At 41.4% G+C, this 102514-nt stretch overlaps 4 protein-coding genes and 1 long non-coding RNA gene across 7 annotated transcripts; 3 read left to right on the plus strand and 2 right to left on the minus strand.

Moving 5' to 3' along the window:
• Nucleotides 1-346: 346 nt before the first annotated feature.
• On the minus strand, nt 347-7954 carry LOC141801796 (cleavage and polyadenylation specificity factor subunit 3-like). Its single transcript, XM_074685062.1, has 18 exons — nt 7768-7954; nt 6922-6985; nt 6725-6822; nt 6247-6375; nt 5954-6131; nt 5776-5865; nt 5539-5689; nt 5251-5426; nt 4998-5156; nt 3425-3571; nt 3020-3172; nt 2797-2905; nt 2003-2101; nt 1390-1484; nt 1098-1185; nt 948-1014; nt 761-857; nt 347-664 (listed from the first exon to the last, which is right to left on the minus strand). The coding sequence occupies exons 1-18, from the start codon at nt 7836-7838 to the stop codon at nt 527-529; spliced, it is 2109 nt and encodes a 702-aa protein (XP_074541163.1). The 5' UTR covers nt 7839-7954; the 3' UTR covers nt 347-526.
• A 1058-nt stretch (nt 7955-9012) lies between these two features.
• On the minus strand, nt 9013-33761 carry asap2b (ArfGAP with SH3 domain, ankyrin repeat and PH domain 2b). 3 transcript variants are annotated; one of them, XM_074685471.1, is made up of 30 exons: nt 33577-33761; nt 31251-31769; nt 23677-23749; nt 21903-22045; nt 21698-21772; nt 20766-20815; nt 20563-20692; nt 20385-20470; nt 20165-20240; nt 19995-20081; nt 19766-19869; nt 18690-18759; nt 18388-18492; nt 18089-18176; nt 17960-18008; nt 17709-17875; nt 15997-16130; nt 15780-15874; nt 15485-15674; nt 15156-15241; nt 14622-14737; nt 12632-12699; nt 12420-12527; nt 12105-12339; nt 11855-11959; nt 11505-11751; nt 10577-10635; nt 10416-10480; nt 10183-10302; nt 9013-10087 (listed from the first exon to the last, which is right to left on the minus strand). In XM_074685471.1, exons 2-30 carry the CDS (start codon nt 31374-31376, stop codon nt 10013-10015), a joined length of 3132 nt encoding a protein of 1043 aa, XP_074541572.1. In that variant the 5' UTR covers nt 31377-31769; nt 33577-33761; the 3' UTR covers nt 9013-10012. The 3 variants fall into 3 exon arrangements, with proteins under 3 accessions (XP_074541572.1, XP_074541571.1, XP_074541573.1); XM_074685470.1 differs by having other exon boundaries at nt 33537-33761; XM_074685472.1 differs by lacking the exon at nt 18388-18492 and having other exon boundaries at nt 33537-33761.
• Nucleotides 33762-36348: 2587 nt separating this feature from the next.
• LOC141802341 (NLR family CARD domain-containing protein 3-like) lies at nt 36349-45988 on the plus strand. The gene is made up of 9 exons (XM_074685882.1): nt 36349-36660; nt 38260-38362; nt 38936-39064; nt 39771-39899; nt 41248-41376; nt 42083-42211; nt 43052-43112; nt 43750-43951; nt 44178-45988. Exons 2-9 carry the CDS (start codon nt 38274-38276, stop codon nt 45986-45988), a joined length of 2679 nt encoding a protein of 892 aa, XP_074541983.1. The 5' UTR covers nt 36349-36660; nt 38260-38273.
• A 485-nt stretch (nt 45989-46473) lies between these two features.
• On the plus strand, nt 46474-47421 carry LOC141802403 (uncharacterized). Its single transcript, XR_012599478.1, has 3 exons — nt 46474-46610; nt 46806-46852; nt 46956-47421. It is a non-coding gene; the product is annotated as an uncharacterized LOC141802403 (long non-coding RNA).
• A 26140-nt stretch (nt 47422-73561) lies between these two features.
• LOC141801959 (kinesin-like protein KIF26A) lies at nt 73562-102230 on the plus strand. The gene is made up of 13 exons (XM_074685313.1): nt 73562-75715; nt 76327-76519; nt 77811-78038; nt 79753-79846; nt 79925-80193; nt 80772-80955; nt 83401-83557; nt 84526-84688; nt 85076-88121; nt 90115-90305; nt 93185-93205; nt 94856-95006; nt 98286-102230. Exons 1-13 carry the CDS (start codon nt 75699-75701, stop codon nt 98471-98473), a joined length of 4902 nt encoding a protein of 1633 aa, XP_074541414.1. The 5' UTR covers nt 73562-75698; the 3' UTR covers nt 98474-102230.
• Nucleotides 102231-102514: the final 284 nt, after the last annotated feature.

Below are 102514 nucleotides of genomic sequence, written 5' to 3' on the forward strand. Positions count from 1 at the left end.
TTTTGTTGTAGTCATCAGGTATAAATCTGTACGATAGACTATTATCCATCTAGTAAAGTTTTATCCCATCTACTAATATTTGACCACATTTTTTCATGTGATTTATTCTAAAGTCCAGAGCTGCTTGGTGATCACATATTTACCATAAGAACACTCCAGTGTGAGTACAAAAACAGTTTGGACTCAAAAACTTTTTACTCTCAAAAGTCATCAGTGTTTTCAGTACCAGCCAGTGGGTTTCCATACAGAATAACAAAATAATGAAGCATCAATTTTTTTCATTTTATAAATTTGTCTTTTAGAGCAGAGTGGAGTAATCAAAACAAACTCAAAACATTCCATCTGAACAAGGGTTTATTTTCAGCTTTACAGACGAGTTACATAAAAAACAAAGAGCTGGTAGGTTGTTCTTTTGGAGGATTCCTTTGGAATCAGTTTAAACAAAGAGTTTGTCTTTGTTACAGAATGAAAACAGAAAAATATCAAACTTAGACATCAGTTCATCATCATCACACTGATGAAATCACTAACAGGTTTCACTGACAGGCAGTGATGGTCTCCCCCTGGTGGGGACATCACATGCAGGGCTGAGAGCGTCAAAGAGCCTGTGGATTGCAACTTCAATCATTTCCCTGAGAGACTCGTCCTCTGGGCATGACACCGCCTACAGGGGGGAGACAGAGGACAGAAGAGCATGTTTATCTTTTGGTTTAAACCTTTTGATGAGATTGTTGTTTGAAAAAAATCCAGATGTACTCACTCTGGTTTCTGAATCAATGTGAGCGGTGACTCCGTCCACTGTCACGCTCAAGTTTTTACTATCTTTGAAGTTCACACAGTCATCTCCAAACATGTCGCTGAAACAGAAATCGTCAACCTCAGGCACACTAAAAAAAACCCTATTCATGTTAAAATTCTAAACGTTTGACTTTGTATCTTATACTTACTGCAGCATGAGCCCCAGCCTCTCCACAAACACGTCCATGTCAAACGTTTCTCTTTTTCCTTCAAGAACTGAAACAAATGGAGTTAAAGTCAGAATGTGTTCCTGACAATCTGAATTTTAAAAAACAGCATGTGTTGGAGTTATCACTGACATTTCTGGGCGTTGGGGTTGGATTGGACCTCCAGGACGACTGTAGTGACAACGTCAGCGTACATGTCGTTGAGAGGGTTGGCGATCCACTGAGGAAAGAAAAAGCATCACAGATTTTTATGCTGAACACAGTTTGGATTGTTTCCATGGCTAGAGCTGAAAAATCTCAACCGCTGATTGATATTGATCAATTCAAGTCAGACATCTTCCTCTCTAAACGTTATTACTACTCCTGTTACAGGCATCTAAGAAACGAACATATTGGACACAGTGTGTGTTTGTGTGTGTCTGACCTCAAGAAGCACCATGCCCGCCTCATGAATCAGAGTGATGCTTTTAAAAATCCTGATGGTGATTTTGTCGGCCCCCTCCACCTGCTCCACATCTCCTAAACACAAACAAAACAACAATATGGTAGAAATATAAAACTATGATGCACCGCAGAAAGTTTCTCTTAAACATTAATGATCACTGATTTAGACATTCTGACATCTACCTGTGGAGTACCACAAGGATTGTTTTTAGGACCATTACTTTTTAACTTTAACATGTTACCCCATTTTTCCCAATCACTGTAAACACTCTAAGCTGCATTTAACTTATATGAAAGGTACTTTGTAACAAACATTGAATGATGGATTAAATGTAATAGACAAAAGTACACCAAGAGAAATTCAGGTCTATCATTGCTGAGTAAAAATAAACCTGCCTAACTGAGCTGCAGATGCAGAAAAATAAGTATTTGTGCAAACATAAATCAATAAGTAAAACTCTAAATAAGTCTCAAACTAGTTTTAAAGTGTCCTCAAATAGTCAAATCTCTCAGACTTAATGATAAATAAACATCAATAAGTTGATTTAAATGAAATACTGACAATAAGACTTGTAATGATAATAAAGACCCACCTGTGAGGCTGCGCAGCTGGCTGACCAGCAGGGAGATGGGTCCGGTGTAGGGGATGGCCTGACTCTGAGTCACTACGCCCATGGACAGATCTGTGTAGTCTGGACAAAGAGAGGGACAGCACAGTTAATAAAATCTGTGAAGAAATGACCCAAACCAGCGAAAAAAGGCAGAGTAACAAAAAAAATTGATGTAGCTAAATATTACCTAACATAAAAAAAAAAAACCTAACACCAAAGTTTTCCCAGACACGTTGGGTTAGGAGCTTAAAATTCCACTGTAGTTTTTATTTATGGTTTTGTTCAAATATTATATAAAATTCCATAAGTGATGGAGAAAAAACATGTATTTACCATTGATTTTTAATAATTTCATCAATTTTTAAAACTGGCACAAGCAGGAGTTTTTCCTCATTCCTCCTGTAGCTGTAAATTTTCCTAAATTTCATACCAATCAGCTTGAAGAGATTTTAATTTGTTTCCTGGATTCACTTGCTGATATTACACTCCGGCTGACTGCAATTGGCCCCCTCCTCTTGTTAGGACACAGTCATCTTTTTATCTTTTAAATCTTTTCTGTTTTTGATTTGCAGATTTGAAGCCTTGAATCCAAAGCTGGACCATGTGCTCATGCACTTGAAGCATAAAAATCAATCTGAATCTTAAATCCACCAAATCAATGAGATTCAACCAAAATGTCCTCATAAAATAGAGACGTCCTCAGTGAGACTACTTAAAAACTAGGTCCTCATGAAGATACACAGACAAAACACACACACGCAGATGGGGATACTGACTGGAGAGGTCGGAGGGCGTCACAATGTGATAGTTGAAGTTCCTCTTGATGAGGATCCCAGACACCCTCTGACCCTGAACACACTTCCTGTCCGTCAGAGAGCCCATCACCTGCAGCAAAGCATGTTGGGAGTTAAGAGGGCAGTGTACTACATCCAAAGCTTGGACACCTTGTTGAATCATAAACCTTGTGTGGGATGTTTGTTTCAAAGGTCTTGAACCAACCTTTGCCAGTTTCTCTCCTCTGAAGTTGAGCGTAACTGCTTCAGTGTTTCGTGGGTTGTGGACTTCGATGTCGACCTCGTCATTGTCCTCATACTCACGGATCAAAGCCGCTTTCAGACGGGCCATCTCGTTCTGCTCACCGTGAACCAGAATCTGAACACAACAAGAAACAAAACTCATTCACTGTGGTAGCTCCTAAAATGTCATGTGTAGAATTTTTACTTTTTCAAACATCTGTAAGAGAGTGACGAGAACCAAATCCACAGTCTGAACTCAGAGCTGAGACAGTTTCTTTAACAGATAAAACATGGAAGAGGATCAGCACAGATACTGGACACCTCACACACATTAGCTGTTTTTTGATATATTGTATTTCGGGTCATGTGATCTGGACAGTTTGATTACCACGTGCGGAGGTTTAAGCGCTCTGATGAACTCGCTGGTCTGCTGGTAGTCTGTATGAGCAGAGAAGGAGATGTAGTCCACGGACATCTTCAGAGGAAGTTTCTGACCCGACATGGTGGCGATTTCATCCGGCTCTGTCATGATGTGCTGTGATGACAACGAGAGAGTATTATTTTTTACGCACAAAGGGAAGCATGGGTTATGGGTCTTGCTCAAAGATGGGGGTGTAGACAGCAGGACCAGATCAAACCTGTGATCTTTTGTCTAAATGCTCCTCAGAGGAGAGAACTACACTTTAAATGCTTTTGTCTTCATATTTAAAGTGCACTACTTTCTTTACACCAGTACGACAAAACAACAGACAGATGGTTTTTATTGTGTTGGTATTTCACTAGGGGAATGGAGTAGCTGCTTTTCTGCGCAGACATTTAGCATCTTTTCTCACTCATCCTGTGTGGGGTTTGCATCCTTATGTATGGGTTCCCTCTTCCTATCACAGTCAAAAAGTATGTTCATCGGTAAGATAGGTTGCGCTAAACTGCCAGTAGATGCGCATGAATTTTACGTTAGTCTTGCGATCAATGAGCAACCTGTCCAGGATGTAATCGCACCGCTCACCAAGTGAGAGCTGGGACACATCTTTTACACCATAATTCTGAGATGACAGGACTGTTGAAGGAGCAGGAAACAGGGAGAAAGTGATGAAAAGAGATACAAGAACAGAGCCACAGGGCGCCCACTATATGGACGCACAACTTTGTCAGTAAGCCATGCTCATGTCTGCAGGATGACACCATGAAGACAAATCAATCTACAGTAAGGCCTTCTCTCTACATGGATTTAATTCCCTTAAATCCAATTAACTTCTTAAGACCCAACTTTTGTCTGGTGCGCACCTTGTTATTTGGTATAGGTAGGACCTAATAAGCATAACTAAACTTGGTCATTGTACAGGAAGTTTGATTATTTGTGTTATGAGTTCTCTATTAGTTTTTGTTAGAAGTATTATTTTACTTAAATTTGTTGTTTTGTTCACTAATGTTGTTATTTCACCAAAAGATGATGTGGGCAGTGTCTCCAAATGTGGCTAATAGGTCAAAATAAAAAACATGAAGCATCATGGATCTGAGAGGCAGAAATGTATGTCCACATATGTGTCTTAAGAGGTTGGAGAGAAAGCCTCTGCAGAGAAATCCGATTCCAAAACAAGATTTTTAAAACTCCCCATTGCTGTAAGCACACTGGACTTAAATTCTTGTAAGACTCTTCTTTTTAGTTCCTATATTTTTTTCTGTTGCATAATCTACTTCCTATTTATGGGCCTGATTTCCCTGAAATATTTGGAGAAAGTGTGTTGGGGTGTGTTCGTAAAGTGATGCAACAGCTGGTTAAAAAAAAAAAAAAATCATCTTCCTCTTTTACTAAAAACTCTCTCCGTAAGGTTTTCAAAGTCTTAGAGGGACAATCTGAGCCTGTCAGAGACAAAATAAGATGTTATAGAAGACACACTTTGATCCTTAGAGGATTGAAACAGACAGAGAAACCTGTTTGGTTGCCTCAGCTGCAGACCCACCTTAGCGAGCGTCCCCTCCACACAGTATCCAGCGATGATGACGCCGTTTCTCTTATCGGTGCACCAACTTTCAAACAGCTCTCTGGACAGGCCGCTTTGCATCATACCTGGGGATGCCATCACCACGCTAGGCCCGATGTCATCAAAGTGATCCATGCTCTGAAATGTAAAGATAACCATTTATTTAAAAAATCCTGGGATTGTAAACATGACACAGCAGAGACAGGACTGTCCACTGAGCATGCTCCCTGACCTTGAGGTTGCTGATGTGCTTGAAGACAAAGGGATTGTTGATGTTGATGGCTTTACGGATCTTGTCGTTCATGGCGTTGATGTAGGTCTGGTAGACGGCCATACACTTCCTGGCCAGAGACGAGGCGTAGTAGATCGGGATGTCGTGGAGCTCCGGATGGTTCTGCCAGTACTCGTCTGATGTAAACACACACGGATAAACAAATCACTGACTAGACTGTGATGAATAAATGCCCACTTATAAAAAAACAGAAGCATCATGAAACATAAAATTTCCGGGTTGTCTCACCAAGGATGAGCAGCAGCTCCTGAGCTCGCCCTAGAGCAAAGACTGGGATTAAACAGCGACCTTCTCTGTTCACGATATCGTGCACCGTGTTACAGAAACGAGCCTCCCTCTCCTCCCGCTTCTCGTGGATGTGAGTCCCGTATGTAGACTCCTGAGAGATGGACAAAAAGAAGAGGACGGGTTGAGTTTATATAAACTCTTCAACAAGGTTTGGATTTTAGAGGGAGCTGAACTCACGGTGATGAGAATGTCCGGTTTGACACTGGGGATCTCTGCTGCCATCAGATGTCTGTCCTCCTGACGAGAGAAGTCTCCTGTGTACAACAACTACACACACAAACACACAGTTTGAGCTCTGAATTATTTAATTAACGGCATTAAAAAACAACAGTCAAACTTGCTGATTCTCACGCACCTTGACTCCAGCAATCTCAATCATGAACATTGCCGCTCCAAGAACGTGACCGGCGTGATAACACCAGAACTTGATGCCGGCTACCTCCTTCACCTCGTGGAAGTTGATGGTCTCAATCTTCTCCATGCTCTCCTCCAGGTCGGTCTCAGTGTAGAGCATGTCATCTGCTGAGATGTTACTACAACACAAAACAAGGAACTCAACTCTCACCTTGGAAAGAAATCACCCTCTCATCACACCCAGAGTCCTATAGGTGACTGAAACTTCCCATCTCAACTCTGAATCCGTCCTACCTGACTTTGACGTAGTCAGACAGCAGCCAGCGGTAGATGGCTTTGGTGGCGTGAGTCATGAAGGTGCGTCCTTTGAAGCTGGTCTTCTGCAGGAACCAGGGCAGAGCTCCACAGTGATCCAAATGGAAGCTGAGGGAAAGAAAGTGGGTCAGTGAGGAAGAAAACACCTTATATTTTCACCATTAATCTTCTGACAAGTGTCAGCTGCCTGCAATTTAACCAGGAGGGTTGTTTTTCTGTTTTTATTTACATTTGAGCACTGGGTCTGTCTGTTTCAGGATTAAGTTTAAAAGTTTGAGACTTATTCAGTTAAGATCACTCGATGGAATTGCAGAATTTTTTTAAGTTTTGAAAATTGTTGCAAGGCTTAAAAGTTACTGCTCCATTCATGTTTTGAATCCTTGACACAACTCTGGAACTAGACTTTCAACAGGAAAGAAAGAAATGAATGGTGAATAAATGATTCTTTTGAACTCACTGGCTGATGAGCAGCAGGTCGATCTCAGCCGGATCGATCAGATCGATGTACGGCAGAGCGTCCATGCCCTCCAGACCTGGATGGATCCCACAGTCCAGCTAAACCACATGCATGCAAACACAGTCCTATATTATTACACCAAGGCGACTGCAGACTGGTGAAGTACAAGTTTTTGAAGCCGACATAAAAAAACAAACCATGATCTTTCGTCCTTTGAACTCCAGGATGATGCAGGATCGTCCCACCTCCTGACCTGCTCCTCTGTAAACAAACACGCAGAGAAATCAACACTTAAGCAAAGTTAAGTGTAGTTTCAGTCTTTTTTTCCTTTTAATTAAAATGATTTTGCCAGCCAATATTCAAACAAAAAGTCCTTTGCACATATCCTAAAATCATTACTTTGTTCAAGATTGTACAAAGTTTGAATTCCAAACTTTTTATTTTTATCACTCCTTTTTATTTTATTACTCCGTTTTGCACTTTTGTTGTTTTTCCTGCTGCTCTTGTAACAGCACAATTCCCCCCATTAGGGATTAAAATATTTTCTTTTCTTTTACATTCAACTGTGTTTTGTTGACAGTCAATGACACCAGGCCTTTCTTATTTGTAGTACATCCTGAAATGACACCTCCTAAATAACCAATAAGTTAACTCAGGAAAAATTCAAGACCTTATTATTCAACTATTCATGATAAATGACGATCGAGGAGCTACTTTAAAAGATTGTGTTAAAACCCTTAAAGTGCAGCAAGCACTCTAATTCTATACAGTTATCTGTATTTAAACGGTAAGCTTTAATCATCAAACGCATGAAACTGCCAAATTATTTTAGTAAACTGAGATTCCTGAATGAAAAATTATAAATGAGCTCTTCTGATGTATACCGACTTACAAAACTGAATCAAAACAATCTTAGAAGTTAGAAAATATCAGCCTTTATAATGATACATTATTTTAAAAGAGAAAATAAAATAAATTGGACTTTATGTAAATGGAGTTTGGTATAACGCTGAAACAATGGATCAAAGTTGATTTAAACTCACAGCGGACGGATCAGGAGCTGATCACTTTCCTCCGCAGGAACCGTGGTGTCCGATTTACGTTTCGCTGCCATAATAACTTTATTCAAGCTAATAAATTTGTAGAAAATCTGTTCAAAGTATCATTTTTGGACCCAACGCGCCGACACAAAAGTTTAACCGCTACTTCACTTCCGGCGCTTGCAGAAATCTCCCCGGCTTGTACAAAAGCGTGAACCTTAGTTCCGCCTTCCGGACCTTTAATTCCCCAAACTAAATCCTACTTCAGTAGTGATTATTTGGATACAAAATATAATATATAAAAATAAAAAAAAACATTTTACTCCCTTTTTCCATTTCATGAAATTCAACTAAAAGACTGTAAAGAATAATAACCATCAGTTCTTTGAATCAACAAGGTGAAGATGGGAATCAGCATCTAGCATGTAGAGGGCCACACGCCGATATATTAACTTGGATCTCCATATTGCAGAATCACCATTGTATCAAACAGATATGCTTGTATGGTTCACTAATAACAATCAAAGCTTTTTTTATTTCAGGCCTTTCAGAAACCAGTGTGTATGACACAAGTTTCATCCATACCTTTATGTTGATTTGCTCAAATATCTGTTACATTTTCTCACAAATTTGCAATTTCTGTCAAAATTGTGTAAATGTTTATTTGTGAATCAGTTAGAGTTTCTTATGGTTATTTTTTTTTCAAAGTTTGGTTAATGCACATATATAAAATGCAAACAAACATAATTGCGCTAAAAATGCACAACTCCCTGTTGCAAAGTGACTAAAAAATAGAATAAAAATAAAATAACAGTGACCAGTCATCTTTAGGAAAAACCTGTGGCAAATCTAGAAGTTGAAATATGACTGTTTCTTATGTATAAGGTTTAATTAATGAGAGGTTTGCAATTACCTTCCTGATTTACTGATTCATTTCATGAGTGCCCTTTACTTCTCATCATACTCTAGTTGCAGCATCTCCAGTTTTAAACTTTAAGTTTTGTTTTGTTTTATTTTTTTTTCCCCAGTCCAGTTGATAGAACATTTCTGGGTTTTTAGATACTGCTTAGGAAAAGCATGAACCTGGATTATTGTTCCAGGATAATCAAGGTGATCATTTGTCACATGCAGAAATCCCAGGACGAAACTAGTAGGATTAGAACAGTGGTTAAAAAAAGGTACAGCACACATTTTTCTTAGGAAAGAAGCATTTTTCAAAGGGTTTTAATGACACCAGTGTGTTGGTAAGATAATACAAATACACTAAAATCCAAGTGTACATTTACATCAACCCTCCACTTATAAACAGAAATTCCCTTCAGCCAACATGTAATTAAAAAAAAGTTCTGTAGGTTTTCATAAAAACATTAAAAACAGATCAGATCTGAGGTGTTTCCAGGAGCTGTAACGTCACAGGTTTGATTCCAGCAGCAGACAATTTAACTATACAAAAATAAGGCAGATGGTGTGCAGATGTGTAACAGCATAAAGTTACTGAAGCTTCCTCTGGATGATGAACCTGCTGCAGAGATTTCACACACTTGAGCATCAGTGAGGTCCAGCACTGATTGTGGTGACCATGTCTGGATTCTGAAAGTCCAAATCAGTCCAGATCTTCCTCCTATATCTGTAATATGACTGTGACAAAGAAAACCTCTGACAGTCTTAGAGAGAAAACACATCAAACAATACTCCTGAAGCTTGTCATCATGTGAAATCATAAGATTTTAGACTATTTCTCTGTCTGCAGAACATTTTACACATGAACCTGTCAAAAATACACATTTGGGCCTTTGAGAACTGAAATCAGTGCGAGTTTCATGAGTTTGAACATGACATGGAAAAATAAAAAGACTGAGCTAAAGGAGGATCCCACAGAGCCCTTAAAGTCCAATGAAGAACAATTTGCTTTATGAGAAGTGTCTCGAATGCGTCTCACTGGGGTGGTGATTGACGAGACGACGAGACGAGATGTTCTCCATGTTGGGTTGATATGAAAACTTTCAAATAAGTCAGGGATTCTTGGTTTTAAAGGCCCCCACACAGATGAAATAGTCCCTTTATAAAGCTTCAGAGGCAGTGTTAGATCCTGAGAGTCCAGCTTCATCGTTTTTATTTCAAAATATCTCAAAAGAAACGATATGCTGCTTCGGTGTTTGTTACAGCTGGTTTTGTGTTTCAGTTTGTGGTTCAGGTCACCAGAGGATCCCTTGAGTCTTTGAGTGAAAATGAAGTGTTTTTGAAGGCGTCACTCAGTGATGAAGTGAACAAATGTCACAGGAAACACTCCTCTCCTGGTCGGGTCTCCTTCAACGTAACCAAACTGAAACAGAACACACACAGATGACAGATCAGGGCACACTGGATGTAACCTGTGTGTTTATCCTCAGGGAGAAGTGAGGCAGCACCGTCACTCACCCACCACTCGTGGTCCTCCTCGCCCTCCACCACGATCACCTCTCCCTCGCTGAACGTCAGCTCGTCTGGATTGTCGGCTGAGCAGTTGTAGATGGCTTTCACCCTCTGAGGCTTCTGCTTCTGCTCACAAACATCAAACACTTCACTATAAAACGTTTCTGAGTAGATGTGTAGAGATCCCATAATCAAGAATTTCAAAATAAAAGAGGAAAACTTGAGTTATGAGGACTTACAGAAAAAGTGCTTCTGGGTTTGGGTGTTGGAGGATTTGGACTCTGGGGGGATTTGGACAGTGACCCTGCAGAGAGAGGAACAAAGAGTCAGGATGTCGCTCCTTGATTGCTTGTCTGGGACAGAACCTCCCCTAGCCCAGGTCAGGTGTGTGTTGTGTTACCTCGTTTGTCCACAGATGGCGTCCTAACAGGAGGCCTCTGAGGGGGACTCTTTGTTGATCTGAAAAAGAAACAGTACAATAGCGTTTAATGTGGATCCAGCTACAGAGACTAGCAGAAACCATCACAACTGGCCAGATCAGACCTCCTTGTCCAAACCAAAGGTCGGTACTTTCCAGCTTTCATGAATACTGACAGAAACCAGAAACCACTGAAGTTAAGATGTTTGGTCTTTTACAGTCCTGTATTGCTCCACAAAGTCCATCCCTCACAACATTAGTCCACTACAGCTTGGTATGGTCCAATATTGTCAGTACAGTCCACTACAGCCTAAAATCAGTGTTTACTCCCGGGTTCAGCCCATAGTCCTCAGTTCAGTTCTGTGAGATCTAGTACAACCCTCTACAGTCCAGAACTGCTCTCTAGTGCCAAAGACAGCTTAGTAAAACACACTGAGATTCAATCTGGTCCAACGTGGTCCAGAAAACTGCCTACAAGAGCCCAGAACAGTCTAGTAACAGCTCCCTTAGACTGATAAGGTTCAATGTAGCCCACCAAAGCCCAGCACAGTCTACAATGGTCTGGTATTGTCTGTAATAACCAATCACTGGCCATTAGGTCCTGGTTTGGAAAAAAAAGCAGCTCTATCTGGCCAAGCTCAGCCTAGCACCATCCAGTACAACCTACATTAGTTTGCCTAGGGTTCAATTAGGCCAACTTTGGCCTGATAGAGCCCAGGACATATGGTCCAAGTTTTGTTCAATTTGGCGCAGTCAGGGTTCATTTAAATAGTACAGCCCACCCATGCCTCTATAGCCAATTTGGCGTCAAAAAGTCCATTACGATCCACAATAGCCCAGTGAAATCCCCCAAAAGTGAAGTATAATCAAACAAAGCCCAAATTGAAGTCCATTTCAGTCCAGTACCTACCCAGTTGGTGATTTGGGGGATTTGGGTCCAGACGGTCTGCCGGACTGGTGACTTGGGACTGGTGGGGGAAGTGGTGGAGCTTTAAAGTGGGGTGGAGGAGGTATGATGGGTGCTGGGGGTGACGGGGGAAGACCTGATGTTGGTGGGGGAGGCAGAGGAGGCAGGGGGGTGTTCTTGGCTGACAGGGTCTTGGTGTCAAACATGCTGGACCTCTTGCTGACTGGAGGAGGGGGAGCTGCTGGGAGGACTGGGAGGAGAGAAGATCAGATCCTGAATTAGTTTCTATTTGAATCAGAAACAATCTAAGTAAGTAACAATCTAATGGACGTAAGGGTGGGCGTGATACCCACCGTACACAGAGGAGTTCCTCTCAGGGGTTTGAGGGTTTGGCGGGTCTGAGGATGACCGCTGTCTTCCAACAGTTTCTATGGGGGCATTTTTACTGTGCCCTGAACCTGCAGGGGGAAACAGGAAGCTTATATCGTTATCGAGTGAATGAAAGACTAGAATCTTGGTAAAACAAACTGAGCATAGCGTAAGCTCCCCTTCTGTTCTGGTCTTTTGCTATTGCTCTTCCTGCCTTGGCTAACCCAATCTAACCTCTGTTGGGCACTCTAGGAGGCAGCGGTGGCGTTGGTCCAAGCGGTGGCAGGTTGAGGTCTATCATGGTGCCGTACGTCTCATTGTTGATCATCATGCTGGGGACCTGAGGCCTCTGTTTGTCCCGTGCCAGGGAGGCAGCATCCCGAGCCAGTGCCGCCATGTTAGGCTGCATGGGGCCACTGCTGGACACAAAGCAGCTGACAGGACGCTCTTCTCTCCGGTTCGGGATCGGCTGCAGGAATCGGGAGTCTGTTACACCCCAGAAACTTATATCTGATATCTTTGTTTGAAGAGTTCTAAAAAGCAGCTCACCTTGTCCTCCATCTCGTCCTCGCTCTCATCTAAGTCCTCATTCTTGAGACGCCACTCGTACTCCACGTGGACATGGACATTGAACTTTCCAGTTTGAGCCTGAGTTAACTGAATGGCACAAATACAGGCACAACATAGCATTATATAAAAGAACCATAAATCCATCATGGGAATGAGAAGCTTTGGAAGATTCTCCAAACAGGAAGTCTCACCAGCTCTTCACACTTAGTGTGTCGGAGACGTTTGGCGATGTCAAGCGGTGTCTCTCCGGCTTCGTTTGCTGTTGAGACAAATTTATGGTCCAATAAAGCTCTTCATCAAAACTTGTTTTACCTCTTTAAAGTATCTACCATAGTAGGTTACCAGTGGTGTGGATCCAAAATGCACGCTAAAGTGCCCTTTTAGGATCCCAAAACATGTCGACATGCCCTCTTGGATTGGCAAAACACACTTAAATGCTCTCTTGACTGGTTAAAACCATAGACTGTATAAAACTCGCCGACGTCACCCATCTGTTTCTGAAACGGAAAATGAAGCACATCGGCTAAAGCAGCCATATTGGTAGTGGTAGGAGCTTCGCCTACAGCCATAGGGCGCCGGCCATCACGTGACCCTCCGCTGTGCCTCTTATTGGGGGTGCTCGCGATCTTAATATCATCTGAACGGCCACGTTAGAAAAAAATTCACCCCCCGTACAGTGGGAGCTGGTAGTAAAATTAACGACTTAGACAGGAGATATTTTTTGCACCAGGCAGTAAATACGGTAATTTCTGCTTTAAAAACAGCTTTTTTTTGGCTTGGTGTGTATGTGACTTCCGCTACTTCCGGAGCCAGGCTCAAGCGAACACTTGAGAAACAGCAGATTTTAGCACTTCCGCATTGTCTCATATTCTAAGACCGGAGGTTGCTGCTTGATTAAAACATGACGAACACTTGGGCCCATATTCACAAAGCTTCTCAAGGAATCTTAGCTTAAGAGTGTTTGGTCAGTGTTCCATGGGCCTTGGAACTTATGCCGCGTTTCCACCAAGCAGTCCGGGTCGGTTCGTCTCGGTACGGTGCGCTTTTAGCGGCGTTTCCACAGACTCATCCTGGGACGGATCCCTAAAAACCGAGACGAGCCGTCCCACTTTTTTGGGACCCTTTCATATGGGTGCCAGACTGAACCGATCCGCTCTCGGGAGGTGGAGCAACACACTGCAGACGGTTGATTGGTGTAAAAGAATCGTCACTCACCCCGACAGCGGCTGCATTTCTCCTGGCGGCACACAGACTTCTCTGAAACGAAGCTTGATTGCACTTTGTAACAGAGAGTTACATGAAAATCACAGAGAGGACGAAATGCTGCATGTCCTCCATCCGTGTTCTTTGTTTACTGTGTCGCGTTTTCTTCTTTGTTGGATTTAATCGCGGGGTAAGCTGCTACGGCGTCGCGCTATTGTTTACCAGTTGTGGCTTCCGACATCAGGCTTACACGCCGCCCACCACGAGAGGGCACAGTTTGCGGTGGAAACGCAAACGGGATCAGACTTAACTGTCCCAAACCATCCCAAACAGTACTGAACCGACCCGTACTGCTTGGTGGAAACGCAGCATTAGTGTCCTCTTCAGTGGCAAGAACACACTTTATGTACCTTTTTTTCCTTTCTGCCCCTGCCTTTCAGAATGTCTGTGAATGCCAGTGTTGGTTACCGTATTGGACTGCCATGAGGGTTTTTTTTATACATCCAGGAAAAAATGGAATGCTAGAAGCTTTAAGATGGGAACATAAAGATGCTTAAAGTTTACTATTCAACTATTTTGCAGGAAACTTCAAACGGCTCCTGAAAGAAGAAAAGAAGAGCTTTGGTGATATCTGGGGGTATGACAGTACTACTTAAGAATCTGTGTAGAACAACGTTTCAATCACAAACAATAGTTGATGCAAGCTGTTCTCATCCCTGTAACTCTTCAACTATTTGGGCAAGCAAAAAATACAAACAGTTCCTAAAAAAAAAGAAAAGATGAGCTTGCTGGGCATGATGTCTGGCTCTTCTAAGAACAAAATAACAAAAAAGAATACTTGTTCTGTACGATATCTGGGTGACAAAGGGTTAAAAGCTAAAGAAAACAGAAAAAAAATGTTGCTCTTAGAGCTGTGCACCAAAAACGTAGCTTAACAAGTACAATTTCACACTCATGTTGGTGTATTTGTGTTCTTACTGATGGACACTGAAGCTTTTCCTCTCAGCAGTAGTTTGAGACACTCGCTGTTGTCCGTCAAACAGCAGTAATGCAGTGCCGTACTTCCTCTGGCCGTCTGCTTGTCCAGGTTACCGCTGAAACCAAACACACACACAAATTGTTCTTTAAAGATAAATGTGGAGGCCTTTACTTATAACAGCCCTCATATGGTGCCACAGCTGTCCAGGTCTGATTTTAGCTGCTTTAGGGCCAGATGTGCGAAGCTAAGACCAAACTCAAAAGTAGCATCAATCTGCTTCAAATGACAACAGGTGAGAGCAGTCGTGATGAAGCTTTAATTAACATCTTGCCAAAGTCATAAAGAATTAGGCAACTGAATACAAACACAGTTACATCTTAAATAACGTTTAAAAAATACAGAGGCTACAGAAACAATCAGCATGTAAAGCTAAGTCATGCACACTCAAGTACAGATTGTAATACAAGCCTGCATTGGTCTCTGAAATAGTTCAAGCACAGAAAGTTGTGAGCACTTTGGCCTATAGTGGTCACCTGTTCTGAGCGAGGAAGTCAACAATGTGAAGGGAGTTTCTGTCACCCATTCGGACTGCCAGGTGGAGCACTGTCTCTCCAGGTTCCTGATCAAAACAAACATTTACACCAACAACAAATTGTCTTATTAGACTGAGTATGAGCCACATTCACCGGAAAACTCCAGGAAATTGTATTATTTTAAGACATTTAAAGACAAAAAAATCTGCCATTGGAGTAAGAAAAATGTCAAGTTTTTTTAAAATAATTTCTTTACACAAGAAACTGAACAAACCCTTTTTCTTACCCCAATGGCCACAAAGTGGAACTGGAAATAAACGCAGACATACGTGTTCATGGGGTTGTGAGCTAGCTTCCATCAGGTCCACCCCCTCAGCATAGACCTGGATCAGACTCATGATATCTCTGTTCCTGACAGACTCGTACAGAGTCTGAACCCTGGACACAGCGTCGGGACACAATCGCTGAGCAAAACGCTTCTCTGTGTACTTGGCTAAGATGTAGTCCTTCCTTATCTGCCTGTAGACGACCAGAGATCAGACTCAATTACCTCTCTAACACACAGAGACAGACAGGGAACTTTAGATTCTTGGTTGAAATTCATGTTTAGGATATTCAACTCACATGTCGCTGGTTGGATTGGGTTTGGTTATGTCCTGCGCCGTCAGGTCGGCCTCCATGATTTCATTGAACATGGCGTTTCCAACGTTCTTTGCCAACTAAAACACAACATGATGTGCCAGATGAATTTAGCACATGACTTACTTCACATGTTTCACTAAAGAAATGAAGAGAATCCTAATTTTCACAGATTAATTGATGAACCCTCAAGTGGACTCACCAGCAGCTCTGAGTTCCCCAAGACATCCAAGTCCAGACTCTGGATCCTGGAGTAGTGGACCCCCATTTCCCTGTGGATCCCTGAGCACTCAATGCAGATGAGAACACCGAGGTTTGTTGACAGCCAAGTGGGAGCTGGCAAGAGAAAGAGGAGTTTTTGTGTAACTTAAGCCACGCTGATAAATTCAGTTTTCCTGCAACAAAACCTTCAAAACAGAGATCAACATTTCAATGAGTTAAGATTTTGGGTTTTAGACTAATGACATCATCAATTGCCCCAGTACCAAGTTTTTTTCAGTATGCCTACACTTTGAGATAAGCCAAGTGTAGTGGCATTGTAGAAACTTATCCCGACACAAGCATGCTGCTCATTTTTTGGTGTCATATCGTCCAATTTAATGCTCTTGCTTAAATTATGATCCTTCACCAGAGTCTCTATAAACACTTGTTTCAGTTACTGTCTCTTTAAGGCCTCTCCAGCACTCCCGAACCCAGGATTCCAGAATCCAGCATTTTGGAACCAAGCACTGTGGAACCCAACTGTATAAAACCTGCATTTTGGACCCCAACATTCCAGAACTTCGCATTCAGGAACCGGGGATATATGAACCTAAATTTTGGAACCCAGAATACCAGAATCTAGCATTTAGTAACCCTGCATTCAGAAACCAAGCATACCAGAACCCCAAAATCTAGAACCCAGGACTCCTGAACTCTGCACCCTGGAGCCCCAGGCACTGTGGAACCCTACACCCCAGAACTCAGCATTCAGGAACCCAATACTCCTGGGATGCAGGATTCCAGAACCCAAATTCTGGAACCAAGCATTGTGGAACCCAACATACTAGAACCTTGGATTACAGAGCTTTGTTTTTATGAACCCAGTATTTCTGGACCCCAACATTTTTGGGACCAAGGATCCCAGAACCCAACATTCTAAAACCTAGCATTCTGGGACCCCAAATTTTTGGAACTCAGCATTTGGTACCAAACATTCTGAAACCCTTATCCTCTGATCCCATGTGACAAAGTTCTCTTCCTCTTTTAAAAATGATACATATTTCCTGAGTCACGATGTCACAATTTCAGCCAATTCTGCATGGATCTCACTGAAATCCCCTTTGGCTTTTAGAACAGGCTGTGCATAACAGCCTAACTTCCCACACTTGTTTACCTGGTAATATTAACTTTGCCCATGTTAAGCAAAGTTCATATTCCATTATCAAAAGATCCAGTTTTTGTTCCTACTTTGATTTGGAACAACAAGTCATGGACTGGTCTTTTCTGATGTGCTAACTGTTCAAGCAAAGCTAGCTTAGCTGGTGAACTCAGTAAACATCATTCCTGCTGTTAGAATTAACCTTTTAAGAGCATTATCTAAAGTGGGGCCATGCCTGAGAAGGCTTGAGTTATTGTAAAAACTTAGTACGTCTGGTTCAGTCTGATTTAGTCTCTTTCAGTCTGCATGTTCCTGCTTTTATTCAGGCTCAGGTCCAGACACAAGACAGACTCATTCAGTAACAAAAACAGAACAAAGCTGATGGACAGCTTGGCAGAAACTCAGGATGCAGCTGCCACATTTCATTCCTGCAGAAACTCGTCTGACCGGCACAACTGAAGGCTGAGGAATGCAGTTAATACAGCTCCAAGGTCACAGCTGACACAGTGCAGGTATTAACACTACTTCTGGATGTAGTATAAGTTAGTCCTGACCTTGAGCTCCACAGTCACAGCAGCCGTCGTTGCCGCTCATCCTCTTCACCTCGCCTACGATAGCTTTGGTCAGCTCCTGCACGATGTTGTTCTCCCCCTCGTTCTGGTCGCCTTTAAATGCTTTGTTCAGCGCCTCCTCTTTACTGTTTTGCAGCACCGATATCCAGCTGAGACATGAAAACATGACACATCAGATAAGGGGTTCAAACACAGGTTAAAAGTCAGGAGACAGTGGACTTTAGAGTTCTCACATCTGACACTCTGCTTCATCCTCAGTCTGGAAGTGGTATGTTCTGTCATCTGAGGGAAGAAATTAGATTTATCATTTGTCACAACAGAAAGAATGTGAGTTTGTTTTTGATATCAAGCTCGAGTCTCACGTGAAAACAAGTCGAAGCTCTTCTTCTCGTCTGGGTTCCTCTTCACCTGGCAGGTGAGCAGGTTGAGTTTGGCTGGAGGTCTGTTAGCCTGAGAGACAAGAAGCAGGGTAAAGGATGAGACGTGAGAAAGAGAGAGGATGTCTGACAGATAAGGAGATATTTAGAGCTTTGTTTGGTCATGAGAGCTGAAGCAGAAATGAAAGGTTGAAAAAATAAAGAAATAAAGTTGCATAAATCCCTCTCCCTCCCTCCCTTCCTCCAAACATCTCAGATTTGATGCAGACTTGCCCTGCTCCCACCCTTCTCTCTGTCATCCTTTTCCTTATGCTCTTTCTTCTCCTCCTCTTTCTCTTCCTCTGATGCTTGCTCTGTCCTGATTGGCCGTTTGACTCTTCATGTAAAAACTTCAAAATAAAAGAAAGAAGGAAAAAAAAGAAAGGAAAAATAAAATGAAAAGAAATAGCAGTGTTTCTTTTTTCCCTCCCAATTTAATGAGAAAAAAAATGGAAGGAGCCTTTTTATTGGCTGATAGCATGCAAGCAAAAAGGGTGGAGCTTTGCATGCAAGAGGACCAATGGGAGAAGAGGATATGGTGTCTTACCGTGCCATGACTGATCAATAGGAAACCATTCTTCACTGAACATTTCCTCTTCTGCCAAACTTTCCTCAGTCTGTGGAAAGACATGTTTCATTAAAAGAACATTTTACTCAAACAAAAGCCTGGATAGAAAGACAGGCTGATGTCAAGTCTTCTTGGCTCGCCATCCTCGCCTCCTTTTCCTCAGCTTATGGGGAACATCTCGCCTACCGTGGTTAGCATCGACATGCTATAGGCTGCTAATAGCTGATCTTGTGTGTGAACAATGGGGCTGTGGTTACACATAGAAGGGTCCTCTATTAATGAAAAATTTGTCATTTGAATGTCCTGTGGACATGGATCCCAAGGGACCTTTAGGGATTTGCAAAATCATGCACAGGTGGTCGTATTTTCTACTGATCTGTTAAATTAAATATCTTGTCTTTCTGTTTTTGGATAAGCCTAATTTAGTATTCCCACAGCGGGGGGTTTCCAGTCTTTGGCTTTGCTACTTTGGAGGTTGTGGTCTAAAAAGTTTGGGAACCTCTGTGTGTGTGTGTGTGTGTGTGTGTGTGTGTGTGTGTGGTTTCCGCAACTTCCAAAGCCAGCCTCTAGTGGACACACACGGAATTGCAGTTTTCAGCACTTCAACTTAATTTTATCACGACCAGAGGTTGTGAACACTAGCAGTAGACATCTCCTTTAAACTCAAAGAAGACTCAAAGTGCAGGCAGCGGCCCTCTGATGGGCTTTGTAGGTACTGCAGGCTCATCTTAAGTGGTCATGAATAAATACATGGAGTAGCTTTGGTTGTGGTCAACTTCAACGAAAGAATCTCTCATATATTTTGGAAAAAAAACAAAAAACAATAGGAAATTCTTTTCCAAAGCCTTTTCGTTTTGGAGTATTGTTTTTGGCGACAGATAGCAACCGCTGGAACCCTAACCACTAAGCATGAACCATAGCTGAAATAGTAAATTACAGCAGAAACAAGAAAGTGTATAGAGCAGTACAGTACAATATGAATAGTATATGATGCCAAAATGTGTATGCAATGTCTGTTTTTTCCTCATGAACTCTGGGACATGGAGTTCACTCACCCCTCACTCTTCTTAAAGAGAAAGCCGGAGCGTTCGGTGCCGTGAGCTTTGTTCCCCTGCAGCTGGTGGAGGCTGTAACCTGAGCTCTGTTTGGCCTGAGTGTCCTGAGGAGGACAGAGGGGACATTAGGCACATTGAAGAGCCATAACTGTAATCAGTAATACCATGAGCCTCCACTAGAGGCCGCTTGATTTCCTTGAATAGTTTCAGAACATCAGTAGAAACTCACGTCTTTCTGCTCCGTCTGCAGCGAGGTCTTAAGGACGTCTCGAAGCTGAATCAGCTGCTTCCTCTCTCCATCCTGAGTCTGTTTAATCTGAGGAAACACACATTTAGAGAGCATGAGTTATCAGACTCAGGTTCCAGGTTCTCTCTTTCTGGTCATATTGTTATCCTCACCGCTGTAAGGTCTGTGGTCAGTTTCTCTATAGCAGGTTTCAAACCCTCCACGGCCTTCAGACCATCCTGGAAGAAACTGAAAACACAAGACAAAAAAAATCAGATACAGGGTGGGAAGGGTTCAAACCAAAACTTACTGCGCGCAAGTAAGTATAAAAATGAAAGAATGAATGGTTAGTTGATCTTGTCATGCAAATAACAAAGGCGTTTCTCTGCGTACTTGCACTGAGCGTGGTAATACTTCATGAGGTTCTGGAGGAAGTCAGCGCCTTTCTTCACTTTGATCTCATTCACTTTCAGCAGATACTGCACAAAGAACCACAGAGGAGGACAAAAATAATCAGAACAGAGTGATGTAACAATCTGACGCTGAATCTCCTCCTTGTTTGTGGCCTCACCTCACACATCTGCAGCTGAAAGAGCCGCCTCTCTTTTTCCATCTCCTCCGCAATCTCTCCCCCACTGAATTCTGAGCGGATCATCCCATGCTGCTTGGCGTGCTCCCGTTTCTCTTTCTCGATTTTTGTTCTGAAGAGGTGAAAGGTCAAATTAAGACACAAAAACATTTCATATCTGATGAGATTTATTCTTTTATTCTTACAGCTTGGTCTCGTAATCCTTCCAGGACTTGTCGAACGACTTCTTCAGATCCTGGAGCAGGAAGAGAGACAGCAGGGTATTAAAGAGAACACTGACCAATCACAACACAGCGTTCATTTGTAGTGGTAAAAACAGTCAAGAGTGAACTTTGACTTGTGAGTCATTCAGAAAAAATGACACAGGTTATCTCTGAGTTATTATAGATAAAAACTCCGAGGAGGTTTAACACCAACCACACAAACACATCCTTCGATCATCGTCTCTGAGTTCAATTTATTCATTTATTTCTCAGATCAGTCATGGTCAGAGAAAAGAGAATATAAGGTCATTTTTTCATGCAAGAGGAGAGAAGGATCAGACACATGTCTCCTTGTGTCTCTTCCTTGCATCTCATTTTCCATTCCTTGATGGGACGAGTTTAGATGCAAGTGGAGATCCCTAAGATATGGTGGCTGGTAGGTGTCAGACACTTTTCAAAAATAAAAAGAAAAATTTTTGCAAAGGAAGAAAAAACAGAGCAACACCAACACTGTTTCTTCTTTTCACTTCAGTTATGATAAATGAAGCTCTGTAGGGTCTAACCTTGAGCCCTCTTTCGTAGAACTTAGATTTCTATAATATTTACTGATAATGTGTCATTTTGTATTGAGCTCTAAGAATCAAAACAAAAGCGCCAGCAGCTCCAACGTAATGTAAAGAATCAATAAGGAAATGGTTAAGCATAAAGGCCAATGATGTCGACAGATCAAAACATTTATCAATTCTTCCCAGAAACTGGCTTTTGACACGCATCCCTACTTACCCTCTCAATTCTAAGATAATCCAGAAACCAAAGGATTGGGAGGACATAACAACATTACAGGTAGGAGGGGGAAAAAGGGGAATAAGAATCAATGGTTATGGTTGTTAGAAGTTTTGAGTGTGCGCACTAACCCCTTTGACTCCCTTCAGATCTCCTTTCAGCAGACTGTCCAGAGGAAATGTGATGATGTTGTTCATGTTCTGCAGCTGTAAACGAGAAGTGGTGTTAAACCTCAATCCTCAAAGCTCCAGTATCGTCTTTTAAAAAAATCTTCAAAAAAGGTCAGTTTCACATTAAAGCGTGAGTTTGGCCTCATTGTGGCATGAACTTCCTCACCAGGTTTTTAAAGAGCCCGGTGAGCTCTTTGGTGAAAAGAGCAAACGTCCGGAAAGCCGAGCCAACCTCTGCATTCTCTCTGCTGGAACAGTCTCCGAACTTCTCCATGGACTGAATGTACTGCTCCTCATTTTCTACATGAGCTGAAACATAAGAAGAGATACACACATAACTACTCAATGCTAACTCTTTATTATCCTTTAAATACCAACCCTCCTGGGGTGGATGTGGAAGGGATGTTAGGTGTGTTAGAAAATCATAGAAACAAACATCCCAGAGCAACTTAATGCTCCATAAAATCAAAACTAAATGACAGTAGTTAGTGTTCCTGCTCAAACCAAACCACAACAAAGAACGGGAAAGCTAAAGTTTCAGCCATTCTGCAGAAGAAAGGTCAGACGTTCCTCTTTTGACTCATCATGTTTTGATGGCTTCACTACGCTACCCCTTGTGGCATCAAATGTGAAAAGGAGAAGAAAAGCAGTCTCATTTTGTCTGATAGATGGTTGCTTTCATAACTTGTTTATGATAAAAGAAAAACTCATGGATAAATTTAAACTAAGAAGATTTTGGAGATATGAACCATTCAAGTGTGTTCAGTCTGGCTACCGACAGCTGGGGTCCCAGACCAAGGATTTCCTTGGACACACTCCTAATGATGATCCTCTCCTGGTCCATGTTGGCTGTAAAACCTCAAACCTGTTGACCCCTGGTTTGGCTCCACTCATTATGCCTATTTGTTGTTGAGGTCAAGTTATTTACCATCTGGTTTGGACACGCTTTGTTTGCTTCTGCAAGCAAACTCCATATAGTAGCCAGAGAGTCAGGAAAAAGTCTGCCTTTTCTTAAAGCAGTCCTAGAGCTGTCTCTGTAAAGATGGCATCACTCTTTGGAGCATTAGTATGTATTTATGCAACTGCAATGCCTTGAATGTAGTGAGGCTAGCACACAGTTATAGCCATGAACGCTTTGTTACTAACAGCGGGCACAATAATTTCTTCCAGCGTTTCGTTTTTTTGTTTCAGCTAAGAATATTCATTTTGGTGCATCCCTAATAGATACAGCAGCTTTGTCACGCCTTTTCTTTAGATGCACTTCTATAAGAGCTGAGAGTGCAGCAGGAGAAAGAAAACAAGAGGTCACACAGGTAAAAAACTGAAACTCATAATGGAGCCATAGAACTGCAGAAAGAGCTACAAAATCTTTCATTTTATACTCCATTATTACAAAACAAACCTTAATAAACAGACTTTAGTTGATCTCTCTGCATGGTGAGAGTTTTTGGTATTATTCAGTCTTCCTCTACCTCTCTCAGTACAGACAGCTAAGATGATGAGGCGGGAGTTTCTCCCTCAGCATGCTGGGACAGGAGGGCAGTATGACAGGAATGTTGGGAGGTGAGACTCCACCTGCCTGAACACAAACCCACCACATCGTCCCTGCAGAGGACCTGAGAGCACCAGCAGCTCAGTTTTCACTGTAACGTGTTAAGGTCTCAATGATCTGTGTCAAAGTTTGAACGAAAAGGAGTGTTTAGGAGAGTGTGTAGAAAAGAGGCCAATAGATGCTGGACGAGAATCAGCCAAGTACTGAGAACGAAATTCGAATGCAGAGAATGAATGACGTCTAAAATGAAGAATAAATTAAGGAGGCTGTCAGGAGTTGTACTTTGGTCTTTGAGCAGACAGGAAGTAACAGGCAGAGTGAGACTTTGTGGTAAGAAGTGTTGCTATCTTTTTTTTTTACAGTCTATGGGTGAGACGGTGTTACTTACTCAGACCAGATGAGTGGATGGCCTTCACCGACTTCTTGATCTTGTATAAAACGGATCGGTCCACATCCAGAGCCTGAGGAGGATAAACAGAGTCAGGATGGAGGGAACTTTAAGTTTTGGGAGCAACAAACTTTTATCAGCAAACCACATTCTGCAAGGATTACAGCAGAATGGCTGTAATTTTACACTATACAGACAAACAAAAGGATAAATAAACAGTTCAGTAAAGGCACATTTAGAATCAGAGGCCCTTCTAAAAATCATTCAGAAGTTTGTGAAGACTGAAGTGTAACTGTCCTTTTTGTTTTTGATATTATATCGAGGTCACATCATAAAGCAGCATTCAAATGAGTTTTCTGGGTGTTAGCAGCTGTGACATCTCTGACAGAGAGATAACATGCAAACTAACTTCACAGACCTTCAGTTGATCATCTCAGACAGATGATGCTTTCTGTTTAGTAAGCTGCTAATTATGCAACTCTTTCAGGTTCTATCTGTCTATCTGTCTGCAAAAACCTCAGAAATTCCAGAAAAAAAACTTAATATCAGAGGAAAAAGGGGGATATTAAGAGGGAGTGATCTGCTTTATCATACATTATCTTTCCTCAAAAAACAGCACGAGATTGTTGACACATTGAAGGGGCAGGACTTCAAACACTCTGTTCATAGCTCTGCTCCCTGACAGGCCTCCAATCTGACCAATCAGAGGAAGGGGTTTGTGGAGTAGGGGGTATTAAAGAGACAACAGCTTAAAACAAATAAGAAATAGCTTAACAACTATTGATCATTAATTAATTTGACAAACAGTGTTGGGTGTATTGAGTTACAAGGTAACGTGTTACAGTAACGTAACTACTTTTTGGGGTAAAAAGTAGTGTAACGTGGTACTACTGAAAATATGGTAACCTAATGTAGTTCCTTTTTCATTTGGGCATAACATTACATTTCCCAGGGACCTATTTGACAGCAACACTGCCTCAGCTGCATGCATGTCCCGGGTTCTCATTTCACACTGAGGCTGGTACTTGCAATAGCATGCAGAGGGCAGTCAGTCATTATGGCATTATTGTTTTTCTTGTCAAGTGCTCTGTGGCATTTTTAAAAATAGAGAGCACAAAAGAATTACCTGTTATGTGCTCCATAGAACTTTATGAAGGCCTATACACATTTAGGAAATGAGATGGGGTTCTGCCTTAAGTCGAGCACCAAAAAAGTAACGTACATGTAACAAGTGACGTAAAAAGTTTCTTTCCATAGAGGGTAACTAAGTAAAGTAAGGGAGTACTTTTTCAAGAAGTAACCTGTAACAAGCAAACACTACTTTTTACAAATAACTTCCCCAACACTGCTGACGAATATCTGACACATTGTTCGTGATGATCACCATAGTCTAATGTCTGCAAGTTACACAACATCTTCACATCCGCTCACAAGATATGAAGATAAACTAAGGTTCAACTAAACAATGCAAACGTCTGGGTGGGCCTCAAATATCAAGGTCTGCCCAAAACTTTGCCCCTGACAGACCTTCAGTGGGCTGGCCAATCAGAGAGAAGGGGGAGCCTTACAGATGCTGTGAGGGGGATCTGTTTTAAATGGACTGCAGCTCTACCTTTTGGGCCCTGAGCAGTCCAATAGCAGGCTGATATAAGAGTTTTATAAAACACCAGTGAGAGTAAATAAGGCATTTTTAAGCTTTAAATCATTTTAAGATACTACAGGGCAGCAGAGGGACAGAATGAAGACAAAATAAAGACAAAAAACAGCACTATACCCCCCTCTTTAAGGTCCACAGAAACAGAAAGTGTTTCCTAGATTTTCTTGTTCAGTTTGAAAAATTCAGGCTTTAGTGAATTCTATTTGAGGTAAAGAATTTTAGATTGGCCAGAATGTTGCATGTAATATGTAAACAAAAGCTAAATCTAGAGTATCCATAAATAGTCATTGTTTACTTCCACTTTCCAAACCCAGATCAGACTGAGCAGTCATCCCACCTTTAAACACAGTAAGCACAGACTGAGCAGTCATCCCACCTTAAAACACAGTAAGCACAGACTGAGCAGTCATCCCACCTTTAAACACAGTAAGCACCCAGCCTTAGTTTCAGAGCAGAGTCAGAGTCTCTGTACGGAAACAGGAACAGTGCAGTCCAGAGTCTCTGTCCCCTGTCAGCGCTTCAATCATCCTGAGCTCAGAAGTTTCTGCAGCTGAGTCACAGCTCAGAGGTGACTCAGCGTGTGAAACATGCAGACCGTCCAGAAGCTCGGTGAATGTTTGACTCAAAGACAAACTGAGTCCAACAGCAGGGCTGGTTTTCTCCTCCTGAATCTGTCTGTTTGCTGTCACTCATTACTGCATCATGTGTCACTCTGTGATTGTGAGAGGTTACTATTTATAGGAGTCTGATTAAAATGAAGGAGACAGAACCAAACAAAGGTGTGCCAAAAATTCAAACATAAACTTATAACAGCATTAAATCTGACAAAAGTTCACAGTCAGAGGAAACTATAAACTGGTGTTTGGAGAAGTCTCTCACTGGTTGCTGATGTTTCTGAGCTAAAATAAAAACAATGAAAGTCGATTTTGAAGGTCTGCATACAGCGTATTTTCAGCCCTACAACTGGTGATGCACTTCAATAAGACAGCAGCCCACAGAGTTAGTTTCATAAATTTAGAGATGAAAGAAAGCATGCTCAGTTTTCACTCGTGTGTATTTCTAGAAATGAATCATGAGTGACTTTCCTGCCTACATGGCAGCTCTTTGAACTTCTAAAATGACTTCAGCGAAAGTTGTATAAAAGGCAAACACAACAAAAGATGGTAATGAATTTGGTCAGCTCATGGGGTAAAAATTCTCTTCTAGCATCTCTCTGCAGACGAAGATGTCTGACTGACTAAACATAAAGCATTTATTAAAACACTCTATCAGTATATTAAGTGATGTTTCATTGAGGTTTTGATTTCAGTTCTGCCTTTTTTTTTAGATCAATACTGCAATACTACTCACCTTCTCATGAGTGAACTTTCATTCACAGCGCTTAACAAATTAATTAGACCACTTGCCAAGACAATTCGATTACCAAATTTGAGCCGGCTCAATCAGAAATTCATTAAGAACGAAATAAAATTAATAAAACAGTGTTCTGCACAGAAATGCAAGTAAATAACAGTAATTTGTCATATATATATATGTATATATATATATATATATATATATATATATATATATATATTTATATATATATATATATATATATACACACATTCATTTGATTTTCATCAAAAGGGAAACTCTGCAGCCAAACAAGACAGAATTATGTTTGAGTTTACAGTGTTTCGCATATTTTCTGATGAACAAGCTGGACTCAAAGAGCTTTACACAGCTGGTCTCCTTCACCCAAACAAGTCACATTCACACACCACAGGCAGAGGCTGCTAGAGTAGGACAATCAGCCTGTAGTTAACACATCCCTCAACACTTTGATTGAAGAACTCTACCACTGTGCCACAGCTGCCCCAAAGAGGGGTACCAAAACAACCAATCCTTACCTTCCTAATTTCTTTTTTAATGCACCTGGCCCACTTGAAGCTCTAAAAAAAACAGGGGGGGGGGGGGGGGGGGGTGTCTTAAATATAACCACAACCCAAAGAGCTGCTCAGTCTTTACTCCTTCAGTGAAGCTCAAAGGCCTGAAATCTGGTTGCAAACGTTTGGCTCTTTCTACATCCCAAACCCCACAAATGATTATCTATTGATCTCATTGACCTCAGAGATAAACTGCCGGTAGGAAGGTCAGATAAACCCATACTGTTTCGATTTTGGCTGTTGTACTGAGTCATAATATTATCACTTTTAAAGATGGTATCAGTTTTATCTTAATGTTTATCAATTTATCTGGTTTGGCTGTGTTGTGCCTTTGTTGGAGAATCTGTGCAGATAATGGAAGGATAGAAGAATGCTGACTGGACCTGTTTTATGCAAAGTGTCTTTTTCTGTTAATAAATCAGCCTTTTATAAACAAATATGTATGCATTGAGTTCAGCTGATTTTCTCCTTCAAAATTTGTTCAAACTCACTCACCAGAAACAGCACTCAATCTGTTTTGAGTCACTAAACAGCTGTGAAAACGATCACAGTGCCGATGATAAGGACACCTCTGAAATCCAAGACTTCAGACGTGTCCAGACGTGACAAAAGAGTTTTCACACTGAAAAGGGAGGGAGGAAGACGACAGACAGCAGAGAGGATCTGAAGGAAAAGATCTATTGGAGACACTTTAAAGGCCTCTGATAGGGTGAGACGGGTCGTGTTCAGACTCGATCAATGAATCACCACTCTGGCTGTGATCGTCCCAACATGCAACAGGCGGAGGAAGACACAACACGCCTGGGTTTAATACAAACCTTTAATCTCCTAATCAGAGATTTGAAATATTTTCTGCCTGAGTGGAGACAAACTGTTACTTCACAAGAGAGATGAAAGGATAAAGATACCTGTTCACCTGATCAACACAAATATTGAATCGGCCAATCACACGGCGGCAACTCTGCAGCATTTGGTAGATGAAGACAAGCTGCTGAAGTTTAAACTCAGCAGCTTGTCAGAATGGAGAAGTAAGGATATTTAAGAGACTGTGAACACAGTGAAGTTGTTGGTCTGAGTATTTGACAAACTGTTGAACTACTATGATTTTAACCAACAAGCACCTCTACAGTTTATAGTTAATGGTCTAATCCTAACCCATCTAACACGTCCAACCTTGGAGCAGACAGGCTACAGCAGCAGAAGACAACACCAGGTGACCCTCCTGTCAGCTAGGAACAGGAAACTGAGGCTACAATCCACATGAGCTCATCAGAACTGAACCATAGGGGACGGGAAAACGTTGCCTGGTCTGATGAGTCTGGAATTTTGCTCCACATTCAGATGGTCAACTCAGGATTTGGAAGGAACAGCATGAAAGCATGGACCCATCCAGCCTTGGATCAATGTTTCAGCTTGCTGCTGCTGCTGTAATGGTGTGGAGGAGATTGTTTTGGCCCACTTTGGACCCCTTAGAACCACCTGAGCCTGGTTTGAAGTCCACAGCCTACCTGTGTATTCCTGCCGACCAACTTCATCCCTCTACGAGCATAGTGTATCCATCTCCTGATGGAGACTTCCAGCAGGATAATGAGCCATGTCACAAAGCTCGGATCATGAATTACCAAACTATACAATCCACAGAGTCCCTTTCTAGTTTCAAGAGATATCTGAAGACTTGTCTGTTCAGGGAACAGCCTTTAATCTGACCCTTTTCTTTTGTCCTCAGGAGTAGAATGAGTCAGAAGGTCTCAGACCCAGCTCTTAGTGAACATTTAGCGCTGATTGTTGAATGTTGTTGAAGCCATATTGTTGACATTAATTTTCTGTACCACAGTGGCCTTCCCAGTCACCAGATCTCAGTCCGGTAGAGCTCCTTTGGGATGTGAAGGAAAGGGAGATTCTCATCATGGATGTTTAGCACAAAAATCCGTAGCAGCGGTGTGATGCTATCATGGCAAAATAGAGCAAAATCTCCGAGAAAGGTTTCCTGCAGCTTGTTGAGGCCATGGCACTAAGAACAAGACAGGTCTGAAGACAAAAAGGGGATTCCATGCTGCATATGTACAGGCTTTGCAAATCAATGGCATATTTTTGGCGCTGTAGAAAAATTAGCTGTAGTTTAAGTGCAATAACTCCTATTGCAGGTCAAAAACTCAAATTCTGTTGATGTACAATTTTGGACAGGCTGTTGGATGCATTTTTTATAGAGTGAAATCTCTCAAAATTGACCATCATTATCAATCTAAAGTTCTTTTTCTACCCTGCATTCTGTCAATTTCCATATTTTTGGCAAGATATAAATAAACTATGGGCTGAGACTTGTGCTACCAGAAAACTGAATTTTAAAAGCACGATATGAATTCAAATTTGATGTTTGGGAACTGAGTTTATTTGTTTAGAATTTTTTTTTTCACCTACTTGAAATTCAGCTTTCTTTATTCCATAACATTAAAAAACCTAAAGCTCAATTTCAGGTCAGCGTGGCATTACCGTAACATCCTCAATGTCCGTGAGGAAGAGTAATTGAGCACAAATTCAGAAAGTTCCTATGCATGTCCATAAAATTCAAGTTTTTTGCTTCTATACGTCTGGGTCCTTCCAAGATGTGTGTGGTGAAATGTTGGAGTTTATTAAACAGCTGCTTGCAGAGTTATTCATAGAATTACTGGAGCATTGCTGCAGTTTCTGCAAAGCAGTTTTAATATTACTTATTTTATTTTTGAGGTCTTTGCACTCGGAAACACCACATGCATTTACTCTGGACAAGATCTTCAAATTTGACCTTTCTCTTTGTGTATCTGATTAACTCACTGATAACAGCTGTTTGATCATTCTTGTAATAAAATGTTCATTTCTTCCACTGCAAAATTTTTCTTCATTTATCTTCTCTAAGTCACACCCACGGATGGGTACCTTTCACACTGAAACGATATGGTACCATTGCCTGGTACCTGGCAATCGGTACTTGGTACCCAACGGTACCAATTTTCTGTACTTTTTGTTTATGTGGCAAAAAAAATCATTTTAAAATACAGTATATATTTTTTCTAATTTAACATATTAGCCAACATATTTATTCTTCAATATATCCTTGCAATGCTGTTTTCATGTCCAGCATGAAAAATCGCCTACTCTGAGTGATTACTTTCAGTCGAGCATACGGCTAACGCTGCAGCCAAACACGCTGTACCATAATAGTACGAGCCTGTTTATTTTGTCTAATGAAATGGGTCAATCTCAGCCACAGACCACAAAGGAAGTTTTGCAGACGTGAAAAGAATTTTGTTTTTTAGAATTTAAAGGAAAAAGAGAGTTTAATTTCCAATTAGGTTTAATGCAGCTTCAAAGCTAATAAACTCAATTTCAAAACATTATATTCAACTTCAGATCATACTTTTCAAAATAAATACAATAATACAAAGATGCACAAATCTCAGCTCATATGATACAAACAATAAAAAAAAAACAGCTCTCACCAGATAAAGACTAAATTGATGGTAAACAATACCCTGAGTGCAAACCAAACAGTGTGGATGTGTTAAACACCACCCTCTGAAGCGCCTCAGCAGCTGACCTTTGACCCCCTGACAGCCAATTCCTGTTAATAAACCTGCACCATCATCACTGTGTTGCAAAACCAAGTACCAGCTTGAATCTCTTACAAAATAAAGAGCTGCAAAAGATTCAGTTCAACTGCTGTTTCAACAGGAGGAAGTGTTTTTCTCTGTTCCTCTTTTTGAAGCAAAAAACTATCAAATATTTTGGCTTTAACAAGTTACAAATATGAAAGAGTTTCATAAGAAAAATCTGCATGGATTAAAGTCACAGTAAAACGCCAAATGCACAACAAAAATGTACCCAAATCATTACATTAATGAATACTTTACCTTATTTGAAGATAACAGGAAGTTCAATCAGCAAAAAGGTCTTATTACATTCATATAACTCATTTCTGCAGTGTGGTTGTGTACTGTAGTGTATTTTCCTACCTCCTCCAGAGCTGCCACCGCGTTCCTGCAGTGGGACATCCGTGTAGTGAAGCTGGAGGTGGTTGGAGCTTTGTAGTCCTCATTAGTTTCTGAAATAAACTCAGTCACAGTGATGAGCTCAGGCATCTTGATCAGCTGCAAAGAAGTCAAACTGACCTAAAATATAAAGACTTTAACGATCCACAGTCAGCCTCAGGTGAGAACAGCAGCCACACCTGGACAGATTCAGAGTAATCCACTGTGTCACAAACAGCCACCAAAGATCCTCTCCTCGGTCAGGTAGTTTCTGTTCCTCATAGTTAAAGTGTTGAATCGGGTTTGAGTAAACTCCGGGTGAGGTATTTGGGTTTTAATTCCATGATTCGTTCCACGAAGAGGCCTGGAGAACACGGACAGTCCCGTCACATTCCTCCGTCCTGCGCTGCTGACACCACCTGAGGAAACCACGCAGGGCGGAGACACGCAGGGGAGGAGCGGCAGGAGGTCTCACTCTGCTGCTGTTTCCTGGTACCACAAACGCTGACAGAGAATAATCGAGAGGAAGTGTAGAAGTTTACACGTCTTGTTCAAAAATTATTAATGGATGTATAACTGTACCATTCTGCACCCGTTAAAAACTAGGGGTCTGCTTATACGGAAAGCTACAAGGAAATGGAACATGTAGTCCCCCAGTGAACACTGTCTTTGCAACTTTGTGATCCCAATTTCTTTCTTTTAAGTCGTTTTCAAGACAGCATAACGCTAACTGTGATTTAGGCTCATGCTGAGTCACTGGAAAGACATACTTCATCTTTTCCCCTTTTTGACAGTTAAAAGGTGACTGGTCAGCATTTATAAAGGCTATCAACACATTTTGAAAAATATCTACTTACAGTTAGCCTCTTAAGTCCCAGAGGACAAATTCTTGTGTGCAACAGAAAACTTCTTGTTAACACACTTATTTTATTTATAAAAACAATTAAGCTAATGTAGTAGTTTAGTTCGTTAAAATTACGTTTTTTTTTAACATCATTGTCATTGTGCTGTCAAGTAATTTGTTATTCTGTGTGAAATGTTAATGTATTTTTAAGCTGGGACAGGTATTTTGGTTGTAGCATTGGCACCATCTGCTGGGCAAAGTCTAGAGGTGCGTCCCAGTGTAGATTTGTAATAATTAGCTAAAATAAAATTCAATAAGTAAATAAAAGAGAGCAATTTCTTCAATGATTTTTTTTTTCTAAAAGAGCAAATAATGGTTTTGTTGCTTATCATGACTGAACTTGTTTCAACTGGTTTGAGTAGCAGCTTTTCATTAACAGTCAATTTCACCTGACGCCCTCCAGAGCTAAAATACCCCAGCAGCAACCGGTCTACTTATATGAGACAAGGGGAAGTGCTAAAATCTGCTGTTTCTCGAGTGTCCACTTGAGGCTGGCTCCAGAAGTACCGGAAGTCACATACAAAGCAAGCCAAAAAAAAAAATATTTTCAGGGCAGAAATTAACCTATTTACAGCCTAGTTCAAAAAATGTCTCCTGTCTGAATTGCTAAGTTTACTATCAGCACACACTGTAGAGGGGTGAATTTTTTTCTAACATAGCAGTTCAGAATTTTTTAAGATGGCAAGCTCACCCAATCAAAGGCACAGCTCAGGTCACGTGACTGATGGGCGCCCTATAGCTGTACGTGAAGCCCTTGCACTTCCAATATGGCCGCGAAAGCCAATTTGCTGCATTTTCCATTTCAGAAACAGATGGACGACATCAGATTACGTCCATGTTTAAATAGTCTATGGTTATGAGCTGACTTCAGGCACCCTGCCGCCAGTCAGCGAAAGCTACAGAACATCGCAACATCCACCCAGCTTCCCGTGCTTTAGTCTCTTTAAGTTGTTAGTTTGTAGTGGAAGCATCAGATTTGTGCTCACATTTGTGCGAGCAGAGTTATTTTACAAAACTTTGTTTTCCAACCATGGGTCCAAGAAAGTTTGTATAAAGGGCAGCGTTGATAAGAAGAAGCAGATGGTGTGCATTGAAATAGAGAAAGAAATTAGCAAAAAGGTGACCAAGGTGTGCCTATAGTTGACTTGGTGAAGCAGTAGGAGCGTAGCACTGCCGCGATCTGCACTGAAGCAGAAGGAGTCGGTAACGGCTATAACGCCAGCTAAAAGCTTTGAAATATATATATATATATATATATATATATATATATATATATATATATATATATATATATATATATATATATATATATATATATATATATATTTAACAGCGGACATCTTTCCATGAAAACATAGAGAAGCTGCCGATGGTGTGGTTGATGGAGATGCAGTTTGCAGGAGGTACCGTGATGGGGGCTTTAATCTTCCAGAAGGCACAAGCTATTTACGCCGGTCTGCTGCAGCAGACCCCAAGCACTTTGACGAACAAGGCATCGGGCGAATGGTTCAAGACTGACCGACAGGCGCCCTATACCTGTACGCGAAGCCGTTGCCACTACCGATAGCACCGATGTGCTTCATTTTCCGTTTCGCCACGTAAGTACTCGTTTTTTTTTAATTCAAACTTTACATTGTTATTTGGTAAAATACACCAAGATTTTTGTTCAAGTCGTGGTGCTCAAAACGACTTTAGCATGATAGCACGCTAGTTAGCTACTATGAACCCCTTCTCAAGCTGTCATCAAACAATAGCAATTGATGCAGCGTTTAGCTCCCCTCATTCAGGCGAGTTAGCATCCTCCAAACGGCCATTTAAAACTGCAAGCGGCATAATAATGTCTAATTGTTCCGCGGTGGGTTGTTAGAAATAATACTTCGTCGTGGACTTAAATTCCATTGATTTATGACAGGACCTCAACCGTCACAGAGCAACAGGTGTTTTGGAATAAAGAGTGACCATGTTAACCGGCGACCTTCCCTTTAACGTATTTTTCTAAATTATATATTATTCTATATTACTATTCTATATTATTTCTATTTCTATTTACTACTTTACTTTGTGTAGTTACTGAAAAAGTTTGGGACCATGGTTATGACCAAATACAGTTGGGGCTCAATATGGGGAGTAGATAAGTTAATGTTTGAATTACAGTTAACCAAAACATAGTTAATGTTCGAAATAAAAGGTATATCTAAAATAACTGTTAAAATGATAGTTATCTATCTTGAAATACAAGAATATTGTTGTTCTGATTTACATTTGGAGTGGATCTCCCGGCCAGATGTAGTTTTCTGGATCCCTTGTCCTGACCATAGCCTGTACAGTGACCCAGGTCTCAGACTAAGCTGTTTGTGTGCTTGTCTTTGGTTTGGAAGGCTTTCTGGTCTATTGACAAAAAGTTTGTTTAATGAATATCTGCGGTCTTGGGAATGTCTTCCATCCACTTATTGATTTTTGCAAAATTTGAACTTTTATATCTTTTACACTTGCCACTAATAAGGACAAATTCACCCTCCCAACAGCTTGTGCAATATAAAAGAGCTATTCAAAAGACATTTCAACCAGACTGATAACATACTCGGGCTTTTGTAGAGTCATAAAAATACATGACAAGCTGCAGTTTTAGGCACTTCCACATTGCCTTCATTTCGCCTTCATTTCTCAGAGCCAGAAGTTGTGTTTGGTAAAGGAAATGTGCTCCATCTTCTCACATATAGACCATCTTTGTCACCTGCCTGGGGGTATAATGGAATTACTAACAGTTGTAACGTACTCTTTGGGACTGTTGACTTTTCTTTGTCTAAGAGAGCCACAGTTATTCATTTATTCAGCATTGGGAATTGGGATGGGAATTGTGCAGTATTATGGTGTACAAAGATAAAAAAACAAGTCCATACAAATGATAGTACTTTTCTTACATGAGGCTCAGTCTATTTCTGTACTTTTCTAATGACACAAGACCCTCACCTTGATGTTTTTCTGCAAGTTCATTTTTTATAGAGCTTTTCCACCTTTCTTCTTTGTATAAGGCTTCAGGAACATTTGTCAAATTGTCAGAAAAATCTGAGAAAATCTACTTAAAGATCTCAAATAGTAATGTGTGAAGTCGGAATATAATTGTTGTGATAATACAAATATGCAACTATGATTCTTTTAACAGATGGGAGAATGAATAAACGAGAACAAGCTGTTTATTTGTTTCTCGTCACTACTGGTGTAACCTTATCTGAGGACAGAATCACACTCTCATAACTTTGGATCCAACTAGCCAATATTTGGGCAGGTCAGTATTGAAGAGATTCCACGTAGGTTGATCCAGTTCTGCTACTTGTCCACTAGATGGTGCTGACCAGCTTAATAGCTGGCTTCAAAACAAGCTTGACATATCAAGCAGAGAGATTATACTTTAGTTCTAAACAATTTAACACATCATCAAAGCCACCAGGAAACCATAGACCAAATATAGCCCGAGATACAATCAGAAAGAAAAACAATGTCAAATGTTAAATGTCTTTTATATATAATCGTACAAAAACAATTTTTAATAACCATAAAATCTCAGCCCGGTTCGTGATGAATGTATGTCTTTATTAACATACCTGATCAGTGACACAGTAATAGAAATGTTCGAGTCAACCTCCAGCAAGGCACATTTTTTGATATAGACATCTTGGTAAGTATTTATCTACTGGTAAGTGTTTTTCAATTCTAGCTTTGTTCTTGATATTAGTTACATGCACCTATTTCTCAGTAGGCATCTTTGGGTTGGTGATCTATCAGTTACTTTCTGCTGTTGCCAGGGCCCCCCTGGGGCGTAACTGACAGGTGTATCTCAGAGGTGAACCTTATTTTCTGGCAAGTGTACCTTACAGTTCTTTCCCCCTGCAGAATATCTGCTTGTTTTTGTTGTTAATTTTGTAACTTGCCAATTATACAGTGTTATGTGTTTTCTGTTAAGTTTTGGAATAGTTGAGAAAAAAATTTGACTGAGTAAACAAACCTCAAAGAAGTAAGTTTTTCACAGTCTTTTGACAGTGATTTGCATTTTTTTTCCAGACAATTTTGGGCTTTCATGCAGATTGTGAGTGACTGTTCTGAGGAGGAATAACTTTATACGGAATCATTTTTGCAATTTTTATTAAAAACAATTCACAAGAACTCACAGTTGAGCTTATTTCTCCTGTAAATGTGCAGTGTAATTATGCTGTTATTCAAAAAGGAAAAGTAAAGGTAATAGAGCTTTGTTCAGATGCATTCACAGCAGCTTTATGATTGTATTTGTGTTAGTTTCTTTCTCACACTTACTGATAGATTACTCTTCATCTCTGAACATCTATCTTTCAATCTGTCTAAGAGAAGGTCACTACAGTGTTTGCAGAAATGGGAGTCTGTATGGCTTGGAAACACTATGAGGGAGTGACTTTTGATGAGCTGAGAGCTGGGACCCCTTCACTCCAGACCATGTTAATACCAAGACCCCAACAACAGGTAGGGCACCTGCTGCTAGTAACGCCCCTTGTTCTTCTTCACCACAAAAAATATGGAAATTAGGTGAACCATAATACCACCTGTATCTGTTAACAGGGGAGGAAACAGTTTCCCTAACATTTATGGCCTCACAGAGCTTACACATGGTAATAATCCACTTCTTCTGTTCCAGTTTGACCCCTGTTACCAACATACGTTCAAACATCATCCGGCTGACAGTTTTTTGTTCTGTTATTTTTTTGGCTCTCTTCGTTGCATTTTTTGAATTATTAGCACCCATAGTGCCCCTAATAGGAGTCAGGCTTCATTTCAAAGGAGATAATAGAACGCCAGACTGACTAAAAATGGAAAACATATCTTGCTGTACATTAATAAATCAGTTCCTTAACCAACCCCAAGAAATAACCTGAATGAAACAGACAACTGTCCTAATAAACATGAAAAAATAAACTCATTGCATAAACAACTGCCCTCTTATGTAAGTAGATATCACCACAGTGATTATCTCATCTGTCATCTCAACAGTCAATGTTTAATTGACTGTGATAGTATACAAATGCCTACATACTATGTCTGGTCTTTATGAATTGACTGGAGTCACATAGTCTGCCATCACACACTGTTCTGAAACACACATTGCACAATTTGTTGTTATTTAATACAAATCTGAAAATAAAACCTAATCCTTGGACCTTTATAACTCAACATTCAGGTTTTATGCCATCTATCAATATTTGACTGGAATTGCAGCCCATCATTTGTTCCAAAGTTCAGAACTGCTCACTTCCTTGAGATAAATCAACTGCTTCGAGGAAATCTCCTGCTGTGCGCTACGTTGCTTTTTCTTTTGTTGGTTTTCAATGAAACCAGCTAATTTATTTCATCTTCACTGATCAACTTCATGCGGATAATTTCCAGCATCTAAAGGTAATGTAAGTTCTGAAACTGAAACATGAACAGAAAAGATAGTGGCAATAATGATGCTTGTTGTTGTTGTGGCAAATATGTAGTTTTGTTTATAACTTATGTCTATATAGTATAAATTTATAATAAGTCCCAATTTTGCTTGGTCGCTCAATGTTTAGTGCAAGCTGGAGTCTAGTACTTCAAACGCTTGCAGAGGTTAATTGTATGACGTTGTAGTTTAGACATTTTTGTTATAAATGTTGAAGACTATGAGAAGTAGTTGTAGGATAATCATTTCTGTTATTAGCTATCAAAATCCAAGCCAGCAGACCTAATGCAAGCAAAGTAACTGGTAATTCAAGAGGCCTGGTTATGAGCTACAGTAAGAAAACCTTAGATATTTAGATGTTTATACCTTGTAAATTGAATCACTGTCTTTAGGCACATTTGTCCTGTTTTTTACTAATGGACATTTTGACTTGTGAATTATTTTCCTTCATTTTTTTTGTAGTTTGTCTTTTTAGGTACATAGACCAGTGCTGTTAATTCAACTGTTAAGTCATAAAACTAATGTGTTATCTGATATCCTTATCACTGAACTTTTTTTGCTGCCCTTGTGACGTGAAGTGAATGACCATGTGGTGGAAAGCCTGTTGCCATATATTACCATATTGTTGTGTGTTTTATGTGAAGGTGGAGCCCCTGCTATGAATCAGCGTGAGGCCAGAGGGACGGGACTCCTTCCCTCTAAAAACACTCTTTTAGGGGAACATGACAACTGGACGAAAGCTCAGAGGTGAGATGAGGATCTCTAACTGGTCTCAAATACAGGAATTAATACCAGATAAATCCACTGTTTTTGTGTACTTATGAACACTCAATTCTGTTATTATATTAGTTATTATTTGGATCTGTAGATGGGTTTTGCGCTCTTAAGTCAAATCCCCTTTTTGCTTTTATCACACTGAATCCACTCTTTTGGAAGCTACATGGGGAAGTCCACATACAAGCAGAGCTACGTATTACTAGACTAAGTAACAGTGGCACTCACTAGTTCTGACAAATTTTTTGTTTAGTCTGTAATGCCAGTGCTGTTTTTTTTTTTTTTCCCGTTATCAGAAGAAAAAACTTACAATTTCTTGCCATTGCCATCCTTTTAACACTACACCATAGATGCAACAAAGGTTTAGACACTGGAAGTATTCAAAAATGTACTCCCATTACAGAATGAAAAATTACTCTGAAGGATTTCACTTTAAAGGGAAAGCTCTGCTCACATTACAATGCAAAACAGTTTAGAACTATTCAAGTTTAATCTAATAAAAAAAGAGAAACCTTCATAATAAAGGATAATAAATGTTTTTTGTAGGGCTGAGCTACAGCACAGGTCGCGCTCCCCTAAACCCAGGCCTGCTCCCAGTGATGTGTCTTTTAAAGATGACCGATCTATTGATGATGTTGTCAGTTTCAAAGGTGGACTTCACCCTGATTATCAAAAGTAAGTTTAATAATGTTTATTTTTGCTTTTTGGAACGAAGATAGTTTGATACAAAGTTAAAGCAGAATATTGTGATGTATGGCCCAATAAATGTATAAGCTGATAATGGCCCTTTATAAAATAGTCATCATCGGCCTGAGTTATGCTGAAGAAACGCTGATAATTTTTATTATATTTTTTTGAGTTGATCATAAAACAGTAAATGTTTTTAAGTGTTGGAGCAGAGTTATTCGATGTCCTTGTGCAGTTTGTCCACTACATGGAGCTCTGACTCCATTCAATCCTCAGTCCATATTGCTGTATTCTCATTAATGTACAGAAGTGACCAACAGCCAGGCAGCTGTATTGGAGTGGGCTGAACAGAGCTTGCTGACGGCTTACTTTATTACAGCGTTGTAAAATAAGAATTAAGGGACAAAAAAAGGGAATGATTTTATTCAATGTGCATTTTTAAATTCAATGGCTGATTAATCGTTTATCAGAATTTCCTTCTGCCAATTATCAGAACTGCATTGGCCTTAAAAAATCTATAAAAGTTGGGCCCTATTATTACAAAAGATTATCAGCATCTATCTTTTTTCATCAGTGTTTGTCATTCTGTTCATAATCAACCTCATTCTATTTATAGACCTTCTCCTGCTCCCAGTGGTGTGTCTTATAGGGATAAAAGTAATAACAACTTATTAAAATAAATGTTTTTTTGTAGGGCTGAGCTACAGCACAGGTCGCGCTCCCCTAAACCCAGGCCTCCTCCCAGTGATGTGTCTTTTAAGGATGATCGATCTATTGATGATGTTGTCAGTTTCAAAGGTGGACTTCACCCTGATTATCAAAAGTAAGTTTAATAATGTTTAATTTTTGCTTTTTGGAACGAAGATAGTTTGATACAAACTTAAAGCAGAATATTGTGATGTATGGCCCAACAAATGTATAAGCTGATAATGGCCCTTTATAAAATAGTCATCATCGGCCTGAGTTATGCTGAAGAAACGCTGATATTTTTTTGAGTTAATAATAAATCAGTAAATGTTTTTAAGTGTTGGAGCAGAGTTAAACGATGTACTTGTGCAGTTTGTCCACTACATGGAGCTCTGACTCTATTCAATCCTCAGTCCCTATCGCTGTATTCTCATTAACGTACAGAAGTGACCAACAGCCAGGCAGCTGTATTTGAGTGGGCTGAGCAGAACTTGCTGACGGATAACTTTATAACAGTGCTATAAAATAACAATGACTCAACATTTCCCATTTCAGTTGAATTCTCTTTTCCTTGTGTCAAGACGAGTGACGCGTGCTAAGTTGCGTTGGTCACACTTTCATTTACATTGTATTGCTAAAGTTTTGCTAACCTAGCTTAGGTTAAGCCATGTCTCTAAAACTGAACACATAAATAAATCCAAACACTCTCACAAGAGATTCCTGTTCAATATGTTCAACATGTTATATGTCTTCTGATGTACAAAAATGATAAAGAAAAACCTAGTTTTAGCTAAATGGTAACACATTTTGGAAACTGTATTGATATGCCAGCGGTTAGCATTCATTAATAGTAATACAAAAGAATTACAACTTTCATCACAGAAACATATCACAGCTGCTCTTTGTTGACAATACTGAAAACTTGAAGTGTCAAAATACTTACAGGCCAGTGTTTTCCAACAGAAAGATAGAAAAAAATGTTACATGCAGGCTCATAGCTGACTTCAGCATAACCGGGGCATGCTAAAAGTTCTAAATAACTCAAAGCATTGCTATGAGTTGTTTGGTTAAAGGCTGTTTTTACTTCAAACCTATGTTGTAAAGTTCAAAAAATACTAAAGAAAAAAGTATTGTTTAACAGCAAAATGTTTTCCCTTTAATTCATATATTTGTTTTTTTTAGAAATTAAATGACCTAAAAAGAAAATTCTTTAATTCATTGTGTATTCTTAAAATTAGCTTCCGATTAATCGTTTATCAGAATTTCCTTCTGCCAATTATCAGAACTGCATTGGCCTTAAAAAAATCTATAAAAGTTGGGCCCTATTATTACAAAAGATTATCAGCATCTATCTTTTTTCATCAGTGTTTGTCATTCTGTTCATAATCAACCTCATTCTTTTTATAGACCTTCTCCTGCTCCCAGTGGTGTGTCTTATAGGGATAAAAGTAATAACAACTTATTAAAATAAATGTTTTTTGTAGGGCTGAGCTACAGCACAGGCCACTCTCCCCTAAACCCAGGCCTCCTCCCAGTGATGTGTCTTTTAAGGATGATCGATCTATTGATGATGTTGTCAGTTTCAAAGGTGGACTTCACCCTGATTATCAAAAGTAAGTTTAATAATGTTTAATTTTTGCTTTTTGGAACGAAGATAGTTTGATACAAAGTTAAAGCAGAATATTGTGATGTATAGCCCAACAAATGTATAAGCTGACAATGGCCCTTTATAAAATAGTCATCATCGGCCTGAGTTATGCTGAAGAAACGCTGATAATTTTTATTATATTTTTTTGAGTTAATCATAAAACAGTAAATGTTTTTAAGTGTTGGAGCAGAGTTAAACGATGTACTTGTGCAGTTTGTCCACTACATGGAGCTCTGACTCTATTCAATCCTCAGACCATATTGCTGTATTCTTATTAATGTACAGAAGTGACCAACAGCCAGGCAGCTGTATTGGAGTGGGCTGAGCAGAGCTTGCTGACGGATAATTTTATTACAGCATTGTAAAGTAAGAATTAAGGGACAAAAAAGGGAATGATTTTATTCATTGTGCATTTTTAAATTCAATGGCTGATTAATCGTTTATCAGAATTTCCTTCTGCCAATTATCAGAACTGCATTGACTTTAAAAAAATCTATAAAAGTTGGGCCCTATTATTACAAAAGATTATCAGCATCTATCTTTTTTCATCAGTGTTTGTCATTCTGTTCATAATCAACCTCATTCTATTTATAGACCTTCTCCTGCTCCCAGTGGTGTGTCTTATAGGGATAAAAGTAATAACAACTTATTAAAATAAATGTTTTTTGTAGGGCTGAGCTACAGCACAGGTCGCGCTCCCCTAAACCCAGGCCTCCTCCCAGTGATGTGTCTTTTAAGGATGACCAATCCATTGTTGGTTTTGAGACTTTCAAAGGTGGACTTCTCTCTGATTTTCAAAAGTGAGTATATCAGTGTTTGTTTATAGAATAGAATAGAGTAGAATAGAATAGAATAGAATAGAATATGATATCACTATTCTCATTGTCAGTATTCTCAAAGGCAATTTGGCATCTCTTTACAAATAGCAGCCGGTAGAAAATCTACAACAATAATAATAATAATGATAATAAGGCTCTTGGTTGAAGACCAGTGAAGCAGGTGTGAAGAGAGGTGGGCCTGCTTGAGTTTCTGAAGGAAGTTAAGTCTCTGCTGGGCCCTGCCCACCTGGTGGGAGGTGTGAGTAAGTGTCCTAGTCAGCCGAGATGTGATCTCCAAGGAACTTGAAGTGCTCCACTCACTCCACCTCCTCTTCCTGAATAAGAGAGGGCTCTGAATGCTTACTTGGATCTCCTGAAGTCCATGAGTAGTTCCTTGGTTTGTTATTGTTCAAGCACCCTTCTGTCAGGTGCTGAACCTCCTCACCTTAGGCTGCTGTGGCGTTGTCTGGTATCAGTCCCACTATGGTGTTGGAGGAATGAATAGGGGAGCACTCGTGGGTGAAGAAGAGTGAGAAGAGCAGGGGAGCTGAGCACACTCCTGCAGCGTTCCTGTGTAGGATGAGGGTGTGGTCTTTGAGCAAAAAATTATTGTGAAATTTTTTCAGGGTTTTATTGTATTTATCCATGTATGTAATTCGATACATTAAATGTTATAAAAAAAGTTTTTTCCATGTAAAACTGTACAACATTGAATACTTATGATTACCTATTTGGAATATTTCAACTAGCAATCCAGAAACCACAGAGTACTTTTTTCTTCATGTATTTTCTTCAATAATTTTGTATTTGTTTTTTCCTCAGAGATTATCAGCAGAACTATGAGATTCCAGATGATCAGACAAACCTCAACTCCATTTTTTTGGTGTGTATGTACAAAGTTGGTAAATATTGATGAAACAGGATTTGATGGTTTGCAAATAATTTTAACATTTTCTTTAATAGGAAGTGGTGGATAGACAACATGTCAATTATTGAAGCCAAAAGAATGTTGTAAATGTTTGGGAACTGAGGAAAAATGTTTTCCTGTTACTGCCTGTTATAGGATTTTAGTTGCGTAACATTTTTTGGTCTCCTTTGTCATGATTTTTGTGTATAAGCATTAATGGGGCCTTCTGGGATGTGTGACATGCCATAGAATTGAATATACAGTTGTATTATCTTTCATGCTGGCTTTGAATTGCACACAAACAACAAGGTGGTCCTAAATTTTGATTTTTTTTAACCACAGAGCATTTTTTTGTTTGTTTGTTTTTGACAAAATCCATTTTAAAAGGACTTGAGCCTGACAAAGTTTCTGGTTTTTCTGGGTTTTTTAAAAAAAATCTCCATTTATTTTCCAGTTTTAAAATTTAATGTTTTTGCACCACTTTCTATCAGGTTAAAATGATTTTCAAACCATCACTAATGTTTTACCCAGTTTCACAGCTATCGCTACTTGTTGCGCCATCTTTTGGATTATATTGTCTCAAAATTAAAGTTTGAAATGTGTTCTGTTCCAGCTTCTTGAAGAAAACATAATTCGTTTTGTGAAGGCAGAACTGAAGAAGATCCAGAAGGCTCTGAGTCCAGATTACCCAGAATTCTTACAGAGTCAGAATGGGGATGAAAAGCAGAGAAGGAGCAGAGAGGCATTTGTGAAGATCACTGAGCACTTCCTGAGAACAATGAAGCAGGAGGCACTGGCTGATTGTCTGCAGAGCAGTAAGAATTTTATCATGTAAAAAAAATTGATTACGGACCATCTTTTCCTACCTGATATTAAATTATGTTGAATCGGGGGTCCCCAAGTTTCCATTTTTTGGCCCATTCAAGATTTTATCTTTTGGTAGATGAGGAGGCTGATGTGAAGCATGAAAAATTTTCAACACTTTGTGTAACAAGTTCAATTCATGACATGACTACATCTGTTTCATTGCTGTTCATTCAGGAGCTGTTGCTGCAGAAGGCAGACATAACCTGAAGTCTTACCTGAAGGAAAGATACCAATGCGTGTTTGAGGGGATTGCTAAAGCAGGAAAACAAACCCTTCTGAAACAGATCTACACAGAGCTCTACATCACAGAAGGAGGGACTGGAGAGGTCAATGATGAACATGAGGTCAGACAGATTGAAGCAGCATCCTGGACACAAGACAGAGCAGAAAAAACCATCAAACAAGAAGACATCTTTAAACCCCCACCTGGAAGACCTGAACCAATCAGAACAGTGCTGACAAAGGGAGTGGCTGGCATCGGGAAAACAGTCTTAACACAGAAGTTCACTCTGGACTGGGCTGAAGACAAAACCAACCAGGACATCCAGTTCATATTTCCATTCACTTTCAGAGAGCTGAATGTGGTGAAAGAGAAAAACTTCAGCTTGGTGGGACTTGTTCATCACTTCTTTCCTCAAACCAAAGAAACAGAAATCTGCAGGTTTGAAGAGTTCCAGGTGCTGTTCATTTTTGACGGTCTGGATGAGTGTCGACTTCCTCTGGACTTTCATAACACTCCGATCCTGACTGATGTCACAAAGTCTACTTCAGTGGATGTGCTGCTGACAAACCTCATCAGGAGGAGACTGCTCCCCTCTGCTCACCTCTGGATAACCACACGACCTGCAGCAGCCAATCAGATCCCTCCTGAATGTGTTGACATGGTGACAGAGGTCAGAGGGTTCACTGACCCTCAGAAGGACGAGTACTTCAGGAAGAAATTCAGTAATAAGGAGCAGGCCAAAAGAATCATCTCCCACGTCAAGACCTCCCGAAGCCTCCACATCATGTGCCACATCCCGGTCTTCTGCTGGATCACTGCTACAGTTCTGGAGGATCTGCTTAAGACCATGCAAGGAGGAGAGCTGCCCAAAACCCTGACTGAGATGTACATCCAGTTTTTGGAGGTTCAGGTCAGACTGATGAGAAAGTATGATAGAGGAGCCAAGACAGATTCACACTGGAATAAAAAGAGCAAGAAGATGATCGAGTCTCTGGGAAAGCTGGCTTTTGAGCAGCTGCAGAAAGGAAACCTGATCTTCTATGACTCAGATCTGACAGAGTGTGGGATCGATATCACCGCAGCCTCAGTGTACTCAGGAGTGTTCACACAAATCTTTAGAGAGGAGAGAGGACTGTACCAGGACAAGGTGTTCTGCTTCGTCCATCTGAGTGTTCAGGAGTTTCTAGCTGCTCTTCACGTCCATCTGACTTTTATCAACTCAGGAGTCAACCTGATGGAAGAAGAAGAAGACCAAACAATGTCCCCAGTCTCTAAAATCTTCCGGGATAAACCAAAACTTCAACGTCTCTATGAGAGTGCTGTGGACAAGGCTGTACAGAGTCCAAGTGGACACTTGGACTTGTTCCTTCGCTTCCTCCTGGGTCTCTCTCTGCAGACCAATCAGACAGCCTTGAGAAGCCTGCTGGCGGATGCAAAAAGTAGCCCAAAGACCAACCAGAAATCAATCGAATACATCAAGAACAAAATTGGAGAGAATATGTCAGCAGAGAGAAACATTAACTTGTTCCACTGTCTGAACGAGCTGAAGGACCATTCGCTGGAGAAGGAGATCCAACACTATCTCACTTCAGGAGTGACTGATCCAGATGAGCTCTCCTCATCTCAGTGGTCTGCTCTAGTCTTCATCTTACTGTCATCTGAAAACAATCTGGATGTGTTTGACCTGAAGAAATACTCTGCTTCGGAGAAGGCTCTTCTCCGGCTTCTGCCAGTGGTTAAAGCCTCCAAAAAAGCTCTGTAGGTTATTGGATGAAAGGATTACTAACAAACATTTATGTATTTACAGTTTCTTAAAAGATACTATATTTACACAATATGATATTGTATAACTCCAAAGTATATCTTTTTTTTTCTCACCAATCAGGCTGAATTCTTGCCATCTGTCAGTAAGGAGCTGTAAAAATCTTTCCTCAGTCCTCAGCTCCCAGTTTTCCAGTCTTAGAGAGCTGGACCTGAGCAACAATGACCTGCAGGATTCAGGAGTGGAACTGCTCTCCTCTGGACTAGAAAGTCCGGTCTGTAAACTGGAAACTCTCAGGTAAGGCCCTTAAAAAAATCTCTAAATATTCTTGATCACAGTAATGGGTCAGCCTTCATTGTCATGTCAGAAAGATTGTCTGATTTTGTTAAAAAATCCCACTGACCACATGGTCTAAATCACTGAGTTGGCACTGTTTTTCTAACCCCAGCCTGTCAGGTTGTATGATCACTGAGGAAGGCTTCGCCCGTTTGGCCACAGCTCTGAACACAAATCATTCCTGCTTGAGAGAGTTAGACCTGAGCTACAATCATCCAGGACACTCAGGAGGAACGTTTTTGGCTACTGTCCAGAAGGATCCATGCCGGAAACTACAAGTGTTACGGTATGAACAGCTTTATGAGGTCATACATTTAATTTCCATACATTTAAATCGATCTGCTTCATACATGTACCATGAAAAACATCCCAGTGGTCTGGATCCTTTTCAAAAGAGTGCCTAAACAACGTGTTACAAATTGCATTGACCCTAAAAACATATGCTGAAATTAAGTCTTATCCTGACTGTTTCTTCCTCCAGGATGGACAACGGTGGGAAGCAGAGGATAAAACCTGGACTGAAAAAGTGTAAGTTCAAAGTCAATGTGGCTTCTGAGTGTCAACCAGCTGAGACTTTTGCTTGGGTTTGGTTACTAACATCTCTGATGATTTGTCTTTTTCTCTCCATCAGATCTCTGTGATCTCACTCTGGACTCAAACACAGCAAACAGAAACCTCAAACTGTCTGACAACCACAAGGATGTGAGTCTGGTGAAAAAGTACCAGATGTATCCTGATCATCCAGATAGGTTTGAGTGCTGGGAACAGATACTGTGTAGAGAAGGTGTAACTAGTCGATGTTACTGGGAGATTGAGTGGAAAGGAGAGGTCAATATCTCAGTCACTTACAGGGGCATCGGTAGAAGAGAAAACAGTGATGATTGTGTTTTAGGAAGAAATGATCAGTCCTGGAGTCTGAGCTGTTCTGAGGACAGTTTCTCTGTCTGTCACAAAAACAAAGAAACAGACCTTCCTTTCTCCTTCTCCTCCAACACTGGGAGAGTTGCAGTGTATGTGGATTTTCCTGCTGGCACTCTGTCTTTCTACAGAGTCTCCTCTGGTAAACTGCTCCATCTCCACACCTTCTACACCAAATTCACTGAACCTCTGTATCCTGGGTTTAGGTTGAGGTCATATAGCTCCTCAGTGGTTTTGTTTTCTCCCTAGGGGAATGTCAGCTCACAGTCCAACGTTTGTTGTGGTCAGGAACAAGACTTCATTTCAGATATGTCTTTCTCTGTTAATTTTCAGAAATGCTTTTTGGTAGTGCATCCGTCAAAAATTTCTGGATAGTGCATAATAACTTATGAGGAACTTTGCAATCTTTGTACTGGCATTGTACTAGTGGACTCAGCATAAATCACTGACTTATTCAGGTTGAAGCCTCTGATTGTTTGTGCAAGGGCCTCAGTTCAACAGAACTGTCCCTAAAGCCTTTACCACAGAAATGACTGAATGAACCTTCATATTTTGGAAGATTGTTATGTTTTCAATCTTTTTGTACAATTTGTAATATAATAATGTTGATGAGATATAGGCCTAGCTGGTAGAGATGCAGGATGAGCAGAATGATGTAAGTTGGCAGTATACATATTAGTAAGAAAAAGTATACAGCTATTCCCTGTTGCTGATGTTGTGCAGGATCTTTTGCTTGAAGAAAAATAATTTGTCATACATACTGCCAAATGGATGTAACGCACTGCCGTTGTTGCCCACATTTGATCCAGAACTCATGGAAAGCTGTCATAAACCAATATTAATCCTTCTGGGCATTTTGGTGGAATTCACTGAAAAACTGTCACTGTAATGTCATGTAAATAAATTTTGGAAGGGAATAATACATTCTTAGTGTTCTGTCTTTATTTTGAAGTTAAAAGGTTGTTTCTAGTCCTCTAAAGCAGTGGTCCCCAACCCCAGGGGCCAGGGACTGGTCCATGGGTCAATTGTCGCACATGAAAAATACTCAACTTATATTATTTCAGTTTGATTTATCATCTGATTCTGAAAAATGTTTTATTTTGAAAAATGACCGGATTCTCTCTGTCATACCCGTCTACGACTTATTCTTGACGCCATACCCCCAAGCTAGCAAAATGGACAAAAATCCAACATCTTTGGAAAGTTTCTGTAGTCAGGGTAAAAGAGCCAGAAAGGAGACAGAAGAAGAGCCGGTCCATGAAAATATTGTCAGACATTTAACTGGTTAAAAAGGTTGGGGACTGCTGCTCTAAAGTGTACATGCATCATTAAAACAAGGGTAGCAAGTCAAAAGTCAGAACCTGGGAGACAATCAATCAAACTTTGTTGGTGGACTTTGAAAATCCTTTCTGTAAACAAGACTAAAAGTTTAACACTGTTTTGCATTTTTGTAATTATCACTTACAGGTATAGTATCCCATATAGACCCATTACTTGACCTGCCACAAATTTACACAAACACATTAACAAGCCCCAGTGCAGTCTCCCAGAATGGCCCCGTATAAATTGATATCTGCTATCTGATATCTGTGAACTCACTCGGGATTCAGACACAGCACACAGAGAGCTCAGACTGTCTGAAAGCAACAGGAAGGTGGCACATGTTGAAGAAGACCAATCATATCCTCTTTATCAACACAAGTTTGACTCCTGTCCTCAGCTGCTGTGTGAAGATGGTCTGACTGGTCACTGTTACTGGGAGGTGGGTTGGAAAGGAAAGGTTTATATATCAGTGAGTTACAGAGGAATCAGTAGGAAAGAGGATGGTCGTGACTGTAGGCACTGATCCACCTCCACATCTTCAACGCAGAATTCACTAAACCTCTCAATCCTGGGTTTGGGTTCTGGTCTTATTGTTCTTTAGTTTCTCTTTGTTTTTTGGAGGAGGAAGTTAACTGTGGACCATAGCCATAAAGTAGTCACTCAAACCCTGATTTGCTACTGTGATCTTGATGTCCTGATGTCCATGAAAAGGTCTGGAAACAGAAAGTGCGAAGTCTACCAGACAAGGCCACTGTTTACAAATGTTAGTGTCTATTACTGAAGACCATTTGATGTAAGCTAGGTGCAAAACATTTTCAGAGATGGTAAAGAGTGCTGTCACCCTGCCTCACCATCAGGGCAGAGTCAGGACACTATACACACACACACACACTATAATTGGAGAGGATAGGACAGTAGATAGAGTAGGAAACAGGGTGAGAGTCGGGAATAACATGACACATGTATGAAACGGGTCGGAGTCGAACCTGGGCCACCCACTCCAGGGGGGATTTTCCAATCAGAGTCACAGCTCAGGTCACGTGACCGCTGGGCACCCTGTAGCTGCTCGAAGAAAAACTGACAGCCGGCGTCATAGCGAATGTGGCTCATTTCACGGTTTCATGGGTGACATTGCGGATGCTTTGTCCATGTTTTATACAGTCTATGCTCCAATGTCAGGATTTTTGGACACTGGTGAAAGCCTTCTGAAATTGTAAAAAAACTGTTCAGCTAAACATGCAACTCTCCAGGCTGTAATGAGCACTACGCTTGTTGCATTCAGGGACTTTTTACTGCTAGTTCTTGTCTAAATTCACTTGCCCCTTTCTTAATCACAGAGAATTGATTTTGTTTTTGTGTCACGTGATCAAACAGTTTCTACACTCAGGAATTATGTAACTCAGTGTCAGGCAGAGGATCTCATCAGCCTTCACTTCCTCTCCTGAGCCTGAAAGTTCACGCTTCAGCGACATCATTCTCCCATCCTCATCTCTGACACACACATTCACAAACACACACACACACTTTAAGAGTGTTTGAAGCCTAGATTTCATCACTGGCCAACATCGACTGAAGAAGCTTCACTAAAAAATTCTAGAGTATACTGAAACATCATAATTAGAGGTCATTAATAAAGTTAATTGACAGAGATGTACTCTCAGTATTGGAACACAGCTCGAGGGCGCAGACCGGACTACAGGAGATACACAGTGAGTATGAAACACTTTATTCACTACCTGTCTAATCCTGCTCTCATCAAAATGAGGTCTGACTTTGAATATATAATCCTTGAAACCAACCTTTCAGATTAAAACACTTGTTTTCACTAAGTGTCAGAGGTAAAGTAGAGAGAAGATGCATGGGGGGGGGGGGGGGGGGGGGGGTGTCTTATCTTTGTTTTTAATATCCGTGCGTAGAAGCTTGTCAAGGAGATCAGCTTGATGTTCACATCTTGGTCTTTATTTCCTGTTTTGTTTTGTAGTTTTTCCCTCTCTGTGCCATGTCTTGTGTTATGTTCTTTGTTTATTACCACATATGTTCTTCAGTTAAGTCTCTAGTGTTCTCTGTTTTATTTTGTAGTTCTTGCTCCCTCAGAGTCTGCTTTGATTTTACTTTCTGTCCCTGTTTGTTTGATCACCCTGATTGGTCTTACCTGTGTCTGATTGCCCTGTAAGTATTTCATCTCTGTCTCCTCCCTTTGTGCCAGACATACCTATGCCTTTTGCCCTCAATGGTTGGATTATATTTTCTTGGACATTTTGTTTTTGGAGGCTGAAAGAGAAAAAATTTGGTTTCTGCTTTTTTTCAGTTTTGTCTGTATCGGGTTAGTTTGCGACAATCCAACTTTTTAGGTCCTAATACCAAAACCGATATGTGGGCTTTGTTATCATCCCATAAATTTGGTATTGGACCAATGTCAGACACCAGGAGCGGATCCCTGCATTCCTGGTCCTCGTCTCTGTTTTGGTATTAAACGTAACACTACATTATTCTTTATCAAGAGAAACCAGCTACAAATTCAGGAAGCATGTTTGAGAAAGTGTGCTTGATCTTCACTAATTTCACTTTTGCGCCATTCTTTAAACCACCAATTCGTATCCTCCAAATTTTGCATTATACTTTAGCTGCAAATAGTTCAACCTCTGCCTCTGCTTTGGAAGTGCCAACAAGCCAAAACTTTTAGCCCCACCACTTCCTCCGGAGGTAGAAAATAGTTGGGGAAGCATCCAGTTTAACATTCAGTCGAAGCCTACAAAGCAGACAGAGGTTCAAGAGGCCAGCAGGTTAAGATTTACAGGTTGCACACAAAGTAATTTATGTGGCACAGCTGGAAGAGTCCAGGAGTTCACTCAAAAACATAGGGCACAGACACACTGGTCATCGATATGGGGCCATACTACTGGCCAGTACAGCCTGCAGTCAGACTACATCAATATGAATCAGACTTAAAGGTAGGGTCTGCAGAAATTTCACATTCAAACTGGGCTCCTCCTCCTTGGATCAGTGCCAGCTGCAGCACACACCCACTGCCTCCCATCATGACCACGAGAACACACCGACTAGCCCAGCAACCACCTGTAGTATTGCATTTAGTGGAAGAGACTCGAGAGCTGTACACCAGACTTTGCATGTTAGCACAAGCTAATCACAGGTATTTGACACAAACCTGGTTAGCAGAAAGCCAACTTGTGTTGCTCTTCATCCCATGCTGCTTTCCTAGTGCCCGTAAGCGTGAAAGTCGAGCCAAGCTTTACCCTCATTTAGGAAAAAGCTTTATCTGTTTAGTGTTTTGTTTCACTTTGGTTTCCTCTGTGCTACGTCCACTGTCGTAACTGCTCTATTTAGCGTCCACTTGCCATCATCAACATGCAAAGTCACTTGGGCACTGGGCACGCTGCGAGTGCCTAATGTGACCACAGCAGCTCTCTGCCCAAAAACTTCCTGATACAACTAAAACATTAAGATACAGGCAGAGAAGGGGGGTGAGGCAGACATAGACACTGACACACATGTATAGAGGCCTGCAGGGTGATTGAGCAGGATTATTCCTGTATAAGTTGGTATTGTGGGGTTTTTTTTTGGAAATTCCTGCAGACCCTACTTTTAAGCACCAGATGGCCAACTCAGGTCATCATAAAGTGTTTCTTACTACTGTTAAAAAATTAAAAGAAATATAAAAGCAAAGCCCAGTTTCAGGTGAGTTTTCCTCTGTCCGACCACAGATGGTGGAAGGTGAGACTCCTCTTCCTCTGGCTGCTGCGTCCCGCAGGAAGCGTCTTCACTCTGTAGGAGAGGATGACGAAGAATCAAGAAGCTGTGCGTTGCGGCCGAATCCCGAGGGCTCGCTGTCAGCCAGCGAACTGAGCCACTATGGCAAACTGGAGGAAGAGGGGGAGGAGCTTCAGAGGCTATGTCAGCGTTGCCACATCATGACGTCACATCTGAACCGGCAAGCTGCCGCTCTGGCCGACACTGCGGCTCTAAAGGTGAGAAACAACGCTACACTTTATGGATATTTTAGATTTAGAGGAACACGTTTCAATGAAGCAATGAATGAAAAAAAAATCACCAAGTGTTAGTTTGTAAGAGCCACCCTGCTTAGAAAGAGAAGTCTGCAAGTTCAAATGGTGTGTATGGTTGGTGGAAACACAAAGTGGAATTAAAATGTTTCCACGATATATGTATAACTCCACGATAAATGGTTGGATTGCTTTGCAAAACAATACAAGACAAGGTCGCGATAATTTCTGACGGATGTAAATGTACGTTCCAGAACCTGGCAATATTCTGGATACTAAGATCTGGAATAAGAAATATGTACTGTGTCATCATAATTTTCAACACTGGCAGGTAACACATTATCGTACAAACCTGCAACTAACCAAATTGTAGCAGATAGTCTGCTGAAAGGGAGTATTTTGCAATGCACATTTTACATAACTCATGTGCCTCTTCGCCGTTAACTTTCAGTCCATGTTTAAGGCACTATGATAATGACATATGAAACAAACAAAACCATGCAGTTAATGAATATGGGAAGACATCCGTGTACATAAAATGCAAAGTGCTCTTTGCTTTCTGTCCTTGCTGTTTCCTCAGAGTCTCTACCAAGGCAGTCTCGCCTTGGACTGAGACGTCAGTTTGACGTTGACCTCCACTGTCAGATTTTTCTGCTGGGCCAGAGAGCTGCGCCTACACTGGAGTTAACTCCCTCTCTGGTTTCTCTGAACTGCTCTGATTTATTTGATCATCTGACTTCACTGCCTCCCTCTTTAACTCTCCTCTGTAGCTCTCCCAGTGTGCTCTGCTGAACCCACCGTACCATGATTTCTTCTAGGTTTATAAAGAGCTTTTTCTCATGAAAAGAATAAACACTCTGGGAAAACACACTTAGTTTGATCACAGCAGCATCTACTGGTCGTATGTAGAACTGCACCCATCTGCCTCTGCTCAAATAGCTGATAGGTTAAATCCTGGATGCAGAGAAACCTATAGGTGCTCAGGATTCAAAGGGGGCTGAAGGTTTTGGGTCAGTGCAGCAGGAAGTGAAAGTCCCGCTGCAGTAAAAGCCCTGAGGTTCTGCTCTGTCAGCAGAACGGTGAGCTTTAAGAGCTCGATGCTCTGAGCTATGATCGAAGTGCTGAGTGTGAGGTCTGGAGTCAGCCGGGAAGACTTTAGTATTCTGATTCATATCACAGCATGTATTATAGATTATGCTGACACCCAGTCAATGATTAAGTGTTCAAAATAAGGTCTAAAATGATCTCTTACCGTTTTAAGCTGAGCTATTTGTGAGTTAGTTTCGAAATGGACATAATACAACACGTCCTCTTCAATCAAAGTTCCTCCACTCCGAGCACAGAGCCTTTGTGAGGTGAAAAACAGACCCTTGGACTTCATTTAGATCCTGGTACCCATGACACCACAGTAAGAACCCTTTGCCCACTGCAGCTGCAGGATTTGTGTTTTTGCTCCTCGCACTCTCTGTATCATGTCCCAGTTCTCGGTATTTAGAGACACCAGCATGTATGAAAGAAATCAATGAGACTCTGATATGAGTTCACTGCAGCCTCATCCTCGCCCTGTCAGCACACATCTCCTTCAACACGGCTGCCAAGCGGCTCCAGTGAGGATAAGTCCAGAGTCTCAGTCGCTCCTCTTTACTCTAACAAAAACTGAGACGAGTTCACAAACAGAGCTCTGAGGGAGATGAATCAGCTTTCAGTTTAAAGGGGCTGTGAGGAATTTGAAAGTGATCTTGAAAAAGATCAAATCCACACTTTAAAATGAGATTACCAGCGTCAATGTAGGTTATTATGAAATGCTACTTTGTGGCTTCTTTGTAGCTTCCCGATCCGGAGTGAGACCGGATTGATCTCGACACGTCCAATTCTCTATGACAACAACACTCAGGCTGACAAAGTTTGGAAGTGAGAAGAGAGATCAGTGTTTTTCCAGGCTGAAACTTATTTCTATATTATATATTTCTATATTAGTTTTGTTGTAATGGTGGACACAGGAGCCTAACTGTCAGACAGAAAAAGGACAGAAGAGCATAAGAATGCTAGAGAGTGAGATTGATACAGCCTGAGCTAAAGGATTAAAAGGCTAAGTTGTTTGTGATAATGTTCATTCTAGCTCACATGCAGGGTAATCTCAGGGTAATTTCAGTTTTGAGTTTGCACTATGGAATGAAAGGGCAGTTTAAGCCAGGTTTAAAGTTGCCTAAGTCACACTAAGATGTTAGAAAAATTGGCCTAAGTCACTTTATTCTTTAATGTTACATGATTGACAGACAATGTTCCATTTATGTCAACAGTCATTCACTGTGAGGGCATTTTTTCATCGAAATGACTAATAAGTATCATATGCTTTGTATTTGGTGAAGTTTTTTGTGTTTTCTAAAAACTTTTAAAAAATGACTAAGGCCATTATTTTAATAGGGTGACAATTTGTAAACAGTGTGGTCATTGTTACATGTAGGATCTCCAGATGAACACAGGAGCAAAAAAAAAAAAAATCACTAAAGACATAACCAGTTTGGTGCCCATGGCCAAAAAATGAGCCTTACAAAGTAATCACTCGCTTGAAATGCAAAGATGAAAAAAAAGAGATGAAAAAATTTACAAGAAACGGACAAGGAAGAGAGAGGTGGCACAGCAGGCAGCCACTTGGGCGGTGCCTAGCAACTAATTAGCGATACATTTGTAGTGCTAATTAGTCATACCTCAGCAGCTGGCTTTATATAAAGCCAGCTACTGATGTATGGTACAAAGTTACAACATTTGCTAGTTGTCACGCTTTTAAACAACAGCGCTACGAAACTGTACTGATAATTACCTTACCTTGTTGCGTTTTACCAGGTGAAAAGTTCCAGTCCTTTTCTTCTAAATTGTGTTGTATTTTTTCTTTTTTAATCACCCTTTCCCAATCTTTTCTTCCTCTCCTCTTTTCTACATTTTTTTATTTTCTTTTGTTTCCTTAAATATTACACCATAAATTCATTTCAGTTATTCTTCATAACTGACTTTTTCATTTACATCATAAAATCTTGTAAAAAATGTGTATTTTTAAAACTGTTAATGTTAATTTTACCAGTCACAATACACAAAGTATCATTTCTCAATGATTTTATGAACTTAAATGTTCTTTTTCTTTTTTATTGTTTTATGGAAAATGCATGGCTGCTGTTTTCTCAATGAGAACCTAGAAAGGATCTGGAGTACCCCCTGCAGTTCTGCTTATGGCCACTAGAGGGTCTGTGACTCCTGTTTGTAAAACTCTGATCCAGGCTGGTTTGCTGTCGGCTGTATTGAGTCATTAAAGAATAATGTTCCATCATCCTCTTTAAACAAACAACATGAGGAGGAGAGATGATACGGATTAGAGAGATTAAATCCTTTTAGGTGAAACAATCTGACCTCAGGTCTGTTACGGCTGAACAGATCTGGACTCTTTCCCTCTTTTCAGTCTTCTGCTGCGAGGAGCCTCAGAGGACGCTGACTGAGACTGATAACACTGAGTGTGTGTGTGTGTGTGTGTGTGTGTGTGTGTGTGTGTGTGTGTGTGTGTGTGTGTGTGTGTGTGTGTGTGTGTGTGTGTGTGTGTGTGTGTGTGTGTGTGTGTGTGTGTGTGAATGTGTCTTTCACCTGCAGCCACTCAGCCTCACTTCAGAGTTGCTGGACGTCAACCATTTTCATCACATGACCCTCAGACAGACAGATAGACATGTGTTTGCAGCAACAAATAAGACTACAGATCTGTCATGTGAGGAAAATTCTACACATCACTGATTTTTTTCCATATCTAACGTCTCTAGCCTGACTCACTGTCATTATCCTAAACTTCCTGTGTCATAGAAACAGGTAAACTCATGTTGTAAACATAAATTGAAACCGTGTTTTGATGTTCTTCGCTATGTGGTCTGCAGGTTCTCACGTCTGACAAACTAACAGCGAGCACAGAAATGTTTTCTGCCCGCAGCGTTTGTGATTAATGAGATAATTAGAGCCGAGGGAGGCCGGTTCAGCTTTTACCTTCAGCAACATCAAACACACTCTGAAAGAGTAATTAGCATTTAAACACACACACACACACACGTTCACAGAGAGGAACCAGAGTGGTGATTAATGTGAGTGTCGCATGAAATGAATCAATTTTCTCCATTCAGAAAATAAACTCAGCCGTGGACGTAGCGAGAGAGCAAGGGAGGGAGAAAGATATAAAACATGAATCGTGTTGTGTAGTGAATGGAAAAATGAATTATAGTAATAATTAAATGTTTTGTACACGGCTTCAGGAATAACGCCAATGAACTGTTCATGACAAAAACAATCTGATTTTCAACATGAGAGAAGAGAGACAGTCACATGGAGGGAAGTGAGAAAGATGAGACAGAGAGAAAGTCAGGAGGATTAGGGGGAAAAATGAAGAGAGAGAAACATGCAGAGAGAGAGAAAAGAGCAAATGGAAATGAGAAAGTGAGTGGAAAATGAACAAGACAAAGAAGAGATGGTAAAGAGAGAGAGAATAGATGGAGACAAAACAAGACAAAAAATGTGGAAATAAGAGGCAAGAAAAAGAGGGACTCAGATGGGAAATGGAGAAAAGAAAAATGGGGGAAAAGAGAATGAGACAAAGACAGAAAAGAGGGACAAAAAAGGGAAAGGACCTAGGAGAGGAAGAAAAAAGGAAATGAGCAAGAAAGGATAAAAGAAGTGAGAAAATGAGTAAAAAGTGAAAAGAGAGGAATTTGGAAAAAGGAAAACAGAAATTGAGAGAAAAAAATGAAATAAGTAAATAAGAAAACAAGAAAAAGACAGCACGGGAAAAGAAAGTGGGAAGAGAGTTAATTCGGAAAAAGGAAAAAAAATGAGAAAAAAGAAAGACAGGAGAGGGCATATGAAAGAGAGAAAAAAACAGGATGGGACAGAGGGAGAGAAAAGTAAATGAGAAAGAAAAGAGAAGAGAAGATACAGGTGGTAGAAAAAATAAGAAGGAAGCAAAAAAAGGAAGTTTAAGTAAAAATTAGAAAGATTAAGTTAGAGAATGAAAAAAGAGAAAGAGAAGGAAGAACGGACTAAAGCCTCAAAGAAATTGGGAAAGAAAGAAAGAGTGAAAGGAGATGTTTTTTTCTCTCTTTGAGGAAAAGTTGCTATTAATCACAACACTGATCAAGAATATTCTCTGTAGAAACTCTAAAAGAAAAGTCTGATTTTTTCTTATTGCAAGAACAGAATCACTTCATCTGACTTTGACCCTGCTGTGGTGGTTTCAGTCCATAAACTCTGACTCAGACTCAGCCTGTGTCTTGATCTTGACTCCACTAACAGAACACAGAAATCTAATCTAAATTGTAGATCAGCCGTGTTTATGAGAGTCGAGCGTCAGCCCAGAAGTTGTTGCGTGCAGCTGCTGTGACGCCCCGCTGTCGCCTTCACTGAACAGGGGAAAGATTTACGGCACAGAAGTGTGGAGGCAGAAAGAGCCAGACTGCTGGTCTGCAGTCAGACCCGGGGAGCATCTTCAGGAGGTATCAGAGAACTTACAGAGCTGAGAGGACGCTACGGGTCAGTTTTTACCCCCAAAGGCTGAAAAACTAAAGAATCGAGGCAGCAGATCCTGTGCTCAGAGGTAAAACTTCTATCAGTATCTTTTGATTGTAGAGAAAGATGGAACAGCTGTTTTTGGTTAAAATAATCATCATCCTTTTCAACATTAAGCTCTATGTCTGCAGGGATCTTTTCTGTAATGCTGTAGAAAAAGAAATAATGATTTTTTCTTTTGTTTCTTTTTCTCATCTGGATTAAATTTCATATTTCTGTAAAAATCCAGCCTCTGCAGAAATGTGTGATTCAGGTTTATGCTGCAGGATTTCTCTAAACATGAATCCAGTTTGTATCCCCATGATTACCTCCTGACTTCACTGTGAACTTTGACCTCCTGCCAGCTGCCCTTCAGGACAACAGCAGAGGTCAAAGGTCAAAGAAAGAAGCTGTAAAACTAAGCCAAGCTGCCAAGAGGGAGCATCTTGGAGCAGTTTAACCCTCTGTGTACAAACACACACTGCGCTTCTGATCACCTGCAGGATTTTAACCCCGCCTTTCCTGGTGTCAGCGCAACCATCAGATTGGCTGCCTGTGTGTGATGTTATTCAACACTCTGACACTTGTAGTGGAGCTGACCCACACCAATGATCCCGACAGACTGAGAGTAAATCTGCCTCTTCAGACGTTGACAGATTTTATGAGCTGCTGCTGTCGTGTGTGTGAGAGATTGTGTGTGTAGCTGAGCAGCTGGTTGATAGACAGCTGAGAGGCAGATCAGTCTTTGTGATGATGATGAACACGCTGCAGACGGAGCAGCTGCTGGTTCATAAAGTCTGTGAAAAAATTTTATCGAGTCGGTCTGAAATCTTTTATCGCTGCAAAAAACTGTCGCCTGATTTTGTCGACAATTTTTTTTCAAACCCCAAATCTTTTTTTGCAGCAGGAATTTTTTTTTATGGGACTTCATCAAGTTTTGTCTTTTTGCCATCTGTGTCTCACCTCATCATAACTCAGTATCTGAAACAAATGGGTGATGTCACAAAGATTACGTCCGTGTTTTCTAAACTAAGTTATGACATTTGAATCTGACCCATCTCCCCCTCTTTCTCTCTTTAGGACCCTGCCTACGCCTCCTTCCTCCTCAGTAAGCTCCAGCGACTCCACTGGCCTCGCCCCGGCTGCCATGCTACCCCTGATGCCCGCTGTGACGTCTGTGGCGCCTCCTTCCACCAGCTGAGGCGCCTCGCTCTGCGACGGGCCCTCGGCATCAGCAGAGAGATGACGCCTCGTCCTGCTGCACCAACCACCGCCAATCGCCCTCATCCCCACCCGGTTACAGAAAGCAGTTGGGTGGGTGACGAGCTCCCAGTGAAGCAGCAGAGATGGTCCAGTGAGGAGGAGTCAGGGGGTGGGGCTGCTTGGGGATGGGGTGGAGTTCAGAGCACCTACCTGGGAGGGGGTGGAGCCAGAGGGCTGGCCACAGTCACACCCCTTCCTCTGAATGCTCAGAACTACCTGGAGGGGTTGTGGAGGGTGTCCTGCGACAGACCTGAGGATGTTACGGTAAGCAAAGAGGGACACACTGTAGATAGAGGGAATAAAGTATGAACATATAATCTGCTAAAAATGTCAACCATGTTGAAATTGAGAATGACAAGAAGCTCACTAAGAGACTTCCCAGCATTCAGTGTTTCCAGGTGAAACTCTAAGAGGTGAGATCACTTGTGGCAGAGCAGCTGTTGATGGGGGGGGGTCGACAGCAGCAGCTCTGAAACCGCCACTAAACCCTCCAGCCACTGCAGGGAGCCACGTCTTTATTATCCACCTCATTATTCCCATCAACATGCTGGAGCAACCTCTCCAGTCCCCCCAGAGAACCTCTGATCCTCCAAAACTCAGACTAAAATCCCAAATAGAAACCTGAATGTGAGCCGCTTAAGGTTTCATACTTTTTACAACACCTCCAGCCAGAATTTAGAGAGAAAACAGCAGAGACAGCGAACAGAGATGTTTCAAATTCCGAAGATTTTTGAGATCAAACTGAATCACAGAGGATTCTAAATAGCACATTTAGTATATCTTTAAACTTTGAGATTGATAACAGACTTGTTGGTGTATGTTCATGGTGGGGTGTAAACAGTATTCAGATGCTAAGGAATCCTGCAGGTTTTACATCAAAGGGGACAAGAACAGGAACTGAAGCAGGACCAAGAACAGGTGGACTTAAGCTGATTATCCCACCAGCAGCCAAAAAAGCAGAAACACAACCTGCAATGGCCTAGCACAAAATCTGAAAAGCTGATTCAGGACTTACCAAACCTAAATGACTAAAATAAAGCTGAATTTATCACCAGACACTCATACAGGATGAAAGAAAACAACCTAAAGAGCAAAAAGCTAATCAAAACGTAACTAAAAAATAATAACAAGGACAGGAACCGTACTAAGCAAATAAAACCACAGCAAACCCAAATGAGCAAATCATAATAACTTTAAGTGTAAACCTAAACAGTACAAAGCAAAAGATTCTACCAAAAACACAATCACAATCGTAATTTATGATGACAGAACAATCATAAGTCAAATAAAACTACCTCAGAGCAAAAGCCACAAACAGTATTAACCTCAGACTAAAATGAACTGAAACAGGATTAACCAAATCAAATCAAATAATGTCAAGAAAGCCAGATTAATTGAGAAGAACTAACATTAAATAACAGATTTAAAGGTGAACCAACAAATAACTCTCCAAAATTTGAATAAAACTAAAGCAATAAAAAAACTGAACTACGAAACACCAAACCTTAATATTTAGATGAACATTAACCAAACTAAGTTTAACCTAACTTCACACATTTAAATAAAAAATAAACACACAGAATCCTGCTTCACATTACTTCACATTAAGTCTGAACTTCACTGCATGAATTTCCTGTAGTCTGTTGACGTTTGACAAACAAGGCTTGACAACTCTAACTGCTATTGGTCCAACAAGTCACATGACTAAGAACTGTCATTGCAGATGTCTTTAGATGAGGATAGTTTTAAAAATATAAGGGGGGGGGTTAATGTTGTATGCAAGAGTTAAATTAACTTCATGTTTCACGTCAAAGTTTGCCTCTATGCCGACAGAAACCTCTTCTACTAAACTTTACAATGATTTGTTTTGAAGATCTGAAGATTATTTTTTCTCCCACATTTGGAATTTTTCACTGGTGGGTTTTTTAACTGATTGGGGAGAGGACTTCATATTTTACTAAGGGTTTTTGTTTTTTTTTTACTTTCTTTTCAATTGAGAAGACTGAACATTATATGTGGGAGCCAAACAATTGATCTATTGTACTGAAAAATGTCAAACTGTGGCTTCGGAAAAAAGAAAGACTGAATGTCTTAGTATTGTAAATATATATATTTTGATAAATTATGTCAGTTTGGGGAGAATTACATCCCAAAAATTACCACAAGTTTGGTTAAACTTCAAAATAATAACTGTCTTCAAGAATTCTTTGTTGGACTTGGAATAAAACCAATGTGTTCCAATTTTCATGCATTGAAACATAAAACTGATTAGATAGACAGTAATAAACAAAAAAAAAAACGCATGTATTACACCTAATAAAACAAAGTAGATAAATTAGCTTACTCAGGATAAATTGAACTCACTCTTTGCAGAAACATTTGGTCACATTAAAACAATAGCCACAATCAGCTGACTTATCTTCACCACAACAAATCCTCTTTATAAAAAACAAATACATAAACATGGGACAACATAACTGCATCCCTGTTCCCTGCTCCCTGGCTCAGGTTTGTGTTTCCCTGGTTTCGTTCTGGCCGTTTGCTCGGCACGCCCGCAGGTCTCTGTGTAATCCTGTTAGCCGCCAGAGCGTATCCCAGTGAAACCGCTGAATAATGGACTCCCCAGTCAGTGTTTCCTGTTACCACGTTAATCCACCATAACCAGGCCACAGATCTCAGCCCAGAGACGGAGAGAAAAAATAAACAGGCACTGAAGAAGGAGAGGGAGGGATTGGAAAGAGCTTGTGTCCTGACAGAACGAGGACACACACAACAACAGGCTTCCAGATTAATATTATTTATGATTTGTTGGTCACGGTACAGCTAATTAACAGATAATCACACAATTACATTTATATGTGTGTACATTTCACAGATGGAACAGTGTAGGGCTGTAAAATACTGTTTAACTTTATAATTGAGGGTCAAATTTAACTTAAAACACAAGAAGTTTTAAACATTACATTATATGAATAAATGTCGTTAGCTGTTAGCTCCTGCCAGCAAAATAAGATTAATTACAGCTGTGTACCCTCATTGTATGGTTCTATTTATTATTTTAACAGCTAATATCTTCTTCAGTGTACTGCTAATCGTTTGTTCATGAATATAAAAGAAGGAATTCACTTTTGGGTGGTAAAGCAGCCAAACAGCAACCTTTCTTGTTCACAGTTTGCTAGCATGACTCAGCAACATTAGCTGTTTGCTACATTAGGAAGAAGGAGAAGCTTCGGCGCTTAAAGCAGCTGTACTATGATTGAGCAGGATGGGATTCCAGTGAGCGGGCTAATGATCAGAGATAATTAGTTAATGACCTCCACGTCCAGAGCTTCCTCCTCCAGCAGCTAATGAAGCTTCAAGCTAACAAGCCAGCGGCAGCAGCTGCCATGTTCCCTGCTTCTCCTGTGGGTTCAGCCAAGGAGCTTCTCTGTGAGTGAATGTTGATCAGTTTTTGATAAACCAGCCCTTCAGCTTATTTATCAAGACAATCACAAAGTAAATATCAAGAGGAAAATCAAAAAAAGAGATCATCTCCTTTAACTCATCATGCTTTTACCCTTTAAGTGCCTCTTCTAAATACTTATACAGACTTGGACTTTAAAAGACATGGATTTCCAAGCCTTTAAATGGGATGGTGCACACATTTCACAACAGGGGGCGCCAAAACCCACACAAACTGAAAGATCCTCACAGTCCCTTTAAAACAAGTTATTCATGTTTGATATCAAAGACATTTGGCAAACTATTTTCAGGGAACAAAATTATTTTTTTTACAACCCTAATATCAACTTTATCTACTTTCTCACTATGAAAATTAGTGTGTATAAGATGTATATAGTATCAGCTTTACTTTATGTAATATACTGTGTGACCTTCTTAAAACTGAATCCTCCACTCTGCTTGGATCAGGGTGATCCAGATTGTTTTGTTTAAAAGTTATCCTAATCGCACAAAGATTTGATGAGGATAAAAAACATAACAGGATCATCTGATCTTATCAGAGTATTCTTTTAAAAAACTTCTGATCCAATCTGATTAATACTTTTGAACTATTTCAAAGCACTGTTCCCAATTATGGGCTTAATCCAGGAGAAAATGAATGAGTGTAAAATAACATCTCTATTTCAGAAAATAATGTGCAAAATAATAATCCTTTGTGTCTATCTGTAGAAAATAAAACTATCTTGTCTCATGTGTCTTATGTTCAGGGTTTGACTACAGATGCTGACTATGTGACCATGAAGACTTTAATTCCAGATGTTAAACCAGTGGCTCACAGCATCGCCACCCAGACCAGCCAACCTGTGTCTGCTGCAGCCTCCTTTTTCATCAGGTCAGTGAACGCATCACTACTCAAACCTTTAACCTGCACTGGAAATGTTTCTCTTCACTCTGCATCATGAAAATGTAAACGTTTTTACTTTTAAAGTCCCTCGTTTTAAACAAGATGTGTTATTTCAGACACTACATTAGAATGAATGTGCATCAACAACTGCTGCTCAAATAGAAAACCTCCTCAAATTTAAGTGTATTACAGATTCTAATGGACAGATCATCACATGGACATAAGAAAACCATACAACATAATTTAAGGTTGGAAATACTGAATATTTTCTGCCTGTATAAAAAAGCTGACATCTCACTCCATGCTTAACAGGTTAATGCAGGAAAACTTACCTCCAAAGGGTTAAACTTTGGATTTAAACAGGCTTTTACTGTGAGGAAATCTCAAAAGAGAATATTTTCTGTAGTGAAAGGACTGAATCTCATGAATTTATCCTGGAGGATGAAGAAAAATTGCCTGTCATTTCATGCCATTCTTCCTGATCCAGATCCAGCAGTGAGAACACGCTCCGTAAAGTAAAACCAGTCTCCTCTCCGTACAGAATCTAATTGGCAGATTTTCTATTTTTATCCGGTGTGAGTGGTTGGAGCTGTCAGAGAGCAGCCGAGCAGCGAGGCCTTCGGGGTTCAGGAGGGTTTGGGAGTGACGAGACACACGGCTCGGTTTGTGTCTAATCTGGATAAATTGGTGCTGAATAAGTGATGGTGAACGGTGGACCGTGCGGTGGCCGAACGATCAACTAAACCTTTGTACTGCGCTGTGACACAGAATAGAGCAGACGGAGAACAGCAGCTGTGCTCCGTGTACGCCTTGGGCTTACAATTTCTGCTGAATGATGCAGCAAAAAACAGCTTTTTAACCTTGTGTCCCCTTATTCACCTGTCATACAGGTGAGTTAGCAGTTTTTCCATCATTACTGAGCAGAAGAGTCTTACAGGTGTAAGAAGCCCCGCCCCCAAAGTGAAAAAGAAGTGATGGAGGTGTCAATCAAGCGCAATCTACATGCAGTAAAAGTAACGTTTGCACAAAGCGTTGATGTTTACGTCAGTGATCTGCAGAGTCTGTGTCCTGAACAGGTGAGAGAACACCTGTGAGCTGCAGCAGCTTCAAACACCTCCATGTTTGTCACGTTCAGTAATCTACTGCACTCCTCGAACACCTGAGCTCCACTGAAACCCTTCAGACAAAACTCAGGGTCAGTGTTACCCTGCATCCACTTCAAAGACTTCCCTGCATGAATTTGTGGGTGGGTGGTGAGAGCTGAGAGGAGGCAGCAGAGAGTCACTCTGCTTTTATCCGAGGATCTTTGAAGGCTGGATCAGCCTGCAGCTCCCTGCAGAGAGCACACAAACACACATGAAGACAGAATGCCTACATGGTTGCATCCAGCGCTTTAAGTGAACAAAATAAGTGCTGCACATTAAGACAAGATGTGTCTGTAGATATCGCACCTTGAAGTGACAGTTTGTCAAACACTAAAGAGGATGATTATGGGCAGTGATTACTAATCGACAGAGCTCTCCTTTAAAGTGAAAATTAAAAACCAACTAAAGGAAAGAAAAGCTGTGAAAAGATGAATGTGAGACAGAAAACAGAATCTGTTGAACGTGGAGAAGAGCCAGAGACAGGACGCTCGGGCTCTCTGCCAGCAGACAGCGAGGAGTCGACAGTTGGAGGTTCAACAGGAGACGACCGCGTTAACATGAAGCAAAGTGAGAGCACTGGCAGACTTGTGGGAGTTATTACAACGTGGCAGCCGGAGATGTTTTCCCTCCATCTGTTTGTCAGTGTGCAGAGAAATCCCTGAGATCTGCTCAGACAGCGTAGAACAGTTACAGGAAGTTATGCAGATTAGTCGAGCAACGCCTTCTGAAAGTCTGATTCATAATTTACTTTCTCTTTTACTCCAGTTTTTTCAGCAGTTCAGTATGACAGTCAATGAGCATTTGGGATGAGTAAAAAGATTTAAAAGAAAAAATATTGGGTTTTGATTGGTCTAAATTCCAAAACAACGGTGAGTGATTCTCTGCAGCTAAAGCGAAACCAGAGACAACCTGATCACACATGCACATCAATTTAAACTGAAACAAGGAGACAATTCTCACCTCCCTTTTGACAATGTGGTAAAAAAACAAAACAAAAAAAAACATCTAAATTAAATGGAATAGAACCAAATATTAACAAATAGGTTGGAGTGGAACCAAACATCCAAAAAGAGAATAGAGTGAATGGAACTAGACCATCTAACTGAATCAAACATCAAAAGATGAATGGAAAGGGTATAAATCAAAGAATAGATTGGAAGGAAACCCAACATTAAAGAGTGGATCTAGTAGATAGAATGGAACCTAACATCTCAAGCCCTTTTTCCACCGAGTGGTTCAGTTCTGTCCGTCTCAGTAGGGCACACATTTTGTGGCGTTTCCTTTGACTAATACAAGGAGAGGTCTCAAAATAATAGAGATGAACCATTCCACATTTTGTTACCCTTCTGTTGGGGTGCCAGACTTACTGATCTGACCCCAGAGGGTGGAGCTAGAAACACTGCAGTGCATTGATTGATGGAAAGAATCATCACTTACCATGCAACAGTGGCTGCTGTGTTTCTCCCGGTGGAACACAGACTTCTCTGAAACAAAGCTTGATTGCGCTTTGTAAGAGCCACATGCCAATCACATGCAGGATGTCTTCCATAGTTGCTCTTTGTTTACTGTGCTGTGTTTTTCTTCTTCGTTGGATTTAGTAGCGGGGTACACTACGTCATGCTACTATGGGGTGACGCTATTAGGTAACTGGCTCAGCTATTGGCATCGGGCTTGCACGTTGCCTACCAAGAGAGGGCACGGTTGGCTCTAGAAACGCAAACAGCATCAGGCTTTGTTGATCCAACCTGTACCAAACTGTACCGATCCATACTGGACTGCTTGGTGAAAAAGGGGCTTAGGTATAGACTGGAATAGAAGAATGAATTGGAATGGAGCCAAACATAAAACAGTAGGTTAAAGTTCCATACCCCTGTTTAATTCACTACAACAAAACCAAGTATGACCTGATCACAAACCTCAAATTAAATTAACCCAAAATGAAATGGTCTTTTACATCCCTTCTTTGTCTGTTGACACTGTGGTAAAACACTCCAAATGGCCTTTAGAAGAGTTCTGAACATGATGAATTAGGAATCTGTTTTGGGCTGGACTTAGAGCCCACTGGAGGGTTCATACATCAACTTTTGCCTGTGAACATCTAAGGATCCACCAGAACAAGCTCAAAAACACAGCTAGCAAAAGTCATTGGTCCACTTGCTTAAATTGCTGCCCCCATGAACTGGTGTTGGATAATGGGACAAAATAGATGGATGGAAGGATACTGGAATGGAAGAAACTTTACAACAGCTTCATACCAATGGGACTCAAAAATGATGTAAATCCTTGTGATTTACACAAAGTGTGTCTTTACTGTAACTTGTCATTAGACTACATTTGAATTTGCTTACGTTTGGGGGCAGTATTACTGTTACTACACAATACGTAGCTCTAGTACGACAGGAAGAAGGAATAACGATGGTGGACCTTTCTTGATGTATTCAACAACTTCACCGATCAATGCCTCGTTCAACTCTGCCTACGTTTTTGTCTTTTATGCTGAAGGTACATTAGCAATACCTTCTCCACAGTCGCCATGTTTTTTTTTTGAGTTTGTTGTAATAAACTTTTGATTATGCAACGCCAATGTAAAGGACATGTGGAAGTATGTGAACAGTGACTGTAACATCATTTGAAAATGACATAGGCTATACACTTTTCTACGTAAAGGGAGGATTGATGGGCCTCAAGAAAGGACTGAGTGTCTCACACTTTGTGACCAAGTCTTCCTGATTGATTTCAAGCCTCTTTCTTGGCCTTGATATGTCCAACTGTAGTGTGAGGTTAGTAAAGAAATCCAGAGAACCCCACACTTTCATCTCATTGTGGGATAGTCACTTTAGCTCTTAATGGATCCATGTATTGCTGTGACTAACCCTCCTACCCCTCAGAGCTGTTGCCCCTCTGGTGCCAACATTCATTTAAAAGGAGAAGGCGCAAAGGCGTGTGACATGAAAACAGCTGACACCGCACCTCCGGTGGGGGGTGTCAGGGGTTATCAGGGTGTCGGCTGGTGTCAGCTGATTTTACACCCTCTCTGTTTGGAAGCTGCCGAGCTTCAGCTGTAATTATCGCTGACAAACCCCACAGTGGCTAAGTCGCCATCGCCCCATTTCATCTGATATGTATGCATTAGCTGCTGTTCATGGTACAGAGAGCACAGAGGACGAAGAGGAGGGTGGAGAGCCTTTGAACAGAGGCCTTCATCCTGTGTTAATTCAGCCTCCTGAGGAAGAGCTCTGTGTGTGTCTGAGATCATGGAATTATTAAAGTTGAATGTCCTCACATGAAACTGAGTCCGACCCCCCTCCTGCAAATCGAAGCTCATCACGCATTCAGCTTCAAAACGTCAAACATGAAGGAAGAAAAGAAAAGAGGAAGTCGTCCATTATTCAGAGGACAGAGTGAGACCTCGCTGCTGAAACATGTGAAACGTCTCCATCCAAGAGTACATCAGGATGTTTGTGACAGGATGGAGTCAGAGGGTGTTGATGCCTGCACTGCAACAGCTTATAAACAAACAAACTCAGGCATACAAATGAAGCAGGGCCGCCATTTTGGATCTTGGAGCAACAAATTTTTACATTTTGCCCCAGCACTTCAACACAAATGCTCATATCTTCTGTAAGACCCCTATCGGCCATCTTTCCCCACTTTTTGCATCCCTGAGACAAACGAAACTGGAGAAAAGATGAAAACAAAAAACATTATTCATGCAGTCATCATAGCAGAATTGAACCAGGTCTGCAGGGGGCGCTAAGTGAAACTGGATTTGGGTGGTTTTTATATCACTGATTGGGATGCTCACCTAGAGGAAGAGAATTCCAGGGCCAGAAAGGGAAGACACCAACTAACTCTTGGGATATCTTGGTTTTTGCAACCTGCCTCAAGTGGACACACGTGGAACTGCATTTACCACTTGGTTATCTTGATTTGTTTTGCTCTCAACACTTTGGGGTGATGCCGCCTTCTTCATATTTCTGTCATTAAGAAATTGAATTATTTAGATTTTTAGACCAACTTTTTGGGTCATGCAGCGGACTCTGCACTTTTTTCAGATCTTATCTCAGAACAGTCCTGCTGAAGGTCTTCAGGGGTCTCAGATCCAAAAGAAAAAAAAAAGAACAACAGAACTGTCAGCTTAGACTGCTTGCATGCTTGATTATATGACAACTGCTTTGAAATGAGGCATAAACATTTCTGTTGCCCCCTGGTGGCTGGCTGCAGTATGTCAAAGAGCCTGCCTCTTATCTGTTAACAGATGGGGCATGGGTCAGACTCTTAAATCCAAATACAGGTCAAATAAATGTTTCTGAAATGTGGTTTCTACCATAAACGACAGTAACTGCATTGATGTTGCGCTTGTGTTCCAAGTGTTGATTTGATATAATGACATCATGATTGACAGCTCTGTTGACCAATGAGACTCCTGCAGCGCTGGACACCAACACAAGCGTGATTGAACTTTTCATATCTGTGAGTTTCTGCTTCAAACCCACACAAGAATCTGTTCTGCTCAAGACTGGACTCCAACTTTGACATTTCATCAACAAGTTTATGAAGGTTTTGGTTTGAGAAAGGGAAATGTCAGGACTTCAGCTTTGCTAGTTTATCCCTTTTTTTGCAGACTTTGGCTTCATTCTTTTAACAAGAGGTGGAGACACATTTCTCAGACTAAATCAATAACCGGAGACAGAATTAAAGCTCAAACTGTGAACACTTTCCCTTTAGGACCCACAGCAGCACCTTGAGCGATTGGTAACATCTTGTGTGATTAAAATAACGCCTCCTCTTCCGGTAAATCTCTCCCAAAAAAGCTGAACATTAAATCAAACTCCCCACCAAGGAGGGTTGAGTTCCCCAAAGTGGATTCCTGGCTCCAGGCCTGAGCAAGCTTATCAAATTCCAGGAGTGACGATCTCGCCTCCTAAAATCTGTGAGAGCAACCAGACTCCCTGCATCAGTGTGTAGACGCGCTCCCGAGCTGCAGCAATGCACCAAAACCTGACCTGCAACACGGAGGCTGATTAACCATGCAGGGTCTGATGTCACTGAAAGACGAGTCAGAGCTGTGTCTGACTTTGGAAAGTTTTAGAGATGGTAGATCCAACCGAGGACGGGGCAGCAGAGGGAGAGGGGTCAGAGTTTGAAGACTGTGAGAAGTTTCAACCTGATGATGAAATAGTCTCACTCTTCCTCAAGACTGGAGGTTAACGCCTGATTAAAACCGAAACATGAATGTTCTTAGTTTAACTCCACAGCTAGTTTCAGCCTCATCTCTTGCTGACTCCTTATTTTGAGGCTTAACAGCAGCAGTATTCTAAAGTCCTGACTCTCTGTGTGATTTCTTCTCAGCTTTAAACCATCTCTTCATCACTCTGACTGTTTTTATTGCTCTACTTTATAAAAGTCAGACCTCTCTCACAGGAAAAGCCATCTGCAGAGCAATGGTTCCTGTTATATCAGATGAGTTCATCCTGCAGAGACCGTGTGGTCAGTATGTGTGAAATTGGATGACTCTAACATCTGCAGCTCGGGACCTGTTTGTGTTTATCGATCACAGTCCCCTGAAGACGGACATGTCTCACTTCACATGGTCTGTTATTTTTGTTTAAGGGGCTCAGTTTGTTCACCAGGCTGAGGGACATGTTTTCATCCTCAGAGGAGAAGAGCTGCGAGAGTTAAAGATTTATACTAAAAACACTGAAAACTTCTTCCTCAAAGAGTCCTTCCCATAAAACACTGAGGAGGTATCACTCTGTGTTATCTGTCCAGGGACACTGTTAAGAGTGGGGGCACAGGGAGTTTGCAGAGTTACATCTGTAAACTCACAAGGAAAACTTTTGTAAGCTTAAGTGTGGGAGCTTATAATGACTGAGATACAACATGTGTGTCAAAGCGACCACAACCCTAAATCTACCAAATTTTAAAGAGGCTTATCCTACTTTCCCACATCAAAAACATGGATTTAAAGTAAGAACACTAAATAAAACAGACTAAATGTGTAGATTTTCAAACCTCTACATTTTTATGTGTTGTAGAAATCCCTGGATCTGTCTGTAAACTGATCAAAACACAGAAAATAGGATGAGTATAAAAAGTCTGGTGATGCTGTAGAAGCCATCAGAGGTATGTAACTTCATAAAAATATCACCTGTGCAAACAAACAAACAAACAAAAACCTTTAGAAAGGATATTGCTTCCTGTAGTATTCAGGGATTGTAAAAAAGAGTCTCTGTTTTCTTTAAAAACAGCCAAAGTCATTTAACTCATCTCTGCCCTCAATATTTGCTCTTGATTGATAGCAAACATGAAATCAACTTCATACTGTCCTCTCAAGAAAATCCTCACAGATTTTAACTTAATTATTTCAAGCCAGGCCACCGTGAGGGGCTACACTGCAAATTTGCATTTATTCTGTCAGCTCAAAACAGTTTCTTCTTAAATGGCAAATAGCAAGACTTTCTCAAGTAGATTTTCCCCAAACTTGCTAAAAAGATGAAGTCATCACATCAAGATCTTCTTACCGGAGATCAGGCCTCCAGATGGCTGTCCAATCAGAAAGAAGTGGTTTGTGGAGTGAGGAGCCTTAAAGAGACAGTAGCTAAGACATGTTTCAGACAGAGGCTGAAATAAAAGTTTTCTAAAACACCAGTGAGGAAAAAAATAAACATTTTTTTTTACCTGTAAATCATGTAATACTATTTCAGAGGCACTGAAGAGACAGAATAAAGACTTTAAATTGCACAATACCCCCTCTTTAACCTTTAATAAAAAAAATTAAATAAAGAAAACAAGCTACTCAACTAAAACTTGTGTTTGTAACAGGCTGTTGACATGTTCTGAATCAAAGTTGGACATTTTAATATTGAGCTCCATTGGGATTGACTCACTTCTTTGGCAAACCCCCAGTGGACTTTTGAGGAACTGCAGTTTTTGGAACTTGCTCTAGAGATTTCTATTTGAGAGAATAAAAAAAAAAAACAGACAAAACTTTCATATTCACATTTACCTGAACTTACAAATGTTCATTTTTTCATTTAGCTGTTATCTGACTTTCCCTAAAAGCATAGTAACAAAACAATTTAATGGATTTATACCCATAACCTATGCAGTGGCAGATCCTTCTATGTGCTTAAACGGCCACCTGAACGAGTGGAGCCTTAGCTGCTGTTCTGACTTGTATCCACTTTACAACTTTTCAAAAAGAAAATCTATTACTTACAAATCTGGTCCATGGTCCATTTATTTTACAACTTTTCAAAAAGAAAATCCATTACTCACAAATCTGGTCCATGGTCCATTTATTTTACAGGTGCAAGTTCCATTTTTTATCGTTCGTTTCTTAGAACTCTCATTAGTCCAACTCAACACAAAAATCAAAAAACACTTTTCCATTGCACAGTCAAAAAAACATTTGGCTCAAGCTCCACTCCACCTTTATGTAAAAAAACTGACCCCCACACATGCACCACCTGCCCTAATAAACAAAAACTCCACCCACAAACAAGCACCCTAAAAAGATCTGAATAAATCTATGAATTAACATAAACTACGTACTTAATTATTTTAAGGTAAATGCATTCAAATGAATTTGCTCACTAGAATAAATCACATGAACTTAAAAATGTGGTTAATTTGTTCTGAGGGAACCAACTTGAAATGGCCTCTACAACTTATATTGAAGTACAGTTAAGCAGCTATAAATATATTTTTATTTATACTTAAAGTATTTTTACCCCATGTGCACGACTCATTAAATCAAACTCTTTTAATCACAGTTTATTCATTTCTAACAAACATGACTTAATTGAAAACCGAATTCTGTCAGTTTTGTTCTCAGGCTCTCTCTAACAGAATAACTGTTTGATAATCAATGGCTTTAATAAATAAAGACCACACTGGTCTGGGCTCTGATCATCACCTCTCTGCGGGTGAACTCTGACAGATTTCCTCTGGCGGCTCACCTCGTATTGATCTTTGTCTGGTTCAGAGTATCGATCCGGACTGGACTGGGTATGGATCTGTGGATGCTCCCTGATAGATCGTCTCAGGATGCTCTCACTCCTTCTCTCTGCAGAAATGATACAGATTTTCTTGCAGCATGCTGCTCCTCCTCTGATCACTCATCATCTGTCAAACCATGGTCACTTAATGATTCTCTATTTTAAACCCAAACATTAGGAAGTTTGGGTCTTTGGAAGGAGTCAGGGATGGAGAGATGAGATAACTTAACCAACAAATTAAATGCAGTTTTAAATTATGAATCAGACTTGGATTGATGTCCAAAGATCCATCAATAGATCTGTTGTTTTATCAGCCACTTACACACACACACACACACACACACACACACACACGCACACACACACACACACACACACACACACCCTGAGTGTCTTTGAAGTCCGGTTGTGGGGGGGCCGTTGGGGTATCTGTCATCTCATGAAGTATTCATGTAGCATGTCAAGTGTGTGTAAGTGTGTGTGTGTAAGTGTGCGTTCACAGCTTCTGTGTGTCGACACGAGGAGGAGGCGGGGCTGTGAAGAGGGGGAGGAGGGGGAGGGGGGAGCGAAGAGGGAGGGAAGGTGAGTGAGGCAGACGGACGGAGGGACGGAGGGAGGAAGGTTGGAGCATCGCCAGCGTTTCCCGGCAACAACAGCATCGAGAAACAAGGAATCCACCCGCTCCTCATTCACTCCTTTATTTCTACCTCTAATCCTTTATTCCTCCTCCGCTGCTGCTTCCCTTCATCCCTCCCTCTTTCTCTCTTTCACTCTCCCTCTCCTGGAGTCAGATGAGGGAGGAGGGAGGGCTGGAGAGGAAGAGCATTGCGATACTGCAGGAACAGACTGAGGAGCTACAGGAGAGGAGAGAGGGAGGAGAGGTGGAAGAGGGAGAAAAAGGGAAATGAAAAAGAATTGGACACACCGAAGGGGGAAAATGGAAGGAGAGAAAGAGGGAAAATGAGGTGAAGTGAAAGTGTTGAAAGCAAAAGAAAAGAGACGGAGAGAAAAAGAGGACGGGAGAGGTGAGAGGACCAAAGTAGGTAAAGGTGAGGACAGGAAACAAGAGGAGGAGAGGTCAAATGGCAGAGGAACGAAAGAGGAACGAAAGGTGAGATAGAGATGGGAAAGAGGTGAAGAGAAGCAGCACGTGTGGAGATCTAGTTTGAGTTTTTAAGGTGGAGATTTGGTGCAACATTTCCTGAAAGTGTAGAGCTGAATGGACGAACAACAGATGAATCTTGAACGTTTTTCTTCTTTAACAAACTGAACTCAACCTTCTTGACTTCGGGACTTTGCTGTCTTTATGTTGGATCATGCCTCAGCAGAAACTCTTTCCATTCTTCTTTGAAAACTTGCAGCTGCTCGGACAAACTCTGATGGCTCAGACTTCATGTCAGCGATGAAACTGAAGGACTTTGATTGACAGATGGATTGATGGAGAGTTCAGTGATGTGTGAAGGATAAAGTGGCCGTCACTTGGACTGACAGCTGATTGAAACCTGTTGGAATATCACTGGGATTGAGTCTTGTCTTTGCAGATTTCCTGACAGGAGGCTAATTTTTCAAGTACAATATTTGACTGATTACATTGACTGAGGAAGGAAAACCGAGGAAAACTCAGTAATCTTGAAGGCATTTGTTGAGAATGACTCTGGAAACAAGGCACAGCGCGGCAAACTGGTGAAACCAGGAGTTTAACTTTTGAAACTCGTAAAAGATGACGGAAACTTCCCTTTTTACATGAACTAGGGTAAAGAAAAAACCTTTAGGAAAAAATTTTTTTGCATGACAGTTTATGGATTATGAGATGTTAATGGTAAATAAAGAAACGATTTCTAATGTCTTAAGGCCACACGGGCTCCTTAAAGGTTTATGGAGAACGTAAGAGAAAGAAGAAAATCTTGGAAAACGCTTGTCAGTCTAACGTTTCTTTACTTTCCTTTACATTTATTTCAGAGTTAAAAAAGGCAGAGGATTGATAGACAAAGGTTTCTGGATGACTTGAGACTATTTTACTGTTAACGAATTGTACGGAGTCTTGTAAAACTCCTTTACATTTCAGATTTTTGTGCGAAATTGAAGCTGAAAAGAGAATTAGGCTGTCAAAGCAATCATCTTCCGATTGTTAACTGTTTAGGTTACGTTAAGAGCTTAAATTAACAATCCAAGAAAACTTTGTGAAACTGCCAAACTGTGTTTGTAGTCAATTGTTTGCAGATGATGACCTGATTTATGTCTGAAAGGTCAGCTCAGTTCAGTGACGCGTAAGGGATGAGTTTAACCACTAGATGTTTGAAATGTGGCCAATGGAGGCAGATCTGAAGGACCAAGGACCAAGAAAAGACTTAAAAAAATTATTTTCTATGTGACTGTGCCAAGAATCTTTCTGAAATCAAACCAGTCTCTCCCTGGTTCATTTAGACAATAAGAATGCAACTTTTCCTGCGTCACACATCTTTCAGATTCTAATTGCCTTATCTTTTTCTTTGGAGTCTGGATTGAGGAATTTTCTTTGAAAACTCTCTTCGTGGCTCTCTGAGGCTCCCGTTTTCTGGATATCCCTTTAGCCCTGATTTGCTTTCATCTGAAAACTCTTTCTGCTTCGACTTGGGGATTTTCTAGCTGCTATGTTTCTTTATCGATCACATCTTTGATCTCCTGGATGAGATCGCTCAGATATCCCCCTATCACAGCCTCGTTGAACTAATACAGGTTCTGTACAATGGTGAATGAGGACGAGAGAAAGTTTGGATCTGGTTTCTCATCAAGAGGAAGAAGTTTGAGCAGATAATGGATTGGAAGGAACTGTAAGTATTACTCTTTTTCCCAATTAAAACCTTTTTTGAGTCATTTCTTTGTCATCTTTGACTGTTGTTGCCCAACTCTGCTCTTCACATTGGTGGAAGACAGAAAATGATCACAGGAATCTTTACTGACCAGTTTAAGTAGGATTTCGAGTGTCTTGTGTTGATCTCCCAAAGCCTTCACTCTCCTCGCGTAATGACTGGGTCTTGTTTCTTTAACAATGAATGCGTCTTTGTTTATAATGTTTGAAACAAGCTTCAGATGTGTGTAAATCGATGTGTTCACAGAGCAAATAAGACGATAAAACAGTGAAGGAATTGAGGCAGAAAAAAACAGTTGAAGTCGGGGTAAATCCATAAAGTCTGTTCGTTCTCAGAGCGAAGGGACTGTTAACTTTAATGCGAGGTTATAAAATAAAACACTCGATCATCTCAAAGTGGAAACAGATTCACACTGGTCATCAGTCTCTGAGGTCTCTTTCTCCTCAGGCTCTAAATATGTTACAGTAACTGGATTAACCCTTTACGTCCCACTGCTGCTGTTGAACCAGGACCAGAGTTCATCAAACACACAGACAAGTGAAAATGTGTGTTTTTGTGTGTTTGATCTTCAGGGCGGCTCAGAAGCTCAGCCTGTCCCGCAGGAAGAAGTCCCAGCCAGGCCCTGCCTCCCCACCCTGTGAGACCCCAGGGCCCTTGCTGTATACAGGGGGCTTCAGCGGGGCCCTGCAGCTCTCCCCGCCTGCCATCCCACCATGCCTCCTCAGAGCTGGATCAAAGGTCAAGGACACGCCAGGAATGGGGAAGGTGAGACGTCACGTTGCTGGAATCTTGTGAATCTGGTTGTTGATGTCAGCAGAGCGGCAGATTGTGGGAATCAGCCGGGTTGGAGTTATGATGGGTGGGTGGGGTCAGGGGGTCATCATGATGAAGGGACTTCCTGTTTCTGTATGAAGGAGGGGATTGACTCAAGGGTCTTTGTGTTCAGACCTTGACCTTTGTGGTCAAATAGTTCCAGAGTACAATACTGAGAAAATCTCAAACAGATGTAGATTTTCAGGAATTTTCTGAACTATGTCCTGTGTAGATTTGGCAACAACCTGTGCTTCAAAAAAGTTCACACATTTCGTTAACTGATTTGACATGTCCAAGTCAAAGAAAACTGCAGTTTTGACCATGCCCAGCAGGGGGTGGTTGGTGTGTCTGGTCTCAAAGCTGCGTGTTGTCTCACGCTCTGGTTCTCACGGTTTTTACTGATCGATCAGACATCTGCTGAGTAAGCGCTGTGCGTCGGCCCAGTGGTCGAGTTTAGAGCCAGCAACAATCTGAGACGCAGCAGATTTTAAACGATGTTTCACCGTGAGCCAGCAGAGCGGATCAGCAGCAGACAGGACACAGCTGAGCTACAGTCATTGAGGAATTGAATATAAAGAGAAGGAAGGGTGGAGGGAGTGTGTAAAGAATGGGTTTGACAAAGGAGTAAGACAGTTTAGAAGTCATTTGAAGGAAGATTAATTTTAAAAAACAACAACAATGTAATTTAATTTTCAAGTGGCTGGGCTACTCTCAGATCAGTTTACGAGCATGTTGCTGCTGCGACTTCACTTTACTAGCACTGAGAGCCAATAAACCTGAATCTAACACACCAGATCGCTCTGCTGTGGTCTGGTTCCATCACTTTATGGCCTGATTTCTGTGTGTGAGGCTTTTATAGACTTATACTGTAAATCTTTTATATCCTGGCCTCTGTGGAAAATGCTGACAATGTCTTGGTCCTTATGTTCACAGCTGATTTGTGAACATTTTGGTAAATTTAAGTCATTTATAGATCCTGCAAAGTCCCTAAAATCTAACATATGATTCCTCCATATCATGAATGACATATTTAACATATCATAAAAAATTTCATATGTAATGTACCACACTGTAAACATGTTTGATTCCGCTGTAAAGTTTAACGTTATAACATGGGACTCTATGGGGATTCATGCACTGTTGGAAGCAGCCTCTAGTGGACACTTGACGTACTACAGATTGAAATACAATGTCGCTCTGGATCAAAATTTGACACTCCTGGTCTTCCATCCTCTTTCTTCAGGTCAGAGTGATGGTCCGGATCTGCTCTGTCCACAGCAGTGAGTCCTCTGAGTCCATGTCCCTCCTGAAGGTGGACAGCAGAAAGAAGCAGCTGACTCTCTGTGAGACATCCACCAGTGGGAACTCGTCCTCTGCCACCTCCTCTTCCTCCCAGAGACGATCATCCTCATCCTCCTCCGCTCCAAAGACCTTCCAGTTTGACGCTGTTTTCACACAGGATGCCTCACAGGTGAGTTGGGAGAGTAATTTCTGAATAAATCAGCCTCTGCATGGTCGGAGATGGAAAAACAGTGGAACACGGCTGAGAATTCAAAGCAGTTAAAACTTTATTCAACCACAGTTTGGTGTATTTAAAGAATCCCACCATCTGTCTTCATCCTCGTCTCTAAAATACAAATTCCAGTCACACAGCCAAAGTTTGAGCACTTCATCTAACGTCACCTCTGCAGCAGAAAGCTCTCTGTCCCCTGAGATGCTGCAGGAGGTGTGTGTGTAGATGACAGAGAGAGTGTGTGACAGAGGTCTGTGATGTTATTCAGACCTCCTCAGCTGTGAGCAGGCGGCAGGGAGTGGCAAGAGGGAGACGGATGTGAGCAGAGTGATTCATAAAAAGAGAGGGTGACATTTAGAAACACAGCTCAGGCTGCATCTGATGAATGTTTGTTGGTTTGTTTTAGACACAATAAACACTTTAACTCTGTTTGATGAATCATAATGTGACGCTTGCCTGCATTATGATGCACGTCACTGCAGAAGAGTTTCACTCAGTTGTACTAAGTGTCTTCCTTTGACCCTTTTGTAGTATGTTTGGCTGAAAACTAAAAGCTATTGACATCTTCGACCACATTTGAGGAGGATCAAATGTTCAGTCTCATCTTCTTCAGAAGATTTTCAGACTCTAAATCGACAAAAACTTGCTCCATGCATTCTGAAAACTGAACAACCACAACACATCATCTGTGTCGAGATTGTTTTTTTATTTTCTTTATCAATATTGATACCGGTAAATAACGGTTATCTGCCATCACTGCAGTATTAATATCAGATATGCTCCACAAAACCCCTTTCCCCATGATTGGCCAGTCTTCTGGATTCCTTTTGGGGGTAGGGCTATAGGAAGATCTTAGTGTTTGAGGCCCACCCTTCTAACGTTTCAGGAAGCATTAAGAAGTTATTGTGTTATGACCTTATCATTTTAGCATGATCTTGTGCTGCAACGGGCAGTTTTCTAAGATAAAAACGTTTAGCTCCTAAAAGTGGCGTTCATTGACACATCTGAGCTGAGTTTCTCTGCGAATTGTCTCTGGAGAACAGTCTAAAGTTGATTTTCTTTTTTTGTGGGAGGAGAGAAGATGAAGTTGAGTTGGTTTGACATTTTTTTGGAAAAACTGTGACATCCTATAATACAGTTCCTGTAAACTACAGGACCCAACAACTATTTCCAAAGAATTATGAAATGATAAACTTTTAAACATCAGATGGTTTCTGTAGTGCCACCTTCTGGACTGTTAGGAAGTCAAGCAGCCTTTGTAGTCCTTTAAACAAATGTTCCACAGACTCATAATTCTGTTACCTGACTATAATAACAATTTGGCAACAAAAAAGAACTGAATTCAAAGTTGACTTAACTTACACGCACCAATTCAGTTGAGAAGGCAAAAGAAACGTATGTTTCTAGTCAGGACTTATGCCTGTGAGGATGTAATTTTTAATAATTCAAAGAACGAACATTTGACCCATTGTCCTGTTCAAATTCTGTTTCCCTACCAGGGGCATGACCCCAAGGACACGCTTATACTTTTCATGAGAATACTGCTGGCTTGGGCTCTATTGCCCCCTGCTGTCTAAGACCCACACAAATAAACCAGATATCCCAGTGAAATAGCTCCGACACTGTTTCTTAGCCTAACTGATTGACACTTATTGACTCTCCATCCTGATAGGCTGAAGTGTGCTCGGGGACGGTTGCCGAGGTGATCCAGTCGGTGGTTAACGGTGCAGACGGCTGCATCTTCTGCTTTGGACATGCAAACCTTGGTAACTACACAGACACACACAAATATGCACACACACTTTTCAGTTACATCATTGTAACGCATTGACTCCGCCCCTCAGGTAAGACGTACACCATGATTGGTCAGGACTGCTCCACTCAGAGTCTGGGCGTGGCTCCGACAGCAATCTCATGGCTGTTTAAGGTGATTGAGGAGCGGAGAGAGAAGTCCGGAGCTCGTTTCTGTGTCAGAGTGTCAGCGGTGGAGATCTCCGGTCGGGAGGAGACACTCACCGACCTCCTGGCTGAGCTGTCGTCCTCAGCGGGGGGCCACCAGGAGGTGCCGGGCCCTGCTGTGTCCCTGAAAGAAGACCCCCTCTGTGGATCTCAGGTAGAGGAAAGAAACTCTCTTAGTCCTCTCTGACCTCCTCATTACCCCAGAGACTTCTTCCCTGTCCACAACTGTCCAATTAGTCCTGACCTTCCTCCTTTTCTTGTGACTCCTCCTGTTTTATCTCCCCTGGGCTCCTGTTATCTGACACTTTTTTAAATCTCATCTCACTTTAATTTTCCTCTTTCTCCTCCTCATCTCTTCTTTCCCAATCAAACCTCATTCTGTCTGCTTTTGGCTGTTATCGTTTCTCTGTTTTATCTCGTCTGTCTCCTCATTCTTCTTTCTAAGTGAGACATCTTTGTGAACCTGGAATGACTTCTTTTCTTCAGCAGACTTCATTGCAACATTTTTCTTCGTCTTTACAGCCTCGTATTGACTTGATAATGTCTTGGGGGTGAGGCTGCAGTGTCAGAAATGCTTTGAAAGATCACTGGCTGTAGGAGGAGAGTGGCCTGGTTTTATAGTCCTCAAGCCGTTACATCTTTGCACTGTAGCCTCACAGTTATTCGCAGCGTCACAAGACCTCTGTTTATTTCAATGTAAGTCCATATCATCATGTTTTTTCTCTTGATCAGCTACAGAATCAGACAGAGCTGCGGGCAACCTGCGCTGAGAGAGCTGCGTTTTTTCTGGACGCCGCCCTTGCAGCTCGGAGAAGCAGCCGAGCACCGAATGACCAGGAATCTCGGAGGAATTCACACTTCCTGTTCACTCTGCATGTCAACCAGGAGAGGTTGGACAAGAGCAGCAAGGCAGCAGGTTAGAGTGAGATAAGAAACTGGTCTTTAACCTGGACTGAAACTCAAGATAAAGGGGAAAAAAAACTCAAACTAAAACAGATGTTAGGATTTTTTTAAGTGATTTGATTTAAACCCCAAAAAGAGCAGACCTTTCCTCTTAAATTGTTTAGAATCTGATAAACATGACAAAATCCAGGAAGCAGTGATGTTTAGTATGACATGAGTTTCTGTAGGATAAATAAAAACCAGCACTACAGACTCTCATCCCTCAGTAAAGAATAATTCCCTCCTGTATTGTGTATCTCCAATCCCACTCCTGTTAATGAGCTTCATCGTTCGCTCTCTACGTGCTCAGAGAAAACATTAACAAGCAGAGCAGCTACGCTAGCACCACCTCCGCCCACGTTTACCTGTCACAAATGAACATTTCCAGTTATTAGTGTTTCGCTGCCGCTCCGTCCGGCTGGAATAAATCTGCATGCCTAATGAGGCCTGAAGCCTGCGTGTCCTGCTCTGTTTATAGACTGCTGGCTTTAAAACCGTATGCTCAGCTGCTCTCAGCACTTTATAAATTTTGCTGATGTTGCTGTTGATCGTCTACATCATAACTCCAGGGACTTAATGAAATCAACGGGTGGTTAAAAAAGAAGATAGAGAAATATCAGACTGATACACATCTCAATAATCTGAAAGGCCTTTTCATGACAAAACAAAAATTAATCTTAAGATTCTAAACTCAATTTATTACATCAGTTTCTCCATACATGTCACTAACGTACTGAATTCAACATATGAAGTTCACAATATAATGAATTAGCACAAAAATCCCAAAAGCCCTTGGACGTGGATCAAACAATGTGAACTTACTTTGAAAATATTTGCGACCAATCAGTTCGGTTATGTCAGCATCTTTTTCTGAGGCTAGACTTGTGTTTCCTGGTGAAAAACCCTTTACTCAGGGTTTAGCTCTGACTCGGGACTCAATGTTGACTTCAGACTCAGAGTCTTATTGAGGTAAAATCTGGCACTTGAAAACTGACCTGGGATTTAAATTTACCTTTGTAGTTCCTGGCTCTTTTGTGGCTGTGGTCTTGTTTTATGTAACTGGTCTGTCTTCAGGTGGCACTTACCTGTACTGACTTGTCCCACCTATTTTCTGCTGGGAAAATCAACTTGTCCCTGATGTGACACGACTTTTAAACTTGTTGCTCTTGACTTGGGGGTTTAACTTTAGTCATATTGGTCTTTTTTGAAACTATGTGTTTGAAACTGTTTTGGTTGCTTCTCTTTGTTCTTTGGTAAAGACTTGAGTTTAGGACTTGTTGGTCTGGAGTTGGAGCCTGAGTTTGGGACTATTTGCTTTGGAGCTGATGCTTAATCTGTAAGACTTGTTTTTCTCGAATAGAAACTCAAGTTTGGGACTTGAGTTGGAACTTGACACCATAACTTATTAGCCTACAAATTATGCTTCCAGGGTCATAATTATGGGACCTGTTGATTGATACATTTGAGTTCACCTTAAGGGTGTTGCTCAAGACTTACTGGTCAGGTCTTTAGACTTGAATTCTGGACCTGCTTGTCTCGTCTTTCCTCTGACATTGACTTTTGGACTTTTGCTCATAATTTGGGGTAAGAGGTTTCCAACTTCCTGCTAAGTTTGAGAATCTCTTGTTCTGGGCAAGAGGACTTGACCATCTTAGCTTTGGGTCTTTGGAGGTTGTCCCTGCACTTTGTTTGGAGCTTGTTCATTTCAGACCCTGGTCTAGAGTTTGTGATTTGTTGCACTTTTCTTCGGACCCCACCTTGGAACTCAGAGGGCTTGTCTTTGGACTTAACTTCAGGACTTGTCTTCAACAGGGGTATGCCTTTGGAACATTTACAGCCTTTATTCTACAATCTAGGACTCTCAAGTCTTGTCATGAACTTAGCTTGGAGACTTCTTAGCTTTGGCAGAAGGACTTGCATGTCTTAGATACTGTACCTCTTGATTTGTTTGTCTTTAGTTGAATCCTGTCTATCTTGAGGCTTTTGAAACAGTGGCTTGGCCATACTCTGTGTTCTTGTTAAGAGTTGTACCAACATTTCCCCTGTTAGTAATCTGTATCTACAGAGAAGAATCACCTGATCTGATTCTTGTTTAAAAGGTTGGTTGAAACATACTGTACACTGGGCCAGGAGTGACTCGGTGGTAGTTAATCGGCTCTCGATAGTGGTTTGATCCCAGGTCCTTGTGCAAGACACTGAGCCCTGAGGTGCAAGGAAGAGTCTTTGTTATCTTCCATGGCAGCTAATTATTGAAAAGCCAATCAATTATTTAAATAGTTATTGATTAGGCATCCTGTCCATAAACCAATCAATCAACCAGCCAGTTATTTAACCAGTCGTTCCAGCATTAATGAGCAGTTAAAGATGTTTGAAAACCATCCTCATTGTCCTCATCGTCTTTCTCTTCCTCCTATCTCAGTATCTGGTCGCAGTCGTCTCCACCTCTTGGATTTGGGGAGCTGTGAGACGGACATCAGCAGGACCAGAGAAGGCGGTGGGGGTCAGTGTCTCTCTTTGTCCGCGCTTGGAAACGTCATCCTTGCCCTCGCCAATGGGGCCAAGCATGTTCCCTACAGGTATGAGCTTTTTCAGGGCATTTAAATGATCATTTTGAGGGGTCAAAGGTCACAGATGCCAAGTTATAGATGGACTAATGTGAGGGGGAAGATGCAGGAAGCAAGCAGCATAAAAAAAAAATCTCAGTGAATCTCTAAAAGCTTATTAGCTTGATGAACATTACTTTGTAAATGCTTGCTGGCATGTATACCCAGGCCTGTGGGTGTTTGTTATGCAGGCTGCATGTTTTATTGAATTTCAGGCAGTTTGTCTGGCTGAGTGCCTCAGCTGGTCTCCTTATGATTCACAGCCTGTTACATTTTTAGCATGTTTTTGTCTTGTTTCATATGTTTCATTTCCATCACATTTCTCGCTTATTGGTGCCATGAAGCACCAAAAATTCCTAACAATGTGTTAATGCAGCATTAAGAGCTAAACCTCTGAAGAAAATGAACTCCAACATTTTTAAAAATGGTTTAAAATCATGGATTATGGACAGGCAAATATATAAAACTGAGCCCATTTCAAGATTTCTAGTGAAGTCCTCATAGGGACTTGAAGTTTTCATTTTTGCATGAAACGGGAAAAAGTTAAATTTAGACTAATTAGAAAATTGTTCCCTTGCTTCTTGGAGCCAGAGGAGGCAGCAAAATACTCAAAGATGTTGATTTCATGAAGCCAAAGAGCTGAATTTGTGATCTGTTATTACCAAGAGGCTGATATGTGGCGCACATGTGATCATAGCTTTACCCTTTTCTTTTGAAGCAGGTTTCATGGACCTTTCACCCCATTACCATCTATATGTTACACTTAGTTCAAAGTGAGCCTCATTAAAGTAAAATGAAACATCATCTCTTTTTGCTTATCTGTGCCTGACCGTTGTGTGGGGTAATGAATGGTTTCTGGGATCCTGTGGGGTTTCTAAGGCCTGCTCTTTTCCCCTCTTTTTGGGGGGGTTTAACGAGGGGTTTCTTGATGTATAATTCAGGGACAGTAAGCTCACCATGCTGCTGAGTGAATCTCTGGGCAACATCAACTGTCGAACCACCATGATCGCCCACATCTCCGACTCCCCAGCAAACTACATGGAGACGCTGACCACGGTGCAGCTGGCCTCACGCATCCACCGCATGAGGAAGAAGAAGTCAAAGGTTCTTCATGTTTTATTTAAAGTATTTCTATTCAAAGAGACTTTTTGCTTGAAAAAGTCTATAATCTATAATGTAAATCTGTGTTACCAGGTCAGGGAGCCATACTGCCTCAGTTCACTGAGTTATTTCTTGCATCAAGTGGCAGATAATCAATATGCATGTTCTTAAGGGGGCATTATTCTCTGTGGTTACATGGGGAAAGCCTTCACTCTCATTAGAGACTGTATTCTTATAATATAGATTAAAAAAGAAATGGGAACAGAAGGTGGGATTTATGTGCCTCATTGCCGTTTGTGCTTCAAACCTTGTACTGTATTGATGAAGGATGCATCAGAAATGGATTTGGCCTCAGGATGATCACTGAGTAATACTTTGTTTTATCCACAGTACGCCTCCAGCTCATCTGGAGGGGAGAGTTCCTGCGAGGAAGGTCCGTCCTATCGACCCCCTCATCTTAGACCCTTCCATCCTCGCACCATCGCGCTTGATCCAGACACGCCCCTGCTCCTATCCAGCGACCCTGACTACTCATCCAGCAGCGAACACTCCTGCGACACCGTTATCTATGTCGGGCCTGGAGGGGCAGCTATCTCAGATCGAGAACTCAGCGACAACGAAGGGCCACCTTCTTTCGTTCCCATTATCCCCTCTCTGAACAAAAAGCGAGGAGTCAAGGATGCCCCAAGATCAGATGGGGACCACTTAAAGTGTAACACATTTGCTGAGCTGCAGGAGAGGCTTGACTGCATTGATGGAAGTGAGGGGCCGACCACTTTCAGCACAGAGAGCAAGACAGTGCAGGCAGTGGGGCTCAGGACTCAGTCTGGAGCCACGAAACCCACAGAGGTAACTTCTCCTCCCAAATCTGAAAGCACACCAATGACATGCACAAAGAAGCCTGATCAGGAACAGTACAAAGTCCTTTCAACCAGAGGCTTCATGGAGACTTCCAAACGGACAAGTGCAGATGGTGAGAAGCTTTCCAGTCCCTTTCAGCCATGTGTAGCAAAGCCCGGGGGGAGTTTTTCCCAGGACTCAGAGCCTGTCGTTCGAGAGAAGGTCTACCTGAGAGGAGGTGTTCCTAAGCCATCTGCATCTCAGTTTGGAGAGGTTGCTGGAAGAACTCCCCCTGTGGGTATGAGTCAACAAGCCCCTGACACTGAAAGAGTCCTACCTACAAGCAGAGCCCCTGTGGAGGCTAACAACCTTCGTGCAGCTCTCTTTGGAAGATGCTTGGACAGGGATTTTCTGCGGACTACCATCACCCTCCAGCAGCCAGTAGAGCTGAATGGTGAGGATGAGCTTGTGTTTACGGTCGTCGAGGAGCTTCCTCATGGCCTTGTCCCAAATAATGGTCGGCCCTCCAATCTTCTCAGCTTCAGCACCAACTGGCAGGCTTCTTCTTCTGGCTCTCGTCCTGTGAGCATCATCAGCAGCATCAATGATGAGTATGATGCTTACACAACTCAACAAGGAGCTGTTGGGGAAGACTTTGGATCTAACCGCCAGGAAGTCTTCCAGCAAGACATTTTACAACCTGGCAACTTGTGGTCAAGTGAAGTGAGTGCTCCTCCAGAAAGTGAGGACAGACATTCAAAAGGACGACTTTACTTGGGAGATAAAAATACCTCACCAAGCACATTCGATAAGCAACCTTTTTTACACCATAGCATCAAGAGCTCCCTGAACGATAGCGGCATCTGTTTCTCAGAGCTGGACAGTGACCCTGCAACTCCAGTTAAACTCTCCTCTACCAAATCCCCTGACAGTTCCAAGTCCTCTCCCAAAGGCTTTCTCAAAGCAAGAGGTAACACTCTGAACACTTCAGCCCTTATTTCCCATCGCACCAGTCATTCCAGTCTCCCCAGGAAAAGCAAACCTACCTCATCTGTGAGTTCCAGCAGACAGGAAGGTAGGCATGAGGACTCTTTGTATCAGGAAAACAAGAACTTTGACCACAGAGAGGTTGAGTTTTCCTCTGCAGGGAAGTCGCCAAGAGGTAGCATAGGTAGTGTTTCCTCAAAGAGGCCAGGGGGGAACAGTAACAGTGTCCCTCGGCCACCAAAGGGACAAACATCATCAGCTCAAAGGATCGTGGATGGTTGTGAAAAGACCAGCAGCAACAGCAGCAGAAGAGCAGATACGCTCATCAAGCAGCCACGTCTCACCAGAGGTGCAACAACCCTGGGTACTGTGTCAACACCTGAGGGTGCTTCAGTGGCAGGCACCCTCAGGTTCTCCTCCTTAGGGAAGAAGTTGAATGGGCAAAAAGGCAGCATGATCTCCAAGTCTGGATCTGGAAACATCTCTCCTCCTGCTCAGCTTGTCAGACAGTCAAGCCAAGAACAAAAGACGCGGACTGTGCTGTCTCCAAGTGCCTTAAAAACAAGCAGTGACCTGGGGAAATCCTCATTCCCTAAGAATTCAACCTCAGTTGAAGAATTCACAATGAGACTCCGGGCAGAATCATTCAGCCACAGGACTTCAAGTTTAAAAACTGAGCATGGCTTTGCAAGAACGTCATCGAGCCTGAAGACAAGAGGTGCAAAAGCAGAGTCCTCCAGACATTATGGGAGCCTGATGTCTCTGGAGAGATGTGAAACTTTAGCTGGGTCAAAACCTGAAATGTTCAAGGAGAATGATGGTGCTACTCCAGGAGGCAACTCCAGAGCCAATAGGTCAGTGCCAAGATTGGGAGTTCCAGCCTCCACTTCCGCGTCCGCGTCTGCGTCTGCGTCTTCTTCTCAAAGTTCTCCTGGTGTCACTGCATCTATGAGCAAACTGGGCCAGGTCAAAGGCAATGGAAGCTCACGGGGTGCAGCGTCTGGAGGGGCAAAGGTTCGAACTTTGTCTGCCAGCAGTACCAAAAGCCTTTGCTCTTCCTTTAAACCTCCCGATAACGAAACTGGACGCCATGCAAGCCTTCCGCCAACTGGAAAATCCCCAGCCCGATCTGGGGTTGGGGCTAAGATGGGTCGAGGTACCATCATGGGAACAAAGCAGGCGATCAGCAGAGCGGCCAACAACCGGGTCAGTGAGTTAGCCACTGGAAGCCAAAGGAAGCCGCTCAGTAGAGGGCCTGGACTCGCAGAGAACGATGGCACTGACAGCGGAACAAGTAGTGTCAGTGGTTCCCCCAACAACACGCCCCTACCTTCACCTTACAGCAAGATCACTGCACCTCGGAGGCCGCAGCGCTACAGCAGTGGGCATGGCAGCGATAACAGCAGCATTCTCAGCGGGGAACTGCCCCCTGCCATGGGCCGCACCGCTTTGTTTTACCACAGTGGAGGGAGTAGCGGCTACGAGAGCATGATCCGAGACAGTGAGACCACTGGGAGCACCTCTTCAGCCCATGACTCCATGAGCGAGAGTGGAGTGTCCTCATCGAATCGGAGCAGGGTTTCCAAATCGCCCAAGAAGAGAGGAAATGGTGAGTCTGTTCACGAAGACACAAAAATATCCCACATTATGACTTATTGGCTCTTTCATAGAGATACAGTAACCGTCAATATTTTGACACACTTATCAACAGTTGAAATCCCTCTTACTGTAGCAGGCTGAGGGTCTATCGCTCCTTGACTTGTCCTGATGATTAATTTTCCCAGAGTTCCATTAGCAGGGAGATCTCATGCTCAGGAATCAGACAGATAATGGCTCTAAAGAAAGGTCATGACAAATTTAATGTTTTATTTGGTTTAAATGGACATTTAAGCTGGGTGCTTTATGGTGCAAAGGTTGATTCAATGTCACTTAGGAATTATTCTCCGGGAACGCTCAATTCCCACAAATCTGCAGCATTTTGGACACTTGGGGGCTGCAGCTTTATAGTCGTCTTTAGCTTCACATATATGTGGACCTGATACTCTATAGTACTTGTTCTTAGTTTTATCCAGCAGTAGACAGCTGAAGCTTCCTGTACGTGGGCCTCAAACATGAGCTGAGGATCCAAGCATGTCATCCTCCTCCACCGTAGCCATCTTTACTATCAATAAATAAACTGCCTGATCTAGGTGGCATTAGCTTGGTATTTGCAATCTGTTAAATCCTGGAGACGTGACAGAAGTACGGCAACACCTCTTGGACCAAGCACAGGCAGAACAAAACACACTGTTCTTCACCTAGAGGGATTGATTTTAGACAATAATTCATCTGCTGACTTCAGAGCTAGAGTAAAGAGTGTAATGGGAACTTTCATGAAAAGCAGGGTCAGAAGGACGATGTTAGACTTTCAGATGTCAAAATCTTTATTCTTTGCGTTGGCTTTCAAACAATTTTAGTTGGACGTTTCAATCCATGCATTCAAATTGTCTCAAAGAGCGGCTCCAGTAGAGGACTGTAAAGAATACTCAAAAAGCAAAGACTGCATTTCTTTTTCATCGTTCCAATTATAATTGAAATGAGGTTTTATATCATCAGAGTTCATGGCAGAAGTTTGATGTTTGAATTTGACATTCAACAACTTCTGATTTAGAGAGTAAAAGAGCCGTAAAGTCCTTGTGGAGAAATTTACATATTTATGACTTTTTCTAAAATCCATCATCCATCATCAGCGAGCGTTGATGGGCTGAGAGCGGCTCTTCTCTTCGATATCGTCATGAATGCTGAGCACACTGAAGAGGACAGGTGTTATTATTCCTGCGTGAGCGTCTATCAAAGATGAATTCATTCCTGCACATGTCGGTATCGTTGAATCGACATCCATGCGTGTTATCTTGTACAATGTTGTGGTGTGTTCTGCTTCTCGGAGCAGCTGATTGTGATTCCCGCAGCTCAGTAGCGGCGGCGGCGGACGTGGTAGCATCACCCGGGTCAGGCAGCTTGCTGCATATGGAAGCAGCCCTCGTGTGATCTGCCTGCCATCAGTCTGTGGATCTCAGCTCGTTTCTGCCTCATGAATGTTTCATGAAGCCTCAGCGTTCCCCCGTGTACACATCCAACTCCAATTATCACCCACACACACCCCATCCACTCCACAGCACACACACCCACACACACTCCCCCTCAATCTGTCACTAGCGTACAGTCCTGCGTACTCACAGACCTGGAGTGTTTTAATAATCCTTGTTGCTGCTGCTGCTTCTGGTTTTACTCTTTGCAGTTGTGATAATCATTACGTTAATTCGTGCAGCAGTTCCCTGACAGCCGTGTGCGCTGATAAAATTAAATTCTGTAGTTTGACGGCTGAGGTTTTATAGCTTAGCGGCAGTGCAAATGTTTGTTGACACATATCAGAGGTACTGAGAAGCTAAACTGACTCAGATTAAGCTAATTAAAATAATGAGCTGAGTGGGCTTCCTGTACACCTGCCAGGCGTTTACTAACATAAAGAGCTAAGCCCAATATTATTTCACTGATCCGTTCACCACAGGATGACACAAATCCCTTCCTTCAAATATTAATTTTAATTATTTGACTTCCATCAGGTTTCCAGCGGCGCCGTCTGATCCCCGCTCCCCTTCCTGACCCTTCCTCTCTGGGCAGGAAGGTGGGGGGTCAGTGGGTGGACCTGCCGGTGCTCGGAGGCACCCTGAAGGAGCCCTTTGAGATAAAGGTGTACGAGATTGACGACGTAGAGTGTCTGCAGAGGAGGAGAGAGGGGACGGCAGGGTCAGAGGTGAGGCCGGCACCATCTGTTTGATTATTTTGTTTGACTCTGTGTTATATCGACTCAGACTCTGCTGTTTGATGCAGTATCTCAAGTGTGAAACACATGGAGCTCAAAATTAAGACAGAGTCAGTTCAAGGGTTATATCATAACTCCAAACTGGATTTTTGCAGTGATGAAGGTGTAAAAATCCTCCAAAAGCGTTTAACTGCACTACACTGTGATACTCTTGTATCCACAATTGGGTTGTTGAAAATTGACTCCTGTTGTGGGATTTCTTGGACATTCCCCAAACAGCATGTTTCACCTGCATGTGTGAAATTTGGAAAGTATTTGTATTATTCCCAGACCTACAAGGAAAGCCTCTTTAATTTGTATCCTAAAGCTTAAAGGTAGTCAGTCTCTGAAGTACTTGTTTTAAGTACTTCCGAAATTTGTCCCACATGACAGACATAGGGATGGGTACCAAATTAGGTACTTTTAAGGGCTGAACGATTTTGGAAAATAATCTAGTTGCGATTCTTTTAGACCAATATTGCGATTGCAATCAAGCATACGATTTTTTGGGGGGTACGTTTATCTTTTGCATTGTTCACTTAACACAAGTTTTAAGTCATTTTATAATATGACTAACCAACAAAAGATACTGTTCCCATCAAAACAAGTCTTTTTTGCCTTTCTTAATTGAAAGAGAAAAATACAGAAACCATACAGAAAAAAGTGACCTACTGGATGGACCTTTGTAGCCTACAGGGTTTTTTTGCCAGAAAAATCTGCAATTTTGACTTTTGCTGGTTTTAAGGGAGAACAAGTACAATTTACTATATCCCCTCCAGGTCCGTGTACATGAAACTTTTTTTTTTTCTAATTGCAGCCTTTGCGATTTGAAAATTGCATTGTATCACATTGCAATATCGGTTTAAAATCGATTCATTGTTCAGCCCCAGTACTTTTATAGGTACCAACCAAATTCTGTCAAAAGTACTGCGTACCGATTTACATACAATCAAAAAAGTACCATGTTTAGGTACCTAAACACATCCTTGTGGCTGTGAGGGAGTGGAAGAGTAGGCGATATTCCATGCTGGACATGAGCACAGCATTGCAAGGTTATATTTTGAAGAACAAATGCATTCAATTGAAAACAATGAGATTTTAAACAAAATAATATGTATTACCACTTAAACACAAAAAAGTATCCAAAATCGGTACCGTCGAGTACCGATACTGATTGCCAGGTACCGGGCATCAGTACTATATCGTTTCAAATGTGAAAGGTACCCATCCCTAGGTCTGGAAATAGCAACTGAGTACAATGACTTGCATCAGATACACGACACTTCAAAAACCGATATTTTAGCAAATATTTAGGTCTTAGTTTTAAAAGCTGACTTGATATGAACCACATTTACCAGGCAGGTCCAGAAAAAGTCTTATTTCAGGATATTTGAAGACAAAATGACATTGAAACTTAAACAAAAAAAAATGCAGATGTGGTATCAAAATTGTATTGACCCAAATATAAAACTAGTTTTTTTTTTTCATTGAAAATAATGCTGAAAAAGGGGGCATCATCTTATAATCAGGGTCTAAACATTGGCACATGCTGATAGTGTCGCTGCTTGACAGCAACAGCAGAGAGCTCCAGCTTTTTGTAAAGCCAGTGACATCAAGCCAGTGGCTAGGGACCTGTCAATCACAGCAGAGACACAGTGACAGGAGATGAGAAATGGAGAGGTGCGCTTATTTTTCTGAGCAAAGTGGGCCAAAGGTTGGGCAAGTGTATTGAAAACTGAGGTGAAGTTACAATGGTTATTTTAAGATAATAATGGTTAATGTAGCAGAGATGTTTCACAGCTGACAGGCCGCCAAAAAATACAGAGTGTCCAAAAAGAGCATCTGAAAAATGTGAACTGTTACAAAAAAACTTGTTGTGGTTCTCAAAGCAAATTTTTCCAAGAGACTCACAGGAGGGTGCATGAGTTTAATGAGAAATGTAACAAAGGTATTACCAGAGATCTTACAGATACTGATCTTAGTGATTGGACTTACAGCAAAAAAATAAAGGCGACATCATTTTTTTGTCTTCAGTATCTTCAAATATGACATATTTTCTGGACTCGTTGGGGGAATCTGGCTCATCCGTGAAGTGAAGGAGGAACACACCAACATTTGACATATAAAGGGTGAAGTTTGGGACAAAATTGGTCTTGCGCCCCATGAACAGATTTCAAGTTGCATTTTAACTTGTACAGCTCTCTGCTGCCTACTTCATCCACTGTTCTCTCCTCTGAATAAAGGCTTTAAAGCCAAATTTAGACCAAAAAAGTACCTGATAATATTATACATAGGTGACTGTAAGGAAAAATAAACTTTCTGTAATAAAATAATTGTGTTTTTTTTATTAGATAAACAGTTTTAGAGATTTGAAACAGCACTTTTTACTAAAGTTTGAATTAATTATGGGTTTTGGTCTCATGAGCGTCTCTCTTTGTTCGCATTCTTACTTAACTTCATTTTCACTCCTGTGCTCAGTATTATCAGTAACTGAGCTTATCACTGAGTCAATTATAGCTGAGCCTTAATTGGTTTAGATGTATCTGATGGCTGAAGGAGGAGGAAGAGGAGGAGAGAGGAGGTGGAGGACAAGAGGGATGCAGTGATGAACGACGGCTCGGCCTCGGCTGGTTGCTCTTTACGGCTGCCTTGTCTCTCAGTGTTAGCGGCTCGTTAACCTTCAGAGTGGGGAGGGAGGCGGGTCGTCACTCAGCGACAGGAGCTCTGATTTATTTTCAATTAGAAGGAGATGATGTGCAGTTTGTCTTTCAGAGACACGCAGAGTTACTGCGTGTGATAAACTCTTATTTTATGTTTCTGTTTCTCTGCAGCCGTTCCAGGATGTCGAGAAGGTGAGTCATAAATTAAGTGTTGCTTACATCAGTCTGAAATGAATACCAGTGGATGGAGACTTTATTCTTCGTCCAGCAGACATCTACGGCTTTCCTCTTTTGTGTCATCATGATTTATATTCACTCATGGTGTCAGAAGGTTATGTATGGTTATACAAGATGTGCAAACTTTGCGATGGCTGCACAAATCTTAGTTCTGCATTATAAGAATTTAAAAGATCTAGAAAAACAACTATAACAGCCAGAGAACAACTGAAAATATATATCATCTTTAAGTTTTAGAGCAGGAAGTCAGGAACCAACCATGGCTCTGGTTCCATTTCCATGTAATTTTAGTCAAGTGCACAAAACTACCTTTGGACTGTGCATAGGTCAGCTGTATAAAGCTGAGGCTCTTTGTAGTCTGCTGAAACTCAACTCTTACAGCTTTCTTCTTTAAATTAATGTATTTACCATGATGTAAAAATGTGAGAGTTCAAAAAGCACATCAGAAGACACAAGCCCAGATTAAAGTTGTGAAATAGCACAGAAAAGACGAACATTGGTGCATAAGAAAGAAGAAATCAGACATATTTGGAACTAAAAATATTGTCTGCAGGATAAAATAGTCTTAAAAGTAAATTCAGATCCTGATCCTGCCACAAAAAAATCCAGACATATTTTGCTCACATCGCTCCCTAATGGAGAACATTTTCTTTGGTCAGAAGCAGAATTTGCTGATGTTAACACAGCATGTAACACTGCAGAAAACTGACCACTGATCATCTGGTATCAAGAGACACCTGAGGGACAGGTGAGCTTTGATTTCATCAGTCTGTCATGATGGTACAAGGATGTTTGAGCACTCTAAGAGACTGATTTTTAACAGAAATCACAAAAAAATATGACTAAGTCAGTAAGAGATGCTAGTTCTTGGTCATTTTCACTAAATTAAATGTAGCCGTCTTTGGACAAAGGTTTGGATAGTGAGGAGATGCTAACAGCTCATCTCTAAAACAAGAGCTGGTTCTCAGACATCATTAGAGTGATATTATTTGAGATTTAGATGGAGAAGATAACAGAGGGAAAATGAAAAAAAAAACTCCTTAATGTTTCCAAAATGTTTTTTCTTTAGCAAAATCAGATAAAAGTTAATCACTTTTTTTTTTTTTTTACTTTTCCCATTCATTGGAGTTTACTGTCCAATCATATAGCATGAATCATTTAGATTCTAGGATGTGATGAATATAAAAACGTGACATCTGGAGAACTCATTATTTCACACTTAACTATGCATTGCTCAAAGAGGCGTCCTGTCACCCTGCAGCTGAAAAAGCATCGCTTCAGAGTAATTAGTGCGTTCTCTGCACCTGTAATTAAGCGAAGTTGAACGGCGACACTGATCCTCCTCCGTCACCTGTCCCCCCTCAGCCGTCCTTAATCCCCCGCTCAGCGTTTGTCCCACAGATTAAGTCTCAAACCCACAGATTAGTGCTCATGCTAATTTTATCTCTGGCTGCCTCCTAATTAAATCCAACAAACAGTAAAGTCTCAGAGTGGGTTAGCGTCCCCACCCTCCTCTTCTTCCTCCTCTTCCTCCTGAGTAAAAGACCCAGAGCCTGTCCTCACATCGCAGAGGAAAACCTGAGCAGGTTGTGTGTTTGTCCTCAGGGTCTGCTCTACTTTAACGCCCGGCTCAGGATGCTGGAGAGGAGGCAGCAGCAGATCAGAGAGCTGAGGAGCAAACATGAGAGGCTGCGGACTGAGCTGGAGGAGGCCAAGAGCCGGCTGATGCTTCACCCCGGCAGGTGGAGCGGAGAGTGTAAGTACATGCCCGTCTGCTGCATCATTACTTCAAATTTGGAATGAGTAAGATGTTGCAAGTGATTTGTGTAAAACTTTACTGACTGAAACTTCTGAAGAAGTCTTCTAAGGTCAGTGCGCTCCACGGGACCGCCTGTGGTTGTGATTACATGCTGTGGCCACTATGACAAATCATCCTCAAAGCTGGTGGCGTCCCCAGGGAGTTGGAGGAACATTAGAGACTTTCTCTGGGTGAGAAAATAAGATGTCCACCCAAAATGTGCTCAAATTGGCTCAGACAAGGAGGTCTTAAAGTGCCCGCATCGACTCCCAAAGATGAATCCATTTATCCATTTACTCGTTAATTGGTTTCAGCTGTTATCATCTTATTAATTTGCAGGACTCTGAGGTGTTTACTGAAGAGAAGAGTGTCTGGATTAATTTAATCTCCCAGGTTTGATGAGGTGATGTGATTTCAGTCTGTTTTCAAGGCAGATATCTGATCTGAAGTCGTATTAAGTTGTTTTGAGGTGAGAGTCTGGATCATTTCTACAAAGGCTGCCGGTGTTATCAGAGCTGTCTGAGCTCAAAGAGGATCATCTCTCTGTGTGTCAGCCTCTTCAGCCTCCTACTCCTCTTCATCAAGCAGCTTCTGACCCAAAAACACACACACACACACAAACACACACAGTGGACAAACAGAGTGTGAGTCTCCAGCTGAGTGTTGCCGGCAGCCTCCGGTTAAACCTCTCTCCATTATGTTTCTATTTCTGAACCGGCTCGCGGTGCAGGGAGTGTTTGGAGAATGAGACTGCTGGAAACACAAACAGCCCTCAGGGAGAGGATTATATTTACATCTTTTTATTATTTCTCTGTCAGCGGGACAAACTCTCAGGTCACCTCCAAGAAAAGCCAGAACCGAGTGTTACCACAATAAAACACTCGACCCTGCACAAAGCCGAGGACGGGGCTGAAGCTCTGAATGAGATCAATAGGACATTATTTCCTGCTGGAGGAGCTGGGCGAGGTCGAGCCCATAAATCACCTCAGACCTTCATCACCAAAGATTCTTCCATTCGCTCCGTATAGACGTTTTTTTAATAGAGGGCAGTGTTTCCTTTCCTGAAGAAAGAAATGTCAACGCTATTTCACCGTGTTCGTTTTATGGGTTAAAATGGCCTACCTTTGCCTGATATCCCAGCATGTACTGCAACATCAGAGACCCTAACCTCCACTTCACTTCTTTTCCACTCTTACACCTTTTCTTAACTTTTACCTGCACTTCAGACTACGCACCCTTCTACTTCACCATTCCTTGCCCCACCTAACCCTACCTTTACCTATTCTACCTTGTCGAAATGAACCCTGCCCTAGTTGAAATAACCCATCTCAGCCTGCTCTACCCTATCCTGACCTTTTACCATACTTTTTCTCATCCTAGCTTTCTCTACCCTTGTCGTTTCTTGCCCTACCTCAAGCCTAATTTCCACCAGGTCAGTTTGCTTCATCTCGGTACGGCACGCATTTTGTGTTGTTTCCATTGACTGATCCTGGGACAGGTCCACAAATAACTGAACCATACCGTACCACTTTTTGGAACCCTTCTGTTGGCGTGCCAGACATAGCGATCTTACCCCAGAAGGTGGAGCTACAACGCTGCAGTTTGTTGATTGGTTGAAAAAATTGTCACCCCCGTGAGTCAGCGGGTGCTGTATTTCTCCTGGCAGCACACAGCTTTCTCTGAAACAAAACTCCATGGTGCATTGTAACAAAGACACATGCTAATCACAAAGAAGACAAGTTTTTGGATGTCTTTCATCGTTACCCTTTGTTTACTTTGTCGCATTTTTCTTCTTCATTGGATTTACCACTGTGTTGCGCTGCTATACTATCACGCTCCTACGTAGCTGACAAGGCTATTGTCCTCCAGTTTACACGCTGCCTACCAAGATGGGCACAATTGGCTATGGAATAGCAAACAGGATTAGGCTTTTCCAATCCAACCCGTACCTAACTGTACTGATCCATACTGGACCACTTGGTGGAACTAGGGCTGTAGTCCACCCTTCCCATTTCTTACCTAACCTTGGTCTACCTTAACTTTTTTTTCACTCTGCCTGTTTATGCCCTTCCTGTGGCTCACACACAATAGCATTTCCCATCAATTTCTCACCCTACCCTAGTCCAACCTACCTATTTCTTACCCTACCTTAAGCCGCGTTTCCACCAAGCAGTCCGGTTCAGTTCAGTACGGTTTGGCACGGTTTGGTACAGTTAAGCCTGCCCTCTTGTGGAAGGTCGCATGTAAGCCGGATGCTGAAAGCCGCATCTGTTAAATAATAGCGTAACACCATAGCAGCGCGACACAGTGTACCCCGCTAATAAATCCAACGAAGAAGAAAAACGCGACACAGTAAACAAAGAGCATAGATGGTAGACATACAACATTTTGTCCTCTCTGTGATTGGCATGTAGCTTTTTGATACAAAGTGCAATCAAGCTTTTTTTCAGAGAAGTCTGTGTGCTGCCAGGAGAAATACAGCCGCTGTCGCTGGTTAAGTGACGATTCTTTTGACCAATCATTGGTCTGCAGTGTTGTAGCTCCACCTTCTGAGAGTAGATCGGTTCAGTCTGGCACCCATACAAAAGAGTCCCAAAAAGTGGGACGGCTCGTCTCGCTTATTTGGGGATCTGTCCTGGGATAGGTAAGTGGAAATGCCACAAAATGTGTGCCGTACCGTGATGAACTGAACCGGTGTGCTTGGTGGAAATGCGGCTTTAGTCTGTCCTACCTTATTCTACCCTACCTGAGTCTGCTTTACCAATCCCTCCAGTGTGTTTGAGTATTTCAAAAAGCAAAGCCATACAAGCCTATTAATTATCATTATTAGTCTGCTTGACTCTTTCTGACTCTCCCTACTAGTCTGAGTTAGTCTACCCTCCCTTACCCTACCTTATCCTACTCCTCTACTATCTTAACCTACACTACGCTACCTTACCTCTAACCAGTTTTTCATCCTGATTGTTATGCTTGTTCTGCCAACTCTCCCCATTGTAGTTTTTTGCTTCTGATCTGACAACACATCTTGTGCTACCTGCTACAAGTTGGCAGTCATCGCAGGTAGCAGGTGCTGAAAGTCCCAAGTGTTTGTGGTTGTTGTTTAAAAGTGCAAAGTCACACTTTCCTAGATTGCCCTCTGCTGACAGATCTCTGAGTCAGACTTTATTTGTTGACCTGTTCCTTGTTCCAGTTTCAAACACTTTGAGCCCTAACTCTTCTTTTGTGTCTGTCCTCCAGTTGATGTGGACCAGGACCTGGACCGGGAGTCCCAGGAGTACCTGGAGGCTCTGGCTCAAGTCACAGCAGAGCTAGAGTACTGTGTCAACCTCTGCAAGTCCCGAGTCATGATGGAGACTTGCTTCGACATCACTGGGACAACTGAAAGCACAGCCACAGTGGGAGGACAGCAGGAGTTGGAGGTTTGACCTCCTGGTTGTTCGTGTGACTCGGTGGTCCCTTGAGCAACATCAGTATAGAAGAAAGATCCTCAGATAGTGATTGAAATATGTCGACGACTGCTGCATGGAGCAGTTGTCACAACAGCACAATGTTTAGTCAGTCTAGAACAGGCCATTTTTAAAGGTGTTAGCATGTTAGAGTTTCTCAGATAAGCATCAACATTTCAGACTTCTTCTGTTTTCACATAAACATCAGGTTCAAACTAAGCCGATACAAAACCTCAGAACTCATCTCAACAGGAAAACCTAGTGGAGAAATACTCTGGCTCATGCACTGGGCACACAGTTCTTTACAGACAACTAACGGGAGGACGATAAAAAAAAGGACAAATATGACTGAAAACTTGACAAAAAGACATTTTCTAACGTCTTAAAGGTGGATCAGAAAAACATCCAACAGCTTCATCCATGCAATATCAGCCCTTCAAAAAAGTAAAAGAGAACAGAGTTACTCCAAGCTAGAGAAAAATACTGTGAATAAAGAATCAACTGGAAGACATTTCTTTTCTCCGTGGGAGCAGTGAACACGTTGGACACATTTCTGGATTTATTCCCGTCATGTTTTGTTCCGTCCCAGCAGAGGAACAAACTTCTGGTCCAAGATCAGATCAGTGAAGAAAAATATCTTATCGAGGAATGAAAGCTCTGGAAGTGCCTTTATATTTATTCTCTAATTTAATATTTTCTGTCTTTATTTATTGTTTTTATATTTATCATGTCTGTTATTTTTATGGTGCTGATCTAAAAAGGAGACTTAATATATTTGTTATGCAAACATGAAGTGGTTCAGAGAAATGAACGATATGTTTATGATGAAAAACAGTGAGAGGGAAAATTCAGTTATTAACTCTAACCTCAGCCTTTACCTTCATCGAGCTGGATTGTTTTGTTGCCTTACAGACGCCTGTTGGCATCCTGATGTTTCTGCCGTTTGTTACGTTAGAATTTCATCAACCAGAAAGTCACAAATAGCAAGCGTTCAATCATAACTACAGGTGACGATGGGGGGAACAGAAAGATTGTGTAGGTGGTGAAGCCAGTAAACGGAAAAAAAAACATATGTGTCTCACCTCAAACCCTCTGATTTCTGACACGATGTATACATTCTGAGATTCAGTCTGTAATTTTGAATGAAATCCCATCAATCCAGAATATTCTCAGAATTCTGAGGGAATAAAATTCTAAAAGGTCCCATATTATGCTCCTTTTCTGCAGTTTAATATGGATCATTGATGTCTTAATGAAATGGTAATAACATGTTTTGGTCCAAAAAGCCAATAAATCAAGCACAGCAGCATTGTTTCCAGGCTCTCATAGCCCCTCTGTTCAGAATGGTCTGATTTAGTGGGCGTGACCTTCATCTGTAAATGAGCCACCACTGATACTGCCCTACTCTTCCTCGTCACTGAGAGCGGCGCCACGAGCTCCAAGTACACAATGTTTAGAAAACAGCGAAGCTCGTTTACTGTAACATTACAGGCTAAAACAACAGGCTAACTGCAGCTAAAGTTAGCATCCTAAAGCTAACACAGAGACAGGGGGGACACTGAGAAAAAGCTCTTACTTCTGCTCCACAGCACACAGCATTTGAAATACTCACATTTATAGGGTCCGAGGTTTGTTGGGGGATGGTTGGTAATGCGCCTGGATTCAGGACCAGTCTATTCGCTAGCCCTCTGTTGTACTGTCCAAAGTTGGAAAAGCAGTCGGCCGTGAAGTGACTAGCACACACATGCACTGTTTTACTGAGTGTAGCTGCCACATTTCCTTGATAAATGAACTCTAGCCACTTAGTCTTTTCTTCTTCCGAGATGGGAAGCTTGAGCATGGAACTGTGTGGCTGTTTACAGCCAAAAACAGAGCAGTGATGGCTCTTCAACTTTGGCATTCTCCTCCCCACTGTTGGAGAGACTTTCTCTACAGCAGTGGGGAGGGGAGCGGGCGGGGAGTATCTGCTTCGGTGGACCAATCAAGGCAGACTTGCCCCTGATTGGTCAAAAAAGGGAATCCCTGACGTCAGCAAATCCCCAAAATCCAAACAGCTCATTTTAGGTCAGGTTTTACATTCACAAGCACTACTAAGTACAGGTTTTGTCATTAAAAATCACATTTTGTGGGCTGGGAGGAAAGCCAAAGACCCACAAATTTCACTAAAAGACTTAAAGTAATTTTTTCATAATATGGGACCTTTAATTTCTTGGAATTTAATGAAGGAATTTTGGGATTTCTGACTTTGATGTTAAAAGTCTAAGGGTAAAAACACAGGTTAAGATGTTAAACTTGGAATTCTGACCTAAATATCAGAATTCCAGAAATTTGCAAAATTCTAGAGCTCTGAAATTAAAGTCAGAATTCTTATTTTTCTGGAACTCTTGGTGAAAAAAAATGTAATTATGACCGTAAAGAGGGGGTATTTTGCTTCCCAAAAATGTAAACATGGATATAAAAGTAACAATGCTGGATGTTCAGACAAAATGAGTCCAGATTTACGAATAAGTATGTCTGTCTGCAAGATCTGCATGAGACTTGCTGATATGATGATGTCTTCACATAAGAATATCCAAACGGACAAGCCTTAAGAGGGCTGGCCAATCAGAGTGAAGGGGGTTTGTAGAGCAGGGAGCCTTAAAGAGACGGCAGCTAAAACAAAGTGTTTCAGACAGAGGCTGAAATAATGGTTTTCTAAAACAGCAAAGGGAGAAAAGAAGAGATTATTTTGAGCTGTAGATCAGGAATAGATACTGTGGTGGTACCCTAAAAAGTACATCACCCACTGGCTTTTCAATAACCTCTAAAAATTTCATTCCAGTGGCCCTAATCCTCTCCCATGTTGCTCAGTTAAATCTTAACATGTGGAAATGATGCACATATTTTTAGACTGTGTGTTACTCACATTGCCTAAGGACATCGTTATCTCTCATGTCCATGACTGAGAATTTAACAAAAACCTGTTTTAAAATCATGACTGAAAAAACGCAACATGTTACCGCACAACCTGCCGGAGAATCATCAGAGACGCTCAGTGCTGCTTTTCCTTAAATTCACCTCAAACTGGGGACTTTATAAGTGGGAGCTGAAACTTCTTAAAGTCAGGGACTGTTACATCTAAGCAATGAGAAGAATGTGCCCTCTAGTGGTATCCTCCAGTAAGACATGTTGTGCACAAGATTAAAAGAGTAGAAACTGGAGTGTGAAGCCTCTGAGGTATCTGGAGTGGTGTGAGGTTGTTTGTGTTAAAACTGAGCGTGGTTGTGTTTTCTTTCAAACATTTACCAGTCTCAAAACTGAGCTGAAGGTTTTTAATCAAAGCTCTGGTGCAAAAGTCTTCAACGTGAAGAAAAACTAGAAAAAATCAGGCGTCAAACTTTGATTTTCTGTTTCCTTTCTTACTTCTTTTGACCTCTTTTAGACGTTTCATCTTCTCTCCTCACCTCATTGCTACTTTTGAATCTTCTCAGGCTCTTTTTAAACTTGCTGCATGAAAAGTTTCTTCCTCTTCCGTTAAACTTTGACATCCTGCATTTATCTTTGTTTCTGACGTTGTGTTTGTTGTCTGAGGAGAGAGGAGGGAGTTTTGCCAAACGTTTTTTTAAACCACTGTTTGCGTGCGTGAGAGCTGTATTAATATATTCAGTCTTTTTTATTTGTTTTGTACTGTACAGTTTTATAATTATTTGTAAAGAAAAGATTGGAGAGGACAGAGAAGAGATGTACAGGATGAGTGGACCACGACGTGTCATACATGTTAATAAAGATAAGAGTCTTTTGGCTAAGTGACATACTGAGTCTCTTCATTTTAATGGTCAACATGTTTTTAAACTTTTAAGTCCAGCAGAAAAAAGTGATGTCCCTCTCAGCTGTAGTCTTTTTTAATCACATCTCTACCTGACATTTCTCTTCTGTCATCAGATTTCAGAGCTCGCTTCCAGCAGCAGCAGCGGTAACTCTGAAACGTCCGGGTTTAAATCCGCCACCGTCGAGTCCGTCTGGAGATAAAGTGGTATCTCT

This window comes from Halichoeres trimaculatus, unplaced genomic scaffold (assembly GCF_033239565.1).
Source record: "Halichoeres trimaculatus isolate MK-OKI-2021-1 unplaced genomic scaffold, fHalTri1.1 fHalTri1_scaffold_13, whole genome shotgun sequence".
Lineage (NCBI taxonomy): Eukaryota > Metazoa > Chordata > Actinopteri > Labriformes > Labridae > Halichoeres > Halichoeres trimaculatus.

What these genes read in the sequence shown, in the direction of transcription:
- LOC141801796 (XM_074685062.1), bottom strand. Translation starts at nt 7,838, where the DNA reads ATGGCAGCGAAACGTAAATCGGACACCACGGTTCCTGCGGAGGAAAGT. An exon ending in TCAAAGGACGAAAGATCATG is followed by an intron (nt 6,823 to 6,921) that starts GTTTGTTTTTTT and finishes CATGTGGTTTAG; the next exon opens with CTGGACTGTGGGATCCATCC. An exon ending in AACCGGACATTCTCATCACC is followed by an intron (nt 5,690 to 5,775) that starts GTGAGTTCAGCT and finishes TCCATCTCTCAG; the next exon opens with GAGTCTACATACGGGACTCA.
- asap2b (XM_074685471.1), bottom strand. Translation starts at nt 31,376, where the DNA reads ATGCCTGAGCTCATCACTGTGACTGAGTTTATTTCAGAAACTAATGAG. An exon ending in CCCAATCCAACCAGCGACAT is followed by an intron (nt 15,675 to 15,779) that starts GTGAGTTGAATA and finishes GGTCGTCTACAG; the next exon opens with GCAGATAAGGAAGGACTACA. An exon ending in AAAAGCTTCAGTGTCCATCA is followed by an intron (nt 12,700 to 14,621) that starts GTAAGAACACAA and finishes TTGTCTCAACAG; the next exon opens with CAAACGAAGCCGGAGAGACA.
- LOC141802341 (XM_074685882.1), top strand. Translation starts at nt 38,274, where the DNA reads ATGAATCAGCGTGAGGCCAGAGGGACGGGACTCCTTCCCTCTAAAAAC. An exon ending in ACCTCAACTCCATTTTTTTG is followed by an intron (nt 43,113 to 43,749) that starts GTGTGTATGTAC and finishes GTTCTGTTCCAG; the next exon opens with CTTCTTGAAGAAAACATAAT. An exon ending in GGCTGATTGTCTGCAGAGCA is followed by an intron (nt 43,952 to 44,177) that starts GTAAGAATTTTA and finishes CTGTTCATTCAG; the next exon opens with GAGCTGTTGCTGCAGAAGGC.
- LOC141801959 (XM_074685313.1), top strand. An exon ending in CTTTGGACATGCAAACCTTG is followed by an intron (nt 79,847 to 79,924) that starts GTAACTACACAG and finishes TCCGCCCCTCAG; the next exon opens with GTAAGACGTACACCATGATT. An exon ending in ACCCCCTCTGTGGATCTCAG is followed by an intron (nt 80,194 to 80,771) that starts GTAGAGGAAAGA and finishes TCTCTTGATCAG; the next exon opens with CTACAGAATCAGACAGAGCT.